The sequence below is a fragment of the Elephas maximus genome, chromosome 15 (assembly GCF_024166365.1).
Source record: "Elephas maximus indicus isolate mEleMax1 chromosome 15, mEleMax1 primary haplotype, whole genome shotgun sequence".
In the NCBI taxonomy this organism is placed as follows: Eukaryota; Metazoa; Chordata; class Mammalia; order Proboscidea; family Elephantidae; genus Elephas; species Elephas maximus.
The window spans coordinates 27,505,127-27,649,305 of NC_064833.1; the positions used below are offsets into that span (position 1 = coordinate 27,505,127).

The window sequence follows — 144,179 nt, forward strand, 5'->3', positions numbered from 1 at the left end:
ATGAATTTTTTTTTTCTTTTTTAGTACTGTGTAAAATAATGTCACATGTTACATTCAATGGCATCTTATATTTAATGACTTTCCATGGGGTATTGACTCCTCTAAGTTACTTCTCACACATATTCACAAAACAAGAAAAAAAGGAAGACATAAAAGACAAACAGCAAAATATTAAAAATAGGTATCTTTTAGAATTTTAAATTATGTTAATTTATAAGATATTTCTGTGTTTCTGAGCTTTAAATGTTTTAATAATGAGCAGGCATTAAAACAAAACAAAACAAATCGATTGCTGCTGAGTTGATACCGACTCGTAACGACCTTGTAGGACAGAGTAGAGCTGCTCCACACTGTTTCCAAGAAGTGCATGGTGGTTTTGACCTACCTAGCTTTTGGTTATCAGCCATATCGGTTTCCAAGCATACATTAAAGAGTCTCAAATCTGACCAACGCTAAGGGGTATGGAAGGAGACCATCTTATAAAGGGATCTGTCACTTCTCATGTGCCTAGAACAACAGCTCTCAAAGTATTGGTAAAAAATGACTAGGTGGTGTCCAGCTAATACCAACTGCTCTGACAGGAATCACAATAGTGGGTCCCAGACAGAGCTGGAGAAAAATGTAGAACAAAATTCTAACTCACAAAAAAAGACCAGACTTACTGGTCTGACAGAGACTGGAGAAATCTGGAGAGTATAGCCCCCAGACACTGTTTTAACTCAGTACCGAAGTCACTTTTGATGGTCATCCTTCAGGCAAAGTTTAGACAGGCCCATAAAACAAAACTAGACTAAATGGGCACACAAGCCCAGGGGCAAGGATGAGAATGTAGGAGGGGACAGGAAAGCTGGTAATGGGAAATCTAATACTGAAAAGGGGACAGTGTTGACATGTCCTGGGTTGGCAACCAAATGTCACAAAACAATACATGTATTAATTGTTTAATGAGAAACTAATTTCCTCTGTAAACCTTCATCTAAAGTATAATAAAAATAAAAAAAATAAATAATAAACAAATAAATAAAAATCACTAGGGCATCAAGTTTTAGGGACACAACCTCAGAATTTCTGATTCTAGGTCTCAGATTTAAAAAATCAAAACCAAACCCCTTGCCAAGTTGAGTCGATTCTGACTCATAGCAACCCTATAGGACAGAGTAGAACTGCCCCATACGGTTTCCAAGGAGCACCTAGTGGATTCAAACTGCCGACCTTTTGGTTAGCAGCCATAGCTCTTAACTACTAAGCCACCAGGGTTTCCAGATCTCAGACAGACTTCTGAAATTTGTTTCCAGAGAGCTCCATATGTGATTTTGATGCAAAATTTCTATATATGGATTTCTAGAGTACTTTGGTTAAGCACTGGGCTGCTAACCAAAAGGTCGGCAGTTCAAACCTACCAACTGTTCCAAGGAGAAAGATGTGACAGTCAGCTTCTGTAAAGAGTACAACCTTGGAAACTCTCTGAGGCAGTTCTACTCTGTTCTGTAGAGTCTCTGTGAGTCAGAATCGACTGGACGGCAACAGGTTTTGTCTTGTTTACAGAGTACATTAGAGGAGTCTCTGAGTGACACAAACGGTTAAGCATGCAACTACTAGCTGAAAGGTTGGTGGTTCAAACTCACCTACAGGTGACTCAAAAGACAGTCCTGGCGATCTGCTTCTGAAAGCTCACAGCTTTGAAAACCCTATGGAGAAGTTCTATTCTGCATACATGGTGTGGCCATGAGTCAGAATTGACTCCACAGAACCGGCAACTACAGAGTACTTTGGGAGTCCCTGGGTGGTGCAAATGGTAAATGTGCTTGGCTGTTAAGCAAAAAGTTGGAGATTACAGCTCACAGAGGTGATTTGGAAGAAAGGCCTGGTGAATTACTTTAAAAATTCAGCCATTAAAAACCCTGTGGTATCAGAGTTGACTGGTTTTTAGAGTACACTAGATTTTTCCATAGCATGAGGTATGCTCGTTTCAGGTTAAGAAGTAATTACTTACAGTAACTATTTATTGAACATCTCCTGGGCAGTACCGGACACTAGACACTCACGGAAATTATGAAGTAGATATCAAAACTCTGATTTTGTAGACATACACTCTTACTCTAGACTTACGTTTATGTTTATGCCTATTTGTAAGCAGTTAATTAATACATGCTGCTGTTTTAACAATGAACTGTATTTTGTATACAAAAGTCGGTAGCTCACAGATTCTGTTCTGTCTTTCTTCTTGTTTTCTACACTTGGGACAAGTCTGACTTTGTTAAGGACAAACAAAAACAACAAAATTTCTAACCTTTACTAAGAGATATTATTGATTTCCTGGGGATTTTGGCTTGTACACCAAAGTTGTTAAATAGTGGAAACCATACTTCAGTCTACTCAGGTGGCCCTGGACATAGGAAAAGACATTTTATTCTGCCACTGTGATGTGCAATAGTATAAAATATGGAATGAAAATTTATGTTTCAAAAATTACTCTTTGATGATTTTTCATTTTCCTCAAGGTTTATTTATTTTTAACACCAATTTTACTTATGCTATATTTTCAATGCAAGTGATAAGTGGAAATGTGAATAGTAAGCAATGTTTATGCCAAAGAAGCAAAGAACTGAGTGTGACATATGAAAAAAAAAATGCTCTATGCTTATTTGGGGGGAAATTGTGAACAAGCAGAAGATATCTGATAGCATAATAGGAGTATTTTCACCAAGGCAAATTTTAACAGGAGTATTTTCAAAGAAGGTAAATACACACACCTACTCACATACAAAAAAAAAAAAAAAAGTGAAAAAAACTTGTTTAGTAACTTCATTTGAAATTATGTCATTTTCATAAACAACAAATTTATGGCTGGCAAGAAATTGTAGAAGATTCTGAAACCTTATCACATGTTTTTATTTAGTGATATGAAGATTCAGTAAATGGTGTTTTATGTACTCTTAATACATGTGACCAATGAAGAATGAATGTGACAACTTCTCACATTAGGAAACTTCAATAAACCTGACCTGTTGCCGTTGAGTCAATTCCAACTCATAGTGACCCTATAGGACAGAGTAGAACAGCCCCGTGGGGTTTCCAAGGCTGTAAATCTTCATGATAGCAGACTGCCACATCTTTCTCCTGCAGAGGGGCTGGTGGATTTGAACCACATACCTTTTAATTGGCAGCTGAATGCATTAACTACTGTGCCACCAGGGCTCCTTATTAATTTGTGTGCTAACAAATGTATGTGATTATTTAATCTGTGGTTATTAATCAAGGATGAGATTGATGGACAATTGGTTTCAATCCACCTGGAGCAAAGGAGAATGAAGAACAGGAAAGACACAAGTAAAATATGAGTCCAAGGGAAAGAAAGGGCCACATAAACCAGAGGCTCCATCAGCCTGAGACCAGAAGAACTAGATGGTACCTGGCTACCACCAATGACTGCCCTGACAGGGAACACAACAGAGAATCCCTGATGGAGCAGGAGAAAAGTGGGAGGCAGATCTCAAATTCCAGTAAAAAGACCAGACTTAATGGTCTGACTGAGACTGGAGGGACCCCAGAGGTCATAGCCCCCAGACTCTCCGTTAGCCCAAAACTAAAACCACTCCTGAAGCCAACTCTTCAGGCAAAGATTAGACTGGACTATAAGACATAAAATGATACTTGTGAGGAGTGGGCTTCTTAGCTCAAGTAGACACATGAGACTATGTGGGCAGCTCCTGTTTGGAGGTGAGATAAAAAGGCAGAGGGGGACAGGAGCTGGTTGAATGGACAGGGAATATACAGGACGGAGAGAAGGAGTGTACTGTCATGTTATAGAGAGAGCAACTGGGGTCACATAACAATGAGTGTATAAGTTTGTGTGAGAAACTGACTTGAATTGTAAACTTTCACTCAAACCACAATAAAAAAAAGAAACCCAGGAGTAGGAAGCAGCAAAAAAAAAAAAAAAAAAGAATGAGATGGATGGAAGTATATTTTTTACTGTCTATAAATAATAGATTTGATTATACAAATAATAAAGCCAATAATATTCCACAGATTCATCTCAATGTATTTTAGCTAGCAAACGTTTTAAGATAAGTTAATATTAACTTACATATGGAAGCTACTACTTACGAATTAATCACATGTATTTATTTCAAAGACCAACAGGATTTCTAATTGAAAATAGTTGTTAACAGTTGAATGCGATCAGCCCTTTTATTCTATTAATCAGCCTTTTATTCTTTGACTTATTTTTTCTCCTTCATTCTCATTGTTTATAACAGAAAATAAAGGAGCCAGACTAAGTCCAAATGGAAAACTTACATTCTCATACACTGAAGTAATGATAAGAATTTTATATTTTTAAAGTTTATCATTCCATTTGTTCCTAAGAACGACTGTAAGAGATGAGTGTGGTATTATTAAAACCAGTACAGACATAAGAAGTCAGGGTCAGAGAAGGCAAGTGACTGTAGATAAAAAGATCTGCGAAAATACTGTTCTGGAGGTAATACCTATTATAAAAGTCATGGATGTTTCCAATTTTCCATTCATCATTCCATGTCCATTATTTTGTTGTACTTTCATTCTCTCTGTTCATTTTTCTTCTCAGTGAAAATGAAGAAGCCACGTACTAAACAGGAAAAGTATAAAAGACTCTGAAGATGACACCTCTCAACCCTTGCAATAGTGTTGTTGTTAGGTGCCCTTGAGTTACTTCCTACTCATAGCTACCCTATGTACAACAGAACAAAACACTGCCCAGTCCTGTGCCATCCTCACTGTTGTTGTTTTGCTTGAACTCATTGTTGCAGTCACTGTGTCAATCCATCTCACTGAGATTTTTCCTCTTTTTTGCTGACCATCTACTTTATCAAGCATGAAGTCCTTCTCTGAGGACTGGTCCCTCCTGATATATCCCAAGTATGTGAGATGAAGTCTCTCCTTCTTTACTTTTAAGGAACGTTCTGGCTGTATCCCTTCTGAGACAGATTTGTTCGTCCTTCTGTCAATCCATGGAATATTCAATATTCTTCACCAATACCATAATTCAAAGGTGTCAATTCTTTTTTGGTTTTCCTTTTCCATTGCCCAGTTTTCACATGCATATAAGAAATTGCAAAAATAGTAACTAGTAGTTATTGATCATTTACTTTGTACCAGGAAATATGCTATACATTTATAGGCAATATAATCATTCACTGCTATAACCTCATGAAATAAATGTAATTTTATTATACACATTATTATCCACTGAGTTGGAAGGGTCAGGTAATTTGAAAAAGACCGCACAGATGGACTAGTATTGAAGCTCAAACATTCTGACTCCAAACCCAATCTCTTAACCACTGCACTACAGTCCTTCCATTTATATTATTTTATTAAAAATAAATTCTACCTAGGAAGAAATGTCCATAAATCTTTAATATTTTTAAGTATTACACTGTCTCCTTAATATCTCTCAATGTAAAATGGTACCATTTTACTTGTCTTGTGCAAATCTGTCTTTTTATAATGGGGCTGAGATTTTTTTTTTTCACATAGTTCTAATTTCTGGAAAGAGAATTTAAGCCTCAGGAAATCATATATCAAATGGTGTTCTCAAATAAACTTTCTACATTTCAATTTAGGAGATTTTATAGTAGTGAGGTAATGAGATTTAAAGGCAAATTTTTTGGTTTTCAGACTTATGGTTTGGCTGTTCTACATGTCCCTAGGTTTTTATGTTCCACTTTATATTTAATACAATACCACATCATTACTACAAGATAAACATTTCAGCTTTACTCATTAAGAAAACCTCACAATTTTGTTTTTAAAGCATTAATCATAGTAATTTCCCTAAATTAATATTGTGCATTCAAAATAATCCATTTGTATCTGCCAGCTGGAATTCTAGTTCTCACTGGGGAATGGCATACGACTGCTATAGAGAGACCAAGATAATCCTATTTTAACTAGAGTGTTTTAGACTGTTTTACATTGTAGACAATGGAGGTTACGTATTTTCATTGAATTTGCTCTAAACACTATGCTTTATCATCTATAAATTGGTTTGGGATATTTAAAATAGTGCTTTTGCCATTGAAATTCAAAAAGGGAGGGATAGACTGTGGAATGGTAGAAGGAAGAAAAGAAGAAAGGAAGGAAAGAAGAGAGGGTGAGAGGAAGGAAGGCAGAGAGACAGGCAGGTATTGAGGAAAGAAATTTAGACTTGGAAGGAAGCTGAGATATCAACCAGCTTAATTGTTTAATTTTCTAGACTGGCATATCATTAGAACAAATTTGGGACTACAATCCTACGTTCTCTTGAATATTAGGGAAACAACAAATCAATTGTTCTGTAGTGGAATAGTATCTTTTTTGCAATAAAGCTTTGATAGTTTCCTAGTTAACTTTCTTGACGTATTTTCACATTTGACATTTTATTTCCTAAAGTTATTATTAATAATTCTATAGCAGTTGTGAATTACATGAATAATAAAAACCATGAGCCACTGGAGGCATGACAGATATTGTGGATGTTTAGTGAGGGCTATGGTATTCTACTTTCTGCGTAATAGGGGAGACCACTTTAGCTCAGACTTTAACCTGAAAATTATTTTCCCCATCCCAAAGTGAGCAATGTAAAAACGCCCCATTTACTCAGAACTTTGAACACAGATACTGGAAACAAAAATACACAGAAAGTTACAGAATAAGGTTAGCATAAAAAGAAACCATTCCTAGTAACAAATAGCTCATGACAAGTATTTTGCAGAGTGAATTAGAGACAAGGCATTCTTAGGTGGTGTGAACAATTAATGTGCTTGACTAATAACTGGAAGGTTGGTGGTTCTAGTCCACCAGAGGTGTCTGGGAAAAAAGGCCTGCTGATCTCCTTCCAACATGTCAGCCATTGAAAATCCTATGGGACACAGTTTTACTCTGACATACGAGGTTGCCATAAGTCGGAACTGACTTGATGACAAATGGTAGTCATTAAAGACAAAGAATCCTCCCTAGCCATAACGTGATGAAGACTGCACACTATAATAAACAATCTGAGGCAGAAATTTTGTGCATATAAAGTAGTCTCAATGTTTGCTGCCAGAGTGTCTCCAGGTCCTCCAACCTTCTGGAGTGACTCTTTCATGTTTTTCTTTTTTCTTAATGTGACTTGATCTCTAATCCTATGCTTTTGGGGTGCCCATACTAAGAATTCTGTGAATAACCAGAGGACAGCTTATGTTCTCCAGAGACAGGACACTCTTCGCACATTGCAGACTACCTTCCATAAAGTTCATCCCATGCTAGACACGCCCCTATTTCTATCTGACTCTCAAAGAACCACTAAACATGGCAGCTGTAGGTAGCAACCTTAATTAGAGATTTTCTTGGGACTTCGTCCACACTGGCATAGCACAGAATTAGGCTCATTCACCACTGGGCATTTCTCAGTGGTTTACTTTCTCCTCAGCATGTTAGCCTCAAGCCTGTTTCTAGGCAGTTCTCTCTTTTCACATTCCCCCTTCTTTTATTCTTGGTACCCATCACTCCCTCTATTCTTGAGTACACTCACAAATGCCAAGTTCTGCTTTACTGATCGTGCAAAAAGTTCCATTCTCTTTTTCCTCCTCCTTCTAAAAGTCATACTGGGAATGAGCAGGGTGAGGAAGCTTTCACCTCTCACACCTCAAACGTGTCATTCCTACTGATGTGATGAAACCGGCTGTAGTCTGTACTTTATTCAAACAGTGTATTTCCTCTCACCACAAGAAAATAATGGTCAAGGTTCCAATGCAAGGTATAGTACCATAAAAAAACAAAATAAAACAAACAAACAAAAAAACCTCAGTATGCATATAACACCATACATACCTTCAGGGCCAGGGAGATTGTTTTAACCTGGATCCCTGCCTTTAAGGAATGCAGAGAACCCCTGAAACCAAACCAAACCCATTGCCTTCTAGTTGATTGAACTCACAGGGACTCTACAGGACAGGGTAGAACTGCTCCATAGGGTTTCCAGGGAGTCCCTGATTGATTCGAACAGCTGACCTTTTGATTAATCACTGCATCACCAGAGCTCCAGAGGAGCTCTAGAGAAAAGTAAATAACGTACATATCTTTATGTTGAGGGGAAGTTCCTCCTTGTTTCATGTAATGTGGGTTTTACACTTACATCCCTGGAATAAATCAGTTTGTGAGCAGTCCTTTTACTTACTAAGAATTCATTACATTGATACAAAGTGTATGAGTTTTAGTAGTTAAAGTCAGTCTTTTTATTCTTTTTCCAACTCTGCACTGCTATCTTTATGAAGCCACAAAACACACCCCTCTCAAAGGAGACTTAATGGACTAGTTTTGCCTGTTTTCTAGTTTAGTGGGCTATTTCACACAGGGAAAATCATAGCTTAACTGACCATTGCTGGAGCACTTTTCTGCTTCAAAATGCTGCCTTGGGGCTTTTAGTGGGTGTCTGTGAGGAAAAGTGACAGAGGATTTGATACACTGGTAGTGCCCTTCACTTCGTGGGTATAGCCACTGCTTACTCTGGAGATCTGTATGCACTGTGTTGATTTTCCCTCTTGCCTGAGGGCTGTCACGTAAGGTGTAATAAAAGGTCTTGATCCTCCACTTCTTTTATTAAACCAGCAGATTAGTATCTGTAAGGAGACTGTGAAGGTCTAAGGATTGATGAGTCCTAATTGTGCTGAAACCACTGGTTACATGTCACCTTTTCATCGGTTGTCCTGTTACTGCAGAAATCATCACAGTTGAGATGTGCGTGTGAAACAGGCTAGCTTTGAGTCTCGATAGGTCAGAAATTACACTAGCAGTTGGGAGAATTAATCTGGAATGAAAAGAAATTTTGTTTGGAAAGAAGATCCGTGTACGAGAGCCACACAGTTGGTTTCAATATTGTCTTCAGGGAAAACCTGGTGGTGTAGTGGTTAAAAGCTACGGCTGCTAACCAAAAGGTCAGCAGTTCAAATCCACCAGGCGCTCCTTGGAAACAGTGTGGGATAGTTCTACTCTGTACTCCGACTATGAGTCGGAATCGACCTGAAGGCAATGGATTATCATCTCTTGACACCTTAGTGTGTACATGTTTTGTTTTGCATTCCTTTCTCTTTTGAGCTACCATGCATGTAAGTCTATTTGACACTAACTTTCCTAGTTAGGCAGTGATTTTGTAAAACTTACTTGCAAAAATGTAAACATTAGTTCTTGCTGATTGAGATTTAGGACCTTAACTTTTTCAAGAACCAAATCACTTATCTATATTTTGCAAGACTGGTAGTAATTTCATGGAAGCATTAGCTGGTTGAAATGAATTAATGCATTTTTAAATATATTTACCTACTCATTTATTTATGATATTAAGAAATATTCACGATTTGCACTTGACATGGCCAGTGACACAAGCTACTGAGAAGGCTAACTATTGTGTGTGTGTATGTATATATATATTCTTCTTAGTTTAATAACCAAAAAAAACCAAAACAAAACCCAGTGCCATTGAGTCAATTCCAACTCTTAGTTTAATATAGAAGTTTAATACAATCTTATAAAATCCATTAAGTGTTTTTATAAGTTTGGTGGGATTTCCCGAAGTACATCTGAATGAGACAATTGAGAAAGTAATGGTAGTGATTTTGGACAAAGAGAAATAATGGAGATATTGACTTTCAGGTAATAAATAGTTATTATAAAGTATAATAATTAATACACTGTGTTACCAGGATGAGAATCAATAGATAATTGGAAAAAATATAGAAACAAACTCTATAGATGAAGATTTAAAATATAATATCAATAGGTAAAGGAGTAAATGGGACTATTAACATGCTATGTGATAAAATACATTCAGAATCCCATCTAACATTTTTTTTTTTCAGTCAAATAAATGCTGGAACACAGTCAAGTTCAATTTATTAAAAGAAATCTTAAGGAAAAAACTCGAAGAAAATATTAAAATATTTGTAAACATAAAGGAGGACCCCCTAAGGATAAAAACAATTAAAATAAAAAAAAAAAACAAGGAAAATGGATGATATGTTTGGTAACTGTCTAATACAACAAAATCACAAATGATGTTAAAAGACCTGTATATATAAATTTTTTTGTCCATAATTATAATGAAGAATTAACATACATAATATACAAAGTATTCATAAAAGAGATTTAAATAAAACTCAAGTTTACAGATGAAAATATAGGCAATAACTATGGAAGTTAATTCAGAGGAAAAATATAAATGGCTAATGTATGTGCAAAAAAAAAGTTAACCTGATAATTAAATTGTAATAAGTTTGCAAAATATTTTAAAATAATGTAATACTTTTTCGACAAGGTTTCATCGTAGTGGTTCTCTGTCCTGTCAGTCTAAATCACCCATTTTATAAAAAGTATTTTGAGTGTCCAAGGACCCCTGGTGGCACACGGTTGAGTGATAGGCTGCTAATCAAAAGGTCAGCAGTTCGAACCCTCCAGCTACCCCATGTGGCAGTCTGCTTCTATAAAGATTAAAAAAAAAAAAAAAAAAAAAACTATAAAGATTACAGCCCTGGAAATCCTATGGTGCAGTTCTACCGTCCTATAGGATCACTGTGAGTTGGAACTGACTCATTGGCAACAGGTTCGGTTTTTTGGTTTTATTTGGAGTGCCCACTCGACAATCCAAAATGAAATTTATAAATTACTAAATGCACATTTTCTAAACAGAAATTAAATGCAATGCCCTAACTAGAATAAAAAGAAGAAAAAGATATTTCTCAATTTTACTGATAATGTTGATAAGAAAATAACTGTTATAGAATCTATCACTAAGATTCTTGGTGACTAAGTATTTTTGATAAAGAAAGATATGCATTGATAAAACACCTGGTACTCTTTTTTAAAAGTTATCTATACACCCATGTGGCTCAACAACTACATTTATTCTTGGTGTTCCATTTGTTGTACAAGTGATGGCATTGTTACAATGAATTTTTTTTTTTTTAATTTTAAATACAGACAAACCTTTGCATCCATTTTCAGTAACTTCATGCAAACAGGAGTGCACTATTATTACCCAGGATACCTCTCCCACTGAATGTAAAATTTTCTTGACTGCAGTTCACTGTTATACAGAGAAATTTCAAATATTTTATTTTATTCTTTTGGCATTTCATCAATTCATCTCGAAACAGGATCATTGCTCAAGGAAATAAACCAAAAAAACCCCAAACCCCTTGCTGTCTAGTCAATTCCGACACATAGTGACCCTACAGGAGAGAGTAGAACTGCCCCTTAGAATTCCCAAGGAGCGCCTGGTGGTAGATTTGAACTGCTGATCTTTTGGTTAGCAGCCCTAGCACTTAAACACTGTGCCACCAGGGTTTCCACTCCATGATATAAAAAACCAAAACCAAACCCACTGCTGTCGAGTCGATTCCGACTCATAGCAACCCTATAGGAAGGACAGAGTAGAACTGCCCCATAGAGTTTCCAAGGAGCACCTGGCGGATTTGAACTGCCAACCCTTTGGTTAGCAGCTGTAACACTTAACTACTATGACACCAGGTTTCCTTCAATGAAACAGAAGATGTTATTTCACTTATGTTTCTTTCCATCAATGGGTAGCTGGTAAAATTAATTATTTTCTAAGATTGCATGGCTTTGTGATTATTGGTGTTATTCTGTAAAAAAAAAAAAAAAAAGACACCTTTATGCTAGTGTTTAAAAGATTTTAAAAGAAGTATTCCTGTGAAAATATTAAGGTTTTTAAGTTTCCCTTTAAATCTTAGAAGCATGGTATATCTTTGCCAGTTTCATGAACTTATTACTTCGTAACATGTTCAACGAATTATTATGATTCCATTACTCCATTAGTGAGAAATGTGTTGGCGGCATAGGCACACTGATAAATCATTTGTGAGCAAAATGATGAACTCAGTTTGTAGTATCCTGGATGAATACTGTAGATCATTTTCTTTACATTTGAGATTTAAAATGTGGGCTAATTCACCATGAATCTGACTGCAACAAATACAGGTAAGTGTGTATAACATGTACTGTAACTAAGCTTTCACCAGCAACATTGCTGTCAACACGTTGTTTTTTGAAATGGTGAATGAATTTTATAAATTAAAAACAAAATAAAGTGCAATAGTTACAATAATAACTTACAGAGTGTTAATATGTTCCAGGTACTGTTCTAAGGGAAGGAGCCCTGGTGGCACAACAGTTAAGTGCTGGGCTGATAATGGAAAGGTTGGCTGTTCTCACCCACCCAGTGGGTCCGTGGAAGAAAGACCTGGGGATCTGTTCCCATAAATTTAAAAGCCTAGAAAACCCTATGGGTCAGTTCTACCCTGCCTCACGGAGTTGCTATGAGTCTAAATTGACTCGATGACACTCAACAACAAAAACAACAACCTGTTCCTAAGGGATTTTTACCCATTTCCTTAATAACCACTGGATGAAAAAAAAAAAAAAACTGGATGATATAGGTATTATTGGAATCCTCATTTTACAGATGAAGGATCTCAGTCAGGAAGGGATTAAGCAATTTGCACAAAATCAAGTATTTGGTGGAGTTGCCAGGCAGACTAGCTCGTGAGCCCATGCTCCTAAGCCCTAACCATTGTTGCCACAGTATACACAGGGAATTTATTGTACAGTACTTCATAAATATATATATGAGATAAACTGACTGCATGTTAAAACATTTATAGTTTTTCTTGAGAATTTTTGTATCTACGTTCATGAAGAATCTTTATCTTTAGTGTTTATTTTTTCTTTTGCAATCTATGTCTGGCTTTGATATCAGGGTTATACTACTCTCATGAAGTGAGTAATGATGTGTATCTTCTTTTATGATATGAAAGAGGTTATATAGAATTAGTGTTATTTCTACTTTAAATTTTTTATATACTCAGTAAAACCACCTGCTCCTGGAAATTTCTTTTTATAAGGTTTCTAGCTACGAATTAAATTTTATTAATAGTTACATGACTATTCAAATTATTTATATCTTTTTAAGTGAATTTTGGCAGTTTGTGGCTTTCAAGGAATTGTTCTATTTCATGTAAGTGGTTAAAAATATGTGCTTAGAGCTCTGTATGGTATTCCCTCATTCTTTCAGTGTCCATGTTGACTGTAGTGATAACCCTTTTTTCAGTCTTCACACTAGTTATTTGTTTTTTCTCTATTTTTGTTTTTTGTCCATCAAGTTGGAAGTTTATTGATATTTTTTAATCTTTTTAAAAATAATTAATTTTATTGACTTTCTCCATTGTTTTTCTATTTTCAATTTTATTGTGTTTTTTATTATGCTCTTCTTATTTAGGGCTTATAGTTCTTTTTCTGGTTTCTTAAGGTAGATGATTAGACTGTTGATATGAGACCTTCTAATATAAACATTCAGTGTTATAATTTTCCCTACAAGCACGGCTTTGACTGCATCCCTCATATTTTGATTTGATACATGTTCATTTTATTTTTGTTCAAAACGTTTTCTCATTTCCTATGTGGTTTCGTTGTCAACTCATGGATTATTTAAAAGTGTGTTTAATTCCCAAGATCTGATTATTCTTCTGTTATTAATGTCTTCTTTAATTCCTTTGTGGTCAGAGAGCATACTTTGTATTTTTCAATTCTTTGAAGTTAATTAAGTTTTTTTTAATGACAGAGAACATGGTCTATCTCAATGTATGTTGCATGTGCATTTAAGAAAAGCATGTATTCTTCTGTTATTGGGTGGTGTGTTTATAATTGTCACTTCATTCAATTAAATGATAGTACTGTTTAGTTCAATGTAACTATTTTGTAATTAAATCTGGATTCTATTTAAATCCTAAGGAAAATGTTGATTTTTGTTGTTGTTTTTATTTGTTTTAGCAGGTAATAATCTGCCCTCCATTAGCTGTAGTTCCAATGTGAATTCGGTTTTTAAATTGTTTGTAGTGCTATTTGGATCATTATTATATGTGGAATATCCAAGAGCCTGTCTAGGATCTCAGTAGTCATCTACACTACATCTCAGCTCTCAAAATGTTTGTACGCTGTTTATTGCAAATTCTTGCATACCACCTTGGATGTGAGCCCAAGAGTTTAAACAAAATTTATGGGATCGCTCTCTCGATCTTCCTCTCTGTGATCACGCTAACACTTCCTTGGGTCCCTGAGTCCTCTCTTCCTGGTCCTCCATTCTAGAAAGCTGAGCTTAAGTTTCTTTGCTCTGCTGTGCACTTCATGTCACTGCAGTGTAAGGCAGACAAAGAAACAAGCAGCAGGAATTTACCCATTGCTCTTTGGACCACAGTTCCTCTGGTCAGAGAGAAGGTCCCTTTTCTGCCTTCCCTTGCTTGGAGTTTTAGGCAACTGCCAGGCCACTTCTGTCATCACTTTGCTGTCACCGCTGCCATAGTATTGCCTAGGTGTTGGTATGAGAGTGAAGGGGAAGGAAAATAAATAAATAAATAAAACCCAGGATATTTCCTTTTATTTTCCTTATCTTAAATTAGAAATAAAGAGCTTCTCCTGGAGCTCTTTTTTATATCTACCCAGTGCACATTTCTGAGTTTCCAGCTGCCTTTAGAAAAAAAAAACAAAAAACATACAGTCACCTTCAGTGCAAGGGGACTTCAAATCCTGATCTCTATCTACCTTCCCACTGCTACTATTTCCTTTTCAGACTTTTCGAATAGCAGAGAACATGCTTAGTGCCTGGGTTTTATAGTTGTATCGAGTGGGAGAGGCAGTGTGGGGTGCACATATTCTGTTTTTTTTCAGAACCAGAACACTTGAAACACTTTTTTTGTTGTTGTTACTTCAGCAAAGTGTCTTAATGATGTAATAAGATTTTTAATAGTACCACATATAAAAGATGAAAAAGAAAATGAAAGTAGACTTTTTTAGAAAATATTGCCTTCAGATTGTGGTGTTGGTTAAGAATGTTGAATAGGTCATGGACTGCCAAAAGAATGAACAAATCTGTCTTGGAAGAAATATAACCGGAGTGCTTCTTAGAAGCAAGTAAGTCTAAACTTCATCTCACGTACTTGGGACATGTTATCAGGAAGTATCAGGCCCTGGAAAAGGACATGATGCTACGTTAAGTAGAGCGTCAGTGAAAAAGAGGAAGACGCTCAGCCAGACTGACTGACACAGTGGCTGCAACAATGGACTCAAGCATAAACAGCTCTTGTGAGGATGGCACAGGACCAAGCAGTGTTTCATTCGGTTGTACATAGGGTCACTATGAGTCTGACTCGACGACACCTAACAACAACAACAACATACACCATACATAGAATTTCTGAAACTGAATTTTGTCTAAGATTTGTCTTTTGAAGAACCCAAACCCATTGCCGTTGAGTATATTCTGACTCATAGCAACCCTATAGGACAGTAGAACTTCCCCATAGAGTTTCCAAGGAGTGCCTGGTGGATTTGAACTGCCAACCTTTTGGTTAGCAACCATAGCTCTTAACCACTATACCACCAGAGTTTCCTTCATTTGAAGAGGGGCAGATTAATGTAGTAACTAAGATCATGGTGTCTTAAATAAGACTAGCTGTCACTCATTAATTTTGTACTCAATTACTCCATGCCTTAGTCTCTGTATGTATAAAATTGGATAATTATAATACCTATGTCTTAGTATTGTTATAAGGAATACATTTGAAAATATATAAAAGAGGACAGAGTTGTACTTGGCAAATATTAACTATTTTATAAGAGATAGCCATTATAAGTGTACAGCTGTACAGTGCATATTAAAATCCTCAAATTAAATGGGGAATATATTCACATAGAGAGAAAACAATAATCTAGGACTTAAATTATGGTTGTGATTATATAGAGTCAGCAGTCTCAAACATTAGCAGAGGAATACATTGCTAAACCTAAAGTACCAAATAGAAGAAAAAAGATTACATAAAAATGCATTTAATATAATTTTATACAAATTATGATAAACTGTGTAATTTAAATACATACTTTATGTTTGTGAAATCCTTGATGAAGTGATAATATTACTTCCTATTGCTTAAATTTGCTTAAGTGAAATTTGCACCTGTCTGGAATCGTTTCTTCCATACAAAATAATTACCATGAATTACAATCACAATAGACACACATATATGGTCATTATACCTTATGGATATTGTTGAAATATATTCTTTCTTTAATTTCTTACATTAAAAAGATGCATATTTATTGAAAATCTACGCTATGCTAAGTTCTATGCTAAGCCTTGATTAAATACTTAAATTCTCAAAAGTTTTACTCAGGTTTCAGCTCAGTGAGATTGTCTTGGGCCTGTATCAAAATTTCATGCACTGACATTATGCATTTTCTTCCTTATTTAATTGTTTTCTTCTTAGCATTTCTCTCTAACGTAACATACAGTGCATTTATTTTTTATTTTAATTTGATATTTGTTTGATCTTTTTTTTTTTTTAGCCCTTCCTTACTTTCTGGTACTACAAAATTCTCCAAGCCCGTCTTCCATTTTCCCTACTCTATTTTTCCCAATAATCAGCCATTTTCCCAAGAAGCCCTGTTATTGGAGAATGCTATTTAATAACCGAGATCTGGGAGATGGGTGTGCTTATTGCAACTTCAGTGTCATTGCACCTATTGCTTTCAGCACACAGAGCTTGGTAATGCAGTCAAACCTCCGAAAGCTGAAACCTGTGTAAGGCAGAAACCTGTCAGAGAAGGAAAACTCAGATGTTTTCCACTAAAACAAGTGACAGAAAAGTGGACTGCGTCGTGTCAAAGGTGGAAAACTTGGGAGACCTGGATAAACAAAACAGTCTCATCGAGTTCTGGCTCTCACAGGTTCCACTGTACACGTATATGCATGGTTAGTAATCCATGTAGACAGACGATCTATAACTGTGGGTATACTTTACGCTAAACTCACATTCATCCTAATGTCGCTGACTCTAATTCAATATCACAGAGTCAATTCTAGCCTTCTTTCTTGCCTGTCTATAATTTCCCTCTCTTACCATGAGACTCTCAGTTCCCACCCTCCAACATCAAGTTACTTATCTGTTCAAGTCCAATATACACGTAAAACCCTTTGCTGTAGAGTCGATTCCAATTCATAGCAACCCAACAGGACAGAATATACAACTGCCCCATAGGGTTTCCAAGGAGCATCTCATGGATTTGAAATGCTGACCTTTTGGTTAGCAGCCTGGGCTCTTAATTACTGTGCCACCACACAAAGCAGTTTCAGAATTATTAATCTGTACCCCTATCAGAAACAAATTTACTGAGTACAGTGTTGATGTACATTTCCTTTTGTTTGTAGTCTTACAGTTTTGAGTGGAAACATCAGTTTTCCAGTTACTTAGGTCAATTGCCTTTTTATCCACATTCCCTTCAGCTCAGTTACTTCTTACATTTGTAATATATTTAAGTTCACTTGTCATAGTCTGTATTCCATCCTGCAGTCCTTGGCATCTTGGTTGATTATTTTTATGTTTGCACACATTAAAGTTTACTCTTCATCCTGTATGATTCTATGGGTTTGGCAAATGTATTGAATCCTGTGTCCATTACCACAGTGCTATATACAACCTTTCCTTCCCCTGTGTACTCCCTCTGTAGTCAGCCACTCCTCTTTCCCTGAACTCCTGGCAACCACTACTCTACTCAACATCCTTTAAATGTTTAAGACCCTATTTTTTTTTTAATTGGGGTAAAATACATAAAACATAAAACTTGCCATTTCAACTATTAGTGAGTGTAAGATTCAGTAGCACATTCACAGTGCTGTGCATTCATCGCCACTATTTCCAAAACGTTTTCATCGCTCCAAATAGACACTCTGTAACCATGAGCACTAACTTCCCATTCCCTCTTTCTTCCATTACCTGGTAAACATCCAATTTACTCTCTGAACGCCTTTTCATGCACAGTAGGATATGACAATTTTATCCTCTGATATCTAAATCTTCCTGTTACTACATTTATAGAGCTTCCTTAAGGCCGTGCATGTATCTGTTTGTATGTGTGTGTGTGTGCCTATGTGTGTAGGGTAGCTTTAAAAATCTTGTGAACAAACCATGTGAATTTAAACTTAAATCCTCTGCAATACTCTCACTTGGCCTGAAGTCTCTCAAGGATAAGTTCTAACAACATAAAAGAGGAATGGAGTTCGAACAGCTGATTGAATACTGGTTATCAATATTTGGCATGTATTTAAAGAATATACCACAGGCTGCCAGAAAAACGAACAAATCTATCTTGGAAGAAATACAGCCAGGATGTTCCTTAGAAGCAAGGATGGCCAGATTTCATCTCACATAATTAGAACATGTTATCAGGAGGGTCCAGTCCCTGGAGAAGGGCATCATGCTTGGTAAAGTAGAGGACAGTCAGCAAAAAAGAGGAAGACCCTCAATGAGATAGATTGATGCAGTGGCTGCAATAATGGGCTCAAGCATAGCAATGATCACGAGGATGTCACAGGACTGGGCAGTGTTTCATTCTGTTGTACGTAAGGTCACTATGAGTTGGAACTGACTTGATGGCAGCTAGCAACAACAACTCTTTGAAGAAGGAGACCCGGTGGTACAATGGTTAAAAGTACTAGAAAATTTGAGAGCTTTCTAAATCAGCTGATTTTCGTCAAACTTCTTAGAATCCACATTATAAAGTACAATGTACAAGGTGATTTAAGAATTTGAGTTTTGTTCTGCATTTTTCCCTGTTCTAACCAGGATCATCTATTCTGACTCTGGTCAGATGGGTCAGTGGCGGTAGCCAGGTACCATCCAGTTCTTCTGGTCTCGGGGTAGTTGAAGTCATGGTTCATGTAGGCTGTCAGCCTTGTACAGTCTTGTTTCTTCTCTGATTTTTGTTACCTTCCTACTCTTTTGCTCCTGATGAGTAGAGACCAATAGCTGTAACTTAAGTAGCTTTGCACAAGATTTTAAGCCTACGGGTGCTCCTCACTTCATTAGGATGCAGAACATGAACTTTGTGAGCTATATATACCTGTTGTCTGGCTGTGGTCCTAAGCTTTGAGACCAAGAAAACGGATCTCGTAAAATATTTGGTTATGGCTGAGGAGTACCTGTAACTGTGTCTTCAGTGAATATATGTGCCTGTCCATACACATCTGTGCTTACACATATGAATAGATACTTCTATCTGTTTTCACATATGAATACACCTGTACATACCTGTATACATATATGCCTATACCCATCCATATGTGATCCTAGACTCATTTTTTTGTTCTTCGTTGGAGTTGTTGCCCTCCTATCTGTATATGTGCGATTCTTTGATACAGGCATCCTTTTCTCATGAGCATTTCTCAGTGGCATCGTTTTGGTCATGCTACACCCATATTTGGTGCCACTTTTCCCAACACCAGCAAGAACAAGTATCTACCATCTAGAGCATGATTCCCTTTCTGCTCTCTCCTCCCCCAGTAACCACCAATGAACACTGGTCTCTTTATAGATCTAGTCTTGTCTTCTTGTAAAAGAGGGATCATACAGTATTTGTCCTTATGTATTTGACTTAGGAAATTCCCTTTGTTTTAACAAATATCTTTATTTATTTATTCCAGTGTTTAATACTGAAAAAAAAATTATTTATGTCTGACACGTGTGACTAGTTTCTTTTTAAAGTTAATTAAAAAAATTTTAAATATTTTAGAGAGGCTTAAGGAGTAAATATACTCCTTAAGGATAAAGGCTTCAAATTAGAGATTTTATTGGACAACATCCCAGCTTTCCTGGAAGTCCTCTTCACTTTGCTATTTCAGTGATTCAGAAGAACAAAAAGTACTTTAGTTACTTCTTATTTTATTAGGCTAATTATTAGAGTAGACTAACAAACTGCCTGGAGCTAATTTCTTTTTTGAAAGACAGTACACTTGACAGCATGATAGGGTTCTCAGTCAAAAACAAACTGTTATTATTTCCTGTTTTATCAGGTGTGACTGCTCTTTCTAACAGCCCTGAACCTTCAGAGTGAAATGGATAACATCTTAGCCATGCTATCCCAGTGTTGGCTGTTGTATAGGCTGGGTTCTCAGGACAGAACTGCTGATTCTGTTTATACCGTTGCTGTTTTGTTTGTTAGAAAGCATAGCGTTTGACCATTCAAGGAGCTGTTCAAAACCTAAGGTCACTGACCTTTAGATACTTGAGTATGAGAAAATAAGAAGAGAGAATTTAGTTAGGTTCCCCTAAGTTATTCTTCATCTGTCAATTAATATGTTTGTCTGTTTCACCTCATCTAACTGCCCTAAGGATAAGAATTTCTGTAATGACCTTGGAATCACTGGTGAAGGATGTGATCCTAATTTATCTCAAACCCATAGGCTTGGGGCCCCAAATTCATTACCTCATAGTGGGTTTGACGCCCAAATATGAAGTTTTTATTTTTAACAGTAAAAATGGAGTTTACCAGAGCTGAATTTTTTTTGGAAAACTTTTATGATATAACTCCTATTGGGTAGCCTGATGTTACATAGGTTTTATATACTATCTGCGTTCACATGTTCTTCATTATGTATATTTCAAAAGTCTAATTATTCTGGTCAAGTGAAGAATTTTTAGGGATGTATTTGACTTAAAATAAAAGCCAATTAAAATGTTAAAATATTCCACATCAGATTAGAGACAGAAAAGAAAAACAAGATTTCCGTAGCGCAAGATTTCACACTTAGTGAAACGCACCAACAGAGAAACACTTAATTGTGAGCAATAAACCCCATTATTCTTTTAAACACTCATTCACTTTGGATCTCTAACTAGCAGCAATCACATCAGTGGAAATTTCTATTGACCTTAGTTCTTCAATTAAAAATATTCTAATATCTTAATTCTAAAAATCTGAAGCTAGAATGCAGTCACATAAAACTATAAACTTATTAGTGGTAGAGTTACACGTTGAGCTGTTTAAAATTTAGTACAGCATTGCCTTATCTAATAAGCATGTCAAATGATATGAGATTGATTTTCCCCTGCAAAATTGATTTCTCTATGCTGTATTAGCATGCAGAAAAATCATTTCAGACGATTCAGGCAGTATGATTCTTGCGTTTTTAACATAATAGAATACCAAAGTATAGATTTGCAGATTGTAGCTGCACTTTACATGCTTATAATAGAATTAGTTCACGCTGATTCTCCTGCGTATATATTCTAGTAGTTTGGACTCTAGTTTTTGGACTGGTGCTTGTGTAGATTCTAAAGATGCTGTTTTTTTCAGTTGGATGTTATACTACACTACAGTGGATTCACCGAATCATCCTTTTCATCCGTTCCTACTCATTGGCTTTATACTCTGCTATTGAAAATTGCAAATAATTGCCAACAGCCCCTGCTACAAATAAATGCTATTTTACTCCTAGCCTGCTTTCAGAGTTTTTATTAGCCCTATATGACTCCCTGGGTGGTGCAAACTGTTTGCGATTGACTACTGACCTAAGCATCGATGGTTCAAACCCACCCAGCAGCCCTGTGGAAGAAAGGCCTGGCAATCTGCTTCCATAAAGGTTACAGCCAAACAACCCCTAAGGAGCTCAGCATTACTCTGTAACACGTGGGATCACCACGATTCGGAATTGACTGGATGGCAACATGTTTGTTTTATTTTTGGTATGTGACTTTTATCTCATACGTTATAGTGGTAAACAAGAACATCTCTGATGTACAGATCTATATATATTTTGTTAGATTTATACCTAAGAACTTCATTTAGTTTGTGGTATTATAAGTGGTATTGTATTTTTTTTTTTTTCATTTCAAATTCTAATGGTTCATCACTGGTAGGTAGGAAAGCAATTGTCTTTTCTATACTGACTTTGAATCTTTGGTTTGCTTGTTATACTTGCTAAACTCGCTTATGCGTAATAGAACTTTTTGTTTCGTTTTGTTATATAGATTCTTTAGAATTTTCTACACAGACACTCATGCCAACTGCTAATAAAGATACATGTATTTCTTTCTTTCTGTGATAAGTAAAATAATGCCCATCCCCCGGCCCCAAACGTCCATGTCCTAACCCTCAGTGCCTGTGAATACATTAATTTTGGGGGGAAAAAAAAGGGGGGGAGACTTTACAGATGTGATTAAGGTTAAGGACTTTTAATTTGGGCTCTCAGATGTTTCCTATAGTGAAGAAAGTTGTATAATTATTTCTCCAAGCGTTTTCCAAACTTTTTCTTTCTTTCCTTTTTTTTTTCTTTACAACGGCACCTTTCCTGTTCATTTAATAAGATTTGAGAATGCTCTTGTATTGTTTTACATTGTCTCATTCTGATCATTTGTCTTTTCTATTTTTCAGCAGGGACTTGGACTGAAATGTGTCTGAATTTTCTTTTCCTTTGCCTTTAGCAAGTGTTCCAAATGATGCATGGAATTTATCTTTTTTTTTTTTTTTTTCCCCAATTCTCTCTTGGAGAGTAGTGTTACATCATGTATTGTGGTAATACTTAATCACAATAATGCCCAAAGCTGTTTTAAACACGTGCAAAGAAACAGCCCTATGTTATTTTTACGAATGTGCCAAATCAGGGTGAATTTCATGTACTTTATTTTGGCTCAAGATTCCTGATACATATATATATATGTATATATATATATGTATATATATACACACACACATATTTATAAAGCCCCCAATATAATTTTCCAAAATTAAACCTTCAATAATTATATTAAAAAAAGCATATATATTCATGTGAAAAATTTAGTCAGCTCACCATTCTATATTTCAGTGCCTAGACTTAAAATTGTATTAAAGGAATAAACTAAATGCTGTGATTATTGTTACTTGAATTATGTGTTCTTGCTCCATGCAAGGTTATGAAAAACCTTTGCTTTATGGCCATCGAGTTGTCTCTCTTAGGTGTGGCCTCAGCTGTTTTCAACAATCTTGGTTTTATTGCTTTGACAACCCATATTCGGGTCAGAAGGAGAGTGAACTTGAAGGAGACAACACCACTACTGACTTTGCAGCATTTGACATTGGCTTTTATTTTTAATTTTAGCTTTTTTCCTAATGGCACTTAGATCATGTGGTACAGGCGAATGCTGTCCCCCATGTCTGTTCTCCCCTTCATATATTATCCAAATTCTGGTTGGAAATGTAGCTATAACCAAATGAAGACTTGAATTCCTAGCCTTTCTTGCATCTAGATGTGACATATGACTATATTCAGTCCAAAAAAATGTCAGTGAAAGCTCCATATGTCAGTTGCTGTAAACCTTCTTTTACTCTAATTTTTCTCCCTTTCTCTAAACTGATGCCTGAACCTTGGAACTTTCTTGGACCATGACGAATGCCATGCCTGGAGGACATGGAAATTGCCTGGATCCCCAAAAGGGTCTGTATGGAGTATGATGTAACACTGAACTTCCTTTTCAGGCTGCGGTGTGGCATTCAAACTACAGAAAAATGCACTTCTTTCTTGCTTAGGCCCACTCACTCATTCACTCATTCTCTCACTGCCAAACCTAATATACATACACACAGATGGGGCTCGGTTAGAAAATTGGAGAACAAGAAAGCCTCATTGGGCTTGTAGGTATAGTATAGGGGAAAACACACTTATTAGAAAAGTACAATAAAGCATGCTGTACTATTTAATTGTTTTGCCTATTAATGATTCAAGTTTATTACTTACATATCATCTTTTAATTTTTTTATGACCAGTGAGCTATACTATTGCCTATGAACATTTTCTGTCTTTCAGGTTCATTGGGAAGCTGCTTTCCCACTGATACTACATGCTGCCACAAGACAGGGGCCTTTATGGCTGAAACTGAAAAAAAAAAACTGGTGTGTGCTGTAAATTACTATTTCTACAGGGTATTTTATAAGGTGTGTGTGTTTTTGGTAGGAAAAATAGATATTTTGAAAAATTTTTGGGGGGGCACATATGTCCCAGTAGAATTGTAGGGGGAACTCTGGGAGTAGAATTAGTGGGACAAAGTATGTCCCTCTGGACTCAAAGTGTAGACTTGTGGGAGGGAGCAAGAAAAAAAATTCATACTGTTCCTGTTGTTGCTAGGTGCCATTGAGTCAGCTCCAACTCATAGTTACCCTATGTAAAACAAAACGAAACACTGCCCTGTCCGATGCCATCCTCACAATCATTGCTGTTTGAGCCCATTGTTGCAGTCACTGTGTCAATCCATCTCATAGAGGGTCTTCCTCTTTTTTGTTGACCCTTTACTTTACCAAGCATGATGTTCTTCTCCAGGAACTGGTCCCTCCTGATAACATGTCCAAAGTACCTCAGACAAAGTCTTACCAACATTGCTTCTAAGAAGCATTCTGGCTGTACTTCTTCCAAGACAGATTTGTTTGTTCTTCTGGCAGTCCGTGGTGTACTCAATATTCTTCACCAACACCATAATTCAACGGCATCTATTTTTCTGTGGCCTTCCCTATTCATGGTCCTCTTTTTCCATGCACATGAGACATTTCAGAACACCATGGCTAGTGTCAGGCACGCCTTAGTCCTCAAAGTGAAATCTTTGCTTTTTAACACTTTAAAGAGGTCATTTGTTGCAGATTTGCTCAATACAATGCTTCACGTGATTTCTTGATTGCTGATTCCATGGGCATTGATTGTGGATCCAAGTAAAATGAAATCCTTGACACCTTCAATGTTTTCTCCATTTATCACAATGTTGCTTATTGGTCCAGTTATGAGGATTTTTGTTTTCTTTATGTTGAGGTGCAATCCATACTGACAGCTGTAGTCTTTGATCTTCTTCAGTAAGTGTTTTAAATCTTCTTTGCTTTCAGCAAAGTTCTGTCATCTACATATGGAAGATTGTTAATGAGTCTTCTCCCAATAATGATGCCACATTCTTCTTGATATGGTCCAGCTTCTCAGATGATTTACTCAGCCTATCATTTAATAAGTATGGTGAAAGGATACAACCCTGATGCACATCTCTCCTGACTTTAAATCATGCAGTAAGCATCCCCTTGCTCTGTTTGAACTGCTGCCTCTTGGTCTATGTACAGATTCTGCGTGAGCACAATTTAGTGTTCTGGACCATTCTTCATAATGTTATCCATAATTTGTTATAATCCACACAGTTGAATGTGTTTGCATAGTCAATAAAACACAGGTAAACATCTTTCTGGTATTCTCTGCTTTCAACCAAGATATGTCTTACATCAGCGATGATATCCCTTTTTCCACCAAAAATTCAATGACTCTTAAAGATTCAATGTGCTTTCATTCATTAATGAAAACACATGGTATTAGAAAAAATTCAAAGCAGAAAATAACTCGGTCTTGACATGGTTTTAGTCAATACACATAAGATTCAAGCAAGTGGAGTGGAAAACCACAGGCTGCAGTGTTGAATAAATCAGTATTTAAAATTTGTGTGTTTTTTTTTTTTGTTGTTGTTTGTTTGTTCATTTGTTTTTATAGCTCTTCACAACTTCAGTTTCCTCGACATATAATGAAGCTAAAAGAGGGACTTTGAGTTGTAAATAAGATGATACATTTAAAGCATGTAACAAACTGCCTGCCCATACCCATCCCATTCTTGTCAAGTTGATTCTAACTCATGGTGACACCACAGGATAGAGTAGAACTGCCCCATAGGGTTTCCAAGGCTGTTATCTTTAAAAAAGCAGATTGTCAACATCTTTCTCTTGTGTAGTGGCCAGTAGTTTGGCCAACTGACTTTTTGTTTAGCAGCCGAGCACTTAACCACTATGCCATCAGGGCTCCATGCCTGTACATAACCCAAAACCCATTGCCATCAAGTGGATTACTGCACATAGGAGGACCTTAATACTTGTTGGTGTTGTTAGCTGTCATCGGATCGGCTCTGATTATGGGAACCTTAGGTATAACAGAATGAAATATTGTCTGGTCCGGCGCTTTCTTCATAATTTTTACATGTTTGAGTTCATTGTTGTGTCTATTGTGTCAGTCGTATCATTGAGAGTTTTCCTTATTTTCGTTGACTGCCTGCTTTACTAAACTAATACTCATTAGTCCTCATGCTCTCCCTACTGCATAAAAGTTTTGTGCTAAATACTAGACATTGTAGTAGGATTATAATAGTAATAATGATAATAATTATTATTATACAGAAGTATAGTTGCTGCTTTCAACAAATCCATAATCTTTTTAAGGGGAGAAAGACTATAGTTCTTGTCCACCTTTTATAAGAGATCACCCAAATTTTTCTTACCCAGTATTTCATTGTCTCAAGGTTTTTTTCTTTTTGAGCACACTCACTAATTATCACAATGGTAACTTCACAGAGAGGTACTTAAGAGAGTTGCCCCAAGTGTGACACACATTTCTCTTAATTTTAGGTCAAACCAAGCTGTTTATTTCTAAACAAGTCTTTACCAAAGGCCCAGGGATGGCTTAATAGAGATAAAGAGTAAGTTTTTTTTTTTTTTCCTACCAAAGGGATATAACATTTCTGTTTAATCACAATAGAATATTAACCTAAGAATATAGTAAAAAAAAAAAAAAAAGAATATAGTAACCCCCCAAAATATACACTGATATGTATACATGAATATGGGTAAGAAAGAATAATATCCTTACATGATATGGCTCAGTGGTTCTCACATTTTGTTGTGAATCAGAATCACCTGGCGGGATTCTTAACATTAAGTTTGCTGGCCCCCACCCCCAGGGCTTCTAATTTAGTGCAGGAGGATAGATCTCAAAAATTTACATTTCTAACAAGTGACGCTGGTGCTGTTTGTGCAGGTAATATATCTTCAGAACCACTGGTAAAGGAATAAACACAAGATCATACGTGATAAATGCACACAAGTGTACCAAGGTAGGAAAGATTATAGTTGTTTTGATGACTAATGAGCATCTTCTAGAAGGGAGGGGAGGAAATTGCAGAGGATTTTGTGATTGGTTGTGAGAAGAACAAGAGATGGAGGAATTTTTAGTAGGGTGCACAGCATGAATGGAAATCATTTGTATTTCAGATATAGAACAGGTAAGTCTGAGTAAAGTGGAAAGATTACAAAAGGAAAAAAATAGGAGATATTGTAAACTTAAAAAAACCTTACAGTAGAGTCAATTCCGACACTGTAGGATGCTATAGGACAGAGTAGAACTGCTCCAAAGAGTTTCCAAGGAGCAGCTGGTAGATTTGAACTGCTGACCTTTTGGTTAACAGCCAAGCTAACTACTCTACCACCAGAGCTCCTATTGTAAATTAGACTGGTGTAAAACTTAGTTGTAATTATGTGAAGTATTAAATGCATATAAGCACAGAAGACTGAATATTCTATGAACTTGGAAGTCAGATATGAATAAATCCCAGTTAAGTTCATTTACAGTTATCTGATCTTAGGAAAATTGTTCAACTTTTATGAATCAAAATATCTTTTTTCAGTAAAATGGATCTGTTTCCTAGGGTTGTTGGAAAGGTTAAATGAGAAAATACATACATAACACTTGATGTAATGCCCAATCCATAAAAAAAAAAAAAAAATCCATAGTACTCAATAAATGATAGTTGTATTTATTATTATTTTTGCTATCCTGATTACATATCTTCTCACCCCTTGGGTGGTCAAGGTCTAGTTATGAACCAGACTGTCTGGTATTTGAAGTTTCATATTATTGTTGTCTACCAGCCAGGCTGTAAGCCACTATGAGTTATCACTGATTTTCTTTTTAAAAGTGCATAATTCTCGAGCTTGTTTTTAGCTTTCGTGATTCCAATATTTTTAAATACATCTTTTAAGGTGAGAATTCTGAATAGTTTTATTCAAAGGAAGTCTACCTTAAATAGATAGCTTAATAGATTAATTGGGTAATACATACCTCAATGAAAAACAAAAATGGTATGTTATTTTAGTTATAAAAGTTACTCAGCAAATGAAGAAAGATCACCACGTTCATTACATTTGAAGTATGGAATGTATACATAGGAATCCTCAGATATCTGGAGAAGGGCTTTCCTTTAAAAAGAAAATTCTGGATTGTGATTTGAATGCATTGAGCTTGGCTAGTTTTGTGTATTTTGTGAACCAATTCAAATCATTGAGGAAAAACCAAAAACATGATCCTTCCAATTCTCTTTACCCTGACTAATGCAGGGTATTCCTTCATTTGGGGGAAAACGAACTTGTGACGTGTGAATTTTTTTTTTTTCTTTAGAATTGCTAAGGGTTTTGTAGTCTTCACATTGTCTGTTTTGCTACATTGCCAGAAATATATGTCCTAATTAAAACTTTTAATAAATAAGGCTGATAGTTTTCTAAAGAAAAATCCTATTGATCCTATTGTTTTCAGCTTTTTTTTTTTTTTTTTTTTCCAAATTCTTATGCCAAGAAAACTTTTGTTTTGTCATTTAGTCTTCCTCCACGGTGGAAAATTGATAGTCAACCAAGTTGCAAAGTTGGTGAGGAAATCCTGGTGTCTCATTACTTTGTTCACAAATTTTAACCAATCCACCTGTTTTTGGTTCCAGAAGTAGTTGGTGCCTCGGTACTTTCTGAGCCTTTAGGGAACTCTTTGATGTAGTTGGGATCACTTCTTGGCTTTCACCACTGCTGGATTGGCAGTTTGCTTTGATCTGCTAAGTGAGTTGTTACCCATCCATCTATCTTTCTGCTTTCAAAATCTTCTTTTCTCTAGTCATTGCCCTTGTTGGTTTATACATTTAAAAAACAATTTATTGCCACTTTAGTTAGGCCCTGCAGAATGCTGGTGCTAAATGCACCTTTTCAAGCTTAAAACATAAAATAGATATTCAAAAAGAAAGTTAAAACTTTTTTAGAAGTCCCTAGAATCTGTGACACTAAAGAACCTTTGAGGGAAGTTTCTGGAGGGCATTTTTTAATACAACTTTGGTTTTTGCTTTGTCCAATATTGGCAAAATCCAGGGAGAGTGGAAGCCTGTGAAACTCTCAACAGGCAGATGAGGAGAGCTGCCTTCCTAACTGTGAGTAAAGTGCTCTGTCTGGAGAAGAAGGTAAGTAGCTGATCTCTGGCACAAAGCTGAAGCTCAGAAAGAAACAAAAAATAAGAGTAATCGTCATTACTATTGTTTGAGCTGTTTATTTATGCTGCTCTGGGAATTTTATATACAGCATCTCAAATAATTCTTATAACAAATCTGCAAGATAGTCATGTTTATGTTCCTACTATTGATGAGAAAATTACAGGTGGGAAGAGGCAAATGAATTGATTTGATATTACCCAGCTACCATTTGGAAAGCAAGGTGTTTAATCCTGGTCTGGTTGATTACAAATCTGTGTTTTCAACCACTATATTATAAATAACAAACAGTCATTCAACTTATCTAGCAGGCACCACTTCTCAGAATGATATTAGTGCTAAATAAAAATACATTACTCAAAAAGTAATTTTTCTTTTAAAGGCATAGCTTAGAAATTTTGTGTAATTCACTAACGATTTGAAAACATTCTGTATATACATATGTACACCCATACTTATTTTTGTTATCTAAAATTCTTGGTAATTTCTTTCTTGGGAAATTATTAGATTTGTATGCAAAGTTAGAGAAAAGTCTAGTTTCCATTTAATTAATACAAAGTATAATTTGCATAAGGGCATGTATAGGGAGCTATGATTTAGGTTATTGAATTTAGTGTGAACTGGGCTCATTATGTATGAGCCCTGGTGGCACAGTGGGCTAAGCACTCAGCTGCTAACCAAAAGGTTGGTGGTCTGAACCCACCAGCCACTCAGTGGATCATGATGAATTGGAATCAACTCAAAGGCAATATATATATATATACATTTTTTTTTGGGGGGGGGGAGTTGCTCATTATCTTCTCAGTTGTCTTTTTCTTACCAGAAAATAAAGCAGGAACTTGCAAGCTGTCAGAGCATGTCAGAATGAGGACCTAAAATTTCTCTCGCCTGTATTTGTATACAAATACAGTTGTGACAGAATTTAATTCAATATTGGCCATTGAACTAAAGCTGACTGTCAATATTAGTTGAACATATGCTGCTAATTTTTCTACCTCAATGATCATTGGGGAAACCCTGGTGGCATAGTGGTTAAGTGCTATGGCTGCTAACCAAGAGGTCGGCAGTTCGAATCTGCCAGGTGCTCCTTGGAAACTCTATGGTGCAGTTCTACTCTGTCCTATAGGGTCGCTACGAGTTGGAATCGACTCGACGGTGCTGGGTTTGGTTTTTTGGTTTTATGGTCATTGGGTCAACATAAAATTATATTTTTACTAGATAACTTTCAATATATTTCTAGATTAGTCAGCAGTGTCAATTGTTTACAACTCTCCAGTTTCTGCTGCCCTTAGAAAAACATAGCAGAGTTATCAAGTCACTATACTACCTATTAACACTGAGTTCATTCCAACTTATGGCGACCCCATGTGTTACAGATAGAACTGCTCCATAGGGTTTTCTTGGCTATAATCTTTACAGAAGTAAATACCCAGGCCTTTCTTTCTAGGTGCCTCTGAGTGAGTTTGAACCACCACCTTGATGTTAGTAAATGAGAGTGCAAACCATTTGCACCACCCAGTGGCCTTCAAGACACCAGAGACAATATAAAAACTAGTAGGTAGTAACATTGGGAAACCTTCACCACCCTTAGGCCTGAAGGAGCAAGGAGAGGAAATGGTTACCAGGAGCTAGAAATAATAACTATATTAGGAGCACCATCTGACAGGTGAAATGTCCTGGGCAGGAAGGGACACGAGGCAGTAAATGCTCTTACCTCATTCTCCTTTTGCCCTCCAATCTCCTATTGATGTCTCCTATTGTCTAAACTCAACCATAAGCCAGAGGTCAATGGAGCCTGTAGATTTAGCCCATACATGTCCACTTCCTGGGGCATATGGCAGGGTGCAGATGATAAGTAGATTTAGAACGGCAAAATTAAAATATCAGAGTAGTGCACTTAGTCAGCCAACAGTTATTAATCACTTACTGTAATTACTAAGCTCATTAGAGCCCAAAACCAAACCAAAGCCATTATAGCAACCCACTGCTGCATAGGGTTTCCAAAGAGTGGTTGGTGGATTTGAATTGTTGACCTTCTGGTTAGAAGACAAATGCTCAACCACTGTGCCACCAGGCTCCAAGCTCATTAGAGACCAAGATAATCATAGGGAGCTATGATTTAAGTTATTGAATTTAGTGTGAACTGGGCTCATTATGTATGAGCCTGGTGGCACAGTGGGCTAAGCACTCAGCTGCTAACCAAAAGGTTGGTGGTCTGAACCCACCAGCCACTGGTGGGTTAAGAACTCAGCTGCTAACCAAATGTTGGCTGTTCGAATCCATCAGCTGCTTCTTGGAAACTCTATGGGATAGTTCTACTCTGGACTGTAGGTTGCTATGAGTCATAATCGACTGGACGGCAATGGGTTTGGTGTGTTTTTTTGCCCTGCATAGAAGTGATCAACATAAGAACATGGGCATGGAAGAAATAAAGGTATTACGTAGCAGTGATTAAACTAATAAACAGATGCTAGAAATTACTAGATATAGAAAAGTGCTGGGACCAATATTTTATAAAGATATTGTGGAAGAAGGTAAAATTTAAAGATATCCAGAAATATCTATATGAGTATTTAATTGCTTCAAATTAGTGAAGTTGTTAAGCTTTTGTTTTTCTCTCACTTTACATACTTATGAAAAATCTTTTGGGAATGCCATACGATGGTCATTTAGAGAAACTGACTACTGCTGTAAATAAACATATATGTAATGCAGAATTTTTATTTTTAGTGTTTAATGTTTTGTAATGTGCCTTTAAAAAATGTACAATAACCACTTTGGATATAAAAGCAAGTTTCATCGAGCCATTTAAAGTGTTAGCAAAGACTTAATCATAACCAGCATTTTACTTCTAAAAATATTTGAAGAAAGCCTCTATTGAATTATTTTTCAAATCAATTCAGTTATTGTATTTTCAGTCTCCATCAATTATTTCAAGTTTAATGTTGACTTGTAGCATTAAAAAAAAAAAAAAACTGTGTATTTAGTTTTTTTATAATGAAGAAACTGAATGGAAGAATGGATTTTTCTCCCCTTGAGTACAGAGATGAGGAAATTATTCTTTTATTTATTCAAAAAAATTTCTATGCCTAGGCAAAATTCTTCAACTTTCAAGCAGTCTGAATTTTCTGTTACAATGAGCCTGATTCCTTTAACATGCTTCCTGTATAAATAGACTAGGTGTTTTTAGTCTATTATTAAGTGTGTTTGTTCCCTACCCTTTGTTCAGTTCAAGTCTTTAGAAACTAGTTGTGAATATTTCCAAGAGAAACTCCAAGCACAGTCTCTGTGGCAGGTTGTGATCACCTTGTGCGGTAGAAATGTCAGAGACTCATGACCACTTTGCTGCAGGGATTGTTTTTACTACTGCAGTGAATTTTCTACTGGAATTTGCATTTCAAGTTATTATGACCTGAAGACACAATTGAGTATATAGCCTTTTTAATTGTCATTTATAAAATGAAAACAAACCTAAGTCCTAGGTTAAAAACATAAAGATAGTTTAAAGACCACGTAGTAGCTGAGGTGTTCACAAAGTGTGTTTTATTGCAACTATTTAACATACCTACGTACACATATACAGAGTTCTTGCAAACATTTTTCATTGAGTGATAAATCTAGTCTTTTCAGTGTTTCACTTTCATCAGCTAAGACCAGCTGATCATCATTGAATTCCTGCAGACAACCCAAGAATTCCTTTGCTGGCCTGAACTCCAGTTTATCACATTCTTCTTATTTTACGTAAACGGTGATATTGCTTATGTTACATGTTAGGACTCACCATTGGTCATTTTTATTATCAGAGTTGAACCTGGGCTGAAACAATATAAGTGATTCAAAAAGAAAATCGGTTTCTATTGTGGATCCGTGTCTACCTCACCACTGAAGAATTAGTGTCCCTGTCTTCAACCTTAGATTCATCCTGATCATTTGACAACCATGAGACATTTATAGAAGAGGCAGTGCTTTGAAGGGATCAATAGTCTGGTGAAGGTCCTGATGTTCAACAGCCCAATGTTTTACCTCAACTAATTGACATTTTGGACTGGAAAATTCTTTGTTGTAGGTAGCTATAGCTACTGTGCATCGTAGGATGTTTAGCAGCAGCTTTGCCTTCTACCCAGTAGCAAGACTCTACCCAAGTTATGACAATCAAAAATATCTCCAGACATTGTGAAATACCCACCAGTTAAGAACCACTGATCTTATCTTTGGCTACCATGTATGGTAGTCCTGGTACACAATTGTATTTTTCGAGAGAGGTAATAAATTTAATCTTGTTTAAGAGACAAATGGTTATAATAATTTTCACCTTTATTTATAACACACCAGTAAAGAGAAAATGTAAACGTAAAATAAACATTGACTGGAGAGAAAATATGGAACCCCTTTCATTCAGTCTCTACATGGCAACCAGAATATTATTTTTTAAATATATTTTGTGTAGTTAGAATACCCTATTTAATATCTTTCAATGACTAGTAATTGGAATGTTTAAAATGTAATTCTTTAACACGGCCTATATAACCAAACCAAACTAAACCAAACCAAACCAAACCAAACCAAACCAAACCAAACCAAACCCATTGCCGTCGAGTTGATTCTGACTCATAGCAACCCTACAGGACAGGGTAAAACTGCCCCATAGAGTTTCCAAGGAGTGCCTGGTGAATTCAAGTGGCTGACCTTTTGGTTAGGAGCTGTAGCACTTAATCATTACACTACTAGAGTCTCCTTAAGACTGTGTGATTTGACTCCTGCTTCTCTAGTCAAATTCTGCTGACACCCTTCCCCTACTTGTTCAACTGAAAGGGTGGACTTTTAGTTACTCTAATATGCAAACCTCTTTCACCTAACAGGACATTTGCAAAGTCCTTTTTAGGGTCGCTATGAGTTGGTATTGACTCAACAGCAATGAGTTCACAGGTTTTACCTACAACATGAAACACTATCACCCCCCTCCCTACCCACCCCCCCGCCTCATCCTCCACTGAGTAATTATCACCGACTAATTTCTACTCATGTGTAAGATCTGAGCTTAACTGCCATTTCCTCAGAGAAATGTCAACCTCATTATGTTTATGCCTAGGGCCTTGTTCTTCCTTTTGTGGCATTAAAGGCAGTTTACAATGATATATTCATTAGTATATTTAAAATTTATCTACCTGTCTCCCTCACTAGAATGAAGAGTATATGAGTAGGAACTATGTTTTGAGAACTAGTGAATACTCACTGTGAGCACAGTTTTGGAGCCCTGGTAGCACAGTGGTTAAGTGCTAGTCTGCTAACTGAAAGGTAAGAGGTTCAAATCTACCAACTACTCCACAGGAAAAAAGACCTGGTGATCTCCCATAAAGCTTACAGTCTAGGAAACCTTATGGGGCAGTTAATTCTACCCTGTCTTACTGGGTCACTATGAGTTGGATTTGGCTTGATGGCACACAACAGCAACAGCACTGTGTTAAATTTGTTAGGGGCCAGTCATTGATCCTAGAGTCTCCCTTCTCTGCTCAATTTTGTTGTTATTAGTTGCCAACCAGTTGATTCCAACTCTTGGTGAGTAAAACTGAGCCATAGGGTTTTCAAGGGTGTGACCTTTTAAAAGCAGGTCACCAGGCCTATCTTTGGAGGTGCCTCTGGGTGGGTTCAAACTGCCTAACTTTCAGCTAGTAGATGAGTGCTTAGCCATTTGCATATGATTCCTCTACTAATTCTGGAGATCTGTGAAAATATTTTTGCGTGTATAAATTGATCAGTGTAAAAACAAAAACTGTTGTTTATATAAGTTAGAGGCTACCAAACCAAAGCCAAACCTGTTGCCATCGAGTTAATTCTAACTCATAGCAACCTTATAGGACAGAATAGAACTGCCCTATAGGGTTTCCAAGGAGCGCTTAGTGGATTAGAACTGCTGACATTTTGGTTAGCAGCAGCGCTCTTAACCACTGCATCATCAGGGCTTCTTAGAGGCTGCATATGGGATAATCTCTCTATACAGTGTCCATGATTATGACAAAAGTTAGCTGTAGATAAAATATTGAATAAATTTTGGTGTGAAGCAGTGCCTGAGTGACATTAATTGGTTACCCTAATTCAGAACTATGTGTTGTTTTAGAAGGTGCAGAGTACACAGAGGAGGATTAGAATGACTCCTACGAGAGGAGAAGGTCAGTGCTCCCATCATGTGTGAGAACTGGTGTCTATAACCTAGATTTTAGACTATCACTTCCCATGTCATGGCTACCCAAAATTGGGTATATAAAAATTATTCAGCAAAGTTTTTCAAAATAGAGCGTCATCATGGACTCGCCTATCTCATGATTTGGCTCTTCTGATTATAAACCCAGGAAGGCATCAGCACTTATTTTTCTTTGGGTGGAGATGGAATATTTCCTCCTTCTTCTATTTTTTTTGTTTAACATTAAGCAAGCTAGCAGAGATTGTTTCCATCTTTCTTCTGTCCTGAGCATAAATCAGTGTAGGGGCAGAGACAGAAAGGCTCATCATTCTTGGGCTGTTTCTAAATTTCCCTGGATAAGATTGTTACAGAGAAAAATGAAGGAACAATCAGTATCTTGCATTCACACTCAAGACACAGACACATAGGTGCACATTATATGTGTCCTGAGTGAAGAAAGGAAGGAAAGGAACAAGAGAGGTAGAGAAGGAAGGAGGGAGAAACAGTAAAGACAAAATCCATATCTTTGCTCTAAAATAGAATGGACTAGAATAGAACGACTTAATGAATACTTTTTGATGGGTCGTGTACACAGCTTGTTCATCTTCTAGAAAGAATGTTTAACTTGTTGAACATTATTAAATGCATGATATACAAATAAAATTTGTAAAAGGAAAAGGTGCTTTTTTTTTTGGCATGTTAAAGAGTAAAAATGATACTTAAATTTGTAAAATCATTAAAACATTTAAGGAAGCTTTTAAGACAGATCAATATCACAAAATGCTGCTCATCTTCCGCGGTGTGAATTGTGATTAAGCTTCTGACTTCAGTTCCACTTTGTCTGATCAAATACAGAGGTAGGGAAGGATGGAGGTTTTATTAGTCTTTCATCTCACTGCTTATGCATTTGTTTGCTTTAGCTTTACTTTTTCTTAATTTTAGCTCCAGTTTCCTTTCCACAGTCCTCTTCCACAATTTGAGGGCCTGGAATATCACTTTGATTTTCATTCCCTGGGGATGATTCTGTCCCCTTATTTTCTTATCTAAATTCTCTGATTTGTTAGGGGAGTTATTTTTAATTACAGGTTTGAAAGATAGGCTTTATTATGGGGAGAGAGTGGAAAGGGTGGTTGATTTCTTTGTAGCAACTGCAATGTTTTAGGAGAGAGTAGGAATGCAAAGAGTGCATTATTCCAGCTTTGCTTACAAGAATGCACTGTATGCAGAGAAAGCATTTGTTTTCCAAAATTATTTATTGTAGAAATCAATCAGCTCACCAGTGCACTGTTACTGTTGACAGGAACAGCTTTGTCACTCATAACCCTTATTTATATCAGCATTTCTGTTAGGGAATTTTAACTTTAATTGTCTCTCAACAGGGGATTCTTAGGTCATCAGTAGGTTAGTTGTTGTCTAGAGAATAAGAGGGGAAGGGAGAACATTCAAATAAAATTATTACCCCAAATATAGCCTTTCCTTGAGCTAAATGGACTCAATTTAACCACAGGTGGGATTAACCAGTTGAAGTCTTATATTTTAGTATCAGGAGTCACCTAGGCACAAGAGATTAGAATTCATAGAGCCTGGGAAGTTTCCAGCTCATTGCTTACTCTGCTGAGTCATATTGTTTTTTATTGTTATATACACAAACACTATAGTAGATAATGATGTTGTGCTAATATATAATCTGTGTCTGCAGGTAGGCATTAAAATTTAGTGTGGTCAGATTGGCAACAGAAATTACCATAGAAACCTTGCCAGAGTTTGTTGTAAGGTAACAATAGCCTTTTTCTTATTTTAAATTTCCATTCCTAATACACTGTTTATTAACTCAGCCGATTTTAAGAAGTGCTTAAGGGCTTTCCTGTAACGATTACGCCAATGTAGACTGAGGTATATTTGTTTCTGGAGTCATGTGATGGAAAAAGGCCAACATTAAAAGTCAGGAGACCTGTAAATCCTTGCTGTGTTATTTTTGTCGTGTGACCTTGAGGAGGAGCCCTGGTGGCAAAATGATTAAAGTGCTTGGTTGCTAACTGAAAGGTCAGTGTTTCAAACCAAGCAGCTGCTCCACGGGAGAAAGGAGAAAGATGTGGCAGTCTGCTTCTGTAAAGATTACAGCCTTGGAAGCCTTATGGGACAGTTCTACTCTATCCTACAGGGTCACTACGAGTCAGAATCAACTTGATGGCAGTGAGTTTGGTTTTTGGTTTTGGACTGTAAAGAAGTCATTAATCTTTGGTTTTAAATTTCCCCATCTATAAAACAAGGCCATGGGTACCTGTATTATCTATCCCATAAACTTATTGTAAGGCTAATGTATGTTAAAAGCTTTTTAAAAAACTGGAATGGTGCTATTCTACACTTGATTCTTATTATTTGCGGATTCTATATTCGCAAAATTGCCCACTCACTAAAATGTATTTGTAATCCCCGAAGTCAATGTTCATGGTGTATTTGGGGTCATTCATAGACACGTACAGAGTGGTGAAAAATCTGAGTAGCCTGATGTACACTTTCCCAGCTAAAACTGAAGGTGAGTCTGCCTTCTTGTTTCACCTCCTTTCAGTCTATTTAAGTGCCACTTTTTCACACTTTTTATCCTTTTTTCAGTAATGCCACTATTTAAAATGGCCCTCAAGCACAGTGCTAAAGTACTGTGTAAACGAAAACAAACCCACTGCTATGAAGTCGATTCCAACTCATAGCAACCCTGTAGGACAGAGGAGAACTGCCTTGTAGGATTTCCAAGGGGTGGCTGGTGGATTCCAACTGCCTACCTTTTGGCTGGCAGCCGAGCTCTTAACCACCGCACCATTAGGTCTACCTTAAAGTACTATGTAGCGTTCTTAAATGCAAGAAGGCTGTGCCTTCTGGAGAAATTGAGTGTGTTAGGAAAACTTTGTTCAGGCATGAGTTATTAACATGATTTCAATGTTAATGACTCAGCAATACATATTAAATACGGTGTCTTTTAACAGAAACACACGTGAACAAATGTTATGTATTGTTCGGTTGATGAAAATGTTATGACCAGAGGCTGCAGGAACTTAACCCTGTATTTCCCCTAGAAGCAATCACTCAGTACGCACTAATTCAGTGTTCTCAGTGGAATATAGCTATTGTGAATAACAAGAATCGAGTGTATATTAGGTTGAAGTACAGTTGTGTGTGAATCACTTTTGTAGCTGTGTTCTAAATTTTTTCCTCAATTTGTAAAAATTTCTAAATGTATTGAGCTGAAAGTTATGTTATAATTGAGAAAGATATATTAGTGATATTCAATGCTACAGTGATGGTCATTAGGAACATTGAGGACTATTGTATTATATACTACTAAATGTATTTAAAAGATGAATTGCTTGATAACATCTTATGCTCTAATGGAGCACCATGTTTGTCTCACACATAACTACGAAGTAACATTTCGAATTCATGCTTTTGAATACATTTTTTAGCATATATATAACATATTAAAATATTTTCAGTACATGGTTTAATGCCAAGGGAATAAAATATCCTGCTTATTTTGGTATCTTTTGGCAAGATTCAGCAGATTGTTACACTCAGTTGTGAAGAATTTGAAATTACTTTATGCTATAAAATTTTGAAGATATTGTTGGCACAAGGAATAGATTTTGGTGGTTGAATAAACAGTTGAAATTTCAAATACAGTCAAAAGGATTCCCTTAATGACTGAAATGCATGAATATAAATGCCTTTCTTTTAAATTTATACACATTTTTTTAAATGCAGTAAATAAAGAAGAATTAGGAAACCTAAACATATTTTAGAATAATTTAGTGACATCCAAAACATCTTTACAGTAACAATTTCAGATTATACCCATATCTATTACAGTTACAGTTCTATAATATGCCAGTTATTTTTATCTCCTGCTTCCTTGTTTTTTTTTTTTTTTTTCCTTGTTTGAAGACATTTGTCCAGCAATTGAAATATCTTGGCAATATCCTTTTCATATTTTTGTTTTGGCTATGAATGGAAAACATTTTTATGTGACAGAACAGCCATGTTGCATGTGCAATAATTATAAAATTGAGTAAAAATCACAAGAGTTTAGTTGTTGCATCATAGACAGCAAAGTTCCTAGACTCACATCTAATTATATACATAATGGTTTTGGTGCTGAATGATCATGAATCATAACTGGAAGTGTAAGTAGTAGATCGAAAGACTCTTTTAGCAATTTCACATTTTTTTTCCAGAAGTTGGCCCCCTCCTAACTTCCAAGAAGATAATAGACCAGGTCAAGCAGCCATGTTATATCTTAACCACCTGCCTCAAAATAGCCAGCCTTTTGAGTACAATTCTAATTAAGTAATTACATATCATTTCTTTATAAAACATATTATCTCTTTTTATAGGATCACTAATTTCTTATGTCTGAGTCTCCCCCCCACCCTCAACATTTAAAATTATTAGTGTAAGGTTTATACATAGAATTCTGGTTATAGGAAAACTTTAAATAATATCTGTTTTGTACCCTTTCTCTCCTGCAGATGTAAATTTATAATTATATTTCATGTATAAATTCTTAAACTTCTATTCTTACTGAGGTGAATTACTTTAATCCCACTGTAAAATATTTAGCACTTTTTATATGTATTTTACACAATCTATCAAGTTAATAAAGTTGATAAACCTTGAAGAATCAATAACATAAATGGGAAATCAGTCAAACTAACAGAAGGGTGCATATTTTTATGGGGTATAGGTAAATCTACTATTACAATCCACCATCATCTGTCCGCTTGTCAGACTGTGGTGGCCTGCACATCGCTATGATGCTGGAAGCTATGTCACTGGTATTTCAAATACCAGCAGAGACACCCTTGGTGAACAGGTTTCTGCAGATCTTTAGACTAACACATATTAGAAAGAAAGGCCTGTTGATGTACTTCTGAAAATTAGCCAAAGAAAACTTTACGGATTACAACAGAGCATTGTTCAACTCACTTGCTTTGGACATGTTATCAGAAAGTATCAGTCCCTAGAGGAGGACATCATGTTTAGTCGAGGGCCAGGCCAACAAAAGAGTGGGAGACCTTCGGTGAGATGGTTAGGCACAATAGCTGCAATGATGGACTCAGACATGTTGGTGATTGTGAGAATGCCTGGGCAACAATTCGTTCTGTTATACCTGGAGTCACCATGAGTCAGAGTTGACTAGATGGTAGCCAACAACAAACACAATATTACAATAATTTTCCTTAATGATTATCAATAAAGTTTTCTGAAATACTATGTGCAATATTACTAACAACAACAACAAAAAAATACTGTCACCCCGTCATCTATTCACAGAGCTTTCTCCTTAACTATTTTCAACAGGATCTTAGCAATGATATGACAGACTGATAATTTCTCAATTCTTCAAGTCTCTCTCTCATTTCTACTATGACTTTCTTTCTCCCTTAGATTTATCATCTACTCCTAATTTATTACATATATGCTGTTGGGACCCATAACTAAATCTCCCACCCTTATCGGCTCTCCCAAGATGAATTCTTATATTTTCCTGCTGAAGATATACACAACAAACTTAACTATCTAAACTTAACTTGTGTTCTCACTAGTCTTGAGTCCACATCCTCCTTTCTTCTAGCTCTGTCATTTCTCCTCTTAACCTCTGTATCAAAATATATAAAACTCTACTTGTTGCTATTTCTCATTCTACCCCTCCCATGTACTGCTCTACACCACAGCACTCAAACTGCTGTTTAAAAAGTCACCAGTAGGAACCATGCTTGGTACATAGGAAAAACATAGGAGATATCTAGTAATATTTGCTACATGATTGATAGTGTGACCTATTTACATAATGAAACACTTATATAAGTAAATCTGAGTGACTTCTTTGGCTTTATGACATTACTCTCTTTTTTAATCTTTGTGCCTCTCACCTTATTTATTTACTTATTTATTTTATCTCACTCAGAGGTTTTCCTCTTTGCCTATCCCTGGAAGAAAGTACTTCTTCAAATTTTCTTGTTCTTCTACTGCTCTTTTCTTTCTACACCCACTATCTGAGAGAGAGCTTATCCACTTCATAGCTTTAATTAATGATTTCAAAAAAGATTTATATACTTATCATAAAGATGTGAATTATTTTTTGAGTCTAAGTCTCATTCATCTTCCTAATGGACATATGTGCTTCAATGGCCCCAAAATACCTGAAACTGTGGGGTCAGGTTGCTTTTGTCTAAATCCTAATCCACCACCTATAAATTCTTGGGCCTTATTATGTCTTGGAAACCCTGGTGGTGTACTGGTTAGTGCTATGGCTGCTAACCAAGAGGTCAGCAGTTCGAATCTGCCAGGCGCTCCTTGGAAACTCTGTCTGGCAGTTCTACTCTGTCCTATAGAGTCGCTATGAGTCAGAATCGACTCGACGGCAATGGGTTAGCATTAATACTAAAGGATTAACCCCTACCCTCATCATATTCCACTTTGGCTAAAACAATAGATTTACAACTTCCAGCCACCATTCTTTCCACCATTGTGCTTATCCTCCATGATTCATCCACACCACACGGAGGTAATAAAGGAAAAGGATTAGGAAATTTAATTATATTTCCGAATAATTTAATGAGATCTAAAATATCTTTATGGTAGCAATTCTAGACTGTACCCATATCTATTACAGTGGCAATTCTATAAAGTGCCAGTATTTTGTAATATTTTATAATTTTTATCAATATTTTTGTTCATTTGTTTACTTAAAAGCTTTCGATAGTTCCTTATCATTTCTAATAGATCAAATGCCTTAGCGTGGCATTTAAAGTCCTTTATAAACCAGAGCCTGTGTATCTGTAATTGCACCTTTTACCAGACCTTGATTCACACTTTGCTTTGTAGTATAATTATACTGTTCATAGTTACTTGTAAAAGTGCTATTTTATACCTCTGTATTTTTGTAAAGAATGCTCGCAATGTTTAAAACTCCAGGGCCATCTTCCTTCTTTGTTTAGCTATTACTCATTCTTTCAAGTACCAATTTGGTAACCAACTCCTTCAGGAAATCTTTTTTAAACCCTGTATTGGGCTATGTGTGCGAAGTTCTATTTAATCTGCTAACCTGTCAGATTTTATTGCAATTGCCTGTTTATGTTCCATCTATCTCCGTTAGAATGAAAAATTCTCGTAGGCAGAAGTGTATCCTAGTCAATGGATGGCAATATAATATTTCACAAATGCCACCGTGTAGATTGGCACGTATGCATGGTGGAGTGTATCAGTTTTTATAAAATAAATACTTTGAGTTTTTCACGTTTTTCAATTCCAGATGGATTTACTTTAAATGGATGTCAGTGATTCGAAACATTTGGTGTTAACATTTCCTTTCATTTACGAAATGATGGTTGTGGTTGTTGTTAGGTGCAGTCGAGTTCACTCTGGCTCATGTATAACAGAATGAAACCTTGCCTGGTCCTGTGCCATTCTCACAATCGTTAGTATGGTTGAGCCCATTGTTGCAGTCATTGTGTCAAGCCATCCCATTTAAGGTCTTATACTTTTTTGCTGACCCTCTACATGATTTTTAATGAAAATCTTATGGTTATGGTAGATAGTAGTTTTTCTTGTATATATGTTTTTAATTAGTTACTTGGCAAAATAAAATAAATCACATGTTCTATGTTTTGTTTCCCTATACCCTAATTTTATGGAATCCTGGTGGCAGAATTGACTCAACTGCAACTGGTTTGGTTTATTTTTGGTACCCTAATTTTGTCTTGAATGTTTACTAGTATGTGAGATTTAGAGGTCGATGAAATTGTAGTATAGTAACTAAAAAATAAAATGGCTTTAGGGTGAGGAGACTTCTATCCTGACTGTTCCTAGACTGTGACCTTTGGAAAACTACCAAACTTGGTTAACCTGAGTCTTAGTTTTCTCATTGTGCAGTAAAGATGTTCACTCTCATCATATAGTGTTGTTGTGAGGATTAAGTTTTGTGCTCAGCACAGTGCACAAACACTTGATGAATAGCGGCTTTTATTACTGCCACCCTGCATAATACCATTGATAACAGCGGTCTTTGAATTCCAGGTACCTAATGTCTGGTTCTGAATAAATGATTATTAAGATGAGCTATTTAGCACATCTTGTCAAATCAACATCTTGAACACCATTGCTGTAGTTACAGTCCCTCATTACTGATCACCTGGTCTGCTGCAAAAGCTGGTTTTTATTACACACAGCTGCCAAATTGTCTTTCTGAAGTGCAGACTGGATGATATGACTCCTGTCTTCAAGGATTCCCATACTGTACAGAATGAATTAATGGCATAGAAGATCTTTTGTAATCTGGTAGAAAACCACTTTTCCAGCCTTCTTAGCCATTGTTTTTTCTTAGATGTCCTTTGTTTCCATTACAAGGAAATCATTCTCTTTCATCAATCTATCTATCTAACATTCTTTTCTTTTGTCCAAACTAGGATATTCTCTTTATCTGACAATAAAACAAACAAACAACCCGTTGTTGTTGAGTCAATTCCAACTCATAGTGACCTTATAGGACAGAGTAGAACTCCCTCATAGGGTTTCCAAGGGGCAGCTGGTGGATTCCAACTGAGGACCTCTTTGGTTAGCAGCCATAGCTCTTAACCACTTGCTATTTTCTTTTTCTTCTTCTTTTTTTTTTTTTGCTGACTCCTTGTGCCACCTTCCAACCCCCATGGAGAGTCATTGCCTTCTCTGTGTTGTCATCCACGTTTGCACATGTCTTGATTTAAGCATTTTTATATCCCTTTAAATTAGTATTTACCTTTGTTTTTTTCGTTAGGCATTGAGCTCTTCTAAGGTAATGATTATATCCTACTCATAGAAACAACTCCCTACACCTAGTAAGATGCATAATACATGGCAAGTGGTCATTAAAAATGTTTAATGAATTATTTAATCCTCTAGGCTCATGACATTGGAAATAATCTTGATTAATTTAGTTTACTTTCTTTCCATTAATCACTCTAGTTCTTGTCTCTCCTTTCCGTTCTCAATTTCAAAACTCTGTTTAAAAACACACACACACAAAAACTACTACTTAACCCTTTTTCTTATTATCTATAGATGCTATTTCTAAACTCTGAAAAGGGCTTTTTCTTGTGGTCTTTAAGATTCAGACTGAACATCCTCTAGCTGTAGTTTCTTTTATGTACCAGGTGAATTTTTTTCTTTCTATGGCTTGGTTTAAGCAATGGGATATGTAACATATATTTGCAAAATTGTGAGTTATTTCTTTACAGCAGCTATTACCTGCCAAAATATATACCCGATCGTGGTCCTTCTTAATCCTGCTTTACCAGAGAGCACACGCTGGCATCACTGAAATCCTTCTGTTCCATCCACTCCACCCAGCTCACCTAGTCCAAGCTGGAGCGCACTGGCGCTGCCACATTCTGTCTAGCAGATCATACTGTCAAAATTTTTGGCCCTTTATAACAAATTATGTGATTTTTTAATATGATGCAATTTAAAGGTCCTTTTAGAATAGTTTGCCTCTGGTGTTCTACTGTTAAGTGCACTATTTTAGTTACAAATTAATTAAGCAGATGGTAAGAAAAATATAAATCTGAATTGACTGATCATCAAGTAGAATAGACTTAGACACAGAATAATTTTGTATATCAGTTCCAAACCACAGATATCATACACTGAAAGGATACAGGTGGAAAGAACATAGCTTCACATTTCTTAGGAATAAGAAATGCATGGAGACTTGTTTTAGACCTTAGCTCTTCTGCTCCACCTCCACTGGCAATCTCAGCATTAACATTCACCTTCTTTGCTCAGATCTTGGGTATAAACTACTGTTTACCATTTTCCTTGCTGAATGACAAGTAGGTAACATCAGTCTTTCATTTATACCGCTGGATCCTTTAAGTCATATTGTTCTAAATTATAATTCTAGCATTATCTATTAATGGCACCATGTATTATTTTTATATATAATTGAGTTTTGTTGTTGTTATTTTTATGTAACCAGTAACATCACATATTTCAACAAGATGGCTAGAAATATTTAACTGTATCTTTACTCTTTTCCTTTGCAGAGCTTAAAACTAAAAAATTCTTCCAGATAGGTAGAACATAGTTTAATAGCTAACTCATGGGAGGAATCATATATACATACTGTCTAGCTACAAATACAATATTGACTAATAGTTTGAGCATAAATAATAAAAACCTGTAGTTGTCAAGTTGATTCCAACACATAGTGATCATAAATAATAGTAAAGTTAAAAGTTGTAGTTCTGTTTATATTTTAAGAAATGTTTGTTCACTGATAAATAGGTTCTTAATTATATCTAAAATTCAGATCAGTTGTAATGAAGGTGTTTGCATTTCTGCAAGTCTTTCATTTTATGTCAAATATAATAATTATGGAAATTAGTGTTTTATGTAGAGACTAGTAAAGAATATGTACCCCATTTTACTTAATTTAAAAAATGTTTGAAGATAAGACCCAAGCACACACACATACAAACAAGAAAAGTTATCGTAGATACATTTACGTAAAGAAAAATAACCTGAAATCTCACCTAGAGAAAAGATTAACACTTGTATTCTTATATTTTAAGACTTCTTTGTGTGTGTCTATATGTGAGATATCAATTTAGGAATATCCCTATCTCTATGTTCTTGTTGTTGTTAGATGCCATTGGGCCCACTCCAACTCAAAGTGACCCTATGTACAACAGAATGAAACACTGCCCGATCCTGTCCCATCCTCACAATCATTGTTATGATTGAGCTCATTGTTGTAGCCACTGTCTCAATCCATCTCATTGAGAGCTTATTCTTTTTTGCTGACCCTCTATTTTACCAAGCATGATGTTCTTCTCCAGAGGCTGGTTCCTTCTAATAACAAGTCCGAAGTATGTGAAACGTAGCCTCGCCTTGTTTGCTTCTAAGGAGCTTTCTGGCTGTACTTCTTCCAAGACAGATTATTCATTCTTTTGGCAATCCATGGTATATCCATTATTCTTCACCAACATCACAATTTAAAGGCGTCAATTCTTTTTCCGTCTTCCTTATTCACTGTCCAGCTTTCACAAGCATATGAGAGATTGAAAATATTATGGTTTGGGTCAGGTACACCTTAGTCTTCAAGGTGACGTCTTTGCTTTTTAACACTTTAAAGAAGTCGTTTGCAGCAGATTGGTCAACACAATGCATCCTTTGATTTCTTGACTCCTGCTTCCATGGGTGTTGACTGTGGATTCAAGTAAAACGAAATCCTTGACAACTTCAATCTTTTCCCCATTTATCATGATGTGGCTTATTGGTCCAGTTGTCAGGATTTTTGTTTTCTTCGTGTTGACATGTAACCCATATTGAAGGCTGTGGTCTTTGATCATCATCAGTAAGTGCTTCAAGTCCTCTTCACTTTCAGTAAGCGAGGTTGTGTCATCTGCATACCACAGGTTGTTAATGAGTCTTACTCTCATCCTCATGCAGTATTCTTCTTCATATAGTCTAGCTTCTCTGATATTTGCTCAGCTTACAGGTTGAAAGTATATATGGTGAAAGGATACAACACTGACAGACACCTTTCCTGGTTTTAAACCATCCCCTTGTTCTGTTCAAATGACTGCTTCTTGATCTATGTACAGGTTCCTCATGAGCATGATTAAGTGTTCTGGAATTCCCATTCTTTGCAATGTTATCCATAATTTGTTACGATCCACACAGTCGAATGCCTTTGCGTAGTCAATAAAACACAAGTAAACATCTTTCTGGTATTCTCTGCTTTCAGCCAGGATCCATCTGACATTAGCAATAATATCCCTGGTTCCACATCCTCTTTGGAATCTTGAAATTCTGGCAGTTCTCTGTCAATTTGCTGCTGCGGCCACTTTTGAGTGGTCTTCAGCAAAATTTTACTTGTGTGTGATATTAATCATATTGTTTGATAATTTCCTCATTCATTTGGATCACCTTCCTTGGGAATAAGCATAAATATGGTTCTCTTCCAGTCAGTTGGCCGGGTAGCTATCTTCCAAATTTTTTGGCATAGACATGTGAACACTTCCAGTGCTGCACCCATTTGTTGAAACGTCTCAATTCGTATTTTGTTAATTCCAGGAGCCTTGTTTTTCACCAATGCCTTCAGTGCAGCTTGGACTTACTCCTTCAGTACCATCAGTTCCTGATCATATGCTACCTCTTGAAATGGTTGAATGTCCACCAATTCTTTTCAGTATAGTGACTCTGTTTATTCCTTCCATCTCCTTATGATGCTTCCTGCACCATTTAATATTTTCCCTGTAGAATCCTTCAATATTGCAACTGGAGGCTTGAATTTTTTCTTCAGTTCTTTCAGCCTGAGATATGCTGAGTGTAATCTTCCCTTTTGGCTTTCTATCTCCAGGTCTTTGTGCACATGTCATTATAATACTTTACTTTGTCTTCTCGAGCCACCCTTTGAAGTCCTTTGTTCAGTTCTTTTACTTCATCATTTCTTCCATTTACTTTAGCTGCTGGATGTTCCAGAGCAAGTTTCAGAGTCTCTTCTGACATCCATTTTTGTCTTTATTGTCTTTTTAATGACCTTTTGCTTTCTTCATGTATGATGGCCTTGATGTCATTTCACAACTTATATGGTCTTCAGTCATTAGTGTTCAACACATCAAATCTATTCTTAAGATGGACTGTAAATTCAAGGTCATACTTTGGCTTTTGTGGACTTGTTCTAATTTTCTTCAGTTTCAACTTGAACTTACATATGGGAAACTGGGTGGTCTCTTCCACAGTTGGCCCCTGGCCTTGTTCCAACCTATGATATTGAACTTTTCCTTTGTCTCTTTCCACAGATGTGGTTGATGTGATTCCTGTGCATTCCATCCGATGAGGTCCACATTTATAGTTGCTGTTTATGTTGTTGAAAAAAGGTATTTGCAATGAAGAAGTCATTGGTCTTGCAAAATTTTGTTATGAAATTGCCTGTATCATTTCTATTACCAAGACCGTATTTTCCAACTACCGATCCTTTTTCTTTGTTTCTAACTTTTGCATTCCAATTACCAGTAATTATCAACGCATCCTGATTGCGTGTTCCATCAATTTCAGACTGCAGAAGTTAGTAAAAATCTTCAGTTTCTTCATATTTAGCCTGAGTGGTTTGTGCTTAAATTTGAAAAATGGTCATATTAATTTGCCTTCCTTGTAGGCCTATGGATGTTATCCTATCACTGACAGTGTTGTACTTCAGGATAGATCTTGAAATGTTCTTTTTGAGGATGAATGCAATGCCATTCCTTTTCAAGTTGTCATTCCTGGCAACCTGAGGGGCTCAATTTTGGCACAATATCAGACAACATTCCCCTTCTATTCGTAAGGTTTTCACTGGCTAGTTCTTTTCAGAAGTAGATCACCAAGTCCTTCTTTTTAGTCTGTCAGCTCAGCTGAAACTTGTCCACCATGGGTGACCCTGCTGGTATTTGAATATGGGTGACATAGCTTCCAACATCACAGCAACATGCAAGCCCTCACAGTAGGACAAACTGACAGAAGTGTGGGGGAGCTATATCTATATGTATCTGTTGTTGTTGTTAGGTGCCGTCAAGTCGGTTCCAACTCATAGGGACCCTATGCACAACAGAATGAAACAATGCCCGGTCCTGTGTCATCCTCACAATTGTTGCTATGCTTGAGCTCATTCTTGTAGCCGCTGTGTCAATCCATCTTATTGAAGGTCTTCCTCTTTTTTGCTGACCCTCTGTTTTATGAAGAATGATGTCCTTCTCCAGGGACTCATCCCTCCTGATAATATGTCCAAAGTATGTAAGACATAGTCTCACCATCCTTGCTTCTAAGGAGTATTTTGCTTGTACTTCTTCCAAGACAGGCTTGTTTGTTCTTTTGGCAGCCCATGGTATACTCAATATTCTTTGCCAACATCACAATTCAAAGTCATCAATTCTTCTTTGGTCTTCCTTATTCATTGTCCAGCTTTTGCATGTACATACAAAAGGAATTTTATTACGTATATTGCTTTGTAACTTGATTTTTTTCATTATTTGGCTGCATAGTGTTACACCTAATCATTTTAAAAGTATATTTAATCAAATCTCAGTTTGTTGTATATTTAGATCAGTTCCTTTATTTATTTATTTAATTGTTTATTGATCTACTTGGAATTTCTACCTCATATCAAATTTGGTGACCTTTTTTCCATACGAAATATTTATTTCATCTAAACTTTCAGTGTTCTAGCATAAAGTTATAGAATGTATACTCATAATTATTTTCCTTTTCTTTATAATTATGGCTTATCACCATTTCGATATGGTTTTCTGTTTTTTTTGTTTCCGAATAGATCAGTGGTGGTACATTTACTTAATTAGTATTTCCAAAAACTTGCTCTTGGATTTAAGATTTGACTCCTATTTCTAAGAACCATTTTGTTACACATGTGTATTATTTTTAATGACTGTTTTCGTTTTGCTTTAACACAGAATTATTTAATGGAGCATATAAAAAGTGTTGTTAGTTGAGCTTTCTCTTTTTGTTACTATCAACAATACATATATTTCCCCTCAGACTATTGTTTGCTTTACATGTGAAGGCTGCAATGTTATTTTATTCATTTCTATATTATTTAGTATTCCTGAAAGATATAGCATTATTTTCATTACAACATTCATTAGTAAAACATGACTAATTTTAATGAAACTTACTTGGGTACTCATTTGTCTAATGTGCATAATTGATACTTATTTTCTATTTGCTTCCGTTTGTAAATTTTATTGTTGTCCAGCATTTACTTTTTATTTTCTAAGTCACTTAGTCCTAGATAATTTTTGTAAAAGTAGCTGAAAGTTGAATTTTATTTTCTGAGTTATATCTATTATCTCCATCTTTTGGTAGATCACTTTAACATGTATCATAGGTTATATTCAGTATACCACCTTCATTTAATTTAGTTTTTTCCTCCCTTTAAAACTATTCATATTTATTACTCCCTCTATTTCAGTTTTTCCCAGAATATGTCTCAAATTTTGCTAAGCCATCTATAAACATGATCTCATTTGATCCTCACCACAAACTTATGTTTACATATGAGGAAACTGAAACTTAGAGGATTTAAATAACCTGCCCAAAACCACACACGTAGTAAAGATGAGTCAGTACTTAATGCAAATCTCTCTAGCTCATAATCCCATTTCTTAACCATTATAAAATATAAAATCCTTTTGATCTGCAGATTCAGGTCCTTTTTCCATCAATGGTTTTATTTTCATTATGTCTTTGAACAGTGTTCGGTTCATTTATTTCCTTGTTTAGGGGCACTTATTATTTACACAACAGATTACTTTTTCTTCCTGTTTGACTTTCATTTCTTTGTTTTCTTTCCCTGATACTTTTTCACTCCCTGTTTTTTAATCTGTGTATTTCTTCATGTTATGAATTGGATTTGCAGGCTGGACTGTTCAGAAATAAAATTTAAACTATTTACATGATGTTGACTTATAACATGACATGGATTTGGAAATCATTAGGATTAAAACCCTATACTGAAACTGATTTTTGATAACAATATATTTCATATGATATAATATATCTATAACATAGATTGTTGTAATAAGGAAGGATAATGCTCAAGAACTACTAATGCCAAAGATGAAGAAATTGGAGATTTTTATCAACTTCCACAGTCTGAAACCGATCAAACATACAATCAAGATAATTGATGATTACAGGTGATTGGAATGTGAAAGTGGAAAACAAAGAAGAAAGATCCATAGGTGAAAAATATGGCCTTGGTGATAGCAACCATGCCAGAGATTGCATGATAGAATTTTGCAAGGCCAAGAATTTATTAATTGCAAATACCCTTTTTCAACAAGATAAATGGCATCTACATATGTGGATCAAGCCAGATGAAATATAAAGGAATCAAATTGACTACATCTGTGGAAAGAGAGGGGAAACCCTTGGGTGGAAAGAGAGGATGAAAAATCTCAATATCATCAGTCAGAGCAAGGCCAGGAGCCAACTATAGGACAGACCAACAATTGCTCATATGCAAATTCAAGTTGAAACTGAAGAAAATTAGAACAAGTCCATGAGAGCCAAAATATGAACTTGAGTATATCCCACCTGAATATACAGATTATCTCAGTAATAAATTTGACGCATTGAAAACTAATGACCAAAGACCAAGTCAGTTGTGGAATGACATCAAGGGCATCGTATATGAAGAAAGCAAGAGTCATTAAAAAGACATGAAAGAAAAGACTAAAATGGAGGTCACAAGAGACTCTGAAACTTCTCCTTGAATGTAGAGTAACTAAAGCAAGTGGAAGAAATGACAAAGTAAAAAACTTGAAAAGAACATTTCAAAGGGCATCTTCAGAAGACAGAGTAAAGTATTATAATGGAATGTGAAAAGACCTGGAGTTAGAACATCAATAGGAGAGAACATGCTTGGGGTTTCTCAAGCTGAAAGAACTAAAGAAAATATTGAAGCTTCAAGTTGCAGTATTGAAGGATTCTACAGGGGAAATATTGAATAATGCAGGAATCATCAAAAGAAGATGGAAGAAATACAGAGTGACTGTAAACCAAAAAAAATTGATCAAAGTCCAACCATTTCAGGAAGTAGCATATAATCATGATCTGATGTTACTGAAGGAAGAAGCCCAACTTCATTGAAGGCACTGGCAAAAAACAAGGCTCTGTCAATTGATGGAATACCAATTGAGATGTTTCAATGAATGGATGTGGCACTGGAGGTGCTCACTCATCTATGCCGAGAAATTTGTAAGACTGCTACCTGATCAACCGACTGGAAGAGATCCATATTTGTGCCCACTCCAAAGAAAGGTGATCCAACAGAATGCTAAATTATCAAACAATATCATTAATATCACATGCAAGTAAAATCATGCTGAAAATCATTCAAAAGCTGTTGCAGCAGTACATCAACAGGGAAGTACCAAAAACTCAAGGTGGATTGAGAATAGGACATGGAGCCAAGGATATGTTTCCTGATGTTAGATGGACCTTGGCTGGAAGCAGAGGATACCAGAAAGTTTATCTATATTTTACTGACTATGCAAAGGCATTCTACTCTGCGGATCATAACAAATTATGAATAACATTGTGAAGAATGGAAATTCCAGAACACTTAATTGTGCTCATGAGGAACCTGTACATAGGTCAAGAGGCAGTCGTTTGAACAGAACAAAGGAGCACTGCAAGGTTTAAAGTCAGGAAAGGTGTGCGTCAGGGTTGTGTCCTTTCACCATACCTATTCAATCTCTATGCTGAATGAATAATTCGAGAAGCTCAACCATATGAAGAAGAACGTGGCATCAGGAGTGGAGGAAGCCTCATTAACAACCTGTGATATGCCAATGGCACACCTTGCTTGCTGAAAGTGAAGAGGACTTGAAGCACTTACTGATGAAGATCAAAGACTACATACAGCTTTAATGTGGGTTACACCTTAACGTGCAGAAAACAAAAATCCTCCCAACTGGACCAATAGGCAATATCACGACAAACAGAGAAAATACTGAAGTTGTCAAGAATTTCATTTTACCTGGATCCATAATTAATACCCGTGGAAACAGCAGTCAAGAAATCGAAGGATGTATTGTATTTGGTGAATCTGCTGCAAAAGGCCTCTTTGAAATGTTAAAATGCAAAGATGTCACTTGAGAACTAAGGTATGCCTGACCTAAGCCTTGGTATTTTCAATCATCTCATATGCATGTGAAAGCTGGGCAATAAATAAGGAAGAAAGAAGAAGAATTGATGCTTGTGAATTATGGTGTTGGCAAAGGATATTGAATATGCCATGGAGTACCAGAAGAACAAACAAATCTGTCTTGGAAGGAGTGCAGCCAGAATGATCGTTAGAGGCGAGGGTGATGGGACTTCATCTCATATACTTTGGAGGGACCAATCCCTGGAGAAGGACATCATGCTTGGTAAAGTAGAGAGTCAGTAAAAAAGAATAGTACCCTCAATGAGATGGATTGACACAGTGGCTGCAACAATAGGATCAAACATAAAAACGATAGTGAGGATACCACCAGACTTGGAAATGTTTCGTTCTATTGTACATAAGATTGCTATGAGTCAGAATTGGTTCGATGGTACCTAACAACAACAACAATGATTTACTCATTGCAAATACCTTTTTCAAAAACATAAACAGCGACTATGCATGTGGACCTCGCCAGATGGAATATTCAGAAATCGGTTCAAGTACATCTGTGTAAATAGACAATGGAGGAGCTAAATATCATTAGCTGAAATAAGGCCAGTGGCTGACTATAGAAGAGACAATGAATTGCTCGTATGCAAGTTCAAGTTGAAGCTGAAGAAAATTTAAACAAGTCCACAAGAATCAAAGTATGATCTTGAGTACATCCCACCTGAATTTAGAGACCATCTCAATAATAGACTTGATTCATCAAACACTAATGACCAAAAACCAGATGAGCTGTGGGACAACAACCAAGATATTATACATGTGGAAAGCAAAAGGTCATTAAGAAGACAGAAAAAAAGAAAAAAAAAAAAAGACTAAAATGAATATCCAAAGAGACTCTGAAACATGCTATCGAATGTAGAGTAACTAAAGGGAATGCAAAATATAATGAAGTAAATGAGCTGAACAGAAGATTTCAAAGGGCAGCTCGAGAAGACAAAGTAAAAAGTATTATAATGAAATGTGCAAAGACCTGGACTTAGAAAACCAAAAGGGGATGACACACTTGGCATTTCTCAAGCTGAATGAACTGAAGAAAAAATTCAAGCCTCGAGTTGCAATATTGAAGGATTCTATGGGCAAGAAAAAAATAAAAAAGGGGCCAGAAGCATCAAAAGAAAATGGAAGGAATACACAGAGTCGATATATTGTCGCTATTATTATTTGATATGAAAATTATCATCTTCAGTTGTCAGTTCTTAGAAGAACTGTAATTCTTTGCCTTGCTAGTTCAATGTGTCATTGCTTTAAGAGACTGAGAATGTGATAACTGTGTCATATCTCTATAGAAGAAGCTATGTTGTTGTTGCTGTTGTTAGGTGCCGTCGAGTTGGTTCTGACTCATAGCAACATGCACAACAGGACGAAACACTGCCCGGTCCTGCACCATCCTTACAATCATTGTTATGCTTGAGCTCATTGTTGCAGCCACTGTGTCAATCCACCTCGTTTAGGGTCTTCCTCTTTTCCACTGACCCTGTACTCTGCCAAGAATGATGTCCTTCTCCAGGGACTCATCCCTCCTGACCACATGTCCAAAGTATGTGAGACGCAGTCTCACCATCCTTGCGTCTAAGGGACATTCTGGTTGTACTTCTTCTAAGACAGATTTGTTCATTCTTTTGGCAGTCCATCATATATTCAATATTCTTCGCCAACACCACAATTCAAAGGCGTCAACTCCTCTTCGGTCTCCCTTATTCATTGTTCAGCTTTCACATGCATATGATGCGATTGAAAATACCATGGCTTGGGTCAGGCGCACCTTAGTCTTCAGGTTGACATCTTTGCTCTTCGACACTTTGAAGAGGTCGTTTGTAGCAGATTTGCCCAATGCAATGCATCTTTTGATTTCTTGACTGCTGCTTCCATGGCTGTTGATTGTGGATCCAAGTTAAGTGAAATCCTTGACAACTTCAATCTTTTCTCCATTTATCATGATGTTGCTTATTGGTCCAGTTGTGAGGATTTTTGTTTTCTTTATGCTGAGGTGTAATCCGTACTGAAGGCTGTGGTCTTTGATCTTCATTAGTAAGTGCTTCAAACCCTCTTCACTTTCAGCAAGCAAGGTTGTGTCATCTACATAACGCATGTTGTTAATGAGTCTTCCTCCAATCCTGATGCCCCATTCTTCATGTAGTCCAGTTTCTCATGTTATTTGTTTAGCGTACAAATTAAATAGGTATGGTGAAAGAATACAACCCTGATGCACACCTTTCCTGACTTGAAACCAATCAGTATTCCCTTGTTCTGTCTGAACAACTGCCTCTTGGTCTATGTAAAGGTTCCTCATGAGCACAATTAAGTGTTTTGGAATTCCCATTCTTCGCAGTGTTATCCATAGTTTGTTATGATCCACACAGTCAAATGCCTTTGCATAATCAATAAAACACAGGTAAACATCCTTTTGGTATTCTTTGCTTTCACCCAGGATCCATCTGACATCAGCAATGATATCCCTGGTTCCACGTCCTCTTCTGAAACCAGCCTGAATTTCTGGCAGTTCCTTGTCGATATACTGCTGCAGCCGTTTTTGAATGATCTTCAGCAGAATTTTGCTCGTGTGTGATATTAATGATATTGTTCTATAATTTCCACATTCGGTTGGATCACCTTTCTTGGGAATAGGCATAAATAAGGATCTCTTCCAGTCAGTTGGCCAGGAAGCTGTCTTTCATATTTCTTGGCATAGACAAGTGAGCACCTCCAGCACTGCATCTGTTTGTTGAAACATCTCAATTGATATTCCATCAATCCGTGGAGCCTTGTTTTTCACCAATGCCTTCAGAGCAGCTTGGACTTCTTCCTTCAGCACCATCAGTTCCTGATCATATGCCACCGGTATTCAGATACCAGCAGAATCACCCATGGAGGACAGGTTTCAGCTGAACTTCCAGACTAAGACAGACTAGGAAGAAGGACCCAGCAGTCTACTTCTGAAAAGCATTAGCCAGTGAAAACCTTATGAATAGCAGTGGAACACCCCTGCGTGTCTGTCAGTTTGTTGTACTGTGGGGGCTTGTGTCTTGTTGTGATGCTGGAAGAAGAAGCTATAGCCAGTATTTTCCTTTAAAATGTGGTCTCCCCAATAATAGATGCCTTTCTCAAAGCTTAGCAGCTTTAGCAAATGCCATTCCAGGTCTGCAAAAGCTCAGGTGCATGTTTCTGGATAGATACTGTGCTGCTTTAAAGATAAATAAGACGGAATGGGAATGCAGTAGCTGGAATTTTATTCAATGAGGCCTGTCATTTCAGCAGCATGAGGTGTACGCTGAGCTTGGCTTGGTGGCAGTTAGCAGTAGTAACTCATGAATGCAGACAGATTTATGCAGGGTGACCTTCATGACTCGGTGTGCTCAGAAGCTTTGTGATTTCCACAGGGGTTACTAACAGGACATTCCACTGACAACTGCAGTGAGTGCCCTACCACCCTGGCATTTAGAGCACATCTTTATGCATCAGTAAGCCCCAGACTGCAAAGGGCTGCTTTCTAAAGAGACACACCACTCAATGAATTTTTCAGAGGATAAGGGTCATCTGCATTCTCGTCAATTAGCTAGCCACAAACTCAGAATTTTTTCCAGTGTTTGCTATCTCCACCACCACAAAACACATCCAACTGTGAATTTAAACATATATTTCTTTATTTTAAATGTTTAAATCTATACTAAGCTTTAAGGGGGTAGGATCTCATATTGTTTTTTTTTTTTTTTTTTCGTAAGAGGTTTTAGAATTATATTTGGTCTCAGGATCAAAGGGTATCCAGGTGCTGCAGTAGTGACAAAGCGTATCCAAATAGCCTCATTTCTCTTTTGGAAGTATTGCTAGTCAAGTAGATCTGTGAAGCACAATAACCATGGTACATCAAGACTCTATCAAGCTATTTCTTAAATCCCATATTAATTCCTTTTATGAAAAGATGGAAAAATGCCAGTGGCCTAAAAGCAAGCTGGAAGCTGAATTGATTTCAGTTGCAAAGCAGGTATTGAAAGGTATGCAAAAGGATCCACCATGTCCTTTTCTTTATTCTACTAATTTAGTTATATTTGGAAATTTATTGATTGATTTATTTATATTTGGAAACCCTGGTGGCATAGTGGTTAAGAGCTACAGCTGCTAACCAAAAGGTCGGCAGTTTGAATCCACCAGGCATTCCTTGGAAACCGTATGGGGCAGTTCTCTGTCCTATAGGTCCCCTACGAGTCAGAATCCACTCGATGGCCATGTTTCTTTTTTTTTCCTTTATTGATTTATTAGATGAGATTATAAAAACAGTCTTTGCAAATTTGCAGAAAGGAAAAAGTATGTTCAATGACAGGATTCAAAAATATTTCTATATGTTAAACAGCGGATTAAAACCTAACAAGATAATATTTAACAGGGAGAAATAGGGATTGATTGCTGGCAAAATTGGTATTATTCAGTTCAAGAAAAAGAATAATTCAGAAATAGAAGAGAGCAAATTAAAAACATTTGGTGGTCTGTCCAGTGGATAAGAAAAGATAACCATTAGGTATCTGCCCCCCAAAGTTTAAAGTAGAATCAAAAAGGTAACTTTCAGAGAGACTAATTCGGAGTCTTTAAAAAGAATAATCAAATAGAACTTTCCATAGCAAGAAGAGGTTGATCCTGGAAGTGCTAAACTCCCCTTGATTGGTGATGTTCTAGGAGATATTGCAGGGCCCTTGGATAGTCTATGTGTGAGTTACAGGGCTGGATGGCCTTTAAACATTGCCTTAACTCTGAAGGTCTATGTTTTTATAGTAGGCGAGTTCCGTTGATTTTGAAATAGATAACAGAGGAACATGTTCTGCTCTATCCCTTTTGTCTTAGTTTTCTAGTGCTGCTATAACAGAAATACCACAAATGGGTGGCTTTAAGAAAAAGAAATTTATTTTCTCACCATTTAGGAGGCTAGAAGTCTGCATTCAGGATGCTGACTCTAGGGGAAGGCTTTCTCTGTTGGCTCTAGAGGAAAGTCCTTGCCTCTTTTGAGCTTTTGGTCCTGGGTGAACTTCATGCGACTTGGCATCACTCTTTCCCCAGCTCTGCTTCCTAGCTTGCTTGTTTAGTTTCTTTTTTTTCAGTTAATGCTTTACTTGTCCGGGGCTTCCTTCCCGTCCATATGAAGTTGGTGATTTGTTTCTCCATCACATTAAAAAATGTCATTGGAATTTGGATCAGAAGTGCATTGTACGTATAGATGGCTTTTGGTAGAACAGACATTTTTACTATGTTAAGTCCTCCTATCCATGAGCAAGGTATGTTTTTCCACTTAAGTAGGTCCTTTTTAGTTTCTTGCACTAGCACTTTGTAGTTTTCTTTGTATAGGTCTTTTACATCTTTGGTAAGATTTATTCCTAAGTATTTTATCTTCTTGGGGACTACTGTGAATGGTATTGATTTGGTTATTTCCTCTTCAGTTTTCTTTTTGTTGATGTAGAGGAATCCAAGTGATTTTTGTATGTTTATCTTATAACCTGAGACTCTGCCAAACTCTTCTATTAGTTTCAGTAGTTTTCTGGAGGATTCCTTAGGGTTTTCTGTGTATAAGATCATGTCATCTGCAAATAGAGATAATTTTACTTCCTCCTTGCCAATTCAGATGCCCTTTATTTCTTTGTATAGCCTAATGGCTCTGGCTAGGACTTCTAGCACAATGTTGAATAAGAGCGGTGATAAAGGGCATTCTTGTCTGGTTCCCGTTCTCAAGGGAAATGCTTTCAGGCTCTCTCCATTTAGAGTGACGTTGGCTGTTGGCTTTGTATATTAAAAAAAAAAAAAAAAAACTGTTGGCTTTGTATAGATGCCCTTTATTATGTTGAGGAATTTTCCTTCAATTCCTATTTTGCTGAGAGTTTTTATCATGAATGGGTGTTGGACTTTGTCAAATGCCTTTTCTGCATCAATTGATAAGATCATGTAGTTTTTGTCTTTTGTTTTATTTATGTGGTGGATTACATTAACGGTTTTTCTAATATTAAACCAGCCTTGCATACCTGGTATAAATCCCACTTGGTCGTGGTGGATTATTTTTTGGATGTGTTGTTGAATTCTATTGGCTAGAATTTTGTTGAGGATTTTTGCATCTACGTTCATGAGGGATATAGGCCTGTAATTTTCTTTTTTTGTGGTGTCTTTACCGGGTTTTGGTATCAGGGAAATGGTGGCTTCATAGAATGGAAAAAAAGTATTCCGTCATTTTCTATGCTTTGAAATACCTTTAGTAGTAGTGGTGTTAACTCTTCTCTGAAAGTTTGGTGGAACTCTGCAGTGAAGCCATCCGGGCCAGGGCTTTTTTTTCTTTGGGAGTTTTTTGATTACTGTTTCAATCTCTTTTTTTGTTATGGGATTATTTAGTTGTTCTACTTCTGATTGTGTTAGTTTAGGTAGGTAGTGTTTTTCCAGGAATTCATCCATTTCTTCTAGGTTTGCAAATTTGTTAGAGTACATTTTTTCCTAATAATCTGATATGATTCTTTTAATTTCAGTTGGGTCTGTTGTGATGTGGCCCTTCTCGTTTCTTATTTGGGTTATTTGTTTGCTTTCCTGTATTTCTTTAGTCAGTCTGGCCAATGGTTTATCAATTTTGTTAATTTTTTCAAAGAACCAGCTTTTGGCTTTGTTAATTCTTTCAATTGTTTTTCTGTTCTCTAATTCATTTAGTTCAGCTCTAATTTTTATTATTTGTTTTCTTCTGGTGCCTGATGGATTCTTTTGTTGCTCACTTTCTATTTGTTCAAGTTGTCGGGACAGTTCTCTGCTTTTGGCTCTTTCTTCTTTTTGTATGTGTGTATTTATCGATATAAATTGGCCTCTGAGCCCTGCTTTTGCTGTGTCCCAGAGGTTTTGATAGGAAGTGTTTTCATTCTTGTTGCATTCTATGAATTTCTTTATTGCCTCCTTAATGTCTTCTATAACCCAGTCTTTTTTGAGCAGGGTATTGTTCAGTTTCCAAGTCTTTGATTTCTTTTCCCTAATTTTTCTGTTATTGATTTCCACTTTTATGGCCTTGTGGATGTTTTGGATTCTGCAAAGGTTTGTTTTATGACCTAATATGTGGTCTATTCTAGAGACTGTTCCATGTGCGCTAGAAACAAAAAGTATACTTTGCAGCAGTTGGATGGAGTGTTCTGTATAAGTCTATGAGGTCAATTTGGTTGATTATAGCAATTAGGTCTTCCGTGTCTCTATTGAGCTTTTTACTGGAAGTCCTATCCTTCTCCGAAAGTGGTGTGTTGAAGTCTCCCACTGTAATTGTGGAGGTGTCTATCTCACTTTTCAGTTCTGTTAAAGTTTGTTTTATGTATCTTGCAGCCCTGTCGTTGGGTGCATGAATATTTAATATGGTTATATCTTCCTGGTCAATTGTCCCTTTAATCATTATGTAGTGTTCTTCTTTATCCTTTGTGGTGGATTTAAGTTTAAAGTCTATTTTGTCAGAAATTAATATTGCTACTCCTTTTCTTTTTTGCTTGTTGTTTGCTTGATATATTTCTTTCCATCCTTTGAGTTTTAGTTTGTTTGTGTCTCTAAGTCTAAGGTGTGTCTCTTGTAGGCAGCATATAGACGGATCGTGTTTCTTTATCCAGTCTGAGACTCTCTGTCTCTTTATTGGTGTGTTTAGTCCATTTGCATTCAGTGTAATTATAGATAAGTATGTGTTTAGTGCTGTCATTTTGATGCCTTTTTATGTGTGTTGCTGACAATTTCATTTTTCCACTTTTTTGTGCTGAGACGTTTTTCTTTGTAAATTGTGTGTTCCTCATTTTCATAGTATTTGACTTTATGTTTGCTGAGTTGTTATGTTTTTCTTAGTTTTTATTTTGAGTTATGGAGTTGTTATACCTCTTTGTGGTTACCTTAATATTTACCCCTATTTTTCTAAGTAAAAACCTAACTTGTATTGTCCTATATCGCCTTGTATCCCTCTCCATATGGCAGTTCTAGGCCTCCTGTATTTAGTCCCTCTTTTTGATTATTGTGATCTTTTACATATTGATTCAATGATTCCGTGCTTTGAGCATTTTTTTCTTTTTAAAATTAATCTTAATTTGTTTTTGTAATTTCCCTATTTGAGTTGATATCAAGATGTTCTGTTCTGTGACCTTGTGTTGTGCTGGTATCTGATATTATTGGTTTTCTGACCAGAAAATTTCCTTTAGTATTTCTTGTAGCTTTGGTTTGGTTTTTGCAAATTCTCTAAGCTTGTGTTTATCTGTATATGTTTTAATTTCGCCTTCATATTTGAGAGAGAGTTTTGCTGGATATATGATCCTTGGCTGGCAGTTTTTCTCCTTCAGTGCTCTCTATATGTCATCCCATTGTCTTCTTGCCTGCATGGTTTCTGCTGAGTCGTCTGAACTTATTGATTCTCCCTTGTAGGAGACCTTTCTTTTACCCCTGGCTGCTTTTACAATTTTCTCTTTATCTTTGGTTTTGGAAAGTTTGATGATAATATGTCTTGGTGATTTTCTTTTTGGATCAATTTTAAATGGGATTCGATGAGCATCTTGGATAGATATCCTTTTGTCTTTCATGATGTCAGGGAAGTTTTCTGCCAACAGATCTTCAACTATTCTCTCTGTATTTCTGTTATCCCTCCCTGTTCTGGGACTCCAGTCACACGCAAGTTATTCTTCTTGATAGAGTCCCACATGATTCTTAAGGTTTCTTCATTTTTTAAAATTCTTTTATCTGATTTTTTTCAGCTATATTGGTGTCAATTCCCTGGTCCTCAAGATCCCCCACCCTGCATTCCAATTGCTTGAGTCTGCTCCTCTGACTTCCTATTGAGTTGTCTAATTCTGTAATTTTATTGTTAATCTTTTGGATTTCTGAATGCTGTCTCTCTATGGATTCTTGCAACTTATTAATTTTTCCACTATGTTCTTGAATAATCTTTTTGAGTTCTTCAACTGCTTTATCAGTGTGTTCCTTGGCTTTTTCTGTAGATTGCCTTATTTCATTTCTGAGGTCATCCCTGATGCCTTGAAGCATTCTGTAAATTATTTTTTTCTATTCTGCATCTGGCAATTCCAGGATTGTATCGTCATTTGGGAAAGATTTTGATTCTTTAGTTTGGGGAGTTGTAGAAGCAATCATGGTCAGCTTCTTTATGTGGTTTGATATCGACTGCTGTCTCCGAGCCATCTCTAAGATATTGTAGTGATTTATTTTATATTTGCTCACTGAGTCTTCTCTTGTTTTGTTTTCTTTCAATATACATAGATTGGCTACTAGATTGCACTGTCTTGATTGTTGTAGCCCTTGAATCACTTATGTCCTATTACCAGCTGGTTTGGGCTGTTACCAGATATATAAGCCTAAGAGTCCATTCACTATTCTTGAGTAGGATCTGATTTTGGGTCATCAAGTGTGTGGTGCAGACTGTCTCCTATCCACCTAGCGGAGTAGTGGTGAGAGTTGTGTGCACCAGATTCTAGTAGCAGCAGGGGTTCACACTCCGGGGGGGGTGGGGCAGGATGCTGACAGGCTTCCCCCAAGTGTCAGTGAGGTAGGTGTGTCTCTATTCCTAAAGCACTTTGGTGGGTGGGCTCTGCAGCTGTACCTTAGGCACCCAATGCAAGTACCTCTACAGATTGGTAGGTGTCACCCTCCTTAGACCCCTAAAGCAGGAGGCTAGGTGGTCTGGGGGGAGCTTCAGCCCTCCGTTCCCTGTTGTGGGTCAGTGAGGGCTCTGTTGAATACGCAGAGATATCAGACCTTGGAAACTTTTCTTTCTGGTAATCCCCTAAAACAATTACAGTCAGATCCCTATCAGAAATGCCTTTGCATTATAATAGCCACCTTGTTCCCTGTAGGGATGAAAGCCCAAGACTGTGGATCACATATGTTTGGCTGGAGCTGGTTCTGTGTTTTTAGTCCAATTAGGGAAGGATTTTTGGTCCCTGGGTTTTTTGTAGCTGCTTCTCTCAGCCAGGAGAATGGGTTAGGAAAAGACCAAAAAAAATAAAGAAAGAAAAACCTCAGCGCAGTTCACTCTCTGGCTCAGAAAATTCCAATGTTAATGAAGCCACCTGGGAAGGGGAGGGGAGGGTTCAGATAAATAGGAGAGAGTAGCACCCCGGAATATAGACAAAGTTACTTATCTTGCTTGGGATGACTGTTTTATCTGAGATTCCTGAGGGACGTGTTGACTGTGTCACTGGCTGGGTGGAGATTGCCCCCGAGGGTCAGGCCCGTGTGCCGTGCTTGTGCTGTCTCAGAAGCTGTGGTCAGTTCCTCTGCTCCCAGTCCAAAGCACAGCACCAAGGTTCCCCGGCTGGGACGCCGCACTCCTGGCTCCAAAACCAGTCACTGCCTCCTGGTGACTTCTCCTCCTGTCAGCCATGTTGCTGCGCTGTCTGTGTGCACTCGCTAATCTTCTCCTGAGGTCACTTCTGGGGGCTAGGGCTGCGTCCCCTGTTTGCACCATCTTAGGATGCTGTGCTCAGCTCCCTTGCACCCAGTCCAAAGCCCAGTGCCAAGGTTTCCTGACTGAGATGCTGTTTCTAGGCCCTGAAATCAGTCGCTGCTTCCCCGTGGTTGTTCCTTTTCAGTCTCTGTCACTCAGGTCAACTCTTTGGATCTGTGTTTTATGGACAGGGTTTGTAGATTGTCATGTATGTGATCGATTCACTTTTTTCTCTGAGTCTTTGTTGCAAGAGGGATCCGGGGTAGCTTCTACCTAGTCAGCCATCTTGGCCCCGCTTCCTGTTTAATCTCTTTTATATCGCAGAAGAGAATGACCCTACACTAATCATGCATCATTAACATAACAAAGACAACGCTTTACCAAACAGGATTTGAATCACCCGTCATAGAGGTTAAGATTTACAACACATATTTTTGGTGGAAACAATTCAATCCATGACAGACCATCCTTTGGCCCCCCAAAATTTATGTCCTTGACACGTGAATTCCAGGTGCCTTCTTTAGGGGAAAGCTTTCTATCTCTGTTGGCTCTGGAGGAAGGCACTTTTCTCTTTTGAGCTTCTACTCCTAGGTGGTCTTTATGTGGCTTGGCATCTCTGTTCCCCCATTTTTATTTCCTAGTTTGCTTGTTTAATCTCTTTTATATCTCTAAAGAGATTGACTCAAGATACACCCTACACTAATCCTACTTTGTTAACATAACCAAGACAACCCATTCCCAAAAGGGATTATAACCTCAGACAGAGAGGTTAGGATTTACAAAAATATCTTGGGAGGCACAATTCAATCCTTTCTTTTCCTTTTAAATTTCAATATAACTCAAAGTTTCTTTAATTTAAGCATAACCTGGAGTCACTGTATTTGATGGTGTTATTAATCCCTCTCAGCTGCCACAGAAAATGGGATCGTGAGACATCTCCTCAAAGATTTCACAATTTTTAAAAAAACAAGTAAGCAAATTCTTGTTTCCATATAATTGCTCCCTGACCCCCATTTAATATAAGATTATTTTCAACATGATCTTCCTGATTCCAAATGCAGTGCTCATTATACTCAAATAAATCTACATAAAATTCTTTCATAACATAATGAACATTTTTCATTCATAATGCTTCATCACTTGAAAGTTTTGACCAATGTCTGTCTTATCTTCTACATGGTAAGTGCCAGAGGGAAGGGCATACATTCATCTTTTTCCAAAAATGTATACCTAGCACTTGGCACAGTATTTTTCCATTTTTTTAGTGGGGTGAGTGGTAAATAAACGAGTGAATAAATGTATATTCTTTTGCAACCGAATTTTGTTTGTCCCCATTTCCTCTCATCCTAGTATTTGTACTGAAGAACTCAATTCCTTTTTATTAGATTGAGTAAATGCTGTTTTTGCCTGTATCATTTGAAATATTCCTCCAATGCTTTGAAGACGTGTCTTTAAATCACAAGAGTCTGTGTAGTACTTGAAATTATTTTTAATAATGTGGAATGTGTTTGTCTATATTTATCTTTCATATTCATGGTTCTTTTAAACTAATTTTAAATCTTTAAAAACCTGTTTATTTGTTTCTTCAACTGAGATGTTTATACTTGATAGAATAATATTTTGATGTCTTTAATATATAATATACTTTTGCAAGGTTTCTACATAAATTAACTTACTGATCTGATATGTAAATCTATTTGGTTGAACTGTACTAGTAAGGTGGGTATGACAGTAAAGTGCTCTTGGTCTTGGCTGGATGCCAGGATGTGAAACACGTTAGCATCTACTCTAGCTGAGGGGAAGGGCAGTATGGATCAACACCACTAAGTTCTCCACTGTCACCTGCTTTGCAGCACAATCACTTTTATCCTCTATTGCTGAATGGAGCTGGCTTAGAAAAGACTTCCCTTAATGTTTGCTCTGTAATTTTAAAAAGTCTTTCTTCTTAGCTGAAGGTAAGTGCTTGGTACTTTAAGTGCATACTCTAAATGTTTCCACCAAAGTGTTTAGGCTCCCAGAAATCACAGGTGCAAATCCAGATGGGGTTAACTCAAAAAGTAGATAAACTGTCTTACATGCAGCTTATTTTGTGGTATTCTTAGGAACCAAAGCGAAGCCTTTACTTTGTTGACCTTTAAGATTCAAGATCAATTTTCCTAATAAAAAACAGGCCTTTGCACGATTTCTGGGAAGTCACTGAAAACCTTTACCAACTGAGACACGAAATTATATGTCCCAGTCGCCCTCAGAGGAATGAAGTTTATTAGTTGACAGGAAGACACCAAGAGCAATATTTGCTTTCTTCCCCAGTGGCAGCGGTCTTTAGAAATGGTGAGCTCATTATTCCTGCATACCTGTTTGAACATTCAGAATGTTTGAAGCACTGCACATGTTACTATATGCTGGAAACTGAAGGAAGTATGCTACACCTAATTGAAAGATGATAATGATTGCTGTTATTAGCTGCCATTGAGTGGGCCCCCGGCACATGGGGGTCCCATGCATACCAGCTTTGGACCACTGTAATCCATAGGGTTTTCTTTGGCTGATGTTTGGAAGCAGATCTCCAGGGGTTTTGTCCTGGTCAGTCTCAGACTGGAGGTTCCGCTGATACCTGTTCAGCATCATAACAACATGCAAGCTTCCGCTAACAGGCAGGTGATATTGTGCTTAAGGTACCTTGGCCCAAAATTGAACCCCAGACTCCCACGTGAAAGGTGAGAATTCTACCACCTATCCACCACTGCCCTCAATAGGGAGAAACTATTTTCCATGCATATATACAGTTTCAAAAAAAAACAAAAAACTTTTATTCCGAATCTATATAGGAATCTTCAACTTAGTATTAAGAAGACAAATAATCCAATTTAAAAATTGGCAAAACACTTAAGCACTTCACAAAAGGAGATGATCATGACCAAAGAGCACATGAAAAGATGCTGAAAATTATTATTCAAAATTGTAAATTAATATTAAAACCTCAGTGAGATGCCCCTCATAGTGTGCACAAATAAGAATGGCTAGTATTAAGAGGCTGAAAATTCCAAGTGTTTGCAAGGATGTCAAGCAACTGGAACTCTTATGTGTTATGGGTGGGAATGTAAAATAGTATAGCTACTTTGGAAAACTCTTTGGAAGTTACTAATTAAGTTAAATATTTACTTGCCTTATGATCCAGCAATTCTACTCCTAGAAATTTACGTGAAGGAAAGAAAACCTATGTCCAAACAAAGAGTTTTACATGATTGTCCAAGACATCATCATTTGTACTAGCAAAAATTCTGGAAATAAACTAAATATCCATCAGCAGACAAATAGGTAAGTAATTTTTATATTCATTGAAACGGAACACTATGTAGCAACAAAAAGGAATGGTCCTTTAATGCAAGTAACAAAATGGATGGATCCCAAAAACATTAAACTAAATGAAAGAAACCAGATGTTTATCTGAGTTTCCTGAACAAGAAAATATAATAAAAGATGACAGCAGATCAGGGTTTGTTTCAATCTAGGAGTGGAATGGAGGGATTTACTTTAAAGCAAAATGAAGGAATTTTTTTTCTTAAATTGTACTTTAGATGGAGGGTTTGTAGAACAAACTAGTTTCTTATTAAACAGTTAGTGCGCATGTTGTTTTATGATATTGGTTTACAACCCTAAGACATGTCAGCACTCTCTGTTCTTATCCTTGGGCTCCCTATTACCAGCTTTCCTATTCCCTCCTGCCTTCTAGTCCTTGCCTCTGGGCAGTTGTGTCCCTTTACTCTCATTTTGTTTTATGTGCCTGATTAATCTTTGGCTGAAGGGTGAACCTCAGGGGGAACTTCATTACTGAGCTAAAAGAGTGTCAGGGAGCCATACTCTCAGGGTTTCTCCAGTCTCTGTCAGGCCAGTAAGTCTGATTTTTTTTTGTATGAGTTGGTATTTTGTTCTACATTTTTCTCCAGCTCTGTCCTAGACCCTCTATTGTGATCCCTGTCAGAGCAGTCAGTGGTGGTAACCAGGCACCATCTTGTTGTCCTGGACTCAGTCTGGTGGAGGCCATGGTATTTGTGGTCCATTAGTCCTTTGGACTAACCTTTCCCTTGTGCAGTTAGTTTTCTTCATCCTCCCTTGTTCCTGAAGAGGTGAGACCACTGAAGTATCTTAGATGGCTGCTCACAGGCTTTTAAGACAATAGATGCTACTCATCAAAGTACAAAGTAGCACATTTTCTTTATAAACTGTTATGCCACTTGAGCTAGATGTTCCCCAAGACCATGGTCCCAAAGCCCTCAGCCTGGCAATTCCGTCCCTCAGGGAGTTTGGATATGTCTACGAGGCTTCCATGACCTTGCCTTGTACAAGTTGTGCTGGCTTCCCCAGTATCATGTGCTGTCTTACCCTCGGAATGAAGGAATTTTTTGAAGTTCATGGAAATGTTTTATATCTTGATTGTGGTGGTGGCTTTATCAGTTTCTATGTTTGTCAAAATCTTTGAATTACTTATTATAAATTAATTTTTATTTCAAGAAAGTTAATTAAATTTTAGAAATGCATTTATTATGTAAAATTATTTGAATAAATTTTACTATGTAACACCTAACCCAACCATACTAACAATTAAGAATTTGTTTTTTTCTGTGTGATAGGCTAATTAATTTGCATTCAAACACATAATTTTTTCATAGTTCTAATCATGAGTTAGAGTCAATTTTGCATTTGGCTTAGTTTTTCTTACTATTTTTTGATTTAGCTCACAACTTTTATAAATATCTGTTTCACATATTGAATAAGAATCCATTAAGCTGTTGTTGTTGTTAGGTGTTTTGAGCCAGTTCCAACTCATAGCAACCCAATGTACAACAGAAGGAAACACTGCCCGGTTCTGTGCCATCCTCACGATTGTTGTTATACTTGAGCTTATTGTTACACCCACTGTGTCATTCCATAGATTTGAGGTCTTCCTCTTTTTCGCTGATGCTCTACTTTACTAAGCATAATGTCTTCTCAAGGGCCTGGTCCCTAATGATAACATGCCCAAAGTATGTGAGACAAAGTTTTGCCATCCTCACTTCTAAAGAGTGTTCTGGCTATTTGTCTTCCAGGACAGATTTGTTTGTTCTTTTGGCAGTCCATGGTTTATTCAGTATTCTTCACCAACACCATGATTCAAAGGCATCAATTCTTCTTCCGTCTTCTTTATTTATAATCCAGCTTTAGCATGCATATGACGCAACTGAAAACACCATAGCTTGGGTCAGGTGCAACTTATTCCTTAAAGTTAAGTCTTTGCTTTTTAACACTTTAAAGAGGTCTTTTGCATCAGATTTTCCCAATGCAATGTGTCGATTTTTTTTCCTGACAACTGCTTCTGTGGGCATTGATTGTGGATACAAGTAAAATGAAATCTTTGACAACTTCATTTTTTTCTTTGCTTATCATGATGTTGTTTATTGGTCCTGTTATAAGAATTTTTGTTTTCTTTATATTAACTTTTAACCCACACTGAAGGCTATAGTCTTTGATCTTCATCAGTAAGTGCTTCAAGTTCTCTTCACTTTCAGCAAGCAAGGTTTTTTCATCTGCATATTGCAAGCTGTTAATTAGTCTTACTCCAGTCCTGATGCCATGTTCTTCTTCATACAATGCAGTTTTTCAGATTATTTGCTCAGCCTACAGATTGAATAAGTATGGTGAAAGGATACAACCCCGACACATATCTTTCCTGATTTTTAAACCATGCAGTATCCCCTTTTTCTGTTCAAATGACTACCTCTTGGTCTATGTACAGGTTCCACATGAGCATAATTAGGTGTTCTGAAATTTCTATTCTTCTCAATGTCATCCATAACTTGTTGTGATCCACGTAGTTGAATGACTTTGCATAGTCAATAAAACCCAGGTAAACATCTTTCTGATAGTCTCTGCTTTCAGCCAAGATCTGTCTGACATCAGCAATGATATCCCATATTTCATGTCCTCTTCTGAATTCAGCTTGAATTTCTGGCAGTTCCTTGCTGATGGACTGCTGCAGCCACTTTTGAATGATCTTCAGCAAAATTTTATTTGCATGTGATTTTAGTGATATCATTTGATAATTTCCGCATTCAGTTGGATTACCTTTCTTTGGAATGGGCACAAATATGGATCTCTTCTAGTCAGTTGGAAACACTGGTGGCACAGTAGTTAAGAGCTATCACTGCTAACCAAAGGCTGGCAGTTCAAATCCACTGGGCACTCCCTGGAAACTCTATGGGGCAGCTTACTCTGTCCTATAGGATCGCTATGAGTCGAAATCAACTTGACGGCAACAGGTTTGGATTTGTTTTGGTTCTAGTCAGTTGGCCATGTAGTTCTCTTCTAAATTTCTTGGCGTAGACAACTGAGCGCTTCCAGAATTGCATCCATTTGTTGAAACATCTTAGTTAGTATTCTGTCATTTCCTGGAGGATTATTTTTTCTCAATGCTTTCGGTGCAGCTTGGACTTCTCCCCTCAGTACCATTGGTTCTTGATCATATATTACTTCCTGAAATGGTTGAACAACAACCAATTCTTTTTGGTGCAATGACTGTGTATTCCTTCCATCCTCTTTGATGCTTTCTGCCTTGTTTGACAATTTCCCCATAGAATCCTTCAATATTGCAACTCGAGGATTGAATGTTTTCTTCAGTTCTTTCAGCCTGAGAAATGCTGAGTGTGTTCTTCCTTTTGGTTTTCTAACTCTAGGTCTTCGTACATTTCATTATAACACCGTACTTTGTCTTCTGGAGCCACCCTTTGAAATCTTCTGTTCGACTCTTTTACTTCGTCACTTCTTCCATTCACTTTTGCTACCTTACATTCAAAAGCAAATTTCAGAATCTCTTCCGACATCCATTTTTATCTTTTCTGTCTTTATGCAGCTCTTTCTTTTTTCATGTATGTTGTCCTTAATGTCATTCCACAACTCGTTTGGTCTTCAGTCATAAGGATTTAATGAGTCAGATCTATTCTTGAAATTGTCTCTAAATTCAGGTGGAATATACTCAAGGTTTTACTTTGGCTCTCGTGGACTTGTTCTAACTTTCTTCAGTTTCAACTTGAACTTGCATATGAGCTATTGATAGACTGTTCCACATTTGGCCTCTGGCCTTCTTTTGACTGATAATGTTGAGCCTTTCCAGCATCTTTTTACACAGATATGCTCAATTTGATTCCTGTGTATTCCATTTGATGAGGTCCACATGTATAGTCACCATTTAGGTTGTTGAAAAAAGGTATTTCCAATGAAGAAGTCATTGGTTTTGCAAAATTTTATCATGCAATCTCTGAGTTGTTTCTATCACCAAGGTCATGTTTTCCAACTACTATTCCTTCTTCTTTGTTCCAACTTTCAAATTCAATTACCGGTGATTATCAATGCATATTTAGTTATTATTCTCCATTATGTTATGTACTAAAATTGGGCTATTTTTGAACACTAATTTTTAAATTTTTTTAACCTGTTAAAAATAACTTCATGTTCCAAACTGGAAATAATTCAAATTTCCATAAAGTGTATAATGTATAAATAAATTTTAATATATTTAGCAAATGGAGTACTTGATAAAATTAAAAAACAAACTACTGCATTCAAAAGATATATAAATGGAACTTAGGGAGAGAATTAACATTCAAAAAGTACATTTGGATGAAGTTGAAGAATACACAAAATTAAGTATTGGAATGAAAATCACCACCACTTGTCTGTCAGTTTGTCATACTGTGGTGGCTTGTGTGTTGCTGTGATGCTGGAAGCTAGACCTCTGGTATTTCAAATACTAGCAGGGTCACCTATGGTGAAGGTTTCAGTGGAGCTTCCACACTAAGACAGACTAGAAAGAAGAACCTGGAAATCTACTTCTAAAATAATTGGCCACTGAAAACCTTATGAATAACAGTGGAACATGATGTGATACAGTGCTGAAAGGTGAGACCCTCAGGTTGGACGGTACTCAAAATACGACTAGAGAAGAGATGTCTCCTCAACGTAGATTCCACCTTAATGATGTAGATGGAGTAAAGCTTTCAGGATATTCATTTACTGATGTGGCATGACTCAAAATAAGAAGAAGCTGTTGCAAACATCCATTAATAATTGGAATATGGAATGTACAAATTATGATTCTAGGAAAATTGGAAGTTGTCAAAAATGAAATGGAATGCATAAAGATCACTACCCTAGGCATTAGTGAGATGAAATGGACTGGTATTGGCCATTTTGAGTCACACAATCATATGGTCTACCACACTAGGAATGATAAATTGAAGAATGATATCTCATTAATCATCAAAAACAACATTTCAAGATCTATCCTGAAGTACAACACTGTCAGTGATAGGATCATACCATATGCCAACAAGGAAGGCCAGTTAATACAACTATTATTCAAATTTACACACCAATCACAAATGCCAAAGATGAAGTGCTTGAAGATTTTTACCAACTTCTGTAATCTTAAATTGATCAAACATGCAATTAAGATACATTAATAATTACTGGTGCTTGGAATGCAAAGATTGGAAACAAGGAAGAAGGATCAGTAGTTGGAAGATATGGCCTTGGTGATAAAAATGAAGCTGGAAATCACACGATAGAATTTTGCAAGACACACTTATTCACTTGAATTTTTTTTTTTTTGGCAACATAAATGGTGTCTATACACATGGACCTTACAGGATGGAATACACAGAAATTAAATTGACTGCATCTATGGAAAGAGACCATGGAGAAGCTCAATATCATCAGTTAGAACAAGGTCAGGGGCCAACTGCATAGCAGACCATTAGTTGCTCATATGCAAATTCAAGATGAAGTTGAAGGATATTAAAACAAGTCCACAAGAGCCAAAGTACAACCTTGAGTATTTCCCATCTGAATTTAAAGACTATCTCAAGGATAGATTTGACACACTGAACACTCATGATTAGATGAGCTATAGTATTTTACATGAAGAAAGCATGTCACTAAAAAAATAAGAAAGAAAAGACAAAAATGGAAGTCAGAAGAAACTCTGAAACTTGCTCTTGAATGTAGAGAACCTAAAGTGAAAGGAAGAAATGATGAAAAAAAAGAGCTGAACAGAAGATATCAAAGAGCAGCTTGAGAAGACAAAGTACAGTATTTTAATGAAATGTGTAAAGTAAAGATCTAGAACACCAAAAAATGGAGAACACACTCAGTATTTCTCAAGATGAAAAAAGTGAAGAAAAAAATTTGAGTTGCAATATTGAAGAATTCTGTGGGCAAAATACAGAACAATGTAGTTAGCATCAAAAGAAGATGGAAAGAATACACAAAGTCACTCTACCAAAAAGAATTGGTTGATGTTTCAGGAGGTAGCATGTGATCAAGAACCAATGGTACTGAAGGAAGAAGTCCAAGATGCGCTGAAGGCATTGGCAAGAAACAAAGCTTCAGGAACTGACAGAATACTAATTGAGATACTAATTGAGATGCTTCAACAACAGGATACAATACTGGAAGCACTCACTTGTCTATACCAAAAAATTTGGAAGACAGCTATGTGGCCTACTGACTAGAAGAGATCCATATTTGCACCCATTCCAAAGAAAGGCTATTCAACAAAATGCAGAAATTATCAAAAAAATCATTAATATGACATGCAAGTAAAATATTGCTGAAGATAATTCAATAATGGTTGCAGCTCTGTATCAGCAGGTAAGTTCCAGAAATTCAAACCAGATTCAGAAGAGGTCTTGGAATGAGGGATGTTATTACTGATGGCAAATAGATCTTGGCTGAAAGATCCAAGAGGTAGTCATTTGAACAGAACAAGTGGACACTGCATGGTTTAAAATCAGGAAAGGTGTGCATCAAGATGGTATCCTTTCACCATACTTACTCAATCTCTATGCTAAGCGAATAATCATAGAAGCTGGACTACATGGAGAAGAATGTTGTGTTAGGATTGTAGAATGACTCATTAACAGCCTGCAGTATGCAGATGACCCAACCTTCCTTGCTGAAAATAAAGAGGACTTGAAGCTCTTACTGATGAAGATCAAAGACTACAGCCTTTAATACAGATTACACTTCAACATAAAAGAACAAAAACCCTCACAACTGGGCCAATAAGCAACATTATTGTAAATAGAGAAAATACTGACTTTGTCAAGGATTTCATTTTACTTGGATCCACAATCAATGCCCATGGAAGCAGCAGTCAAAAAATAAAATGAAGTATTGCATTGGGAGAAAACTCTGGTGGCGTAGTGGTTAAGTGCTAAGGCTACTAACCAAAGGGTCGGCAGTTCGAATCCGCCAGGTGCTCCTTGGAAACTCTATGGGGCAGTTCTACTCTGTCCCATAGGGTCACTATGAGTTGGAATCGACTCGACGGCACTGGGTCGTGGGTTTTAACTGCATTGGCAAATCTGCTGCAAAAGATCTCTTTAAAATTTTAAAAAAGCAAAGATGTCGTTCTGAGGACTAAAGTGCACCTCACCCAAGCCTTGGTATTTTTAGTAGCCTCATCTGCATGGGAATGATTTACAATGTATAAAGAAGACTGAAGAATTGATGCTGTTGAATTATGATTTTGGAGAAGACTATTGAGTACACCATGGACTGCCAGAAGAACTTATAAATCTGTCTTGGAAGAGGTACAGCCATAATGCTCCTTACAGTCGAGGATGGTAAGACTTCTTCTCATGCACTTTGGTCATTTTATCAGACGGGGCCAGTCACTCAAGAAGGACATCACACTTTTTAAAGTAGAAGGTTAGTGAAAACAGCAAGACTCTCAAGGAGATGGATTGACACAGTGGCTGCAACAGTATGTTCACATACAGCATTGATTGTGAGAATGGCTCAGGACCTGGCAGCGTTTCATTGTGTTGTTAAGTGGGTTCGCTATGAGTCAGAATCGACTTGATGACACCTAAGAACAACAAAATGAAAATCAGAGAAATGGTTATCTCTGAAATTTTTTTTTTGATTGGCAAAGGGAATAAGGGAGCTTTTAGTAGTATTGGAAATACTCTTTATTTTGACCTGGGTGGCAGTTATGTGAATGTGCATATATGCAAAAATTCACCAAGTTGTAACTTTAATATTTGTACATTTTATTTAATTCTGTTATACTTTAGTATAGAAGTAAAAATAATAATAAAAAAAACAACATAACTAAAAATACTGCATTATAGAAATAGTTCTTCTCAGCCCAGATATGTGTTGTAAATTTTGTTCTGATTTTTTCCTATTTCCTTATGACTTATTTCCTGGATAAACACCATAATTATTTTTATAGTTCTTTACATGATTTTGTCTTTATGCTCTTGTTTTTTTGACAATATTGTTGGGTGCTAATCCAAAATCCAAAATATCACATATTTTGTTTCTTATAGTAAGTGGACTCAGTTTGGCATGTAGAATTTATGTCTACTGCCGTATAGATTTTCCCAGTCACGGTTCTAACTAGAAACACTTCTTCAGTGTTGATGGGAACAATGTTCAATTCAACCATATTCTGATTTTCTTTTTTTCTTAAGGATGACAAAAGTGACATCTAGATAAATGCTCCTTTTTACTGGTGGGAGAGAGGCTAAGTGCTTTTTTGAAGCTTTTTCCTTTTGAGAAGAAAGGGGGAGTGAATGACTTTGATAGAGTTCGTGGGGGATGCGCTGATTGCCTTGTGCTTTGGGAATATTGTTCATGAAAAGAATTGCTTTTGCCAACACAGCCAAGTGCTTGGGGAGTATTCTGAATTCTTTGTCAGAGTTTTGAGTAAGTCACTCAAACCTTGACAGTAGGGCTAGTAAAAGGCAAGCAATTTATAAATATTTTTGTGCTGATCCAATTCAATAATATGAGCCCATGTTGAAACAAGGAAGGCATCGTCATTCTCTAACCACATATTAATGCATGCCTACTATTTCTAGTTCCATGATATGAACCCAGAACTCTGAAATCCATAAATGATAGTTGGAAAAGCTGGGAAATTGTGCTAAAGCCTAAATACCCATTAACGGACGAATGGATTAAAAAAAAAAAAAAAAAAAGTGACACATACATACAGTGGAATGCTACTGAACCAGTAAGAGAAATGAAGTCTTAATACATGCGACAATATGGATGAAGCTTGAAGAAATTATACTGAGTGAGATAAGTTAGCCACAAAAGGGCAAATATTACATGACCTCACTTACATTAAAAAGACAAGAACAGGCAAATGTATAGAGACCAAAGTTTGTTCGTGATTACCAGAGGTAGGAGGGAGGGAGAAGAGGGGTTTATTGCTTATGGAATACTGAGTTTCAGTTTATGGTGATGGAAAAACCACATTGATTAAGGGCAGGATTACATAGTCAATGAATACATTTGCTGTTAACCAGTTGTACACATGTAAAAAGTTGAATTGGCAAAAGTTGTGTGATAAATGTATTTACAAAAACAACAACAAAAAAAGAGTAGCTGTTGAGGCTGCTTATATACAACCAAACACCTGCTGGGATTTGGTTCCTTGGTTTTGTGGTTTATGGCCATGGTTTTATGGGACATCCCAGTTAGCAGACCTAATAACATGTTCAGTGATTCCGTTCTACTTCCTAGCCATTATGTAGTATCTGGTGCTTTAAAAGCTTGCAAGCAGCCATTTAAGACACAACAATTGATCTCCATTCACCTGGAGTAACAGTGGAATAAGAAAAGTCAGTAATACGAGGAGGAAATGGAATGTGTATTAATTGCCTCCATGAACGACTGCCTCCTTTGCCATGAGACCAGAAGAACCGGATGGTGCCCAGCTACCATTACTGAACACTTTGATCAAAGATTCTTTAGAAGAGCCCTGGTTAAAAGGTGGAAAATGTAGAACAGAATTTAAAATTCTCATGGAATACAGATTTTATGGACCCATGGCGGCTGAATTAACCCCTGAAACTACTGCCTTGAGGTAATGTTTAAACCTTAAACAAAAAATATCCCCTGAAGTCCTTTTAAAACCAAACACTAATTAACTAATATAGAATGTTTGCCTTGAGCATTGTACTCCTTTAATATCTATCTATATGAGATCAAACTGACAACAGCAACTTGAATAATTAGGTGGGAAACTCAGGGGGCAGTGAGTTTATATTAATAGAAGAGGAGAAATTCAGAAATGGAGGGTGAGAATGGTTGCACAACTCGAGAATCTAATCAATGTCACTGAATTGTACATGTAGAAATTGTTGAATTGGTGTTACGTTCTGCTGTGCCTGTTCTCAACAACAAAAATAAAACAAACTACTAAAAAATCTCATTTTATCTGGAAGCTGTCAGCAAGACCTTCATTAGAGCACAGTACTCTTCTAAATTGTCTACTGTAATGAGATGTGCTGTTTATTATGGAAGCTGTCTTAGTCATCTAGTGCTGCTATACCAAAAATACCACAAATGGATGGCTTTAACAAAGAGAAATTTATTCTCTCACAGTCCAGTAGGCTAGAAGTCTGAATTCAGGGCGCAGGCTCCAGGGGAAGGCTTTCTGTCTCTGTCGGCTCTGGAGGAAGGTCCTTGTGATGCATCCATCTTCCCTTGGTCTGGGAGCATCTCAGTGCAGGAACCTCAGGTCCAAAGGATGCGCTTTGCTCCCAGCACTGCTTTGTTGGTGGTATAAGGTCCCCATGTCTCTCTGCTTGCTTCTCTCAAACTCTCAAAAGAGATTGACTTAAGACACTATCTAATCTTTTAGATCTCATCAATATAACTGCCGCTAATCCATCTCATTAACGTAATAGTGATTGGATTTACAACACATAGGAAAATCTCATCAAATGACAAAATACTGGGAATCATGGTCTAACCAAGTTGACATATATTTTGGGGGGACACAATTCAATCCACGACAGAGTCCTACTTGCATATATTTTTCTATGCCTGTTTTCCATGGCATGCAAACAGGGAGTGTAGTAACAAAATCCATAGAATAAGTTAACACAATTTATTAGCCTTTATTTATTTAACACAACATGTTATAACACAACATATTAGCCTCTATTTCCTGAGGGAAATCATAAAAAATTATTGACATTCAGAATAATTAGATGTCCTCAAGAAAACATTAGATACTTCTTGGAAATGATTATCATAAATCAGTAAAAAAGGGTCAAAAAAAATAAGTTCTACATGTATACAGATTAAATTCCATTTATTTTTAAGGAATTTGAAAAGAGGTTCAGTTTTCTTTTCTCCCTCTCTGCCTCCTTTTCCTCTTACTTTTTCTTCTTTAATGATTAGAGGCTTGCAAGAAAATCTGTGTTGCTTACCATTCTAAGAAACTAGATATACGTTGGCATCAGCAAGCAAGTTAACCTACTCCACTTCTTGGCTTCTAATTTAAGGTATGTGCTGACCCTTTGAAATTAGATTTAAAAATAGAAAGAGAGAGAATAGCACTCTTATCTCCCTGCTCTTAAGCATTTGAATATACTGTTCTCTCTACCTGAGACACTCTTCTCACCAAATCTTTTCTAGATAAATTTAAATTGCAACGTGCAGGTCTCAATTTAAATGTCACTCCCTGAACACCTAGACATGTTTTCATAATACTCTGTGTTGGCCAGTTGCACCACTGCTCTCAGGTCCACTTCTTCCCCTTCTCTTGCTCTATTGTATATTGTAAGTGAGTCACTCTTAAAAATTGTTTCCCAAATTCCTTTATCAAACATTACCTAGTTGTGTTTGATCAGTAGGGGCACTGGTGGATGTTTGGAAGGTGGAAGGAGGTAAGAAATCAGGGTATTTCTCCTCCTTTTTCTCTCTACTCTGAGTGATGTAAACCCTGGTGTTGTAGAGGTTAAGTGCTATGGCTGCTAACCAAAAGGTTGGCGGTTCAAATCCACCAGGCACTACTTGGAAACTCTATGATGCAGCTCTACCCCGTTCTGTAGGGTGGCTGTGAGTCAGAATCCACTCAATGGCAACAGGTTTTTGTTTTTTTTTTTGGTCAGAGTGATGTTTCTGGCAGTGAACACATCTCCTACATGATGTCAACCCCCACCAGATGGCCCCATTCAAAATCTCATACTACCCTTGCTCCATTAGTTCCTCTGATTGTAGGGATAATAGCAGCTCCCTGCTGAGCTAATTTTTGGTTCACTCACAGACCCCTTTTTGCCTTCTCATCTTTTCAAATACCTTTGTGACTAATTCTCCATATTAAATTTCCTATATTGAATTAATTGGTTTGGGATTTCTTTGTGACAGGATTCTGACTGATACTTACATTGTAATTTACTTACCTGGAAAACCAATCTCCCTTGTAAGTTCTTATGTAGTCTTTGCTCCCATCTAGACCAAATTTTAGAAAAACAGAATTATGTTGGTCTTTCTCTTTAGATTCTCTTTCCTTACTACAGGCCTTGGCTCATAGAAGCCACTCAATATTTGTCAAAGAAAGGAAAGATGGAATAAAGAAAGAATGAAAGAAGGGATAGAGAAACCAATGAAGGAAGGAAAGGAAGTGATTCCTAATATTTTCCAACTTATAAAGTAAAATAGAGGTTTTGAGGCTGCGTCATCAACTCAATGGCACCCACCAACAGCAATTTAGCATGAAATGCCTTCTGATTAAACAATCGCATACCTGAGATTAGGCTTATGTGTGAGAGTCACAGAGAAGAATGACCATTCCTTGTTTGATAAGCCTAAGGTTGTGATTAATGGAGGCAAAGTGGAAAATATAAGTGTTGACCAGCATTAATGAAATGACAGTGGAAAAAATACAAATTTTTTGAAATACGTAAGCAACAATTTAGCCTGATTTCAAACTTCTATCTTCATCTAAAAAAGAAGTGGCAAAATTGGCAATTTATTTTTTTTCTGTCTGAGGAAACTGAAAGCAAGGTATGTCTTGCTTTCTCAGTAAAAAAAAAATTATGTCTTGCTTTCTCAGTGTCTGCTATAAATTCCTACTATGTTCCTTTCCAGATAGTGGGTGCTGGAAAACTCTCAGCTGTATCTCTGTTTCCCAGATTCCCCTGAGGTAGGCTCCCAATGCCTTGCGCAAAATCTAAATTTGGAACTGAGTTCATTGGGAAGAGAGGCAGTAGATCTAGCATATCTTGCAGATACAGAGAGGCTGTGAGCCAAGGAGTGATATGTGATCATCAGGTCATGGTAAGTTGGTGTAACCATGGAGCCAGCATGTGGAGCCATAGCTTTCTGACCTTGGTGGACATAACAGCTCCGTACCTGAATCTGTTCTGGCATAAAGTTCTGAAGGTCACGCTAAGGGCTGCTGCTCCAGTCTTTCCAACAATTTTTAAACTCTAGTCTCCCTGAATTGAATCTGTTTTTACATAAAAATAGCTAGAATGTTTTCTGTTAACTGCAACTGAACTCTGTCTGTATAAGATTCATTATCATTATTGTTTCAATATAATAATAAAAGTAAATTAAAATTGATGTACACATTTAATAGAAACAAAATGAAGGCATGTTTGGAAGGAAGCCTAAATGTAGGATTCAATGTTTGTTTATATTTTAAAGTGGAAAATGAGGGGTGCTGGTGGATGAGAACATTTATTCAATGTGAATTTGAGAGCTGAACGCTGGGCTTGATATTAAGGAAATAACGGTAAGCAAAAGAAAAAATGGTCCTGCTCTTGTTGCACTACCCTTTAAAGATATCTGTCCCTAGCTGTGTCTATAACTATATCTATAGCTAAAAATAGATATAGATATAGATCCATTACCCATTTGTCAGTTTGTTTTACTGCGTAATTAATTGGCATGGGATGTCTTGCATTTTGCTACTATGCAGAAAGCTAGGCCACTGGTATCTCAAATACCAGAAGAGTCACCCATGGTGGACAGGTTTCCTCAGAGCTTTCAGCAGACTAAGAAGAAAGGTCTGCCAATCTACTTCTGAAAACTATCCAATAAAAACTGGATGGATCACAACAGAATACTGTCCAATATAGTGCTGGAAGATGAGCCCCTAGGTTGGAAAGTACTCGGTATACACAGTGGCTGCAACAATGGACTCGAGCATACTTACAATCCTGGAGATAGTGCAGGACCTGGCAGCTTTTTGTTCTGTTGTACGTGGGGTCACCGTGATTTGGAACTGACTCGATGGCAGCTAACAATAGCAATGATAGATGTAGATATAGGTGAAATACATACAGAAATATCTCAGAGAATCGCACAATTAAGTGGTATAAAATCATAACTGATATTTTATGAGGTTCATCTTTCAGCACTACATCAGACCATGTTCTGCTGCTATTCATAGGGTTTTCACTGGCTATTTTTTTTTTTTTCTTCAGAAGTAGGTCACCAATTCCCTTTTCCTAGTCTTAGTCTGAAAGCTCCACTGAAACCTGTCCACCATGGGTGAACCTGTTGATATTTGAAATACTACTGGCATAGCGTCAGCATTATAGCAACACACAAGCCACCATAGTATGACAAACGATAGGCAAGTGGCTGCAACAATGGGCTCAAACATACCTACTATTGTGAGGATGGCACAGGACTGGCACCATTTCATTTGCTATGAGTTGGAACTGACACCATGGCAACTGACAACGACAATAACATGATATGTGGGCAAGTTATGAGAATGTAAAATACGATTTGACTCCTTGAAAGTAAAAAATGGTATCTTCAGGAAAAGATTATTAAGATGATATGTGAAGAAGTATGTGGAGTTAACTAGAAAAGATAAAAAGAGTGGTAGAGGCAATGCCAGGCAGAGGTAACATGGGCGAAAACCCCAAGTTAACAAGAACTTAGTATGATTCAGGAGGTGAAATCAAGCCATTGTTGGTAAAGCAGAAAAAAGAGGGATCAGAATGAGGTTGAGGCTATGGAGATGTTAGGTAAAATCTAATTATTGCAGAGCCATGTTGGCCATGTAATAGTTTTGAGTCTTTAAGAGCAGTGGAGGACAAAACAAATTAAGAAAGGCATTTCCTTGTTTCTGTATTTTATAATGGGAAGAAGAATAGAAGTAGCTTTAAGAGCAGGTTCACATGGTAAACTATTACTGAAAAGAGATTACAAGAAACATTTCTGCATTTAGCATTCTTCAAACTAAACAAGGAACAAAGAGTTTACTTTTTTGTCATCATTTGCTCTGCCTCTGCCTTAAAAATCATTTTCTTTGATTCATTGTTGCTGTTGTCATCTCGTTTTGTTTTTAATATGCCTCCACTTATAGGCTTTTCCTATCCCTAGCTTCATATTGTATCATTGACTGTTGAATACCCACTTTTTATTCAAACATTTAGTTTATGTCTACTCTTCATTATTTGTTGAAGAAAGGGGGGATGGAAAAAAAGAAAGACTAAAAGAAGCCAGGAAGGGGGAAGAGAAGGAAGGGAGGGAGAGAGGGAAAGAAAGAAGTTGTACTTTCCAATTTTTAAAATAAAATAGAGGGTTCGTTCCCCTATGCTTTTCATTATTCTATTTCTCTTTTTTCTTTTGTCCTTAAGGACATTTTAGATTTATTTTATTTATACTCTTGTGTTAAACACAAGCTAAAAAATGAGGATATTTTGTGATCTGGAGATTATCTGGTGTGGGAGGTTTTCAGAGTTAAGAAAATAATTTTCGTGAAGTTTCAAACTTGCTTGCTTTTGTGGAATATAAATAATCATAGGGGGTGACACAAGAATAATGTTTTAACTAGTGACTGTTATTTTATAGCGTATTGTGTGGTGATCTCTTTGTTGCTTATGAAAAATTTCTTAGTATTTTTTTAAGAGAGTTTTATTGTACATTCCCTGGAAACCTTAACAAATTTTTAAATATGTGTGAATATCATCAGTTATTGGAGAAAGCAAAAGGATTTCAGTGCTACCAAAAGTAAAATGAAATTCAATGAATCGTTTGTAAGGCTTTCTGTATTATTAATTCAAAAAGCAATGTAGTCATTTCTATAGAGAGCTCAATTCAAAAGAAAAGTGTGAACTTGATATATACTGGTTAATTTCGTTCAAAAACCAAACTGAAGTAGCTTTAAGATCCCTTTTTCTTTTTTTTTCCCCCTTTCTTGCTCTTATTTGAACAGCTGCCCATCCATTATTCTGAAGCTTATCAAAAATTTGCCCATTTCAAATGAGGGGAGAATTCCACTTACTATTTCTCTAAACAATTCAGGGTAAATGATAGCGGCAGGTTGAAGGAGAAATGTTGGGAGAAAAAGATGTTACTTTCTCGGAATAGATGTCAAAGTTTAAAAAAAAAAATTAAGTATGCTATAAAATTATTCATTGTAAAAAAAGAAATAATGATGGAAAAATTAGAAATATAAAAGTCTAGAAGAAGTAGAAAGTGTAAAATAATTGATACTGTCAAAATTACAAACTGCAGAAAATCACCTAGTGAGGTAACCTGACAGCTGGGTGTTACAAAAATCCAAATCTATCTTTCTGCACAAAAGACTCTGTTTCACAACTTTCCCTGGAGCTAAAACTTGTTTCCATAAAAATGGATCTAGTTTTCTCATAGGCTTGAATCTCTAAAGGACTCCAAACCCATTGTGTTCCCAGTTTAAGAAAAAATTCAAGTGACCTTTTAGTGCAATAAGCCAGTATCATTTTTGGCTTTTAAGCAAATTAATGAAAATCACATTTATATGTAGCCTTCATGGTGCAGTGGTTAAGTGCTTAGTTGCTAATCAAAAGATTGGCAGTTTGAATCCACCAACTACTCCTTGAATACTCTATGGGGCAGTTCTACTCTGTCCTGTAGGAACGCTATATGTCGGAATCAACTTGAGGGCAGTGGGTTTTTCAGTGGATTATCACATTTAAGCACACTGTGCCTCCGATTGTAGGACTTTTCATAAAGTCTAACATTCAATTTAAATTGATTTCTTAAATGTATGTTATTGTTAAAAAGAAAGAACTTCAAATATAGTGAAATTTAGGACCTAATTCCTGAGTGACTAAAATGAAAACAAGCAGAAATTTCTAATATTTTGCTTTTTGTCTATGAAAAAAGTGAAGAATGTTAATTTAAAATAAAGGATGCACAGAACAGTATCGTAATAATCATTTTAATACTCATTTATGTATTAATATAAATGCACTAACAATATTAATAAATAGTTGCTATTTAAAATATACATTTAAAACATACATAATGTATAAAAATAAGCATAAAATAAACACTTGTACACTCAAAATCTGGATTATGAGCATAGATACATTTTAAATATAGATTTTCAGCAATATGAATTCTAAAAGCACAAGGTAGTTCTCAATGCTTACATGAGTGAACAGAAATTGTACCTACTTGGTAAAATTATACCAGATGAATATATTTTTTTGTGTGTGTGCAGCTAACATTGATACAAATGAGTAATTTTGAAATTACCCTTGGGTGGCAAAAACTGTTAAGCTCATGGCTACTAACCAAAAGGTTGACAGTTCGAATCCACCCAGAGGTACCTCAGAAGAAAGGTCTGACAATATCACAGCCATTGAAAACTCTGGAGCACAGTTCTATTCTGAAACACACGGGGTCACCATGAGTTGGAATCGACTCAATGAAAAAAAATTTTTTAAATAATAACTTTTATAAGTTAGGTGATAATTTTGAACCAATGATTTAGTGCTCATTAGGTGTTACTTTTCATAAAACAAAACCAAGATGATAGATTGTATTTCCTGGTGGATATACCGTCTGATAATTTTTTACTTTTCTTTATTCTTGTTGATTTGAAAACGGCAATACTGTTATAGTGATTTTAATTTTGTAGACTCATTACCTTTCTATACTTTTCCTTAAGCTTTTTATGTGTAAACATTTTAACACTTCAGAAAATTTATGAAAATGGTGCAATGAACTCATACTATTCACCTAATCTAACGTTAACAACTTAACTCTCATTTGCACACTCACTGAGTGTGTGCATGTGTGTGTGTGTGTAGGTACACACATGCATATTATTTTCCCCCCTAAACCATGTGAAAGAGAGTTGCAGACATTATGAATTTTTTTCCTTACTTAGGCGTATATTTTCTAAAAATAAAACTACACCATAACTATTATATTCAGGAAATTTAACATAAACACAATACTATTATATATAGCATCCATATTCAAATTTCTGCATTTGTATAAATAATGTCCGTTATACCTGTGTTATTATGTTTTTCAATAATTTATTTTATTTTATTGTTGTTGGTGGGAGTAAACAACAGTACACCAATTCAACAGTTTCTGCAGGTACAATTCGGTGACACTGATTGCATTCTTCAAGCTATACGACCATTCTCACCCTTTGTTTCTGAGTTTTTTCTCCTCCATTAACATAAAATTACTGCTCACTAAATTTCCTATATAATCTTTTGAGCTCCTGTTGTCAGTTTAATCCCATATAGATAGAGCCGAAAAAAGCACAATGTTCAAAGCAGACATTCTTTACATTTAAACTATTGTTTGGTTTTAAAAAGACTTCCAGGGGTGTTTTTGGTTTAAGGATTAAGGTTTAAGATTATTTTAAAGCAATAGTTTCAGGGGTTCATTTCACCTCCATGGCCGCAGAAGGTTTGAATTCCATGAGAATTTAAAATCCTGTTCTGTATTTTCCCCTTTTGATCAGGATTCTTCTAAAGAATCTTTGATCAAAATATTCCATAATGGTAGTCAGGCACCATCCAGTTGTTCTGGCCTCATGGCAAAGGAGGCAGTTGTTCACGGAGGCAATTATCCAGAATCTAATCAGGATCATACCTTGTTTTAGGATCATGTCATGTTTCATTAGTCTCTTTGATCCAGAGCATTTCTCCAGTTTTTTTTGGTTCTATGTTATTCATGAAATGACATTTTCGAAGAATCCAGTACAGTTGTTTTGATGAATGCCCCTCCATTTGGATATACCTGATTGTTTCCTCACAATTGGAATGAGGTTAAACATTTTGGCAGGCATGTCACATAAGTGACTGGTGCCTTGGGTAAATTATTAAGGGGACCTGTGTTTGTCCCTTCATTTGTGAGGTTAGGTTTGATCATTTAGTTAAAGATGGTTCCACCTGTGCCCTGCCCCTCTCATTTTGTTCCCACAGAAGAACCACTTCTTTAAATAAAATCTTGAAACTTGGTCAGTTACTCAAGTCCCAGTCTTCATCTGGCTAACTCCTCCCTTCCATTCCCAATTTTTTGAGAATCCCCTATGTTCTAAATCCTAGTATTTTCTTATTATAAGGCCCCAAACATGTTAAGTAGAGATGCTCAGTCAATAATTTGGCAATTACATATATGTATATATGTATTTGTATATATATGTTGTTGTTTTAGGTACCATCAAGCTGGTTCCGACTCACAGCAACACTATGTACAACAGAACAAAACACTGTCTGGTCCTGCGCCATCCTCACAGTCTATGCTATGTTTGAGCTCATTGTTGCAGCCACTGTGTTTATCCATCTCATTGAGGGTTTTCCACTTTTTCACTGACCCTCTGATTTACCAAGCGCTTCTCCAGAAACTGATTCCTTCTGATCACATATTCAAAGTACGTGACACAAATTCTCGCCATCCTCACTTCTTAGGAGCATTCTGGTTGTACGTCCTCCATGATAGATTTGTTCATTCTTCTGGTGGTCCATGTATATTCAATATTCTTCTCCAACACCATAATTCAAAGGCATCAATTCTTCGATGGTCTTCCTTATTCATTTTCCAGCTTTTGTATGTATCTGAGATTGCCATGGTTTGGGTCAGGCATCTTTGCTTTTTAACACTTAAAGCAATGCAATATGTTGTTTGATTTCTTGACTGCCACTTCCGTGGGCGTTGATTGTGGACCAAGTAAAATGAAATCCTTGGCAATATCAGTCTTTTCCTGGTTATCATTATGTTGCTTATTGGCTCAGTTGTGAGAATTTTTGTTTTCTTTATGTTGAGGTGTAATCCATACTGAAGACTATAGTCTTTGATCTTCATCATTAAGAACTTCAAGTCCTCTTCAGTTTTGGCAAGGAAGGTTGTGTTATCTGCATATTTCAGGTTGTTAATGATTCTTTCTCCAATCCTGATGCTGCGTTCCTGATGCACACCTTTCTTGATTTTAAACCACTCAACATCCCCTTGTTCTGTTTGAATAACTACCTCTTGGTTTATGTACAGGTTCCACAAGAACACAATTAAGTGTTCTGGAATTCCCATTCTTCACGATGCTATCCATAATTTGTTCTGACCAACACAGTTAAATGCCTCACATAGTCGACAAAACACACGTAAACATTTTTTTCTGGTATTCTATGCTTTCAGCCAAGATCCATCTGATATCAGCAATGACATCCTTCATTGCATGGCCTCTTTTGAATCTGGTTTGTAGTGCTCCAACCACTATTGAATTATCTTCAGCAAAATTTTACTTGCATGTAATATTAATGATATCGTTCGATAATTTCTGCATTCAGTTGGATCACCTTTCTTTGGAATAGGCATAAATATGGGTCTCTTCCAGTCAGTTGGTCAGGTAGCTGTCTTCCAAATTTCTTGGCATAGACGAATGAGTGCTTCCAGTGTTGCACTCATTTGTTCAAACATCTCAATTGGTATTCTGTCAATTACCAGAGCCTTGTTTTCCACCAATGCTTTCAGTGCAGCTTGGGATTTCTTCCTTCAGTACTATTGGTTGAATGTCGACTAATTCTTTTTGGTACTGTGACTCTGTGTCTTCCTTCCATCTTCTTTTGACGCTTCCTGTGTCATTTGATATTTTGCCCATAGAGTTCTTCGATATTCCAGCTTGAGACTTGAATTTTTTTCTTCAGTTCTTTCAGCTTGAGAAAAGCTGAGCATGTTCTTTCCTTTTGGTTTTCTAACTCCTTGCACATTTCATTATAATACTTACTTTGTCTTCTCGAGATGCCCTTTGAAATTTTCTGTTTGGCTCTTTGACTTTATCATTTCTTCCATTTACTTTAGCTACTCTGCATTCCAGAATATGTTTCAGAGTCTCTTCTGACATCCACTTTGGTCTTTCCCTCTTGTCTTTAATGACCTTTTGCTTTCTTCATGTATGATGTCATTGATGCCATCCCACAACTCATTTGGTCTTCGGTCATTAATGTTCAATGTGTCACATCTACTCTTGAGATGGTCTCTAAATTCAGGTGGAATATATCCAATGTTGTACTTTGTCTCTCGTGTACTTCTTTTAGTTTTCTTCAGCTTCATCTTGAACTCACATATGAGTAATTGATGTTCTGTTCTACAGTCTTTCCCCGCTCTGTTCTGACTAATGATATAGAGGTTTTCTATCAAGTCCATCATCTGTTCCCACAGATACAGTCAATTTGATTCCTGTGTAACCCATCTGGTGACATCCATGTCTACGTTGTTGAAAATGTATCTGCAACGAATAAGTCGTTGGTCTAACAAAATTCTATCATGTAATTTCTGGCATCATTTCTATCACCAAGATCATGTTTTCCAACTAATTATCCTTCCTCTTTGCTTCCAAATTTCACATTCCAATCACCAGTAATCATCAATGCATCTTGATTGGATGTTTGATCAATTTCATACTGCATAAATTGGTAAAAATATTTAATTTCTTAATCTTTCACCTTATTGGTTGGTGCATAACTTTGAATAATCATATTAACTGGTTTCTTTGTAGGCATATGGATATTATCCTATCACTGACAGCATTGTACTTCAGGACAGATCTCAAAATATTCATTTTGACAATGAATGTGACACAATTCCGCTTCAATTTGTCACTCGTGGTACAATCTACCATATGATTGTCCAATTCAAAATGTTCAATATAGGTCTGTTTCAGCTTACTAATGCCTAAGTTATCTACCTTCAGGCATTCCATTTTATTTTTGACAACTTCCTGTTTTCCTAGATTCATACTTTTACATTCCATGTTCCAATTATTAATGGATGTTTGTAGCTATTTCTTCTCATTTTAAGCCATGCCACATCAATAAATGAAGGTCCCAAAAGCTCTACTCCATCCATGTCATTAAGGCAGACTCCACTTTGAGGGGGCAGCTCTTTCCCAGTTGTATTTTGAGTACCTTCCAACCTGAGGGACTCATCATCCAGCACTATATCAGACTATGTTCTGCTGCTATTCACAAGGTTTTCACCAGCCAGTTTTTTTAGAAGTAGACCACCTGGTCTTTCTTCCTAGTCTGTCTTAGTCTGGAAGCTCTGCTGAAACCTCTCCACTGTGGGTGACCCTGTTGGTATTTGAGATACCAGTGGCATAGCTTCCAGCATCACACCAACATGTAAGCCACCAAAGTACAACAAACTGACAGAGGAGTAGTGGTATATGTATGTAGTGGTATATATGTATGTATTCACCAACTTACAGCATATTAGTAATATGTACTACATACAATGTTAAAATATATCTGTAAGTTTATATGTAATGTTTCCAACCCCTAAAGAGAAATAAAGATTGGATGTATGAAGATACTGATAATATAAAGTGTTAATAACAAAAATTAAAAATAAAAGGGGGCATAGTCATGTGAGAACTGACACAACAGAGCCCTTGAAATGGAACCTTATCAAAAGTTGGGGACTAGCTGGATATATATATATAAGAATCTGAGGAATATGGTGTTTGTTGATGATATAATTTCTCATTCAAACTAAAATACTTTTAAGAGTGAAAAAAGACACCATAATAATGTCACTGGACATTACTAAGATAAATTGTTTTTTATAGGACTCAATTAATTTTATTCAAATATGCAAAAGGGATTTATTATAGGTTATTAAAAATCTTATAGGACTGTTAGGTAGACTAAAGAAATAGGGTCTAGGTAGAGCTTTCCACAGCACCACAAGGCAACAATGGAAGCTTCTCACTATTTGAGACCAGGAAGCTATCGTCACTTTTGCCAGACTAGTCTCACATTGCTCCTGTAACAATTCACACCAGGCAACTGGTTGCTTTGTGCTCTGCCTCTGGACATCCACATATCTACTAAATTGTGGACTGCTGTAATTTGCTAACACTGCAAAAGGTATATACTGCTGCAGCCACTTTTGAAAGATCTTTGTGGGTATCTTTGTGGATAGCTATACATGTCTTTATTGTGTAGTATTCCTACTATATACGGAAGCTCTTTTGGGAATGTTGACAGTTTGCTGTGTATGTTACAAATATTGTCTATCATCCTATTAGTAGTTTTAAGTCTTTTATGCTGTTTGAAATTTGTACAATTACAACTTAAATTATTTTCTCTAATTTTTTCTCAAAGGTTATAAAATATTCACATCTTCAACATTGTTTTTACATCTTTATTACAATTGAATTCATTTTGCTTATGATGTGAAGTAATACACGTAGAATTTTTTTTTTCTGAATGGTTAATTATTTCTACTGCTCCTCACAAAATGGAAATGATGCTGTTAATGTATATGTTTATTCTCTTATATAATTTTATTTATTTATGGATATCATATTCTGTTCCTCTGTTTTTTTCTGTATGTATTTATGCTGGTATTATGATATCTTGATTATTTAAAGCTTATAATGTGTATTAATTTTGGAGAGGCTAGGTTCTCTTTGCTCTTTTCCAAAACAATTAAAATTTTTTATTATTTCATATGTGTTTAGAATCATATCTTCTGGTGATCCAAAAATTAATTGTTGTTTTGGGTATAAGAGAATTAAAGATATATGCTGATTTGGAAATAATTAACCTTTTTATTCTGGAATATTCTACCTTTATTCTTTTTTGCCAGTATTTTTCTAACTTTCAGTAACAACTTACTGTTTTATTTGGTAAACTTATTTCCAGGTCTAACAGAGTTTCAATCATTCTTTAAGTGGGCGTTTTAAATATCAATTATTGATTTATCATGCTTATAAAAGAAAACTACTGAATTTTTATACTGCTTTTAAACCACAAAGCTTAGTAAAGTTTTTTTTTTCTCCATCATTTTAAATAGTTTATTATAAATTGTTCTTTGATTTTTCTAGGTATCATATCAGTGATAATTATGCATATAACTTTAATGTTGTTTATTTGTTTCTGATTTGTACCCCCTTTATTTGGTTTTACAGTATTATTTTATTAGTTATAACCTTGAATAATAATCATGATAGTGGGCATCACTGTCTTGTTCATGGGTTTGATAAAAATGCATTTAGTATTTAATAACTTATAGTATTGTTTGTCATCTCTTGGTTATGGTATAATAAGACCCTACTGAACCAATACTCTACACAAAACAACTAAAAGACCTAGACAAAAACAACAACAACAACAACACTCAGCTGTACCAAATGCTTTCCCATTTTGGAGCCTGTTATCCTGGAGCCAGGTGCAATCTGTGCAGGCTGTGAGAAATAAGTGTCAAAGGAAGTACTACAGTTTTTCTGCCTGAAAGGAAAAAAGGACCTGAGGAAACCATGGCCACCAAAAAGAGTGGGGAAATCTCATAAGGGAAAGAAGCTGGGATGAGATCTCCAAATTCTGTCTAACCACATCCCTCACTGGCCCTTGAACCATGAGTGTATGGAACGGACTCAAAGAAACTCACTTAAAGACAAAAAATCAGAATTGACACTGGATTTCCTGCTAAAGAAACAGAGTTTTCAGTTCATATCCAATTAAGATGACAACATGCTAAAACAATAGAAACATCATTCTTCAGGGAAAAAAAATAATCTTGAATCTTCACAAATTAATATTCGTAATGTATGGGATACATTCTGAAGTTAACCTAAATATTGAAGACCTCTGGAAAATGGATATTTCAGGAGAGATGAAAATCAACTGTGACTGACCTTTGAATGACCCAGTTTTTGAAACTAGCAAAGAACTTGAAGAGCTTATTAATGTTATATGAAGTTCTTCAGGATGATAATATCAGATACAAAGTTGGATCATCAGAAAACAATGCAGAACCTCTGAGTAAATAAAAAGTTCTATTTTTTTGTTTTTTTCTTAATTTATGCATAATACACATTATTATTCAAAATAAAAATTATAACATTGTCCTGTGAGGATTTGAATATATGTAATAAAAAAAAGACCACTGCCAGCGAGTTGATTCTGACTCATAAGGACCCTCTAGGACAGAGTAGAGCTGCCCCATAGAGTTTTCAAGGAGTCCCTGGTGGATTTGAACTGATGACCTTTTGGTTAGCAATGGTGGCTCTTAACCACTAAGCCACCAGGGTTTCTGATATATGTAATAGCTATATGATAAAGGAGGGCACTGAGTTATAGTGTAAAGGATGGAGGGAGGATATGTAAGTATGGAATTGCAAAGTTATACTTCTCAATAATCCACGGGTCCATAAAGAAGTAACAAAGGACATTAGAAATACTTTAAATGGATAATTGTGAAAATAGAAATATAAAAATTAATGGATGAGGCTAAAGGCAATGCATAGAGGGAAATGTATAAATTTAAATGCTTATAATAAAGCAAGAGAAAAGATCTCAAATCGGCATTCTGATTTTCCAGCTAGAAAAAAAAAAAAAAAGGCAAATTAAACCCCCAAGGAAGCAGAAAGGAAGAAATAATAAGGATATCAATAGAAGTAAAAAAAATACAGGAATGAAAAAGTCAAGAGAGAAGACCAACGTAATCCAAAGTTGATTTCATGTGAAATAAAAGTAAAAAGGCTTTAGCTAGACTGATAAAGGCAAAAAGAGAGGAGACATGAATTACCAACGAAATTTTTTTTTTTATAAAAGAGGGTACACAATCTTCATCAGTAAGAGCTTTACTTTCGGCAGGTTAGGTTGTGTTATCTGCATATTGCAGATGAACATGATATTATTTACTGTTAGGTTCAGGTAAGTATGTTTTATTATATTTAAGAAGAATTCTTATAATCTTACTTAGTTCTTAAAAAGAGGGGACAGTGATTTTTTAAATGTCTTCTTTTGTATCCATTTAATCATGTGACTTCTAATAATTCATTGATAAATGTTTTATTTTTATGAATTTGTTGATTGTGAATCATCCTTAAATTCCTGAAATAAACCCTACATAGTCATGATACTTTTTATCTACATTTAGATTTAATTTGCTAATTTTTTTTTTTTTTTTTTTTAGAATATTTACATCTATAATCATAAGCAGAACTGGTCAGTGGCTTTCTTTTTATTTTACTGTGATTAGATTATTGTATTGGGAGCATAAGATTGTCTTTAAGAGTGTGGACTCTGATGTTAAACCAGTTGAATTTAAATCCTGCCTCCGCCACTTACTACTATGTGATCTTGGACATGTTATATATTTCTCTGCCTCAGTAGCTTTCTGGTTAATATGGAGGTAATAATAAAAAAAAAAAAAAATTTTTAATAATAGTATCTAACAAATTAGGATTGAAGGAAGACCCATTAACAACCTGCAATATGCAAATGACACAACCTTACTTGCCGAAAGTAAAGATGACATGAAGTACTTACTGATGAAGATCAAATATAAAGAATATAAATCAATATAAAGAGAACAAAAATCCTCACAACTGGACCGATAATCAACATCATGATAAAGAGAGAAAATATTGACGTCAAGAATTTCATTTTACTTGGATCAATAATCAACGCCATGGAAGCAGCAGTCAGGAAATCAAATGAAGTATTGTGTTGGGCAAATCTGCTGCAAAAGACGTCTTTAAAGTGTGAAAAAGCAAAGATGTCACTTCGATGACTAAGGCGCACCTGACTCAAGTATTTGCAATCATCTCATATGCATGCGAAAGATGGGCAATGAATTAGAAAGACTGAAGAAGAATCGATGCATTTGAATTGTGGTGTTGGTGAAGAATTGAATATACCATGGATTACCAGAAGAACAAACAAATCTTTCCTGGAAGAAGTACAACCGGAGTGTTGCTTACAAGCAGGGATGACAAGACTTTTTCTCATTTACTTTGAACATGTTATCAGGAGTGCCCGATCCCTGAAGGAGGACATCATGCTTGGTAAAGAGAGGGACAGCAAAAAAGAGGAATACCCTCAGCAAGATGGATTAACGTAGTGGCTGCACAACGGTCTCAAAAATAGAAAACAATTTTGAGGATGGTACAGGGCTGGGCAAAGTTTTTTTCCATTATAGGGTGTATATGAGTCAGAGCCGACTCCACGACACCTAACAACAATCCACAGAATTAAGAAAGTTAAATGAGTGATTGCCTCACAGAAACTCCCCGTGTTAATTGTCACTAAATTTATGATAGCTTTGTAAACTACTTTTACCATTACATAAGACATTATTAGTGTCTCACATTTTGGTACTAAGCATGACTGACTGAATGGAATAAATCAAAATGTTGCAGTACTAGAACATGTTCTCATTTTATATCATTTCATATTCATTTTACTTTCCTTGGGACAGTGCATTCTAGTATATTTGCAAGTGCATGCAAAAGTGACCAATACAAAATAAATGCAAATGGTTTCCTGTTTTCAGCACTTCCTGTAAACCAAAGATATTCAAATGATATACTCTGCCTCACTGATTACATATAACAAGCATAAGAATTCAGGATTCTTGAAGTTTCTTTCGTATCTTTAATACGTATGTGAATAAAAACATTGTATCATTCTCAGGACAAATAGAAAGCTATTTGTATCAAAGGTTTCAGAAATTAGTTCTTGTTGATACCGCGATATACTAACTAGTTTTCCTGAGAGCAGCATCAAGGGTAGGAATTGAACTATGAAAGGAGATGTGACAAATTAGTTGCTACTGTAATAAGATAAGGCAAAATGTGAAAAAAAGGGCAAATTTAAAGTGGAAAAGTCCTTGAAAATATGAACTTTCATTTTTTAAATTATAATTTCATCTTATATTTTGCTTATTTCATGCTTTGGTCTTTGGACTGTCTAATAAAATTATATAAATAAAATGTGATTTGTTTTTCCTTTAATTTTTCTACAAAGAAGGCAAAAACCTGTTGCTGGGTTTTATACTAATTCAAAGCAGTAATTGAAGTTTAGCTTTGGAGTAGAATTAGCCAGAAATAGATAATAGGATGGATTTTTATACCATTTTAGGTAAGAACCAGGGAATGTTTAACTTACATATGACCAAATGTATTTACATACATATAAATATATATGCATCAGAGGAAATGCTATGTATTAAACACATTGCTTTATTTTCATCCTGAGCCCATATTAAGACCACATTTTTCAGTCCTCTTTCATCCAGGTGTATCATGTAAATAGTTCTAGTCAATATCATGTGGGTATCGCTTCCAGTCCTGTCGCTAAAACAAAATTTTCCATGTTCTTTCTTTGCTTCTGGGATGGCCAGATATGAAGTCTCCACCTTAAAAGTCTTACTACCTAGTAAATGGTGGCAGGAAAAGATGAAAGAGAACAGACCCATGAAATTATCAAATTACCATCTGGAGAGGAGTCATCTACATGAGTCCTCCGCATCACATTGGACTTTGTATTGGTTAAAAAATTAGTAAAGAATGCCTGTCTTGAGCATTGTGCTCTTTTAAAGAACTATCTATATGGGCTCAAATAGACAACAGCAACTCGAACGGTTAGATAAGACACTTAGGGAGCAGTGCGTTTATGTTAATGGAGGAGTAACAATTTGGAAAAGGAGGGTTACAATGGCTGTACAACTTGAAGAATGTAATAAATGTCATTGAATTATACATGTAGAAATTGTTGAAAGATGTATGTTTTATTGTATATACTTTCAAAAACAACAAAATTTAAGTATTTAAAAATGTATACATATATATGATAATAATGTTATATATCTATATATAAAACTAAAAAACCAAACTCATTGCTGTTAATTCTGACTCATATTGGCCTACTGTAGGACAAAATAGAACTGCCCCATAGGGTTTCCAAGGAGCAGCTGGTGGATTTGAACTGCTGATCTTTTGGTTAGGAGCCAAGCTCTTAACCACTCTGCCACCAGGGCTCCAAGAAATACATACGTAATCGCTGAGATATTGTCGTGGCACTAAATTTGGTGACAAATACAGAAATTAGTGTCTTAAAAAATAGTATGTTCCTATATTAGGCTTTGGAAAAATGGCAATCTATATAATGCAGCAGAGGAAATTTGGTGAAACTATTCCCTGAGACAACTTGAGATGCATTTTATATGGCTACTGAGCTGTTAAATCTAGATAAGAAGAAAACAGAACCTGAATAGTGTGTGTTGAATGTCACTAGCTACATTTGGAAGGTTAATAAAATAAAGAGCTTGGGAAAGGATTAGCCAGTTTACAAGCATATATGAAAGAGCACAGAGATAGTACAGACATTTTGAGCCTTGTAGGGTTGGAAAAACTAACTGTTCCAGACCCTAAGTAGTTAAAAAAAAAAAAAAAAACGGGATTTTAAGAGGTTTTTGTAAAGCAAGCTAGATAAACCATCTTAACAGAATAAAGAAATAAAGTAGCTCAAGGAAAAGATTAAATTAAGGGTGGTATTCCCAGCTATTGTTCCAGATAGCCTCAAGATAACTTTTATTAACTTCAAAAAGAAGGCTTTAAGAATAGGAAGAAAAAAGATTCAGGACTAGGAGTCTGGGAAGGTCTAAGAAAGAACTTGGGTGTGGTTACTACCACATGGCACAAGCTAAAGGCAAATAGATCAGAAGCCAACTAAGTGTCAGTGAATCATTTTGCCAGAGAAACTGTGTGGATTAATAATGCCTTTAACCATTCAAGTTTAAAAATCTTCCAGGCCTGCAATGTTCTATGAGTTGGGACAGGCTTTGAAGAATTCATGACTCTGAGATGAGCATACCCTCCAAAACACACACACACACACGTGCGCGCGCGCACACACACACACACACACACACAAATCAGATGGGACCAAGGAATATAATGGGCAATGAACCTACTAGAAGGCAGGGTCAGACCCACAGAGAATAATAAACTAGGGTTTTCCTCCCATTTAGTAGAATCAAGGCATTTTTATTAAAGGATGTCCCTAGCTCCAGGATATGTTGTCTCTCGGGTGAGATTTCATAACTGCTGTGGAAGGCCCTGTGTGGTGCAAACAGTTAACACCCTTGGCTGCTAATTGAAAGTTTGAAGCTTGAGTCCATCAGAGGTACCTCTGAAGAATATCTTGGAGATCTACTTTCAAAAAATCAGCTGTTGAAAACCCTATGGAGCACAGTTCTACTCTGGCACACATGTGGTTGACATGAGTCAGAATTGACTTGACAACAATTCAACTAGTCTTCCAATTTTGCCTTTCCAAAGGAAGTTTTCATTGCAATAAGCCTTTCCCTGATCCACATTGTGTACTGAGTCTATGTGCGTGCGTAGGCTGGAGGTGGGAGGGGCCTGCGGTAGGACAGGTAACTTAGCTTTCAAGTTCATAGGTTGCTGGACAAATAACAGTCGTATCTAGATTTGATGTAGAAGGTTGCACAAAAACTGGAAATCTCATACTTTGAGTTGGATGTGGTAACTGGTTGAGACTTTAGTTATCTCCTTTGGGAAGATATTGAGTGTATCCTACATGTGGAATGCTGGCGTCACAGTGGTTAAGAGCTCTGGCTGCTAACTAAAAGGTCGGCAGTTTGAATCCACCAGGCGCTCCTTGGAAACCCTATAGAGCAGTTCTACTCTGTCCTATAGGGTTTCTATGAGTCGGAATAAAAAAAAATCAAGGAATTTTTTTTTTATTATTGTACATATGGGAATGGCAATGACATGGTTTTTGACTAGAGGGCGATATGGCTACAGAAAAGAAAACGCTGTAAGTTTATGGCACCATTTTTATTTCCTTTTTTTAGAAATACAGACAGACTACATTTCCAAGTATATTTGCTTTAAAATGAAGATAAATAGTTCTGGCAAGAATTATGGGCAGAAATAAACTAGAACATTCTTTCAATCATATGAGCTTTCTCTTCCCTGCCTTCATGATTGGAAGAACTCTGAGTCTATGGAGCCACATAATGGAAGGAGCCTGGATCCACTTAGTTCATTGCTTAGAGAAAGTGCCTCACTAGGAACACCACAATAGACATTGTGTGTGAGAGAAATAAATATATGTATTTTTTAAGTCACTATAGTTTTGAGGTTGTTTGTTAGAGCCAAACCAAAAACCTAAACCTGCTGCTGTCGAATTGATCTGACTATAGGGTGGTTATGAGTTGTTAGAGCAGTAAGCTTTAAAATACTGACTAATTTAATATATTAATTAAAATAATATATTAATATGTTAATGTATTAAATTAAAAATTATGATTACAATCATTTTACTCTTAGTCTCCTTATTTCTGGTATGCTATTTGTTCTTTGATCTGATTGAAAACTTCAGTCCTAGAATCTGTCCCTGTTCCAGTCTCTAAGCATCTTCTACTTTTCTCTTTCTTTGCCAGGCAACCTGGCTTCTATGGCCCAAGAATCTAAGCATTCTTACCATAACTCTCATTTTTCTTTTACTCATGAGTTCTTTCTCTGCTTTCACCACAGCAATCCTGAGCCTTGCATAAATATAACTTTCTGCTTTGTTTGCTTCTGCTTCTGGGCCACTTATCATCCTATCACTTCAGAGATTAAAACTTAAAAAACCCATTGCCATCAATTCAGACTCATGGAGACCCTATAGGAGACTATAACTGCCCCGCGGGGTTTCCAAGCAGTGGCTGGTGAATTCACTGCTGACCTCTTGATTAGCAGCTCAGCTCTTAACCACTGTGCCATCAGGGCTCCGCTTCACAGATTGTTGTTGTTGTTGTTATGTGTCATCCAGTTGGTTCCAACTTATGGTGACCCTATAGAACAGAGTAGGATTGCCCCATAGGGTTTCCAAAGAGGAGCTGGTGGATTCAAACCACTGACCTTTTGGTTAGCAATCAAGCTCTTAAGCACTATAACGTCACAGATTAGAGCCTATAAAATATATGGTCCCATGCCTCGGTGGGGTCCCCAATGCTGACAGTTTAACATTCTTTACGTGGCCCCCCAATGATTTATTGCCATTCTTACCAGCCAGGATGCTTGTCCAAACTTGTACCAGTATTTTTAATCCTACTACTACTATTCACTCTGCTCACTCTAAGCCAAAATCTTCTTCATAGAAAACACTGACAGTGTTAACAACAAGACATTCTCAACTTCTGATCATCCTGCCTTTAAACTCACTTTTTATTGAATTACTTTCTGCCTTAGCACAAGAGTCAATGACTTCCCTCTTTCTACTTTACTTTTCTCTAGCAATAATTACTCTTGCCTTTTTAATTTTTTTCTCTCAACTGTCACTTTCTCCTTCACCTTCTTTGTGGTAATCTCAAGTGTTATTTGTCAAATATTTCCAGCTCTCCACCCTCAGGTCCAATGACAAGATTGTATTTTGTGCTCATTGCTGGTTGGATGGGGCCCAGTGACTAGGTACAAACAGTAAGTTACACGCAGGCATGAAATAAGTTATTGTCTGATGATCATTTTTTGCAGAGCTGTATTTTTTTCCTTTGCCACAATAGCTAACAATGTTTGAGAAGAGGGTTTGTTCTATCAGCCTAAGCTCCCATTGGCCACTCTGATGTGTATGCAGTGTGAATAAAAAATTACCCTGTGTTTCTAAGCCTCTGGTAAACTTGGGTTGTGTTATCGTAGCATAGCCTATCCATCATGGATTGAATTGTGTCCCCCCAAAATATCTGTTAACTTGGCTAAACAGTGATTCCCAGTATTATGGGATTGTCCACCTTTTTGTCATCTAATGTGATTTTCCTATGTGCTGTAAATCCTACCTCTATGATGTTAATGAGGCAAAGCTCAATTTACAAGATTAGGTTGTGTTTTAAACCAATCTCTTTTGAGATATATTTTGAAGTATTTTTTGGTTTTTCCTTTTTTTTTTTTGAGATACAAAAGAGAGAAGAGAGCAGAGAGCCATGGTGACCTCATACCACCAAGAAACAAGAGCCAGAAGAATAGCACATTCTTTGGACCCAGGGTCCCTATGCTGAGAAGTTCCTTGACTAGGGAAGACTGATGACAAGGACCTTCCCCCAGAGCTGACAAAGAGAGAAAGCCTTCCCCTGGAGCTAGAATCCTGAATTTGGGCTTCTAGCCTACTAGACTGTGGGAGAATAAATTTCTCTTTGCTAAAGTCATCTACTTGTAGTAAATCTGTTATAGCAGCAACGGATAACTAAGACACTATCCTATCCTGGAACAATTCTTAAACAACCTCTCCTTGGGCCTATATTCCCTTCAAGCTACCACACTATTTCCTTTGTTTTTCACTATCAAATTGATTGAGAAAGAGTATAGACCTTTTTTTTTTTTTCTTCAGTCTCATTGACTTCTTAATTTGGTACTCTCTGATATTCTTTATCTTTTTATTGAAACCACTCACTAAGTTCTGTTGCCAGGCACTAGACACAGTATTCTACAAGGAATGGACCCTGAGGTCTTAATCAGCTACTTATCTAGACACTGGAGAAGTTTCAAAATTTCTCCTTTACCAAATTTTTGGGTCTGCTTTTCTGTAACCTTTAGGCTTACCTCAGCATATTCTGATAACAAAATTTAAAACCTACTAAATAACGTTCAAAAAAAATATGAAACCTTCTAAATCAAGAACTGAGAACTCCAAAGGCTATTGCAAAATATTCTACCTTGACTTGCTATCATTCTCCCATATAAATCTGGCTGGCAGAGGCAGTTTTTTTTTTTTTTATTAACTTTAATTAAGCTTCAAGTGAACGTTTACAAATCCAATCAGTCTGTCGCATATAAGTTTACATACATCTTACTCCGTACTCCCACCTGCTCTTCCCCTATTGAGTCAGCCCTTTCAGTCTCTCCTTTCGTGACAATTTTGCCAGCTTCCCTCTCTCTCTATCCTCCCATCCCCGCTCCAGACAAGAGCTGCCAACACACTCTCAGGTGTCCACCTGATGTAATTAGCTCACTCTTCATCAGCATCTCTCTTCCACCCGCTGACCAGTCCCTTTCATGTCTGATGAGTTGTCTTCGGGGATGGTTCCTGTCCTGTGCCGACAAAAGGTCTGGGGAGCATGGCCGCCGGGATTCCTCTAGTCTCGGTCAGACCATTAAGTATGGTCTTTTTATAAGAATTTGGGGTCTGCATCCCACTGATCTCCTGTTCCCTCAGGGGTTCTCTGTTGTGCTCCCTGTCAGGGCAGTCATCGATTGTGGCCGGGCACCAACTAGTTCTTCTGGTCTCAGGGTGATGTAGGTCTCTGGTTCATGTGGCCCTTTCTGTCTCTTGGGCTCCTAGTTGTCGTGTGACCTTGGTGTTCTTCATTTTCCTTTGCTCCAGGTGGGTTGAGACCAATTGCTGCATCTTAGATGGCCGCTTGTTAGCCTTTAAGACCCCAGACGCCACATTTCAAAGTGGGATGCAGAATGTTTTCATAATAGAATTATTTTGCCAATTGACATAGAAGTCCCCTCAAACCATTTTCCCCAGACCCCCGCCCCTGCTCCGCTGACCTTTGAAGCATTCATTTTATTCCGGAAACTTCTTTGCTTTTGGTCCAGTCCAATTGAGCTGACCTTCCATGTATTGAGTGTTGTCTTTCCCTTCACCCAAAGCAGTTCTTATCTACTGATTAATGAATAAAAAATCCTCTCCCTCCCTCCCTCCCCACTTAGTAACACAAAAGTATGTGTTCTTCTCAGTTTTTACTATTTTTCAAGATCTTATAATAGTGGTCTTATACAATATTTGTCCTTTTGCCTCTGAGTCATTTCGCTCAGCATAATGCCTTCCAGGTTCCTCCATGTTATGAAATGTTTCAGAGATTCGTCACTGTTCTTTATCGATGCGTAGTATTCCATTGTGTGAATATACCACAATTTATTTACCCATTCATCCGTTGATGGACACCTTGGTTGCTTCCAGCTTTTTGCTATTGTAAACAGAGCTGCAATAAACATGGGTGTGCATATATCTGTTTGTGTGAAGGCTCTTGTATCTCTAGGGTATATTCCGAGGAGTGGGATTTCTGGGTTGTATGGTAGTTCTATTTCTAACTGTTTAAGATAACGCCAGATGGATTTCCAAAGTGGTTGTACCATTTTACATTCCCACCAGCAGTGTTTGAGAGTTCCAATCTCTCCACAGCCTCTCCAACATTTATTATTTTGTGTTTTTTGGATTAATGCCAGCCTTGTTGGAGTGAGATGGAATCTCATCGTAGTTTTAATTTGCATTTCTCTAAAGGCTAATGATCGAGAGCATTTTCTCATGTATCTGTTGGCTGCCTGAATATCTTATTTAGTGAAATGTGTGTTCATATCCTTTGCCCACTTCTTGATTGGGTTGTTTGTCTTTTTGTGGTTGAGTTTTGACAGAATCATGTAGATTTTAGAGATCAGGTGCTGGTCTGAGCTGTCATAGCTGAAAATTCTTTCCCAGTCTGTAGGTGGTCTTTTTACTCTTTTGGTGAAGTCTTTAGATGAGCATAGGTGTTTGATTTTTAGGAGCTCCCAGTTATCGGGTTTCTCTTCATCATTTTTGGTAATGTTTTGTATTCTGTTTATGCCTTGTATTAGGTCTCCTAGGGTTGTCCCTATTTTTTCTTCCATGATCTTTATCGTTTTAGTCTTTATGTTTAGGTCTTTGATCCACTTGGAGTTAGTTTTTGTGCATGGTGTGAGGTATGAGTCCTGTTTCATTCTTTTGCAAATGGATATCTGGTTATGCCAGCACCATTTGTTAAAAACACTATCATTTCCCCAATTAACTGACACTGGTCCTTTGTCAAATATCAGCTGCTAATACGTGGATGGATTTATATTTGGGTTCTCAATTCTGTTCCATTGGTCTATGTGCCTGTTGTTGTACCAGTACCAGGCTGTTTTGACTACTGTGGCTGTATAATAGGTTCTGAAATCAGGTAGAGTGAGGCCTCCCACTTTCTTCTTCTTTTTCAGTAATGCTTTGCTTATCCAGGGCTTCTTTCCCTTCCATATGAAATTGGTGATTTTTTTCTCTATCCCCTTAAATATGACATTGGAATTTGGATCGGAAGTGAGTTATATGTATAGATGGCTTTTGGTAGAATAGACATTTTTACTATGTTAAGTCTTCCTATCCATGAGCAAGGTATGTTTTTCCACTTAAGTATGTCCTTTTGAATTTCTTGTAGTAGAGCTTTGTAGTTTTCTTTGTATAGGTCTTTTACATCCTTGGTAAGATTTATTCCTAAGTATTTTATCTTCTTGGGGGCTACTGTGAATGGTATTGATTTGGTTATTTCGTCTTCGATGTTCTTTTTGTTGATGTAGAGGAATCCAAGTGATTTTTGTATGTTTATTTTATAACCTGAGACTCTGCCAAACTCTTCTATTAGTTCCAGTAGTTTTATGGAGGATTCCTTAGGGTTTTCTGTGTATAAGATCATGTCCTCTGCAAATAGTGATAGCTTTACTTCCTCCTTGCCAATCCGGATACCCTTTATTTCTTTGTCTAGCCTAATTGCCCTGGCTAGGACTTCAAGTACGATGTTGAATAAGAACGGTGATAAAGGGCATCCTTGTCTGGTTCCCATTCTCAAGGGAAATGCTTTCAGGTTCTCTCCATTTAGAGTGATATTGGCTGTTGGCTTTGCATAGATGCCCTTTATTATGTTGAGGAATTTTCCTTCAATTCCTATTTTGGTAAGAGTTTTTATCATGAATGGGTGTTGGACTTTGTCAAATGCCTTTTCTGCATCAATTGATAAGATCATGTGGTTTTTATCTTTTGTTTTATTTATGTGATGGATTACGTTAATGGTTTTTCTGATATTAAACCAGCCTTGCATACCTGGTATAAATCCAGCTTGATCAGGGTGAATTATTTTTTTGATGTGTTGTTGGATTCTATTGGCTAGAATTCTGTTGAGGATTTTTGCATCTATGTTCATGAGGGATATAGGTCCATAATTTTCTTTTTTTGTAATGTCTTTACCTGGTTTTGGTATCAGGGAGATGGTGGCTTCATAGAATGAATTGGGTAGTATTCCGTCCTTTTCTATGCTTTGAAATACCTTCAGTAGTAGTGGTGTTAACTCTTCTCTGAAAGTTTGGTAGAACTCTGCAGTGAAGCCGTCCGGGCCAGGGCTTTTTTTTGTTGGAAGTTTTTTGATTACCGTTTCAATCTCTTTTTTTGTTATGGGTCTATTTAGTTGTTCTACTTCTGAATGCGTTAGTTTAGGTAGGTAGTGTTTTTCCAAGAATTCATCCATTTCTTCTAGGTTTTCAAATTTGTTAGAGTACAATTTTTCGTAGTAATCTGAAATGATTCTTTTAATTTCATTTGGTTCTGTTGTGATGTGGTCCTTCTCGTTTCTTATTCGGGTTATTTGTTTCCTTTCCTGTATTTCTTTAGTCAGTCTAGCCAATGGTTTATCAATTTTGTTAATTTTTTCGAAGAATCAGCTTTTGGCTTTGTTAATTCTTTCAATTGTTTTTCTGTTCTCTAATTCATTTAGTTCAGCTCTAATTTTTATTATTTGTTTTCTTCTGGTGCCTGATGGGTTCTTTTGTTGCTCACTTTCTATTTGTTCAAGTTGTCGGGACAGTTCTCTGCTTTTGGCTCTTTCTTCTTTTTGTATGTGTGCATTTATTGATATAAATTGGCCTCTGAGCACTGCTTTTGCTGTGTCCCAGAGGTTTTGATAGGAAGTATTTTCATTCTCGTTGCTTTCTATGAATTTCATTATTCCCTCCTTGATGTCTTCTATAACCCAGTCTTTTTTCAGGAGGGTATTGTTCAGTTTCCAAGTATTTGATTTCTTTTCCCTAGTTTTTCTGTTATTGATTTCTAGTTTTATTGCCTTGTGGTCAGAGAAGATGCTTTGTAATATTTTGATGTTTTGGACTCTGCAAAGGTTTGTTTTATGACCTAATATGTGGTCTATTCTAGAGAATGTTCCATGTGCGCTAGAAAAAAAAAATATACTTTGCAGCAGTTGGGTGGAGAGTTCTGTATAAGTCAATGAGGTCAAGTTGGTTGATTGTTGTAAGCAGGTCTTCCGTGTCTCTATTGAGCTTCTTACTGGATGTCCTGTCCTTCTCCGATAGTGGTGTGTTGAAGTCTCCTACTATAATTGTGGAGGTGTCTATCTCACTTTTCAATTCTGTTAAAATTTGATTTATGTATCTTGCAGCCCTGTCATTGGGTGCATAAATATTTAATATGGTTATGTCTTCCTGATCAATTGTCCCTTTTATCATTATATAGTGTCCTTCTTTATCCTTTGTGGTGGATTTAAGCCTAAAGTCTATTTTGTCAGAAATTAATATTGCTACTCCTTGTCTTTTTTGCTTGTTGTTTGCTTGATATATTTTTTTCCATCCTTTGAGTTTTAGTTTGTTTGTGTCTCTAAGTCTAATGTGTGTCTCTTGTAGGCAGCATATAGATGGATCGTGTTTCTTTATCCAGTCCGTGACTCTTTGTCTCTTTATTGGTGCATTTAGTCCATTTACCTTCAGCGTAATTATAGATAAATAAGTTTTTAGTGTTGTCATTTTGATGCCTTTTCATGTGTGTTGTTGGCAATTTCATTTTTCCACATACTTTTTTGTGCTGAGACGTTTTTCTTAGTAAATTGTGAGATCCTCATTTTCATAGTGTTTGACTTTATGTTAGTTTAGTTGTTACATTTTTCTTGAGTTATGGAGTTGTTATACTTTTTGTGGTTACCTTATTATTTACCCCTATTTTTCTAAGTAAAAACCTAACTTGTATTGTTCTATATCACCTTGTATCACTCTCCATCTGGCAGTTCAATGCCTCCTGTATTTAGTCCCTCTTTTTGATTATTGTGATCTTTTACCTATTGACTTCCATGATTCCCTGTTATGTGTATTGTTATCTTATTTTTTTTTAATTAATCTTAATTTGTTTGTTTTTGTGATTTCCCTATTTGAGTTGATATCAGGACATTCTGTTTTGTGACCTTGTATTGTGCTGGTATCTGATATTATTGGTTTTCTGACCAAACAATATCCTTTAGTATTTCTTGTAGCTTTGGTTTGGTTTTTGCAAATTCTCTAAACTTGTGTTTATCTGTAAATATCTTAATTTTGCCGTCATATTTCAGAGAGAGTTTTGCTGGATATATGATCCTTGGCTGGCAGTTTTTCTCCTTCAGTGCTCTGTGTATGTCGTCCCATTCCCTTCTTGCCTGCATGGTTTCTGCTGAGTAGTTTGAACTTATTCTTATTGATTCTCCCTTGAAGGAAACCTTTCTTTTCTCCCTGGCTGCTTTTGAAATTTTCTGTTTATCTTTGGTTTTGGCAAGTTTGATGATAATATGTCTTGGTGTTTTTCTTTTTGGATCAATCTTAAATGGGGTTCGATGAGCATCTTGGATAGATATCCTTTCGTCTTTCATGATGTCAGGGAAGTTTTGTGTCAGGAGTTCTTCAACTATTTTCTCTGTGTTTTCTGTCCCCCCTCCCTGTTCTGGGACTCCAAACACCCGCAAGTTATCCTTCTTGATAGAGTCCCACATGATTCTTAGGGTTTCTTCATTTTTTTTAATTCTTTTATCTGATTTTTTTGCAGCTATGTTGGTGTTGATTCCCTGGTCCTCCAGATGTCCCAGTCTGCATTCTAATTGCTCGAGTCTGCTCCTCTGACTTCCTATTGCGTTGTCTAATTCTGTAATTTTATTGTTAATCTTTTGGATTTCTACATGCTGTCTCTCTATGGATTCTTGCAACTTGTTAATTTTTCCACTATGTTCTTGAATAATCTTTTTGAGTTCTTCAACAGTTCTATCGGTGTGTTCCTTGGCTTTTTCTGCAGTTTGCCTTATTTCATTTGTGATGTCTTGAAGCATTCTGTAAATTAGTTTTTTATATTCTGTATCTGATAATTCCAGGGTTGTATCTTCGTTTGGGAGAGGTTTTGATTTTTTTGTTTGGGGCGTTGGAGAAGCTGTCATGGTCTGCTTCTTTATGTGGTTTGATATGGACTGCTGTCTCCGAGCCATCACTGGGAAACTAGTTTTTCCGGAAAATCCACTGACTCGTATGCTGGCTCCAGGCTCTGAAAGCAATCGCTGCCTCTCCATCTTTGTTCGTTCTCCGTCTCTAAATCTGTGTTTGTTGTTCAGGCTTCGTAGATTGTTATGTATGTGATCAATTCACTTGTTTTTCCGAGTCTTTGTTGCAAGAGGGATCCGCGGTAGCGTCCACCTCGTCCTCCATCTTGGCCCTGCCTCCCAGAGGCAGTTTTTCAAGAAGACAGTCGAATAGGAGAGGTGTTCACTAGGTCTACATATGCAAAGCTCTATATTTGTCTCGATTCTGACTAGGAAAATGCTAGATAACAAGACGATGTTAACTTAGCTTCCACCGAGTTTTCATTATTGAAATCTACACAAGAAACCACCATATTAAGAACATTCTTAGGTTTGTAAAACTCAATCAAGAAGATAAAGAGAAAACATTTCGTAAAGCATTAGGCAGAACACTATATAGGAAAGAAAATAAGTGAAACACAGTACAGTGCTAACAGTAATGATCTCCAGTCAGTGGAATTCTGGGACATTTAAATTTTTTACTGTTATTTTTTCTTAAAGTTATTTAAAAATTGGGCTAGGAAGGAATGTATTTGAACATTTAGTCCTCAGGCCATCCATTTGATTTTTATTCTAAACTAATTTTGAGTCATTAGCATGGGAATTACCAAAAGTAAATGAATGAAATTTTGTTGGTAAGACTGATTTCTGTTCCAAGCATTAAATGTTATTTAGTGTGGGGCAAGTTTGAATCAAAATCAATAGAAGTAAAAAACAAAAATCAGAACAATGAATGAGAGGCGTAGAAAGGCAAATGGTAAAAACCCAGTTGCAGGAATGAGAGAAGAGAATATGACATGTAATCCAAGAAGAGGAATGATCTGAGGATTTAAGCTTACTGCTGATTTAGTGTTCACTGTTTACTTGTGAATGCAGAGAAGAAATCTGAATTGTCTGGTACATTGGTTATGTGTGTTTATTATTTTCTTTAAGTTTTTTCACTCAAATTTGACAAGATGGTTTAACAGATTTCTTTTTTTTTTACTATAAAGTAGTAGAAAACCAAAATGTAAATATTTGTTTGCATTGATTTGAAGTGCTTAGTACACAATGGAGGTTAAAAAAATTCAGAACATAATTTTCAGTCAGTTCTATATGACTATATTGTGGAATATTGGAGAAAAAAAAAAAAAAAGAAGAAGAAATTTTCTATTTTCTCACTGAAGTTAGGCGAGGCCATCCTGGACTTGAAAGTCAACTGGAAGACAGTCACATCATACTACGTGCTTCAGAATAGAAACCCAAGGGCATTTTCATGTATCATGCACCTAGTATGACAGAATTAGTCATTACTAGTTTCTTTTAGGTTTAGAACAGATTTAGGATTCATTGTCTCAACACTCAAATCTGCAAAGATATAACTGTATTTATTTCTCTGTTAGTATTATTAACTTAGCTCTTTTCCACAGCAAACTTGCTGAACTTATTAAGAACAACTTGGCTACTTGCAAATTAACTCAGTCTTTTTGGGTTAAATACTCGATGATTTTAAGTTTCTTTTTCTACTTCTCTTCTCCCTTGAGTGGAATCTGCATTCAGCAGAAGCTTGCATAAGATCATGGCACTTGGGGAAAACCATCTGGTTCCACGTGTTCTCCTTTGGTCATTTTCTGGCCAGGGTTGTGGGGATGATTCCAGCTTGGTTTTGTCTCTGTTCCCACGGCATCTACTGCTGTTTTAACTCATAATTAGTCTCCTCAGCTTGGGTAACTCTTGGTGATGGTTACTGGAAGCTTGGCCGTTTGCCTTGACATTCAGGAGTGATACAGGTCCTCTAAGCTGTGACTCAGCTCCCAGCCTATCTCTAAATCTGGCAGGTCTAGGCCCTTAGGTAAATGGTGGTCCCCTACCACAGCCCACCCACCAAGGGCACTTGCTAGCCAGTACTCGAGGCTATCTTCTGAATCCCCTACTAGGATTATGTAAATTTTTATATCTCCTTTATATAATATAGATCTCCGGGGAAACTTGAGGATGACCAGGGGCTAGGGGTTGGAGTAATGGGGAGTGGAAGGTTTCTATGTCAGACTCTTTCAAGAACTACCTTGCCACAACTTCTGCTCCATTTTAGCTATATCAATATGGTGAAGGGTCTATTATGTATCCGCATGCTTCCAGGGTTCCAGCCGGGTTCCTGAATTTATTAGTACAGTTTTTATATTCTAGCACCAGACCCTAAAAAATTAAATACTGACTGAAACCAAGGATAGGACTATACAAAGGCAACTTTGGTTTCTTTCTCTCTCCTCAAATTCTCTCCACCTTGTCAGCCACTTTCTGAATCTTCATTTATTTATTTTCCCCGAAGAATCAGGAAATGTAATGCACTGTATTGTGTTATTCTCTATTAACCCTATCACATAGAAATCCAATCTCTGCCTCATGAGCTGCCAAACCAAGCTAAGCCTTTTTTGAAATGCAAAGCAAACATTTGTTTCTTACAAGAGCCTAGTTATTGCAAATCAAAAGTTCTTTGCTTTCAGACTATTGTGCCTGGTATGAGATGAAAATCTACTCAACAGCTCAACAGCTGTCTTTGTTCTGGGTTGTAACTAGCTTCTTCCTGAAAAAATGAATGTTGTTGTTGTTAGGTGCCGTCGAGTTGGCTCCGATTCATAGCAACCCTATGCACAACAGAATGAAACACTGTCCAGTCCTGCACCATCCTTACAATCATTGTTATACTTGAGCCCATTGTTGCAGCCACTGTGTCAATCCACCTCGTTGAGGGTCTTCCTCTTTTCTGCTGACCCTGTACTCTGCCAAGCATGCTGTCCTTCTCCAGGGACTGATCCCTCCTGACAACATGTCCAAAGTATGTAAGACGCAGTCTCACCATCCTTGCCTCTAAGGAACATTCTGGCCGCACTCCTTCCAAGACAGATTTGTTCGTTCTTTTGGCAGTCCGTGGTATATTCACTATTCTTTGCCAACACCACAATTCAAAGGCATCAACTCTTCTTCGGTCTTCCTTATTCATTGTCCAGCTTTCACATGCATATGATGCAATTGAAAATACCGTGACTTGGGTCAGGCGCACCTTAGTCTTTAGGGTGACATCTTCGCTCTTCGACACTTTGAAGGGGTCCTTTGCAGCAGATTTGCCCAATGCAATGCATCTTTTGATTTCTTGACTGCTGCTTCCATGGCTGTTGATTATGGATCCAAGTAAAATGAAATCCTTGACCACTTCAATCTTTTCTCCATTTATCATGATGTTGCTCATTGGTCCAGTTGTGAGGATTTTTGTTTTCTTTAAGTTGAGATGTAATCCCTACTGAAGGCTGTGGTCTTTGATCTTCATTAGTAAGTGCTTCAAGTCCTCTTCACTTTCAGCAAGCAAGGTTGTGTCATCTGCATAATGCAGGTTGTTAATGAGTCTTCCTCCAATCCTGATGCCCCGTTCTTCTTCATATAGTCCAGCTTCTTGGATTATTTGTTCAGCATATAGATTAAATAGGTATGGTAAAAGAATACAACCCTGACACACACCTTTCCTGACTTTAAACCAATCGGTATCCCCTTGTTCTGTCTGAACAACTGCCTCTTGATCTATGTAAAGGTCCCTCATTCCAGTGTTCTGGAATTCCCATTCTTTGCAGTGTTATCCATAGTTTGTTATGATCCACACAGTCGAATGCCTTTGCATAGCTAATAAAACACAGGTAAACATCCTTCTGGTATTCTCTGCTTTCACCCAGGATCCATCTGACATCAGCAATGATATCCCTGGTTCCACGTCCTCTTCTGAAACTGGCCTGAATTTCTGGTAGTTCCCTGTCCATATACTGCTGCAGCCGTTTTTGAATGATCTTCAGCAAAATTTTGCTTGCATGTGATATTAATGATATTGTTCTATAATTTCCACATTTGGTTGAATCACCTTTCTTGGGAATAGGCATAAATATGGATCTCTTCCAGTCAGTTGACCAGGAAGCTGTCTTCCATATTTCTTGGCATAGATGAGTGAGCACCTGCAGCACTGCATCCGTTTGTTGAAACATCCCAATTGATATTCCATCAATTTCTGGAGCCTTATTTTTCACCAATGCCTTCAGAGCAGCTTGGACTTCTTCCTTCAGGACCATCGGTTCCTGATCATACGCTACCTCTTGAAATGGTTGAATATCGGCTAATCCTTTTTGGTATAATGACTCTGTATATTCCTTCCATCTTCTTTTGGTGCTTCCTGTGTCATTTAACATTTTCCCCATGGAATCCTTCACTATTGCAACTCGAGGCTTGAATTTTTTCTTCAGTTCTTTCAGATTGAGAAAACGCCGAGCGTGTTCTTTCCTTTTGGTTTTCCATCTCCAGCTCTTTGCACATGTCATTATAATAGTTTACTTTGTCTTCTCGAGAGGCCCTTTGAAATCTTCTGTTCAGTTCTTTTACTTCATCAATTCTTCCTTTTGTTTTAGCTGCTCGACTCTCAAGAGCAAGTTTCAGAGTCTCCTCTGACATCCATCTTGGTCTTTTCTTTCTTTCCTGTATATTCAGTGACCTCTTGCTTTCTTCATGGATGATATCCTTGATGTCATTCCACAACTCGTCTGGTCTTCGGTTACTAGTGTTCAATGCATCAAATCTATTCTTGAGATGGTCTCTAAATTCAGGTGGGATATACTCAAGGTCATATTTTGGCTCTCATGGACTTGCTCTGATTTTCTTCAGTTTCAGCTTGAACTTGCATATGAGCAATTGATGGTCTGTTCCACAGTCAGCTCCTGGCCTTGTTCTGACTGATGATATTGAGCTTTTCCATCGTCTCTTTCCACAGATGTAGTCAAGTTGATTTCTGCGTGTTCCATCTGGCGAGGTCCTTGTGTATAGTCACCTTTTATGTTGGTGAAAGAAGGTATTTTCAATGAAGAAGTCGTTGGTCTTGCAAAATTCTATCGTTCAATCTCTGGCATTGTTTCTATCACCAAGGCCATATTTTCCAACTACAGATCCTTCTTCTTTGTTTCCAACTTTCGCATTCCAATTGCCAGTAATTTTCAATGCATCTCGATTGCATGTTCGATCAGTTTCAGACTGCAGCAGCTGATAAAAATCTTCCATTTCCTCATCTTTGGCTCTAGCGGTTGGTGCATAAATTTCAATAATAGTGGTATTAACTGGTCTTCCTTGTAGGCGTATGGATATTATCCTATCACTGACAGCATTGTACTTCAGGATAGATCTTGAAATGTTCTTTTTGACGATGAATGCAACACCATTCCTCTTTGAGTTGTCATTCCCAGCATAGTAGGCTATGTGATTGTCCAATTCAAAATGGCCAATACCAGTCCATTTTAGCTCACTAATGCCTAGAATATTGATGTTTATATGTTCCATTTCATTTTTGATGATTTCCAATTTTCCTAGATTCATACTTCATACAGTCCAGATTCTGATTATTAATGGATGTTTACAGCTGTTTCTTCTCATTTTGAGTTGTGCCACATCAGCAAATGAAGGTCTCAAAAGCTTTACTCCATCCACATCATCAAGGTTGACTCTACTTTGAGGAGGCAGGTCTTCCCCAGTCATCTTTTGAGTGCCTTTCAACTTGGGGGGCTCATCTTCCAGCACTATATCAGACAATGTTCCGCTGCTATTCTTAAGGTTTTCACTGGCTAATGCTTTTCAGAAGTAGACTGCTGGGTCCTTCTTCCTAATCTCTCTTAGTCTGGAACCTCAGCTGAAATGTGTCCTCCCTGGGTGACCCTGCTGGTATCTGAATACCAGTAGCACAGCTTCCAGCATCACAGCAACACACAAGCCCCCACAGTACGACAAACTGACAGACAAGTGGGGGGAAGCAATGAATAAAAAAATATATATAGGTGATTAAATGGGTTGGGAATGTTGTGCTAAGTGAGAACAAATATGGCTATGGTGATCAAAAGTTATTAATTAATATTCCAAAAATTTCATCGATCCTCAGGCAAGGTGACCATTTAAACTCACCAAAACAAACAAACCCCAAAAACTGCCTTTTCCATGGGGCTTTTGCTTGTCTCTAAATACAAAATATAAATAAGTATGTGCAACTTGCCCTGCTGTTTTCATCTATTTGGGGTTTGGGATCAATAATTTATACAAATAAAGTTCTTCTCTTAAAGTGCTCACATAAAATAATATTAAAAAAATACACTACGAGGTCAGAGAGAAAATTTTCTATTTATCTTTATGCTCTAGAATCAATACACATTAAAAATAATCGATCAACATTTTGTTCCCTTGGAGAAAGTGCTGGGGAAGAAATTCCAAACTCTCTCTCTACCAACCGAAGGGGTAGTACAGTTGGTGATAGCCTGAAATGTATTAGGAGCCCTGGTAGCGTAATGGTTGAAGTGTTTGACCGTTCTACTTTGCCCTATGAGTCGATTCTCTGCCCTGCACCATCACTATGTGTCAGAATAGACTCAAAGGCAAGTTTTTTTTTTTTTTTTCCTGACGTATTCTGTTGGATCACCTTTCTTTAAAATGGTGAAAAATAAGGATCTCTTCCAGTTGGTTGGCCCGGTAGCTGCCTTCCAAATTTCTTGGCATAGACGAGTGAGCACGTCCAGCATTGAATGCATTTATTGAAACATTTCAATTTGTATCTTGTTAATTCCTGGATCCTTGTTTCTTTGCCAGGCTTTCAGTGCAGCTTGGACTTCTTGATCATAAGCTACCTACTGAAATGGTTGAATGTCAACCAATTATTTTTGGTACAGTGACCCTGTATTCCTTCCATCTGTTTTTTGATGCTTCCTGCATCATTCAATATTTTGCCTATAGAATCCTTCAGTATTACAACTCAGGCTTGAATTTTTTCTTCAGTTCTTTTATCTTGAGAGATGCTGATTGTGTTCTCTTTTGGCTTCCTAACTCTAGGTCTTTGCACATTTCGTGATAACACTTTCCTTTGTCTTCTCGAGCTGCCCTTGAAATCTTTCATACAGCTTTTTTACTTCATCATTTCTTCCATTGCTTTTAGCTACTGTTCATTCCAGAGCAAGTTTTGACTCTCTTCTGATACCCGTTTTGGTCTTCTCTTTCTTTCCTGTCTTTTTAATGATCTTTAGCTTTCTTCATGTATGATGTTCTTCATGTCATCCCACAACTCATCTGGTCTTCAGTCATTAGTGTTCAATGTAGCAAATCTAATCTTGAGATGGTCTCTAAATACAGATGCGTTGTACTCAAGGTTGTACTTTGAGTCTAATGGACTTGTTTTAATTTTTGTCAGCATCTACTTGAACTTGTATATGAGCTATTGATGCTCTGGTCTGCAGTTGGCCCCGACCTTGTTTTGACTGATGATATTGAGCTTCTACATCATCTCTTTCCAAAGATGTAGTTGATACAGTTTCCATAGATGTAGACTGACTTTTTGCACTTAGCCATATGCATTTAAAATCCTTTTTTGTCTGTTTTTCACTTCATAGTTACTTCTCTTTATTTCTAAGTACTATTACATTGTATGAATACAGCTTCTCCTCACTTATCAACTGTCTCATTATCCAATATTTTGCATTTATGACAATAGTAAAAAATATACTGACTCTTTTGTGTATTAACTATGCATGTCTGGCAGTAATGAATGCTGGGCTGCAATTTGTGTCACTTTGGCTGAGCCATAATTCTCAGTAGTACGGCAGTTATATAAGAATGTAACTTGGCAGTTATATAATGATGTAACTTGACAGTTATGTAATAATGTAATTTGACAGTTATGTAATGATATAATCATCCTATATTTTGTGATATGGTTATCCACCATTTTCACTTAACACTGATTTCTCATAATGACCTGGTCTTTGGAAGCTAACCATGTCAGTAAGTGAGGTGAGGGTGTACACAGCAGTTTTTCCATTCACCAATTTATAGACATCTTGGTTGCTTCTAGTTTTTGGTGATTATGAGTAACTAAGCTACATAAACTTACTGCAGCATTTTGTGTGAACGTGTGCGTTGTGCAGCTGAATCATAAAGTTAGCTTATGTTTAGAATCATAAAAAAGTGCCAAACTGTCTTCCAAATTTGCTGCATGTAGCATTTTACATCCCTACCAGCAGTAAAGAGAGTTCCTGTGGCTTTGTATCCTCACTAGCAGTTGGTATTGTCAGTTTTTTAGATTTTAGCCGTTATAATAGGTGTGTAGTTGTATCTCTTTGTGGTTTTCATTTTCATCTACCTATGATAAATTTGGTTGAACATATTTTCATGGGTGTATTTCCATTGCATCTCTTCTTTGGTGAAATGTCTATTTTCAGATCTTTTGCCTTTTTAAAAACTTTTTTTTTCTCCTGCGTTTATTTTGTGACTTTACATTTTGCTATCCACAAGGCAGCCAGTGAGATTGTTCTATAAATTTCAACTGAACCATGTCACTGTCATTTTTAAAACTAACTTAGGGGGCAGAGAGTTTATGTTAATGAGGGAAGAACAATTCTGAAAAGGAGGGTGAGAATGGTTGGAAAACTTGAAGAATTTAATTGATGTCACTGAATTGTACATGTAGAAATTAATGAGTTGGTGTATGTTTTTCTGTGTATTCTCAACCAAACCCATTGCCTTCAAGTCAATTCTGACTCATAGCAACTCTACAGGACAGAGTAGAACTGCCCCATAGAGTTTCTAAGGAGGTGCTGGTGGCAGTCTAACTGCCGACATTTTGGTTAGCAGCTGAGCTCTTAACCACTGCGACAAAAAGAATAAAAATTATATTAAAAAAAAATTCAGAATTCCCCTCTTCCACTTGGTGTGAAGTGTAAAATAACAAACATAGCCTACATGGTTCTCTACTCTCTTCTTCAATATCTTTTGCCATATATCTCTAGCTCACTATACTCCAACAACATTTGCTTTGAATTCTTTAAATATGCAAAATATTTCAGAATTCAAGGGCTTGGACCATGCTTATCCATCAGAAGCCTCCACTCTTCCTTTATGTTTTAAATTTCTATTTTAATATCACTGTTTCTGAGAAGCCTGCCATAACCACACAAAATAAGTGAGATTCCACCCCATTATTTTCTCTATTCATTCACCCTTTACTTCCTATTGATTTCTCTAATGTCACTTATCACACTTTGTCATTATTTGTTTTAACTTTTATATTGCTTTAATCAACGAGGTTCCATGAGTTGAGCTCTAGGAAGTCTGGGACTCACCATTGGTTACTCAGCACTTAGCACAAGACCAGGCAATCAGATAACACTCAAGAAATACTTGTTAAGTAAATGAATTGACTTAATCGAATGGCAACATGATAGTGATACAATTGTTGAGAAATACTTATGCTGATAGAGATTTGAGTTTGAACTTGGTACATAACAGCTGTACAAACATACATATCTCTCTCTTGAGAGTTTGAGGGTCTTCCTGAAGTCCAAAACTTTTTTTTTACTAGATAAAAAGCATCGAGGCAATCAGCCAGTGATCTCTAGTGTATGCCTTCTGCTTGAAGAAGGCCTGAGTAAAAATGTTTTATCCCAGGGGTTCTGATCTGATTAGACACTCTGACAGGTAAAATAATTTTCTTCTTGGGATACAGTTTCTATTTTAAGTAAGAAGATTATAGGAGGGATTCATTACATTATTTTTCAAGGACAGTCTTCTGTTAATTAACTAAGGGCCTTCAGTTTCACTGTGCATGTTCTTCTATTCAGTGGAGGAAAAGCCCGAGCTGAGGTTAAGGTCTCAGCCTTGCTATACTTATGTTTAGTGTGATTAACAGAAAATTGAAATCCAAGCTCCACCTCTGCATATGTAAGAATTTATGGCCAAAATTATACAGCTGTAAAAATATTTTACTTGTTCTCTATAGATTTTAATAGCTGTGCAGGCATTTTGTATAATCAGTAACTTCTGGAAAATATTTTTGCATTTAATCTCAATCTGTTACCAACATCATATCCCAGCAAACTCCCACCTGCCACTTACAAATAGACTTTGGTATCCGGACTTTGGTAATGGTTATTAAATCAATCAAAATGACCACTCACTCAATAGGTGGTTTTCATAAAGAGCAAAAGCATGGATCTAATATGGGAAATAGAGGCCTGAAATAATTGTTCAAATCTGGATGGAAGATTTAACATTTGAGTGCATAGATTTTTCTCAAATGACACAAAATCAATGACAATAGTAGGGGAACATGGTAGTGCTATATGACGTTTTAACTGACGTTAAACTCCCTTACAAGTAAAATTATGAGTTCAATTTAAACTTCCTTGGACTAAGTTCACGAGCAGAATCATAACGTATGGTTGAAAAAATTCAAAATAAGGAAAAAGAGAACAGAACTATTCTGTAGTCCCACATAAATTATAATACATTATATATATACCTATATACACAAGGAACAGTTTTACAGACTTAGCACTTTCTAAACCAAACCCATAGATTCTTCTTATCTCTCTCTTTCTATTGATAATTGGTACATTCTGTGAAGATTATCTTCCCTTTTCTTTTCTAACCACACTAATGCTACTTTAATGTTAGTCATCTGTGTTATAACAATAGTGTTTTATATATATTTTGAATTTTGACATTATTTCCAACATGTGCTCTACTGATTTCTTCTCTTTGAGATGTATGGTCGACAAACAAATTCAATCGTTAAAAATAGTGTAAAATGCTGCACGTAGTCTTTTTCAAAAAAATTTGTGATCTACATTGGTATTTTAAAGTCTCTAGAAGTCCTTGCTAGGCTCCAAAATCTGTTACCTTTATTTTGGTTTACTTCAGGTGCAACTAATAAACAAGAATGAGGTAAAAATAAAAAGGATGCAGGAGAGAAGTAGATCTTTATTGCCTCCCTCGATTCCTCCACTTGGCACACTTGTGTCAGTGGTCTTGGGAACCCAAATGACTTGAAGTATGTTCCAGGTCAGAGGAGCCTGAAGAGCAAACTCACTAACTGCTATGCCCTTAGACTTATCAGTATTCATAATCAACATATGCCACCCAATAATGCAGCGATGTTGTTTCTCAGCAAGACACATCTCACTCCCCTGATGGATCCTTGACATTTTTGTTTGATGAGCACAGGACATCTCCCTTTAAGTATTTCATCACGTAGGGTTAGGAAGTTTCCACTGATATTCCCTTAAAATCCATTGCCGTCCAGTCAATTCCAACTTGTATTAAACCTATAGGACAGAGTAGAACTGCCCAAAGGCTATAACCTTTACTGGAGCAACTCTCCAGAGGAACAGCTGGTAGACTCGAACTGCCAACCATTTGGTTAACAGCTGAGCATTTAACCACTGCACCAGGAGGACTCCTGATATTCCCTTTGGAACTTTAATTATGTGTTAATCTATTATGTATTTCTTACTCTACAGAGTAAGAAACCTGTTTACATTTAACTTAGCATTCCCAACCAGACTTCACTGGAGAACCCCCTTTTAATGTATATTTGCTTCCAGCTAATGTTTAGTACAAATACCCTCTCAGAAATGTTGATCTACAATAACCTCTCTTGCGTATGTGTTCCGACCTGAAACCTACTGTGAATAGTGGATTAGAGGAGCTGAGACACCATTTCTGTGGATCTCTGTGGACTAAAACCACAAAGTTACAGCCAGATATGCTTTTTTATGGTGCATATTTCTAAAGAAAGTGATCTACAGCATAATATACATTCTAATATTTAATTTCAATATGAAATTAAATATGTAGGTTAGAGTGTGGTTTCTGGTATCAGTCATTTATTCGTCTTCCCTAAAGAAGAATTACCTGTGTTCAATCTGAAAATTTTGTGAGCTACACACGTAATGATTTGTGTATTTTTCTCCATATATGCTAATCTCAAAATTTTATATTAATAAAAAATATACCTACTTATGAAGTTTGACTCTCCACTGTATGGTGGGTTTTAAAAATTTGAAGACAATGTGCATTATCTCTTCTTTCCTCTCTTTATCTATTTCATTGTAAGCACACCCCTGTTTACCAACCATTTGGGGAGAAGAATTGGGAAACTTAGGTCTAAGTCAGAGTTCCTTAGCCTCGGTGCTATTCACTTGTTGTGCCAGATAATCCTGTGCATTGAAAGGTCTTTAGCCTCATCCCTGGCTTCTATTCACTCAACACCAGGAGTACTCTCCCAGTTGTGATAACCAATAATGTTTCCAGACATTACTGCCCTAAAGGACAAAATTGCATCTAGTTTGGAATAACTGGCCTAGATAAACTAGATATGATGGAGAAAAGAGCTTGGCATACAGTCTGGAGAAATGTGAGTGAGCCACTACCCAGATTAAAAGAGGAAACATGCTGAAAACTCATGAATTAAGTGAATTATCAAATTTCAGGGAGTTTGAGCCAAATTCCAGGAGCAGAATCTGTACCAGGGGTGGCTGAAATACTCAGATCAAATATTGGAATCTTCCATTATAACATCAGTAATCAAAATTCAAGAGAAAACTGAAGTTACGACACAATATTGCTTTGATAAAAGAATGACTCATAAACCCACCACCAAGATAAAGCCATCATTATCACTGAGTGTACATATTTCTAAATTCTAAAAGATGAGTACATACATATATGCATATGATTTTATTCTTTTGAAGATCTTTTAGTCTGTGATAGTAAAGAATTTTTTAAAAAATATGTATATATTTTATGTCTCTGTCTGTCTCTCCTTCCGTATCTAAAGAGTCCTTGTGGTGCAATGGTTAAGCACATGTCTACTAACTGAAAGATCAGGAATTCAAACTCACCAGCCATTCCATGGGAAAGAAGACCTGTCAATCTTCTCCCATAAAGATTACAGCCTAGAAAACCCTTTGGGGAAGGTCTATTCTGTCATATAAGGTCACTATGATTCAGAATTGACTAGATGCACACAACAACAACATTTACATGTATACACACATATACGCGTTACTTTGAACATGTGCAAGTGAATATCGGAGAATGATAACATTAGCTAATTACACACTGCAACATTGTGTGTAGTACATATTATTAACAATTAGATGTACCCCCAAAAAGATGATTATAAGTAGGGTTTGTTGAAACTCAAATACATTGTAAGTCCAGAACTGCCTGTATACATTTTTATTTTAAATTGAAAAGCTTTGCCTTGAAATTCTGTTTATAATTTACTGCTTCATCTGGGAATATTTTTGAAATTTTTACCCATAAATATAATTCTGAATAATCTTTTCAATGGTTGCATGCAGTTATTGTTTAGGTATCACTGAATGCTTTCAATTTATAACTACTGTATGTTTCTGGTGTGTACAACAGAAGGAGATGCTGCCAGTCCTGTGCCGTCCTTATAATTGCTGTTATGTTTGAATCCATTGTTACTTAATACTCCATTACACACATTTAACTGTTTTTTCAGTATGGAGTATACCTCAAAATAAAGAAAACAAAAATCCTCACAACTGGACCAATAAGCAATATCATGATAAATGGAGAAAAGGTTGAGTTGTCAAGGGCTTAATTTTTTTTGGGTTCACAATCAATGCCCATAGAAGCAGCAGTCACAAAATCAAAAGATGTATTGCATTGTGCAAATCTGCTGCAACAGATCCCTTTAAAGTGTTAAAAAGCAAAGATGTCACTTTGAGGACTAAGGTCATGGTATTTTCAATTGCCTCATATGTATGTTAAAGCTGGACAATAAATAAGGAAGACCAAAGAAATGATTCATTTGAATTATGGTGTTGGTGAAGAATATTGAATATACCATGGACTGCCAGAAGAACAAATAAATCTGTCTTGGAAGAAGTACAGCCAGAATGCTCCTTAGAAGTGAGAATGGCGAGACAAAATTGTCTCACATACTTTGGGCATGATATCAGGAAGAACTAGTTCCTAGAGAAGGACATCATTCTTGGTAATGCAGAAGGTCAGTGAAAAAGTGGAAGACTCTCAACGAGATGGGCTGACATAGTGGCTACAACAATGGACTGAAATCATCGTTATGATTGTAAGGATGGCACAGGACCAGGCAGTGTTTTGTTCTGTTGTACATAGGGTCACTATGAGTTGGAACCAACTTGATTGCACCTAACAACAACAATTATTTGTTAGTAATCCCTTACTTGAACATTTAGTTCTTTTTTCCAACTTTTCATTACCATAAACAATGCATTCATTATATTTAGGTTATTATTTTTTTTCTTTAGGACCTATTTCTCAATATGAATTGCTGTGTCAATTATATTTGTGAATATATTATTGTATAGGGAAACCCTGGTGGCATACTGGTTAAGAGGTCAGCTGCTAACCGAAAGGACGGCAGTTGGAATCTACCAGGCGCATCTTGGAAACCTATGGGAGCAGTTCTACTCTGTCCTATAGGGTCGCTGTGAGTTGGAATAGACTCAATAGCAATGGGTTTACTAATATTGACAAAATTTATAGGCATTGAAAACACTCTCTTCAGAAAACATCTACTTATTTACATTCCATCAGCAGTTTGTGAAAGAATCCAATGTGTTTAAATGGCTTTCGCCTGAGGTACTGCATTATCTCAGAAATATTTCTAGTATTCAGCAGTGCATACTCTTTAATCTCAAACATTAAGAGTAAACTTTTTTTTTTCTTTAACTTCATCTATATTTGGTCATTTTTAACCTTTTTGATATGAGAATTATACCCACAATTTTAAGGCACAAAATTTTCATGCACAAAAGAAATTTACCATTTTTAATTAGGTAAGTCCTTAGGTACACGGTTCTCAGTCAGCTTGTACCCATATTTCATACCATCTGCTGTGGTGGATGAAACAGCATCTAGTTACTTCTTATTTCCTGTAAGATCTTTAATGAAAAGTGCCATCCATCAGCTACTGTCCAAATTTTTTATCTAAATCGTTGTGTTAACTCGGGAGACCCTAGAAAGTAAGGAAATGAGTATATCGGTGATGGTACAACGGTTGGCAATTTGTAAAGATTTTTATAGCTTATATGGTTAAAATTCCACATATTATTATGGACTGTTGTACTTCAAAAGATAAAATATTTTCATCGAAGGCAGCTCCCGTTTGTGTGAAATGCCTTCAGGGGACAACGTCTGCATAATAGAAAGCTCTGTGAATGAGGTATCCCAATTCCAGATGAGCAGCAGACTGCCTCTTAGGTTTACAGAAAAACCACAGAGCAACACACCCATGGGCTCAGACAGGACTGCATTTATCATGCTCTTTCAGGGATGAGATAGTTAGTGTGCTTATGTGTAATATGACTTGAATTAATGTATGTTTTTTATTAGTCCAGTTCTCTGAAAACCTGAAAGAACAGCTAATCCCTAAGATGTTTGGGCACAGGCAAAGAATGTTTTAGCAAATGCATTGTCAAAACGATACTACTATATTTACTGACATTACTATGCTTTATCTCAATTAGATTTATCTTCTATTAAAAAAAATCTGTGGAGTTATTTTTCAAACTCCATGCGGAATCACCATATTATTGAAAACACGTTTTTGGAAATCAAATGATGCTTAGGTATACCATATGTTTCCCCAGTCTCTATTTGCCTTTGCCTTTCTCAAAATTAATTTTATACCTACATTGGAAATGTTTGCTCACAGATTAATATTACTGAGTTTTCTGAGTCAGTGTTGTTATAAAAAGAGTTGAAAGGTGTTGTAGAAAAATCTCAGCTGATAAAATATTTCACTCAGCTTTTTGTAGATTTACTATCTTGTATTAAGGGGTCTTTCTTCCAACTCCCTGGATTTATCATGTATACACACATAAGGTTTTAGGAATTCCAGCGGCTTCTGAGAGGTCTGGCACGTTCTGTGACTGGATGAGCAACCATGTGTGAAATGTCATACACGTTCAGAGATTGGGAAATACTTCTGAATCTCAGTGAGGTGCCAAGAGCAGCTTTATGTCCCGAATAAATTTTTCCTGGGTAAGCAGACTGTGCAAGTCAAATTCAATCCTATCCCTGTGGTTTGTAGTCTCCATGGCTGCAAGCAGAGACAGGGTGTTTTAGGAATACGTGTATTTGGGGAGAGGCAGTCTATTGATATTTTTAAATGTTTTATATTGATTTTTTTATATAAATTTTTTTGGAAACCCTGGTGGCATAGTGGTTAAGTGCTACAGCTGCTAACCAAAGGGTCGGCAGTTAGAATCCGCCAGGCGCTCCTTGGAAACTCTATGGGGCAGTTCTACTCTGTCCTATAGGGTCGCTATGAGTTGGAATCGACTCGACGGCACTGGGTTGTGTATTGATTTTTGGCCTTTTGTGATCATAGATACTTTACTGTGTTAATAAGCACAGCCTCTTGACCAAAGTTGGCCCTCAGATCATTAGATTTATGAAATGTGATATTAAATTGAATTTGTTTTATGAATAACTATGTGCAGCTGACTTTGCTCTCTGTCTGGATCAACTATGTGTGTCATAATGGGAGGCCTGGTTAGGACTTAGAATTAGTAGTGGTTTTAGGCTAGGAGCCCTGATAGGGAATAGGGCAGGTTGATAGAGAAGTGAAGAGGAGAGATGGTTTTGTAATACTTGTTCCTAATGTTCATATGACAGTTGATATTTAGTGGCATCTGATGATGTTATTCTTCAGAATAATATTTAAAATCATAGCGTGTGGAATAATAAAGACCTGTCATTGAATCCTGGTTCTTCCTCCTGGCATTTTATCTTTGAGTAGTTTTCTTAACCTTTCTAATGCTCAATGTTCTTATTTATAATGGGAAGCAGCAATTCTTGACATTGTTTTGATGAAGAATATAAAGTGCAAAGCACTTTGATGCAACTAAGAAGACAGCAAGATATTCTAGTCAAATATTGAGATCAATGATTATTTCATCCTCCCCAGTGCATGACATGGAGGTTGATGGACCCTCAGAAATGGATGTAATTTACTAGGCTGTGAGGTTTTGGGGTCGGAGTTACGTTTCAATTCATTTTGCACACCAACATTTAAGACAATGCTTTGGATGTAGTGGATGCCATGTTTTCTGAATGAATTGAATGGTAGATGAAGCAGATCCATTTTTGTGAGGACAGAAGAGAGAAACTAGCAGAAAATGATCATGCCTAGAAGAGTGGTATGAAAGAGTATGCGAGGGTGGAACCACTGGTTCCAGAATTTTCTCAGCATCATAGATGCAACATATCAGCTCCTTGACTGAAGCCTTAATTTTATGCATAAGAATTATTTTCTTGCCAATCTTATTAGATCAAGAATCTAATCAATATACTGTAATCACAATAGATAATTTCAGAAGTGAAACATTATTATAAATACATAATAGATAATTTATTACAATGCTATAACCCTCATATTAAGGAGATCCTGCCACACATATAGGTTAATACTTATTCAAACATTTCTTCAATACTAACAAGTTCTGTTCATAGTTGCGGATAATACTTTACACACTTAAGGAAGAGATTGCACTATTGTCCTCTCTATGAAAAGAAATATTATTTTCATCTTTGTGTTAACACATGAAAAAATATTTATTTTAAAGGTGGCATAATGGGTAATTTATAAGAATTTTGTCTATTTATTTGAATGGCTTCCTCAAATACATATTTATTGTTTAAAATTAAGATTCACTGCTATTTTTATTTCGTCTTCAAAAAGCTTTGATCTATTAGTCAGTACACAGTACTGGGGGAAGCCAGCATACCTCGTCCAAGGCAAGGTCATGGCAGCTCCATAGATACATCCAAACTCCCTGAGGGACCAAATTACTGGGCTGAGGGCTGTGGGGACCATGGTCTCAGGGAACAATTAGCTTAACTGGCATAACACAATTTATAAAAAAAATGTTCTACATTCTACTTTGGTGAGTAGAGTCTGGGGTCTTAAAAGACTGTGAGTGGTCATCTAAGGTACTCCACTGGTCTCACCTCCCTGAAACAAGGGAGAATGAAGAAAACACAAGGGAAAGATTAGCCCAAAGGACTCATGGACCACAACTACCACAGCCTCCACAAGACTGAGTCCGGCACAACTAGATGGCGCCTGGCTACCACCACCGAGTGCTCTGACAGGGATCACAATAGAGGATCCTGGATAGGGCTGGAGAAAAATGTAGAACAAAATTCTAACTTAACACGCACACACAAAAAGTCTTACTGGTCTGGCAGAGGCTGGAGTAACCCCACTTACTAGTGTGGCAGAGACTGGAGAACCCCCAGAAGTACAGCCTCCTGATGCTCTTTTAGCTCAATAATGAAGTCACTCCTGAGGTTCATCCTTCCCTGATAGATTAGACAGGCCCATAAACCAAAATGGAGACTAAATGTGCACCAGCCCAGGGGCAAGGATGAGAAGGCAAGAGGGGACAAGAAAGCTGGTAATCGGGAAGCCAAGGTGAAGAAGGGGAGAGTATTGACAGGTTGTGGGGTTGGCAAACAATGTCACAAAACAATATGTGCATTAACTGTTTAATGGAAAACTAGTTTCCTCTGTAAAATCTCATCTAAAGTACAACAAAAAAAACCTTTGATCTATTAGCAAAGTACTATAACATCAGTATATTAACAAAGAAATTTAATTTGCTAGACAAAACAAACAACTTAGTTTTATACAGATATGTATGTATACATATATTTGTGTATATATACATATATACACACATATACACACATATATATATACACACATATATATATATATACTTAACCTTGCCTCACCTACTTCCAGAAATTTCCTGGAGACTGAAACAAACATGAGGTTACTCCTACGACATATGTTGGGACTTATTCTCTCAAATCTTGACCTTTCCAGACTCCTAGCAAATAATCTTTCATTTTACTTCCCAGAGAAAACTGAAGCTCTTATTCTCTGATTATCACTCCAGAAACTATAAAGTTACGAAAATCTTACCTGTCATTACATTCTTCACATATATATATGTGTGTGTGTGTGTGTTCTGGGTATATATATATATATACATATATATTAGGTTTTCTTTTATACCCTGAAGCCAATCTCCCTGCTTGTCCTTTAGACACATCTTATTCAGACCCTTGGGGAAATTTTCAGCACCAAATATCGGCACCCTTTCCGCTGAGCCTTTTTCACTAAAACATAAATGTGCTCAAATTTCTTCAAACTCTCAAAATCCTTCTTGCTTTCATTTGCTTTTCTTGTTCCCAACTTATATCTCATTTCCCTTTGACAGCTAAATTTGTTTTAAAAAAAAATTCTCATTTCTCCTTATTTCACTTGTTTCTCAATCCATTTCTGGTTTGTGCCTTTCTCCATCACTCCGGAAATAACTTTCCTTAGGGTCTAGCAATCACCTTCTACATTCCAATGACTCCAACTTTATGCTCTACCATGCCTAACTCTTGTTCCACATCTCTACTTTGATGTTTCCCTTGCCCTTCTTTTACTCTCCATCTTGAAACCTTGCACATTTTATTTCCTAAATGTCATTTAAATATACCCACTTTTCCCCATCACTACTATCATGATCTAACTCCAGTCTACCAGCGTCCCTTGCCTAGAATATTATAATAGATTTCTAACTGGTTCTACTATGTCCATTTTTGTCTCCTTGTATTTTATCTCCCAGGTTGTTGCTAGAATGATCTTTACAGAGCTCAACACTGATTTTGACCCCCTTTCATACACTTAAAACCTTTGAGAGATTGTCATTGGCTCTTGTAAAAAGAATAAATATCTTAGGTGAGCCTGTGCCTCCAGCATCACTCCAGTCTCATCTCATCACCCTCCACCTTTTTTCTGGAATCCAGACACACTGGCCTTCTTTCAGATCCTGGGGTTCCTGCTACAGGAATTTTGAATGAGTTGCATTCTCTGCTTAGAAACTTATTCTCTCAACTTTCTCCCTTTACTTATTTTAGCTATTTTTTTCTCACTTCCTTACATAAATTTTCCTGACACCATAATATGGTCAGATCCCCTGGATATTATTCTTTCTTAAAACCAAGTTTCTTTTCTTCTTCTTATCAGTTGGTAAGTATACTTTTCTTGTATGTGTGATAATTTGATTCATGCTTCTTCACCCCCACATCTCCACTAGGGTTTAAGCTTCATGAAAACAGGACCTTGATCTGTTCCTGCTCACTACTATAAAGCCAGGGTCTGGCTACTGTGCTTGTCACGTAGTATATATTCAATATTGTTTGTTAAACTAATAACTAAGGGAGCAGTAGGGATTACAGAGATGGTCAATACCCAGGACCATTCTCCATAGACTATATTTGTGAAATATAGATGAAAACAAATGTAGTTCCGTAGTCTGACTTGAGATTTTTTGAACATCTTGCAAAAAGTCTTCAGTAAACTATGCTGGTTCATGAGGATTGACAACATCGCTCTCATAAGAGTGCTAACATACCCGTTGCCATTGAGTCGACTCCAACTAATAGTGAAACTATAACAGAGTACTTACGTAACATCCTGTATATTCCTCCATTTTCTCTTATTAGGTTTTATAATAATTATACTAAAAAGCTCTTCCAGGGCATAAGCCATGGAGAATTCGATTTAAAAAAATTTGGAGTTTAATAGTGTTTAATAAATCTATGTCTACTGAAGGACTGAATTTACTTTTCTAGCATAGTTGTATCACTAAATAGGTGACTATTAGTGGCTAAAGAAGCCACAGGTATGAGTGAGTTCAATTTCTAGTTGGAGAGAGGGTGTTAAAAGGGGATGGAGAGGAAGGGTTGGTCAGATTTTCAGTTATATCTGAATTTGAACTCAGGTCTGTATTTTACTAATCATGAAACTCTGAGAAACCTGTCATTGATTAGCTATAACATGGAAAAGCATTCATTCCCTTGATATTTATTGAGATAGAGATGCTTCTCTAGAACCTAGGGTAAAATGGGGACAAAACCAATGGTGACCCTTTATCTTTGTGAAGCTTACAGTCTAGCAGAGAAAATAGATATGACTCAAATAAGTACAGAAATAAAAATATAATAACTATAATACAATCTGTGGTCTTTGTTTAGAGGATCAAATTAGATTAAAAAAAAATAAACCTGGGGAAATCATCAGTATAAGGTTCTTGCTATTAGGAAGCTTTTAACTTGCACACTAAAACCTATTCTAATCCACAGAATGAATATCTAAGTGCAACCATCTTGAAAATGTGTTCAACAAGCCACAAAGAGGTCACATGTTGACATTTATGGCCTAACTCAGTCTACGCCATTAGCGCCTCTGAGATTTTAAACACATATTAGAGCATGTGTGAAAGTATATTCACACACACACACACACACACACACACACACACACACACAGAATAAGGTTACTGAAAGTGTTCAGAACTCTTTTTTTTTTGTCATATCAGAGAAAAACTTAGCTTGTAGCTCATGTACATTTCCAGTCAACTTGTAACTGTACTTTTCTTGTGTTTATTTTCTCTACTCAATTTGAGGAAGTCAAGTAAAACCATAATAAACTTCTTTATGAAATTTATAGCAATCTCAAACCTGAATGTTCTTTTCAAACATAGTGTTAAACCACATGTCTGGGTGTATTCTATGAAACCACAATTTTATATACTATAGTTGGATTAAATCTCTTGGTGGTATCTGAATACTTCACATTCTAACTATATAGAGTCCCTTGGTGATGAACCCTTCATGTTGGAACCACAAAGAGAGTATAGTTTGGCCAGTCTTAAATTTAAACACGTGATTACACAATAGACACTATATAAGAGCAATAAACATTTGGATTCAGAAACTAGAATGATACATTTTTGGCAAATGGCAGAGGCTCATGAGCCCAAACTTATTCTTAGCATTGCACCTTGTTTTGGAATAATATGATATACTTGATACTTGTACTGTTGGCAAAACAAAAGCTTCTGAATCATTCTGATCTGCTAACTATAAATTCTGACAACTGAATAATCATCAATTCCCTACTTCCTTAGTGCTGTGCTGACATATTTAAGCATTTGAACAGTCATTTGTTAAGTGACCTAGCTCCATGGAGTCAAGATTTCTAAGGCACCATAGTGATATCCCTTAATGTACTCAGCTGAGTAATGTTTTCCTTTGCAAAGACTTTCAAACGTTAGAGTTTTCAGACGGTTCCCATATAAAGATGCTAATGAGGTCAAGGTTTTGTAATAATTGTTTTTACTATCAATATAAGAAAACAACCAGTAAACTTTCCTGTTAAGTTTTAAAAACTTGAGAAGCCTTGTTATGCCACAGTGATATGAGACCAAAGGACATCGATGTCGATAAACATATATTATGTTTAACATTTTTCTAATAATAGTGGTTAATGTATTTCTCTAATTTGTACTCCTTCCAATTTTGGGGCATAGAAACTCTCTTAATTTGGAAACAATTCTCTCACTTCAAACATATAGTTCTAATATTGGTGAAAAAGTATGCTTATCCTGAGCACAGCTAATTGATGTTCTAAACACTTTACATAAATGAACTCACTTACCCCTACGCTAATTATATGGGAAAGTTACTATTATTATTTCTAATTTACTGATGAGAATATTGAGACCCAGAAAAGTTACATAACTTTCAAAAATCACAGGCTTAATAAGTGGCAGAGTTGGAAGTTGGACAAAAGTATCTTTTCCCAAGTTCAGGCTTTTAGTGTGCTTCAAGCTATGCTAGTCAGAGGTCTTCCCTGACATTTAAAATTAGGACTAAACCTGGAAATGTTAAAATTTAAGAGCCACCAAGAAGTCATGCTTTCCACCTGTTGGACAAAGGCAGCCTGAGGAAATGAAGCCAGGGTGGAAAAATCAGAGTGACGAGAGAAAGAATACTAGTTGCTTTGCAGATTTGTTCTTGTCATTCCCGAGGCCACCTGCACTCTAGCATTTCCTGTGGTTTGGCTGGACAGTGTTTCCTTTCTACCTAAAAAAAAGAAAAAGGCAAACTAAAATAGTTTTTCTAAAACACTCGTCTGAAACAGTTACTTTTCTTAGACCCCTGGAGAATATTTTTTTAAATATCCCAACTGGAGCTATGCTTTCCCAAGAGTATCTCTTCTTTATTTATTCATGTATATACTAGTAAATTAATTTAAAAATTAAAATATTTTCTTTAGTTTGTTTACTCCTGTCAAATGATGTGACCACTATGAGCATTTTCCAATCTTTATATACTGCTATAAAGGTAAGAGGCTTGAACTTAAGAAAATAGCATACATGACTAAAACAAACAAATGAAATAGTATCAAATACATCAGATTTTAGGTAACCAATTTAGTGACCCAGTAAACCCAGTGCCGTCGAGTTGATTCCGACTCATAGCGACCCTCTAGGACAGAGTAGTAAACCCAGTGCCGTCGAGTTGATTCCGACTCATAGCGACCCTCTAGGACAGAGTAGAACCGCTCCCATAGAGTTTCCAAGGAGTGCCTGATGGATTCGAACTGCCGACCCTTTGGTTCGCAGCCGTAGCACTTAACCACTACACCACCAGGGTTTCTAAATTTACTGACAGCTAAAGGTGCTTTTCAAAAATTTTCCAAAAATAACCCTTGCATAAGAAAGAAAGCTTGGACATTTGGGCTTCATGTATGCACGTGAGTGTATGTATGTATCTATGAACACCTGTGATCCTGGGAACACAAAGATATCCACAGTAACTATGAAATTTATTTTAAACGCTGTATTTTATTTTGGAATGTCACATGGTTTGTTTTAATGCCATGATATATTTGTGTTTTTACAACATTACATTGGAATTCCTCTCAGAATTCATAAAAAAAAATGGATATCGTATGTGGTAGAAAACTGTATGCTTTGTTCTTTATACTTTTGAATTCCCAGAAGTCAGTTGGAATAAACCATTTAAAACAAAACAGATTATTGAATTCAGTAAAATAATTTTGATTCAAAAATTACATTTTACAATAAAATAAAGCCATTACTCTTGATTAACGGCAATTGGCTATTAATGGGAATTCCAGACAAATTATAAATTATTTTAATAACCTAAAATATAACTGGAATCTCATTTATCCATTTATTAAATAAGCTAATTGATTGCATACAGTATGCAAAGGACTGGTGTAGGTCTTAGGATATAAGGGTGAAAAAAATTGACAGAGATTTTTGCTTTCATGCAACTCACATTCTAGGGGAGGGAAGAGACAAACCACAATAATAGGCAAAATAACTTGGACATACAGCATATTTGAAGGCTCTACTTTCAAAATGCTACATCATACAAATTATTTAAAAATATAACACATGACATAAAAGTGAAAAAAAAAAAATGTAGAGCAGGATAAGGGTAAATTGGAATGACCAAAGTAGTTACAATTTTAAATTTGGTGGTCATGGTAGGCCAAAATAAGATTATCTCTGAGGAAAACCTGAAAAGAGCGAAGGGCAGAAGTAGCCATTCACACATCATGAAAAACAACATTTCAAGTGCAGGAACACCCAATTCAAAAATCCTAATATGATAACAAGTTTTGTATATTTGAATAATAATAAGTAGGCATATTGAGCCAATGATGAAGAGGTAAGGGTAGTTGGAAGTATATTTCAGGCCTTGTAGACTATTACAGACTTTGGTTTATACTGAGAGTGGAACTGGGAGCCATTTCAAACCTTTGAGAAGAGGCAAGCCAGCATATGACATATCTGAAAAGAATCACTTTGAGTGCTAAGTTGAGTATAAGAATTAAAACACAGGAAGGGAGACCATACCGGGCGGTACTGCGATAAATCAGGTGAGACATTTCGTGGCATGGACCAGGGTAGTTTCAGTGGAAAGAGTGAAAGGTGAACGTGAAATGAATGGGATTTGCTGATGGCTTAGAAGTAGGGTGTAGGGGAAAGAAGAATCTAGGATAACCCCAAAGATTTTAGTGAGCAATCAAAATTATAGAGTTGTCAGCTGAAATGGAGATTACATGTGGAGAAGTTTGTAGGAGAACAGTCAGGATTTCAGGAATAACCTGCAAAAGGAGTGGTTAGCAGTATCAAATGCTACACATTTATTCTGTAGAATAAAGACTGAAAAAGGGTCAGAGAGATTTGGTTATTAATGGTGAATTTATAGGAGATGATTCAGTATCATGGTAGTGCAAGAGACCAGATTGGAAAGTCAGAAATAATGAATGATAGGTGAGGATATGGAAACAGTGATAAAAGTAGTACCTTTTTCAAGAAATATAGCTCTGAGAAAATAAGGATAAAATTGTAGATAGAGGAGACACAGCATTGGTGAAGATGTTTGATGGAAAATAATTTATTACATGTTTGGAAATATATTTCACTACATCATATTTATATTTCTCATATGTGTCCAGTGTTCATATGGCTAGAATTTAACTCTAAGAAATATGGAATCTCTTCCTGACTTCAGAATACTTATCTCAGGATGAGTTAAATCAGGAGCAATTTTCAGTGAACATGACTTTTTCACCTTAACAAATTATCAAGGAAATATACTTTCTTGGGTGCTATCCAATGTGATTAAGATAATGAAATGTAATATCTGAGAGAATATCTATTTTCCTCTACTTATTACTTTGTTTCCTGAAACTTCAGCACTCCTCAAAAGTGTTTGCAATCAGCTGCTGACAGAATATTTTCTTAAAAAATGAATAACAGTCCATTAGTCACATACTTCTTTGTCTTAGTTATATGTTTTCTGACCTCACTTTCACTTAGATAATTTTTTATTCCTAAATGACATTAGAATAATTTATACTAACTTTTCCATAAAGTTTCTCATGGGACATTTTAAAGCTCACTATTGTTATTTTTAAAGCTGATACATAAAAATTTTTACAATTTCTTCTTTGTGGTAGAGATTGGAGGTTGACCCAGACAACTGTTCTCTCCTTCCAGAATTAAAAAAAAATACAAAAACAAAACAGTCACTTTTTAACCAGGCAAATGGCCACCTAAAGTAAATCTTTTTCTTTCTCATACTTGTTTATCCCAAGTGATTGACATGTGACTCTTTTTGGGTCAATGGAATTAATAGAAATCGCCATGTTGCAATTTTGGAAAACTTTCCCTAAATGACATTTGTCATGTTCCCTTTTTTTTTTTCTCTTTTATTCCTTCCTCAGTTTTACTGCCTAAAACAGGGTGTTATTATCATAGCTTTATCCATTATCCTACCCCATGAGGACAAGTTTCATACTTGAGGCACAAAAAATAGTTATCTGGAATGAACTGCATCTCTGGGGACTTGGGGAGCAGGGCTAAAATGTCGTTCCTAAACTTCCTATCTCTAAATTCTCATATGAGGTAGAAATCATTTTTAAATTTATTTAAGCCACTATTTGTGGTGTTTATAATTTATGGCTGATCTTTAAACTGTAAACAGTGGTTCTCTTTATGAAATCTTAGAACGATGCAGTGTAGGATACTTTAATATGTATTTTAAAGAAAGTAACTGGCAGTTGCTGTCCTATTCTCCCATCTACTTAACAGCCATATTGTACCACTTAAAAAAAAAAAAAAAGTTTTGTTTTGGAAGTATTATATGCATTGAGAAAAATGCACAAATCGGTAAAGGGAACCCAGTGGTGTCACCTGCACCCAGATGAAGGGATGGAACAGGACCAGCATACTAAAAGTCCTCACATAAGCTCTAGGGCTGAACTCTTGGAAAGGAAACACTATGCTGACTTGCAACACCATCGATTAGTTTTGCCTGGTTTTAAAATTTATATATTTGGAGTCATTGTATTTGTACCCTTTTATTGATTGGGGAGAAGGATCTTGGTTCTTTCCCTCAAAATTATGTTTGTGAGTTTCTTTCATGTGGCTGCATTTAACAATACTTTGTTCATTCTTAATATTGTATAGCTTTCATTGTTTTATTTTTCTTTTAATGTAAGTGATATGGAGATGTGCCACCCCCGTCTAGATCATCTTTCAGAGAACAACTTGTTGCCCGGCTACAAGGAGTATGGTCAGCAGACAGCCTCCAGCACTCAGCATCTTCAAGATCTGCCTCAGTTTCAGAGAGCCACTTTTTACAGAGGTTACACCATTCTCCATGGAAGCTTGCATTCGCTGCTAGATAGAGGCTGAAGTAGAAAGGCCTGGCAATTTTGTCCCAATAATGGACACTCTGATGGACAGTTCTCCAGACTGACCCACCAGATTGTCTGAGGCAATGTCAGGCCCACATCACACTTTAATTCTTCTTCTGCTCAGTCCTGCTTCTTTCCTCTTCCCTTAAGGACACTGATCCCTAAAATGCATCTTGGTTCAGTACCTGCTTCCAAACAATCCAACCAGTGACATTTGATATGAATGAAGCAGATATAAAGATGGGATTTGGGAGCTGGATCACTCTCTGACTGACAATGGAGACTTCATTACTGGTGATTGATAGAACACAGACAACCCCAGACACTGGTTGTGATTCAGACTGAATTATTGAAATTTGACCAGTAGCAAATTGGGAAGATGGTCCTGGTGGAAGGGGATACACTAGCTGGCAAGATGTATCGTGCACTGAACATGTATGAAGGTAAGAGTAGCAATAAGAAAAATGGGATTGAAAGCTATTGCTGAGTACCATCGATCCTCTGAAGTAGTGATGCCCAACTAGGGACAAGTTTGTTTTCTCCTAATCCCCACCCAGGAGATATTTGTCTATGTGTGGAGACCTTTTTGATTGTCACAACTAGGGAAGAGGTGCTACTGGCCATCTATGGGGTAGAAGCCAGAAATCCTACAAAGCACAGGACCAAAAAAAAAAAAAAAACAACAAAAACCCATTGCCATCAAGTTGAATCTGACTCCTAGAGACCCTGTAGGACAGAGTAGAACCACCCCATAGAGTTTCCAAGGCTCTAAATCTTTATAGAATTGGACTGCCACATCTTTCTCCTGAGGAGTGGCTGGTGGGTTCAACCTGCCGACTTTTAGTTTAGCAGCCGAGTGCCTTGACTGAAAAACCCTGCTGTATAGAAAGATAGGAAACCCTGGTGGCATAGTGGTTAAGTGCTATGGCTGCTAACCAAAGGGTCAGCAGTTCAAGTCCACCAGGAGCTCCTTGGAAACTCTATGGGACAGTTCTACTCTATCCTATAGGGTCACTATGAGTCAGAATCGGCTCGACGGCACTGGGTTTTTGTTTTTGTTTTTTTATAGAAAGATAATGAACAGCAGAGTTTGAATAATAAGGAATTGAAAGTCAGGTGCAAAAGTCAGAGGGTATCTTTTGCTGCATTGATATAAGCTTTTTTTTTTTTTTCCCCCCTTGTAAGCAATGAATTGGCACATATGGAGGCCAGATAATAAATAGAGTCCTGGCCATGGTCTGTTCTCTAAATCAGAAAATCTATACAATGACAACTTCCTCAGACCCCTAGTTTTTAATTGGGATTGGTGTATTTGTCAGTTGAAGCAACCCTCACATTGGGTTCTTTGTCTTTGGAGTAAAAGGTATTACAGTGGGAAAGGACAAGTAGAAGCCTCTGAAACTACCTTCCGTTCCAGTTAAGACAGTAAATAAATTAAGTAAACAAACTAATCCATTGCCTTCCAGGGAGGAGATGGTAGAGATTAGCGCCACTGTTAAGGATCTTGGGTGCCTCCTGCTATTGCCTTGCTAAATTGAGAATGTAAATGGAAAGGTCTTGCAACAACCAGAGAGGATATGGTAGTGACCAGGGTATGAATGACATCACCATGTGTCATGGGTTGAATTATGTCCTCCAAAAATATCTGTCAATTTGGGTAGGCCACAATTCCCAGTATTATGTGATTGTCCAATATTTTGTCATCTGATGTGATTTTCCTATGTGTTGTAAATCCTATCTCTAGGATTTATGTTACGTTATGTTAACAAGGCAGTATTCAATCTATAAAATTAGGTTTATCTTAAGCCAATTTCTTTTGACACGCAAGAGAATGAGCAGAGAGACATGGGAAACTCCTACAACCATACCACCAAGAAAGCAGTGCCAGGAGCATAGAGCATCCTTTGGACCCAGGGTCCCTGGTCTGAGAATCTCCTCAACCAGGAAAGACTGATGAAGACCTACCTCCAGAACCCACAGAGATAGAAAGCCTTTCCCTAGAGCTGGCATCCTGAATTCGGACTTCTAGCCTCCTAGACTGCGAGAGAATAAATTTCTCTTTGTTAAAGCCATCCACTTGTGGTATTTCTGCTATAGTAGTACTAGAAGACTAAGACACCACGTAAGTCACTGAAGGCAGCTGAGGTGGTACAGAGAGTGAAATAATTATAAAATATACAATGAAGGAGGTTGATGATGAACTATCAACTGCAATCCAGAGACCAACTGCAAGGACAGAGGCCACAATTTGTTTCTCTAACTTCCTTACTCTAAGCCTCCTCTCTACAATGGAGGCCCACAAGAATCTTGGAGGAACAGCTCATTGAATATATATGAAGAAATGGATTTGAGTGGAGCAAGGTGTGGACTTTAATAAACACGGACACATGATGCACAGATCTAGTTTCTAGACAGGACTTGCTTCCTGTCTTTCCAGAAGTTTGCTCGTCAGACAGCTGCTAACTTTCACCTCCTTCAGGATCTACTTCAGTTCTCACCTGAAGGCATGCTTTTATTGTGATGCAGAGAGTCAAGCTCATGAAAGCCAGGTCATGCTTTTCTCTATGGCTGCTCACATCTTGTGGTGGAACAAAGCAAAGGTGTAAAAGCCTGGTCATTTTGACTCATCTAAGACTGATTAACAATGCCCTCTCTAGGGCTCCCCAGTAGTTAGGCCATCATCACAGATCGACTCTTCCTCTACTCAATCCTGTTTTCTTTCCTTTTCCTTTACAGGTACTGATCTTTAATAAAAATCTTGCATCCCAAAATCTGTCTCAGCATCTGCTTTTGGAGAACTCAATCTTTGACAAATCACCGTGTATCTACTCTTCTATTGACAGAAATTTTTTGTTTCCAGAATTTCATTATTACAAAGAGTATTACTGTAAACATTCACATATGTCTCTTTTGTAAACACTGGTGGCATAGTGGTTAAGTGCTACGGCTGCTAACCAAAAGGTCGGCAGTGCCAATCCACCAGGTGCTCCTTGGAAACTCTGTGGGGCAGTTCTACTCTGTCCTATAGGGTCGCTGCAAGTCAGAATCGACTCAATAGCAATGGATTTTTTTGGTTTATATCTTTTTTAGTGAACATATGTAGATGTTTCTCCTAGGTACCTTATTTTTACACAAATAACACGTGTGTTATATGTTTTGTTGTCAACCACTCCTTTCTTCCTCTCCCCACCTGGTATTTTCATAAGCTATGCTAATTTTTTTTTTTTTTACATGCTCCTGGTTCACAAAGGTGAATGTATGTATGTTCAGCTGTAATAGGTACTTACAACCAGTTTTTCAAAGTGGTTGTACCCGATTATACTTTCTTCAGCAATGTGTGATGTCTATGCCTTCACTAAACGTTGGTAAATATAAAATAAATATTTCCTTTTGTACTTCCTCATGGGTAAGTAGCAGTATGGCATTCTTGTTTTAATTTGCATTTTTCTGATAACCAATGAAGTGAGAATATTTTTATATTCTCCTTTGTGAAGTGCCTATATAGGTCTTCTTCCCTTTTTAAAATTAGATTTCATATCTGTCTTAAAAGCTGATTTGAAGGAGTTATCTATATGTTCAGGATATGAATCCTTTGCCAAATATATGTTTTTGTTTTTTTTCAGATATTTTCTCCTAGACTGTTGTTTTCTGTTGGAGCCCTGGTTGCACAGTGGATTAAGCTGTTGGGTGCTAACAAAAATGTCCACAGTTTGAATCCACCATCCGCTCCTCAGAAACCCTACAGGGCAGTTCTCTGTTCTGTAGGGTCGCTATGAGTTATAATAGACTCAACGGCAACAGTGTTGTTTTCTGTTGCTCTGTTTTATTTTTTATAAGAGAAGGGGCTTTCATTTTAACATTGTCTAATTTATCAATTTTCTCATTATGATTAGTATATTTTGAGTATTAGTTAGGAAATCCTTGTTATTCCAGGGTCATGAAGATGTTCTTGTAGGTACTTACTTAAAACACTACCTTTTTGCATTTCTTATTTATATCTATAATCTATCTGGAATTGATTTTCTGTGAATGTATTACGTAGGGGTAAAGTTTTTTTTTTTTTTCCTCTCCATATGGATATTCAATTGACCCAGTGCCAATTATTGAAAAGTTTGTTTTTTCCTCCGTACACTGCTTTGTCACTTTTCTTATAAATTGAGAATCGGAATAAGGGCTGGAATCCTATTTTTTATCCATTGTTTGTTTACTTAATCCTTAAACCAATATACTCTGTCTTAATTCGTAGGGCATTATTAGTCTAGCTACTTAATAGTATAAGTTATTCATTCAGCTTCTTCAAGTTCGTCGTAACTCTTCTGGGTCCTTTGCATTTTTCTATAAATTGCAGATTCAGTTTACTAATTTCTACACAGGAAATGAAACCTAATGGGATTTTTATTGTGATTGTATTGAATATACAGATCATTCTGAGGAAAATTTACATTTTTACAACATTGAGCCTCCTCATCTATTAACGTGTATCAGATTCTCTTTAACTTCTATTAATTCTTTGACAATTTAAAAAGTGATCTGCAATGAGGTTTTTCATTTCCATGTATCCTAAACCTTCCTCATCTCATTGCAATCTGTAATTTTTAGTAATTGACTGAAATGTTTTAAACCAAGGTCATCAATGGTAATTTATATCTAAATCAAGTACAGTCTTTTCTCCCTATGTTACTCAGCTACAGGTACTTGATCCATTATTTGACACTTTTTTTTCTTTGTCCTCTATCTTGAATTTTTTTTTTCTCTTGGCATTCTATCATAATCCCCTTCTGAATTTTCTCCCACTATTAAGCTTCTTTTTCTTAGCCTTCTTTTCTGGTTCTCATTTTGTGCATTCCTTAAATATCGTTGTGGTACAAGATTCTCTCTTAAGCTCTGTTCTTTTCTGAGTCTACATATATTGCTGGTTCATTTTATCTATTCAAATTACTTCAATTATAATTAAGGTGCAAATGATTTTCAGTTTTAAAAATATCCAGCCCAAAACTCTTCTTAGGAATCAAACTACATATTTAGCTGTCTTCCTAAATAGATGTCCCATAGGCATATCAATGTATCCAAAAGAAATTTCTGATCTATTCTCCCAAACTAAGGCTTCTCATATGTTTTCTATTTCAGTAATGACGCCTCAGTAATCTCATTTACAGAAATATTAATATAATCATGACCAATATCTCTTCTTCTATCTCACCCTTAAAATCCAATCACCTTATAATTTCTTCTTAAACTTGTTCCCCCAATCTTATACAACCTCCCATTAAACAAACAAACAAACGAACAAACACTCAAGGATTTGAGCATACCCCAGAAAGACTCCTTGACTTCAGGCTTGGTCATATTGATATGAAAGACTGTGCTGATTGGGAAAGTCTACCTTACGCCAAGATCTAAATACTTAGGAATTCTATATTAGAATGCAATCTTATAAAATAATTTTGAATGTGTTCTTAAGTTCAAAAGCAAGGGATATAAATTCTTACACATGAAAAATGAAATGTAAACTCAAATCTAATGTTGGAAGGTTGCTAAGCTAAATAAATAATGGGAGTAGGGAAGTGAACACAGATGTTAAGAGGCTAGGGATTTAAGATCCTCTGAGAGGCAGAAATTGAATTCTGTAAAGAAGTAGCCTCAGAGGTCCCCTAGCTTCAGACAGAGAGGTGAGAATCACCGTCAGGATCAACGCAAAGCTAATTCCTCTGAGGTGGAGACCGGGCATACCTTCAGTCTCCAAACTTTTTACCAGTTTTGACACCAATCTTTCCATGGCACTCTCTACTTCTCTACAGGGTCAGGTAATTTGTTGCAATGGTAATGCGGTACTCATAGACCATACTCATGATTGTAGGAATTATTAGGAAAGTAACATGTTACAATTCAGGAACTTGGTCAAGTTGGATGTCACAGGAACACCTCAGAAGACAGGATAAAGTTTGTCAATCAGGACAACTTCCAGTCTCTCAGCTTCTCTTTGGCTCTGACTGTAGACAGGCAGGCAGGCCTTGCTTTCGGTTGTGCCCACTTTTGATCCTCACTCTCAGCCTCTGCTCTGCTCAGCTCTTTAATTCCACTGATAAGTGCCTGGAGGCATCCCACTCTGCCAGAAAGCCTCCTGCCAGAGGGATTCAACTCTCTTACTCCATGGGCTGGTGAGTCCACTGAAGCTGCTTGGCTCTGGGCAGGAAAGCCCACCACATGTCGTAAGTCAATTTCCTGGTTCTTGCCACTTGTGCCACTGCCACTCTTGTCACACCATTTCTCATGGTTTCTCTGGGTCTTCGGTGTTAGCTCTCTCTTTCCTGGGTCTAGGAAGTTCTCAGCACAGGGATCCCAGATCTAGAGGATGTGTTCCACTCCTGGCTCTTCTTCTTGAGGCCCCCCCTAAACCTCTGTGGGATCTGCCCTTTTAAGCCTAGCAGGATTGCAAAACTAACCAATCCCCTTTGTGGGTCACAAGCATCTTATTTGCAAAGTCACTGTCCAATCCCTGCAAGAGTATTAGGCACCTTATTTGTGTAGTCTCAACCAGTCATTGTGTAAGAGTTAAGAGACCACAGCTAGAAAAGCAAATCACTGCACCACAGGGCCTCAAATCTGTGTGAGGCAGGGGACTGAAACTGAACTTTGAGAATACAAGTAGTGGCCACAAAGTAATACCCTGTTCAAGAAATAAGACTGAAAAAAATATATATGGCCTTGTGGTTTAGGAAACCCTGGTGGCATAGTTGTTAAGTGCTATGGCTGCTAACCAAAGGGTCGGCAGTTCGAGTCTGCCAGGCGCTCCTTGGAAAATCTATGGGGCAGTTCTACCCTGTTCTATCGGGTCGCTATGTGTCGGAATTGACTCGACGGCACTGTTTTTTTTTTTTTTTTTTTAATATTACAAAGGTGATTGATGCTTATTCATATCCAGGATAGAACAAGAATCACCTATGAATAGTTCATGATGCCAAATTGGGATCATTTATGGCATGAAAATAAAATGCATGCTATTCAAGACATTGATATGAAAACAGATCAAGACCACTGAAACCCATAAGTTTCCCATAAGCCACAAAATGATTCTGTAGAGAAGGATTTACAACTCAGGTACAACTTAGATACTCAGGACTTCCTCTAAATCCCCCAACCCATACTCCTGCAAACACATACTCACAAACCAATGAGCTCACAAAGGAGGAAAAAAAAAAAAAAAAAACCTACGTAGTATGAGAAAATGAAACAGCACTGGGAAGTCAGAATATTTAATGAATAGAATAATTTATATACCTGTGGTGAAATGAGTTCTTTTATGTGGCCTTTTGCCATGGTTCTTTGGAAAAACAGCGTGAGAGATTTTTCCCATAAGCCCTGAGCAGTTACTTTCACCCTGGTTTTCTACTCCAGAGGATTTTTTACTTTTGTCCATGATTGGTTGATACTTCCTGATTAAGCTGTAAACTACTTGAGGTTTGGTACTTTTTTGTCTGAGCTGCAGCCTGCCCTGTGATTGGTATGCACCTTACAGGGATTGGTCAATGTATTATGCAAATGAAGTGACTATAACCTACTGTGCAAATGAAATGTCTGTGACCTACTGAGAGGGGATTGGTCAGTTCATGGCCCTGGTGGGAGACCATGCCTTGAAATTGATGAGAAGTTTATGTACATATGCAGCCAATCCCATAGAGGTTTTTCAGACTGAAAACTGACAGAAGCAGAAGGAAGAAAGAAGAGAAAAGAGAAATGAAACAGAGAGAGAGGAAACAAGGAACCTCCTGAAAGAGCTGTAGTGTTGGTCAAGGGCTATAACGGTGAAGACAGCAACAGGCCCAGAAAGGGCCCAGCGACAGAGCTAGTGGTGACAGGCCCAAAAGAGGCCCTGCAACAGAGTTGGTGGTGACAGACAGCAGGGCCAAGAGGAGCTTGTCCTGAGGGGGCTGAAAGGAGACTTGTCCTGAGCGGGCCAAGCAGAGGCGTATGCAGCTGAGAGGGGGTGAGAACAGTAGAGAGAAGGGCATACTTGTTTGCAGAGCTAAGAGATCTGTCTTGCACTGAAGAAGGGAGACTTTGCCTACATGCTTCTTGGTCCTGATCCTGAGTTGTAGCCTGCCAATACCGATCCTGTGTTGTACCCTGCAACTTCCTTAAAAAACTGATTAATTGCAGGTATGGTCTGTGAGTTCTGTGTGGTCATTCCACTGGGTTATTGAACCCAGAAGAAAAGTAGAGAGTACCTTGGGAAAGATGGCTGATGTAAAAACTGGTAAAGAGTTTGGAGTGTGGAGGTATGCCTGACCTCCACCTCATAGAGATCAGCCTTGGGCTGATCTTTGTTCTATTGTTATTATTAGGAAGATTCTGATGCTACTACTACCATTTCACAATACTAGGTCTAGAAAGAATCCAATAATCTAAGAATTTAGAAATATTGTATTTAAAATGGAGCATAGTAGTGGCATGGTAGTTAAGAACTCAGCTACTAACCAAATGGTTGGCAATTTGAATCCACCAGCCACCCTTTGGAAACCCTATGGGGTGATTCTACTCTGTCTTATACAGTCGCATGAGTCGGAATTGGCTCAACGGCAATGGGTTTGGTTTAGTTTTTTTATATTTAAAATATTTTAAAATGATGAAGAAACAGAAAGAAATAGGTAATAACGGAACTGAATGTACAACAAATGGTCAGACATGTAAAGAAAACAAAAATCCTAGGAATAAAAAGTATAATTATTGCAATAAAAGTACTCAATAGGTGAAATAAAAGGTGGGCTAAATAAAGAGATTTTCTGAGTTTTTCAAAATAGATCTGAGGAAGTCATCCAGAAATCAGCACAAAGATATTAAGGGATAGGAAAAAAAAAAAAAAAAGAATTTAGGGGTTACAGAAGCAGTGACGAGAAAGAATGGGGGAAAGACAATACTCTAAGAGATAATGATTGAATAATTTTAAGACTTGAAGGAATACATGAGTTCACATTTTGAAGGAGCACATGTGATACTGAACAGAATAAATAAAAACAAGCTCTTCACACAGAGAATAACATATAATAAATTTCAAAATCTTTGTGATTAAATGAACACATGAACGAATGGATCACATGATCAAAATCCAGATATAATCTCTAGTGACCCCTTTAGCATTAAACTTTATAATTTCATAAAACATGGGTATTAATTTCTGATTAACCAACAAAAATATACCACTCTTAAAGTATTACTGAAGATTTGTGTTAATTCTGCAGGTGATAATTATAAGATTCACATGTCTGGAAATCAATTAACCCAGAAACTGGAAGAACGAATTTCTTTATCTCTTCACATTAAATTTCAATTAAAATATATGTAACATTCTTCTTCCCTTCCTATTCTTTCCTCAGCCTACAAATTAGAAAAGAAAGAGGTATCATACATTCTAATGATGAATAAAACTGTCCATGGCTCTCTTTCTAATAGAAACATTTATGCTTTCTTCTTAACATGTCTGCTTTGTTCCTGCTTCACATTTTGGCATGCTGAGCCTTATATCCCAAGATAAAAGTAAGATAACTCAGCTACATGAATAGCAGTAACTATAGCCAGATTCCCCCATAAAATTCATGTATAATGACTGTACATACTCATGGGAAGCTAAAAGCTTTGCACAACACAACCATGAATTCATATTATAGAAGACATCAATAAATGACCAGTTATAATTTATATGACCAACAATTAGTGACTTTTTTAATGATTTTGTGCAACCTATGTGCCAAACATTTAGTGTTTCTCAATTTATTTATTTTTTTTAAATTTTCTAGACTCCATAAGAGTTTCTGGAAAAGGATTAATATTGTTTTTAAAAAAAAATAAAGTCCATAAGGAGCTGGTTCCTGCCTTGGGACAGAAGGTAATAGCCACAAACCCAGGAATTGAACTTTGTGTTAGTGAACACGAGGAGCCTCATGTGACTTCCACAAGTACTGAACGGCAGGGATTGTGAAGGATTAGATGTATTGGATGCAGTTGACCCAGAATTGTGGTGTGTGTAGTAATTCTGAGGGCTCAGTCAGGGGAACCACCGATGACTTGGGAGCCTTTAAAATGGGAAGTTGAGAAAGTTCAGAAAGCAGTGGGAAACATTTTATTCCCATTTCCATATCAAGTTTGCCCAGGAGATGTTTCAAAATGGTAATGTCTGAAAATTTTTTGATGTATTTTATAAGGGCAGACGACCCAAAAGATATTTTACTGTTAAGTATAAGTCCATTTCACTTAAATTTCCTACATTTTTCTTCTTCTTTACAAGTTTCCTCAGGCTCATTATTCATTCCTTACTTCTTTCTTTCACACCCTGCATCAAAACTTTCAAAAAATACTGAATTTTAGAATCAACAAGAAAATAATAATGAAAAGATATATCCAGAAACATCGCATCTGACTGTCTACATAGGTATCATCTGGGTACATGCTACAGTCTTCTCTTACCTGCATTATTGGAACAGTCTACCTGATCTTCTTGCTCCATTACAATCTAGTATCAATAGAGCAGACAAAGTCATCCTTTCATGTCACATGCCAGATGTTTAAAGCTCTCCAGTAGCTCCCAATTTCGCTCAGGGTAAAAGCCAAAAATCTTAAAATAGCTAACCATCCTATTCATGGAAGGGGATGATGGATTCAAACTGCAGACATTTTGGTTAGCAGCTGAGCTCTTGACCACAGTGTACCAGGATTCCTCTCATCATTACCCTGACCTAATCATTTACTGCTCTCCGACTTGCTCACTCTGTGCCATATCACTGCCTGACTTGCTTTTGTTCTAACACCTGAGGCATGATCTCACCTTAGGGCCTTTGCACTTGCCATTTCCTCTGCCTGAAATGCTTTTCCCTCAGATGTTCACGTAGCTAACCCTTGTCCTCATTTAGGCCTTT

At 36.7% G+C, this 144,179-nt stretch overlaps 1 long non-coding RNA gene across 1 annotated transcript; it reads left to right on the forward strand.

Annotated features, from left to right (window-relative positions):
- The first annotated feature begins 37,216 nt into the window (after nt 1–37,216).
- Nucleotides 37,217–99,324, forward strand: LOC126058880 (uncharacterized). The gene is made up of 3 exons (XR_007513320.1): nt 37,217–37,335; nt 66,487–66,626; nt 99,103–99,324. It is a non-coding gene; the product is annotated as an uncharacterized LOC126058880 (long non-coding RNA).
- Nucleotides 99,325–144,179: the final 44,855 nt, after the last annotated feature.